The following is a 107,633-nucleotide window of genomic DNA, read 5'->3' as shown; positions in this document are numbered from 1 at the left end:
ATGCTCATAAGAGATTCAAAGGTTTCTGTTTAGAACGTGTTTTTTCAGTGTAGATCAGTGTAGCCAATCAGGGACAAATCTGTTGATTTCTTGAACACAATGGCCAATCCAAGGTGTTAGTCAGACTCCACTGATCACTCAAAACACTGCGGAACGAGTTTTGTTCAGTGCTGAGTTAAGCTGGGCAAACACTGTGCTTTTCATCTGATTTTGAGCTGATTTCTGAGTCATGCATCATTTGTTGTGCAGTGTAAAGGGGAGTAACAAGAGGCGATTAACCTCTCCCAACCGGCAATCGGATGGTTGGATAAAACTTGGTCACCTCTCGTTAAGGTATCAAACAGTTGAAGCAGAATGTGTGGTATGGATGGAAGGGATGGAGACTACACAGTTCCAGGTTTGGGGTGGGTCGTGGTCCAGACAATGTCTGATGCCTAAGTTAAAAAAAAAATCCACTTCCGACTTTCCAATTCCAGTCAGGCTGGGTTCTGGAACTTTGAATTCTCCTCTGAATAAAATACTACTGGAAGGTCATGTTAGTCACCACCTAAATGGAAATAACATCAAATGATTCTTCTATTGGAAGTTAGGGACGATCGATCTACACTGACTTTACAAGCTATATGTCCGACACTGAGCAATGTTCCAGTACTTATTTTCAATTAGGAGGTGGGTTTTCTGGAACATAGCATGATGTATCTTGAGAAAGGTAACCATTAGCATACCCATTCATCTCAAAACTTGGATGCTGCCGTCTATTCAATCTATAGCTCTATAGCTTTATTCAAGTGACTGATCACTCTGGAAAATGAGATCCTGACAATGCTGATAAACGGGCTGAAGCTAACCAGCAAAAACATGACCCCAGGATATTTTCATAGCCTTATTCATATCTGTGAAAGGAAATAACAATACACTATGAGATTAATGATGTGAACTATTGTTGGTCATTGAAAAATTAAAGGATTTGTAGTGCATACACTCAAGACAACAGCAAGTAAAATAAGATCAAAACTGAAAGCCCATGCACCTACTCTATGAGTGCAAATTCATTTTTCACCTCAGAAGTCATTTCCGTGACTTCTAGATTAAGTAACTGCTTATTATGCAGCAAACAAAATCTCTAACCGCCCAACTGGTAAGACTGCTTGGTGAAGTGGCACAACTGTTCACCTCTGCCTGAGAACAACACACCTGAATCATACTGAAAGGTTAGATTTACAAAGCCCTTCTCTTATCTAAGCAGTGGATACTCACTGCCTTTTTAATCCAGTCCCTCTATTAAAGTTATACAATCATTTAGTCATTATAATGTTACAGGTTACATTTTTTTTGTGGCATCTGAGAGGTGACTGAGGGCCTGCCCCTACAGAATAAAAATGGACTTGCTTTTAAATGTAAATTTATAATTTATTATTCATCATCTGATCAAATTAATCAAGAGTTACATTAGTAGAAATAGAATTTAAGTTTTGCTCTTTAAAGATATCGCCTGTTTGATATCCACCTTGTTTATAAGGTAAAAGTTGTTTTGGTAATCCGAATGTTCAAGTCCGATGTCATTTGCTGCCGATTATCGTTTTATCTGTACAAAACATCCTGTTCTACCATTTATGTCTTAATAGTTTGGAAGTCTGGCACATTCACCAGTAATAGCTTACTTCTGCATTAAGAATATACCCAGATAAGTAGTTTTAAGGTAGTGTCCACTGGGATTTAAGATTTACCTGTAACTTTATAAATAAAAATCATTGTCTCAGCATTGTCTCTAAAGAACTGCATTTACTTCCATGCTGCATTCACTGAACTACTGGTTTGATTATTATCTGAAATTATCTAAACCTCTAATTATAAGGACGAAAAAATACATTGATCGTGCATACGCTCTAAGTACTATTGTTTCAACAAAACAATGGTGGATACTTAAAGTCACTGCTGTGTTGCTTACTGCTTTTTAAAATGTGAGAACTTTGTAAATCATGCGCACAGCGAATGGAAACCACTGGTTTTCATGTTGTTTTTACTTTGTGAATGAAGCACAATCATCAACATTATTCTATTCATCTAAATTAGAGCAGATCCAGCTGAACCAAATAGATCATTTATTAGTTTGTTTGAGCAATAATACTTAGAAATGATATAGCTATTGAGTAACTACATGACAGCTTATAATATCATGAACATGTCTTTTGAAAAACAACAGCATTTTTCGATTTACTTTCCATTCTCACTGATGCTTCCAAAACTATCTTTCTCACAGTTTTGACAAAAATGAATCTATGTTAATAATGCATTTCAATTAACAAAAATTTGTGTATAGTGATCTTGTGGGAAACATATATTATGTAACTTCTGCAGGTCAGAACTAAATAAAAAAATAAGGTCTTTAAACAAAATCAGAACACTTTACACTAAACATCCGAATCTCCTACTCAATTGAATCAATGCTTTACTAAATGATTCAACCTTCAAAACCACGTTGGCGACATCTGCTGGTCTAAGCAACATACATGCAACGACAACACAACCCAAACATCTACAGTAACACGTTAGAAACCAATTGTATGTTTTTTTATGAAAGCATAATTTATTAAAAGTATTCTACAAACCAACACCATTAAATATGAAGTGTATGTATCATTTTCAGTTTTTTAAAGGGGTCATATGATGCGATTTCAAGTTTTCCTTTCTCTTTGGAGTGTTACAAGCTCTTGGTGCATAAAGAAGATCTGTAAAGTTGCAAAGACTAAAGTCTCAAATCAAAAAATATATACCACATAAAAGTTAAGAGTCAACCACAGCCCCTAAAACAGCTTGTTCTAACACGACCCCACATGTCGATGTGGGAAGATTTGCATAACGCCGCCCAAATGTTCATGCAAAGAAAGAAGGCATAACTTTTCTAGCTGTAGTATTGTTGTTGCCACACCACCATGTTGTGGAAATGCTGTGTGTTTAATTGTGAAAGTGAAACTACTTTGTTTGGCCTTCCAAAAGAGGATGATTTTCGCTTCGTCATGCCTGGAGCTGACCCGTGCTGGTCACTGAGGAAATACATCAACTTTGCACTGTGGATCGCCGAATCGGCTTTCACCGTGGATGAAGCAGAGTCCAGCTCGGGGTCTTGTGGTTGTCCGCCAGCAGCTCCGATCTGCCGGCTGTTCTGACTAGACATGATGTAGAATATTGATTCTAAATGTTAAAGTGACTGTGTGCAAGCTAGTACTGGTGATAAGTACTGTTTTTATGACTAACTTTGTGTAAATGTTCAGTTTTGAATAGCGCATAATCAATGTTGACTTTGAATATTAGAATAAAGAGTTTGAATATACTGTAGTAGAGTTAATCAACAAAGGAAGTTGTGTTCATTGCTATAGTATAATCTTTTAAGAGTATTTATGAGACTATGACACAGTCCCATCAAGATAATCTTAATTTTTCTTTCTCCACGGGTCATAAAAAAAAAACAATACTTCATCCCAGATATTTGCTTCTTATATTCTCTATTGGACTGAACATATTTTTAATATGTGAATTCTTACGCCACCATTGTAACAAACTACCAACAGTTAGAACTTTTACACCATCCAAAGGCAAGCTCCTGACAAACAGCACTATCCTTCTTATATGGTTATGACCATTTGGAATATAATTTGACCTATATTCCTGCTGTTCAAAATTTAATATAGATGGCTGTTACTTAACTGTAGATAGAAAGCTCTAGAGCAAGGCTCACAGAGTGCTGATAAATCACAGCGATATTAAAAGCGACCTGTTAAATTTACCCACAAAACCACAGCCTTTCTTACAGAAATGGATATGGATGCACTTTGAGTCTCCACGAAACACGAGACGGCTCGATGGTCTGGAGAACCTGTTTAACGTGACATTAATTTACCGACGGGATGCTGATATTGTCCTTCATGAAAAATTGATTAAAACAGAAGATACAGAGGATAAGATATTTCCAAAAGTTCTGGAAAAAAAGGATAAGTTAGTTTGCTGGATTGTGGGCAACTGGAATGAGAAGCATGAAAGAGTAAAATACTATAATGAGCTTAAAAAACACATCAACATTTATGCTTTTGGGCATCATTTTTGAAAAGTAGTAAGTGATGCACAATACAAGGAAATATTAAATAGATGTAAATTATATCCATCATTTGAGAACACAGTTGCTCACTTTGACTAAATAACAGAAAAGCTGTTAATCAGTGCCAGTGGCTCTTGTGGCTCCACAATACATGAAAGGTTTGTCTTGAAAGATGCTTTCATCCACGTGAAGGATTTCTCCAGCCCTCAGAAACTGGCTGAACATCTGCTGTCATTGGACAAGAATGTTGAAGAATACAAAAAGTATTTTCAGCGGCGAAAACACTTTGAAGTCAAACTTGTTAACTATCCCCAAGAGCGTGCCTGCTGTTCCTGTCAATATACACAAACAAAGAAAGACTACCAAGGTTTTGGAAACCTTAACAAATGGTACTGGATTGTCATCAAAGAGGGAACCTAAAGGTCATGGGTGTCTTTTTGTGACTGTATTGCTTTTGCCAAAACACTGGAAGATACAGCTGGTCTAAACTCAGCACCTTTCATTTTATATAAATTAAAGGTGGGAATACACTACATGACTTTTAAAATCTGAACAGATTTTACAGATTTTACCAGTGGGAAATGTTATCAGATTTCAATGATGGATGACAAAATAACCTTCTAAAATTCATACACTTCATAGAGTATATTGCTTTGTAATAGTGTATAATGTACATGCAATTTGGAGACGCTGTGTTCTAAAATCATCTCAAAATATCAAATATGTTTGATATCCTCTGGATTAAACTATAGTTTGAATTGTTCAACTCCAGCTGCCCAAAGTCTGCATTTTTACATTGTTTTAATAATTAAGCAGGGTGCTTTTAATAAGTTTAATGTTGTAAAGTACAACTTTAAATGTACAAAATATTTTGCAAAATAAAACGGTCAAGCATCTTAGAAGGAGGGAACCTTCGAGTAAATCATTAATTGCTTTTGCCAAAGACCAATTATGATATGTCTGATCGGAATGCTCAGTGCATCTGGCTTTGTTTGATTATTTTTTACAAAATATTTTTATATGCATTATTATATAGGCTACCTTTATTTGAAAGATTTAATATTAACTATTTGTAATGTTCCAATTGTAACAAATGATTGTCTATTTTTCACACTTAAAACATTCATTAATTAATCATATCTCACTGAATTTGCAACAACAACAACAACAAAAAACCATCCAATTGTCTATTGTAATATATTTCCGTTTTCTCTAGAGACAGACTGCATTTGTCAAGCTAAATCATTCAAGTCTGTTTCTCAAGTTACTGTAAGAAAAAGAAAAAAAGAATTATTACACATTAAGGAAAATATAAGTTGATCAATAACTACAAACCAACATTGGTATCAACCTAGAAGATAAAACAATAAACTGAATTAACTATTTTTTTAAGAAAGTAGAAAATAAGACCAGTTCAGAAGATTTTTATTTTTAAGAATGTCAGCTATTTACTAGCAGTTGAGTTTCTGTATGAGGCGCTGTTGCCATGTATGTGTGACTGAAACTGTTGATTAGGCATGCATATATTTTTAAACTTTATACATTATGTAGATTACATCCAGTGTTTCCAAGTCTGCGGTTTTCCCCCGGAATTGGGATACTTTAACACGGTTGCTGTGGGTTGTTTTTCATGCCCATGGGTTGTTTTTCATGTCCACGGCTTAAAGCAACCCCAATAATGTGATATTTATCCCACGAAACGCAATTTTTATCAGGGACCCCCCCTCGAAACGCGATTGGGCTAGTTTTGGGTTAGTTTTGAGAAGCAATTGGGCGGGTTTTGTTGTGAAAACCTGGCAATCCTGATTACATTAGATTACATTAACTATGGAGTCTTTCTCCTCTTCTAGGCCTCAACAAAGGCTGTACAAGGTCCCAAGCTGACAGACCGACACTGTCTGTTGAAAGACACTGAAAGAGCCATATTTACAGACCAGAACATCATAGGGACTTGAGGCACTTTTGACCTGGGCCAGTAAAAATCACCTAACAACCACCTAGAAAACATCAAGAACAACCTAGCGACCACTGAAAACCATTTAAACACTGCATAGAAATTTGTTCAGCTATTATTATAAGTAGATGATTTTCTTACCATACTCAATAAATCCTCTGTAAAGGCAAGAGGTGACCAGGAGTTCCCGTTTTAATTTATATCGACTCACTCAAGGATCGTTTCAAGTTCATTTTGATTTAGATTATTAAAGAGCATATTTCGACCGAATATGGCCAGGTGTGAACACAATAGATGGGTAATTATTTTGGTGAGTTTGGAAATTCTGGTATGAATGCTTCTCAGCTTTTACATAGTTGTAAGGAGCTTAAACCAGTTGTGGAATAAGTGAGAGGCGTCCTTCCTAATGGACATGGCCTTCTTCACTCATCTTGTGATATGAAGGTCTTCAGTGGCAGGATGCTTTGCTTCAGTGATACATTGTGCCGTCTTCACTACCCACTGTAGAGCTTTCCTGTCAGATGCTGAGAAGTTTCCATAGCAGATGATGATACAGCTGGTTAGTACACCCTCAATAACACATCTGTAGAAACCAGTGAGGACGGAGGGGGTCATGCCAGCTCTTTTCAGTCTCCTTAGAAAATATAGATGTTGTTAGGCATTTATTTTTTTATTTTATTTTTTATAAATAAGGAGGAGGTGTTCAGAGAGATGTGGAGAACCAAGAATTTGAAGTTTTGTGTTGTCTCAACTTCTGTGCACTTGGCGGATGGTGAATGATGGTTAATGTGGAGCTTTGGTACGTCTGAAGTCAACAATAATCTCTTTTGTTTTGTTGCCATGAAGATTGTTGGAATGACACCAGACAATTTTTCTTTTCATCGTTGTTGATGACCCCCATAATTGCGCTGTCATCTGCTGTCAACTTTACGATGCTATCGCTTTAGTGTTTTGCAATGCAGTCATGAATCAGCAGGATGTAAAACACTGGACTCAGTACACAGCCCTGTGGTGCACCGGTGCTCAGTGTGATGGGTTGAGAGATTCTGATAATCTACGGGCTGTTGCTAAGGAAGTCAAGTATCCCGTTGCACACTGATGTTAGTCCAAGTGCTGACAGTTTTTCAAGTTACATAAATTACAAGAAATATAGTGCTTGTAAGTTTTACAAGCCTTTAAAAGTAACACAATCAGTAATGTTCTACCAGATATTTTCTCAAGTTTTAGCATTCACAACAGGAAGTTTTTGTGGGAAGTGTAGGCTTAATTTCCTCCTAAATTCTTATAAATCAACCAAAAGTATGCACACCTACTTTCCACCCAATATAAAATGCTAGTGGCTGTTCGCTGCAGAGTTACTTGGTTCTATGTGCACACAAAAGATAAGTAATCATTGATTCATTGTTAAAACCTGGGTTGATAGAAAAAGTTTTTTATTTTAATTTATTTTTTTAAAGCATCATGAAACCTATTTACCCAAATTAACCTTGACTGAACTTGTTCAGTTTTGTCAACTATAAACATACTCTGAAAGTCAGTGTTTGTTCATCCACTGTAGATTTATGCCACAGGCCACAGAAGAACTAGACTAAAACACAAAGAAAACCAAAGAGGAAGGTCAAGGCAAACTACAACAGCATAACAGACAAAAACCAAACAAACCGAAGGTTATTTCTATGTATAAATTGATGAACTAAACTAAAAACAGATGATATAGATGATAATGATGATGATGATGATGATGATGATGATGATGATGGACATGATAGTAATGATGATAAGTAACTGAGGAAACAAAATAACAACAGGAAGAAACACAGGAAATGTTCATACAGATGAGACTGAATATAAAAAACAAGAGCTATTCTCAGGAATATATTTTTTTGTAAAAACTCTACTAACATTATAAGTGAACTATTGAAAAATGTATATATACACTGAACAAAATTATAAACACAACACTTTTGTTTTTGCCCCCATTTTTCATGAGCTGAACTCAAAGATCTAAGACTTTTTCTATGTACTGTACACAAAAGGCCTGTTTCTCTCAAATATTGTTCACAAATCTGTCTAAATCTGTGTTAGTGAGCACTTCTCCTTTGCCGAGATAATCCATCCACCTCACAGGTGTGGCATATCAAGATGCTGATTAGACAGCATGATTATTGCACAGGTGTGCCTTAGGCTGGCCACAATAAAAGGCCACTCTAAAATGTGCAGTTTTATCACACAGCACAATACCACAGATGTCGCAAGTTTTGAGGGAGCGTGCAATTGGCATGCTGACTACAGGAATGTTCACCAGAGCTGTTGCCCGTGAATTGAATGTTCATTTCTCTACCATAAGCCGTCTCCAAAGGCGCTTCAGAGAATTTGGCAGTACATCCAACCAGCCTCACAACCGCAGACCACGTGTAACCACACCAGCCCAGGACCTCCACATCCAGCATCTTCACCTCCAAGATCGTCTGAGACCAGCCACCCAGACATCTGCTGCAACAATCGCTTTACATAACCAAAGAATTTCTGCACAAACTGTCAGAAACCGTCTCAGGGAAGCTCCTCTGCATGCTCGTCGTCCTCATCGGGGTCTCGACCTGACTGCAGTTCGTCGTCGTAACCGACTTGAGTGGGCAAATGCTCACATTCGATGGCATCTGGCACTTTGGAGAGGTGATCAACTCTATGTGAAGGAGATGTGTTGCACTGCGTGAGGCAAATGGTGGTCACACCAGATACTGACTGGTTTTCGGAAAAAGTCTTAGATCTTTGAGTTCAGCTCATGAAAAATGGGGGCAAAAACAAAAGTGTTGCATTTATTATTTTGTTCAGCCAAAGCTGGACTGCACAGACAAAACTCTTTCAGGTATGTCAGGCTTTTTCAGCATTAGAGTAAGTGAGAGAGACACAAGACCTAGTCTGAGTGCAAGAAAGGCATTCAAATTAAAAAACTCACAATATTTACATTTTTATTCTGATCTGTGACTCTATTAGCTTTGCAAATAGTACTGAAGATAGTTGGAGACATGGAGAAAGTCAACTTTTGAAGAGTATCAAGAACTTACAAAACATAAGTCGTTTTCAATATTTATTTATTTTTTAATTTGCTAGTCTCTTGCACTCTTTGACTATGAGGCACATGTATCTGCTGAGTCACGCTTTAGATATTTTCAGGTTTGAATGTTGTAGGGAAACATTCAAACTGTTCAAAAAAGAGAAACAGTACAGTAAATGGGAATGAGAGGATACCGCCACAGATAGGAATATCTGAAAAAAGTGAAAGTCATACAGATTTGGATGAGGGTAAGTAAATGATAACAGAATTGTCCTTTTTGAGTGATGTGTAACAAGCCTTATTATGTTTGATCAATCAAATAGTATTGGCAGGGCATCCACCCACATATATATGTTTAGAGCCTTGGAAAATGGGCAGTCCATGCAGTATGTATAATAAATGCATAATTATTAAATAACACATTGTTGTTCCCTCTCATGACAGTTGAACTAAGCAGATGTCATAAACAATGAGTGAAAAGTGAATTAGCTAAATATAATTATTTTCTTTCTTTGATATTTCTTTCCATTTTGTCTGTTCAAACTGTTATTTCTAGTAAATAAATAAATAAATAAACAAATAAATAAATAAATAAGAGGTGCCATTTTAGCCATTATGGGGAATAAATCAAATGATTTTTGCCTGCTTATTTTACCTAAGATTCAGATGGGCCAAAACATGGCTCAGTTTGACATGCATGATAGCAAAATAGTCAATGGTGAAGGGGTGGATTTACACCCCTTTCCTCTTATGTTATATAACGAATGGGGTATGATAGTTTTCTGATTTATGACTCGCCTACAGCCTACATTCCCTCCAGAAAAAGGAGTTAATTGGTAAGAATTTTTTTTTAGCCTAGACGTTTTGGTCATCTGTTGTGTGATATTCAGTCTGATGGATTTAAGAATTTTCATCATTTTAAATGTTTTTGTTTATTATCTGTCCCTAAATCACAGACAGAGATGAATGCAACAATCCCAGTATTTGTGGAAAGCATGCAACATCTCAGTACACTCTTGTCAATTTCCACTGTATCTGTACAAATATAACTAGCTTGACTGACCCAAATAACCCCTGTATTAAGTCCCAGGCGTATTTTGTCCTCAGTAGCACATTACATTTGTAGATGTGTTGTTGTATGTATTGTTGTTTCTGTATGTTTTTCCTCTTTTAAATCCCCTTTTCTCCTGTTGTTCCTCATTCTTTCCACTAACACAGGGGTGTCAAATTGAATTCCTGGAGGTCCAGAGCCCTGCAGAGTTTAGATTCAACCCTAATTAAACACACCTGATCCAACTAATCAAGTCCTCCCGGCTTATTTGAAAAGTACATGGTACATGTGTTGGAGCAGGGTTGGAACAAAACGTTGGAATTGAGTTTGACACCCCTGCACTAACAGGTACTCACTGACCAAGATGTACAGTGCTTCTTACCAATAGATGGCGCTCTGGTGGCTTATACCTTGGTCCTTATTCTGTAGGAGAAGAGAAACAAAAAAGTAAGAGTAAAGACAACAGGTGTCTAAACAGCTAAGCAAAAGGAAATATTACAAACACTCCTAACTAGCTTCTAAATTCCCTGCAAGTTGCATTCCACATCGAATGTGTGTGTGCAGCAGGACACCTGATTATATGATAGAAAAGCAGTTCAGTTACAAAGTTACTTTAGTGTCTTTTTTTATGCAAGCAAACATAGTATGTTTGAACATAGTATGTTTTAATTAAATGAATTATATTGTAATTTAAAAAATAATTGCAAATAAAAGTCTTAGTGTATGTTTTAAGTACTAAAATAAAGTAACTGATGAAACTCATTGCATTTTTTATTTGTATTTTATTTCATTTTTTTATTTTTAGTTTGTTGTGCAGTTCAGACACTTTTAAGTTAGATATTTTGGCTCCACCCACCCACCTTTAGTCATTACATTCAGCAAGCATGAAAACAAAATATCACAAAATGATCATACTTCTTTTCCTTTTTCTTTGGTATCTCCATATAAAATGCAAGCCTATACTATGAAGCCCCAATGTCTAACAGATCAAAAACTGGTTATGTGTATTATATAGCCTATATGGAGTGACAAAATGCAGGAAAACACACAAACCTCACTTTGATAAATAGCCAATGAGGATGTACATGTGCACACGCATACGTGCCTAATATAGATTTATACATATATTAAACTTTGCCCTTTTGTTTCCTCTAAAAGAGCTTCAAATGTGATTATGTTAAAATGTACATGATAAATGTCTGTAGTCAATTCTTTTGATTTTCTTAACTGAATGGGGTTTGTTGCAATGGCACACTTGCAGTCTGAACTGGGCTTTGCTTAGTATATTGCTCAGCAATCACCTTACCATTCACTGCATAAATATCCCGGTCCCAGACTACAGGATCTAGGTGAGTAATGATATTTTGAATAATAGGACATGTACACAGGCTATTCAAAAGTGGGTTGGCAATTGTGTAACTTAATCAAGAAAGCAGAGCAACTAACAAGCTAATAAGAGTTGAGTGTCTGTAGGAGGTGCTGTTAAGTTAAAGGGATACTCCACCCCAAAATGAAACTTTTGATATTAATTACTTACCCCCATGTCATTCCAAACCTGTAAAAGCTTCATTCATCTTCGGAACACAATTTCAAGATATTTTGGATGAAAACCAGGAGGCTTGTGACTATCCCATAGACTGCCAAGTAAACTACACTGTCAAGGTCCAGAAAAGTATGAAAAGCATCGTCAGAATTGTCCATCTGCAGCTTATGCTCTTCTGTGTCAGCTGCGCTACAAGGATACATTTTCTACGTGTATTTACGCTTTAATTTGAAAGAAAACAGCATATCCTTGTGTTGCGGCTGACACAGAAGAGCGTAAGCTGCCTGCGTTCAGCTCATATTCTCCAAAATGGCTCTACGGTGATGTGGAGAGACACAGAGGAGACAAATTGTTGAATAAAGTCATTATTTTTGTTTTCTTTGCATACAAAAAGTATTCTCGTCGCTTCATAAAGTTACGGTTGGATCACTGATGGAAGATGGACTATTCTGACGATGTCTTTCATACTTTTCTGGACCTTGACAGTGTAATTTACTTGGCAGTCTGTGGGACAGTCACAAGCCTCCCAGTTTTTATCCAAAATATCTTAAATTGTGTTCCGAAGATGAACAAAGGTTTTACGGGATTCAAGCTACATGGGAGTAATAATAATAATAATTCCTTACATTTATATAGTACTTTTCTAGGCACTCAAAGCGCTTTACATTGTCAGGGGGTATCTCCTCATCCACCACCAGTGTGCAGCATCCCCCTGGATGATGCTACAGCAGCAATAGTGCACCAGAACACCCACCACACACCAGCTTACTGGTGGAGAGGAGACAGAGTGATGAAGCCAATCAGCAGATATGGGGATTGTTAGGAGGCCATGATGGTCAGAGGCCAATGGGCAAATTTAGCCAGGACGCCGAGGTCACACCTCTACTCTTTTCGAAAGACATCCTGGGATTTTTAATGACCACAGAGAGTCAGATGGAGTATCACTTTTTTTTTTTTTTTACTTTAAACATAATGACAATTTGCTAACTTAAATAAATACACATGATCTAGAAGTTTTTAGTAATATAATATTGTGTAGATACACAAACAATTGGAGAGAGAAATGGAAGAGCCTTTTTGTGTGTGGGTTGAGAATGTAGATTGAATTAAATTTGAAGTGAATCTAAATGAGTTAACAATGGAAACTTTCTCTTCTTCTAGTTCTCCATAGAGGATGTGCAAAAGGTCAATAACCTGAAAGAAAATAGGAAAGAGTTCAGAGTAAACAGCAAATACACAACCATACATGACCTTTTAACTGTGCTCATGTTCACTCTTATTAAAAGTATACTGCTTATGCTTATAAATAAGGCAAACATCATACTAATTATTGCTCAAACTCAACAAAATATACAAATGTTAAACTTTGGACTGCACTGTTTGTGCTGTTGACATGAATGATATCTCAAATTATACTCCTATTGAGTAGAGATGCGGTAAGAGCACTTTAATCAATTATGCTTACAAACTTCCAACACTCAAGAAATGACCAAGAACAACTTAGCAACCACCTACACATATAATGTGAAGTGTTTTGTGGTTTTGTGGTTTGTGGAGGAAGAGGTGGCTGTTGGGTAGTTCCAGGTTAAAATTAAACACTATATAAGCACTCAAGACGAAAGTAGAGATGAAAAGCTCACGAGGAACTTCTAAGAAAAAGGAAACAACACCACAAACAATCAGACATTACTACAATGATTCAGAAAGAACCAAAAAAATACATAAAAAATCAAAATAATAACATTGCTTCAGAAATAACTACAATAATACAGAAAGAAGCATAAGTATACATTTTATTTGTAACTACTAAGTTTTAATCAGCATTTTTATTATTATTAAGCTATTTTCTTACCATACTCAATCAAACCTATGTACTGCTTTCTAAGTTAAGCCAGGAATTTTGAAATCAAAAGGTTATAGAGCATTAAATAGAATAAAGACCCAAATTAAAGAACCTATGTTGTAGAAATGAAAAAAGGACAGTATAGAAAAAGTGGTACTATATTTTAAGGTGGTGAAGAACACAATATATTTGTTGCTTATCTTGTGGCTTCCTGCACATTTGTAATCAAATTCTCTATTATATATTCCTGTTCTCTTACGCCTGGAGTATTTCCCAAGTGTGGGGTTTTATAAATACTGTTCACCAAAATTAATGCTTATATTCAGCAAGGTTGCATTAAACTGATCAAGTAAGAATATTTTTACATTGTTACAAAAAATCTATTTCAAATCAGTATTCAAAACTGTTTCTCGAGCAGCAAATCAGCATATTAGAATGATTTCTGAAGGATCATGTGACACGGAAGACTGGAGTAATGATGCTGAAAATTCAGCTTTGCATCACAGGAATAAATTACATTTTTAAATATATTAAAATAATAACAGTTATTTTAAATTGTACAAATATTTCACAATATTTTGACTGTATTACTGCTCGGATAAAGTCAGCCTTGATGAGAATAAGTGAATTTTAGCTAAAAAAAAATAAAAATCTCACAGACTCCAAACCTTTGAACAGAAGCGTATACACTGGCTTCATAACGTAGTAGGCTAATCCTGGCCAGTACGTGTCTGGATAAAGGCTACGTATGGTCACCCTACTTTATGTTTGTGTCATTTTCTGTGTTTCTGTTGGATTCACAGAGCCACAGACACACGCTGTGTATGCACAAATATTGTCATATCTCTCATATGAATTTTTTTAAAACAGCCAATGATGATCAGATGCATGTTATCTACTAACACAGATGCATACTGGGTTAAGACATGCATTTTTGAGCGATTAATAAAAATACCAGTAAAGTGACTTCCGCAAACCTTAGTAAATCTCCTTACGTGATATTTAAATATGCTCCTCACATAATGTTTTCATAAATACTCCTACAAATGCATATGCAATAAGTTTAGCCACAAAAATAACTGTCCACACCTTTTCATCACAAATTTTTCACTGTATGTCTTTAGTAAATCTAGACGGTAATTTTTTACCATCAATAAAGGATTTGCACTGGTGCAAGCTGTTAGTAAATCTGGCCCATAATGTGTTCATGTCATGTTAAAATTATCATAATTACGAGCTGTTTGGACAAGAAAGACAAAAGACACCACCAAAACAAATGGACAGACATAAACAATAACTTCAGAACATCACAGATTTAGTCTGTTTGGGGAAATGGCTTGAAGGAGGGAAGCCTCTTCTGAGAAAGGTCAATAATAAATCAGTAGAACTCATGGCAAAAGCTTTTTATAGATAACTTTTAGAACTTCCTAGTAAGAGAAACATGCTGTAGGGTAATTTGTTAAGTCGTTGTGAAATACTTGCTGTATTTAACAACAACTGACATTTCTATGGGTGGAAAAAGTGTGTCCTCAGGTTAACCACAAAGTGGAATCACATGACCAGCAGTGTAAAAATAACTAATCACTCTACGGGCGTTGGGTTTGGATTATGAGAGTGGTCATTTATGAAGAATATTTCAAAACTAAGATGATGTTTGTTAAATAATCCCATGATACATATATAGCATTTCAAACAGGATTGTCATAATGAGCTATCATAGCACTTATCTACTTTTTGTGTTGAGAGTGTGCCTACTGTACGATGTTCAGTAGGTTTTGGAACAGAGCCTTCATTTATTTATGGGTAGCGAATGTGATACAATCTCTCCAATGTAGACAACAACATCAATTTTAAAATATGATGTAAGAAGAAAGCTATTTTTCATCCACAATGCTTAAAGCTACAATATCAAAGAATCAATCAACAGGTCACATCAACACCAGAACTACACAAATGGGTGCCATTGTTGAGAGGTCTGGGACATTAGCCTACTTGTTGACTTGTCCCATTTGAGAATCTAGCCCAAAGGAACACAGCTAGAAGACATTGTTTGAGCAAATTTAACTTTGGACAATGTCAGCGCAATTTGTAACATTAAATCTGTCACACAAACATTCCCATAGGAGCCTCTGCATATGAATACAGGCTATAAAGGTTATTCAGTAAAAGCATTTTTAGGAAGGAACATTGGAGTATTGTTAAACTAAAACAATACTAAAAAAAAAAAAAAAAAAAAAAAGTACGTGTTGGAAACTTCATAGGTGATGAAACATCAACACTGAAAGCAGAACGCCCTTAAAGAACATTTCCATGACACCTTCATGACAACACGAAAACAGGAAGTCACACAAATGCACACATCCATCTTCAGTGTTAACCAGTAGTCCAAGTTACATAAATATATATATATATATATATATATGTAACCCTGGACCACAAAACCAGTCATAGGTAGCACAGGTAGATTTGTAGCAATAGCCAAAAATACATAATATGGGTCAAAATGATTGATTTTTCTTTTATGCCAAAAATCATTAGGATATTAAGTAAAGATCATGTTCCATGAAGATATTTTATAAATTTGCTACCATAAATATATCAAAAATGTATTGTTATTAGTAATACGCATTGCTAAGGACTTCATTTGTACCACTTAAAGGCGATTTTCTCAATATTTAGATTTTGTTTTTGTTTTGTTTTTTTGTACCCTTAGATTCCAGATTTTCAAATAGTTGTATCTCATCCAAATATCGTCCTATCCTTACAAACCATACATCAATGGAAATATTATTTATTCAGCTTTCAGATAATGCATAAATCTCAGTTTCAAAAAACTGACCCTTATTTTTTTGGTCCAGGGTCACTTAAATAAATAAATGCTTCAAAAGCCTAAATGAATCATATTTTGACCCACCAATTAACTTTTAAAATGCTGTATTTCATTTACAACTTTATCTGAATTCTTTATGTGTCTTACATTAACAATATTAATAACTGAACTGGGTTCAGCGAAACATACTGGAAAAAAAGAACAAGAAGAGAGAAAAACAGCTGTTTTTAAATGCTTCTTGATGAAATAGAAAATATTTTGTGAACAGATTGACATACAAGAAACTCTTGGAGTTACTCAACCATACAATGACATCATAAAGCCATATTTCATTTTATGTTTACATCAGCTTGCAGCTTGTTCTTCCCCACTCCCTCCCTCTCAGTGTCCACCAGAGCAGGGGGCTGGACTGCACTGACAAAACTCTTTCAGGCACTTCAGGCCTTTTCAGCATTAGAGTCAGCGAGAGAGACACAGGACCTAGTCTGAGTGCAAGACTGAGAAAAGGAGGCATTCAAATTTAAAAGTTGCCTCACTTTTATTCTGGATGGTAAGGGAAAGGTGAGGAGTGACTCTACTAGCCTGGAAAAGAAATCAAAGATATTTGGAGAGGAGCCTGAAGAAAGACAATTTTTAAAGAGCCTCATAAACTTGGATGGAATTGCTGAGGATCAAAACATAAGCCGTTTTCATTAGCCTATTTATTTTTCATTTTGCAAGTCTCTTTCACTCTTTGACCATGAGGCACATGTATCTGCTGAGTCTGGGTGAGTCACTCTTCAGATTTGTTCAGGATTGAAGTTTCCACTGATGAATGTAGAGACAGATGTTTGTAGGGTGCCACTGTGTGGTTTTGCTTACTGAAACGTTGCCCTGCCAACAGTTGCGGTTTCAGTTGTTGCAATTTCAAAAATAGAGAAACAGCAAATGGGCATTAAAGGAAGCTGCCACAGATAGGAAAATCTGATGTCAAAAAATACATTTGTCTTCTCAGAGCTCATAGTCTTAAGACATTCTGTTTAAGTGTTTGGGAAACAACCGTGAAGCAAAATGACAGAATTTTCAGTAGATCTGGTTACTAGATGATTTGGGGATTTTTTGAACCGGTTTTTGGGATATTTGTGATACAAGTGACGACTGATTTAAATGCAAACACTGTCATCATGAAACTTCAAAGACAGTGCAATAGTAAAACAGTAAAATCACAATATTGTGAGTTCATGTGATATTGTGTGAAAATGACAGGTGAAACTGGGTGTTGTTTAGCTCAAAGTTAAAGAGTTAGTTCACAGAAAAAATTTAATTCTGTCATCGTTTACTCATTGTTTCAAACCTTTATAACTTCATTTCTTCTGGGGAACACAAGAGAAGTTCATTTGAAAAAAAAAATGATAACAGAACCAATGACCAAAAAAAAAAAAAAAACACACTTTTCAAAACATCTTTTTTGATGAACCACAGAAGAAGGAGAGTTTGAAATGACACAAGGGTGAGCAAATCATGACAGATTTTTCATTTTGGGGTGAACTATCCCTTTAACGCTGAAAGTTACATGGCTGTGATTTTGACAATGGAAAAACATTGGCGGAAAACGAATCAAGACAGGAAATCCAAGGTGTTTTCATGTGTCCACAGCTGAGAGGCCCAGGCTGACAGGACGATGACATTAAACCAAGGAAAGATGTTACATAAACCTTACTGTTAGACTAAAAAAAATAAGAACAAAATCATAAAAATATTGTTTGTCTGGTGCTTGGTTACAAAATAATAAGCAAGACCACTCCTTAGGTTATGGTTGAGTCACCAATCTAGTTGTAAAAGTGTTACAGCACTAGCTGACCCAGCCTGTGGTCAGAGCATGTGACAGTGTGTTGATCTGTAAGTTAAATCTGTTACTGCACAGCACCCCACCCATAGCTCTCGGACTGTGGACTTCCTGACTGGCCATCATTTCAATGCAACTGTCATGAACAATGAGTGGAAATAGAATTAGCTGAATATAATTATTCTTCTTCCAACTTCGTCTTCTAAGACTGTTACACCTAGTAAACCGAATGCCAATTTAGCCATTATAGGAAATAAATCATTTTGGTCCATTTTAGCATCTCTTACCTATAAGATTAGGTTGGGTCAAAACATCTGACATGCATGACAGCAAAATAGTCAATGGTACTTACAGGTGCTTCTCAATAATATTGCTTCTCAAACAAAGTTTTTAAAAGTATACAGGTTCAACTCCTCAATCAATTTAAATAAATACAGTCGAGATGTAAAAGTTCTATTTTATGATTTTGGCTCACATTAAACAAAAACCCACCAATTACTGAAATAAATGAACTTTTTCTTGACATTCTAATTCATTGAGAATCCCCTGTACAGTGATGTCCAATTGTCTGAAACCACTATTGAAAATCCTTCTATAAATATTTCCCATTGGAAATAAACACGAGTTTTTGAATTTCTATGATTTGACTTTGATAATTCCCAAATGTATTTGCATATTTTCAGGTTTACATAAAAAATCACAGATTATCAATGTGGTCTCAAACGTTTGGACCTCACTATATGTGCATCAAACCACCAAAGATACTAAACATGCAGTAACAGAATCTTTCTATCTCTGCTTTCAGGTCTTCTAGCATTGACAGAGAACATCCTGATGCGTACAAACTGTGGACGTGGATATAAGAATCAAATAAGAAAGTGTGTAGGTATGAAAAAAAAAGTCAATAAATATATATACATTCATACATTTCTTAAACTAAATTTTTTTAACTCTTATGTCAGGGCTCAAAAGGATTTAACTAGGGTTGCACATGCCAGCATTTATACTTGACACACACACACACACACAAAATAATAATCAAACTCTGTTGACATTGTATATTATTGAATAGCTGAAAATTCCACTGCAGATATGGGACACATTTATAAAACAGCACTCATTAATGTTGATAAATCAAGAAAAAGTGCTGTGGCTATTCACACTTGCACTGTCATTTCTATAGATGAAAATGAGTGTGAGCAAGAACCACCCATTTGTGGAAAAAATGCAAAATGTTTCAACACTGATGGAAGCTACTACTGCCGCTGTCATGACGGATTCAATCCAACTCATAATTTCACACTAGCTCATGAATGCAAAGGTAAAGAGAGCTTGATATGATAATCTCATATGACCTCTGTGCAGCAAAGAAAACATCTCAATCTCTGTTCATCTCATTTCAGACATAAATGAATGTGTGGTTGGCAGCGCTGATTGTGGTCCTAATGCAAAATGTATAAATTTTGATGGAGGTTATAAATGCACATGTCAAACTGGCTACATTTCCAGCAACGGAAAAGAGATATTTTATTCAGGACAAGGAGTTCATTGTATTGGTAAGAAGTATTTTAGCTTGGATATTTTTTGGGACATCTATTTGCTTGCAACCGAATGTGGGAGTTTTCAGTTGGCATGTTTTTGTTTATTATCTGTCCCTAAATTACAGACAGAGATGAATGCGACGATCCCAGTTTTTGTGGAAAACATGCAACATGTCATAACACTCCTGGCAATTTCTACTGTATCTGTGCTGCAGGATTCAGACTAAAGTCAGGAGAAACTAACTTCACTGATATATATAATTCCTGCGAGAGTAGGTCCTTTAAAACTGTTCAAGTTCACATTTTGACACACTGAAGTGTATTTTTGAGAAATGTAAGATCCTTCTCTAAAATGCTGTTCTGATGTTGTTGAGGTGTATGTGAGATTGATAAATCTATATGTGGAGGAGGAGTCTGCAAAAACAACCAAGATGGCCATGAATGTGTGTGCAGCTCAGGATTCACTAACTATGGTCACAAGCAAATGAAATGCACAGGTTAGAGTTCTCTCTCGAAAGTTCATTTTGTTTCCTAATTTTAAAACTTGTTACCATTTTAGGTTAGCAATTTTTTGAGTGTAATATTATTGATTCTTGTTTAATGATTTGTTTTGCAAACAAACTGAATCTGTGCTGTTGGTCTGAATATCAGATGTGATCACTTAATCACAGTCATACCTTTTCTTATGTGATATTGCTTAGTTATATTTGTTTTGTTTTTCAGAGCTTAAATGCGACGGATTATTAAGTAAGAGCAAAGCATCACAGGTATTGCATAATTTTTACTAGATTACTGATACAGAATATTACAGCAATGCATAATGATCCAGAATGCTGATCTCTGTTTTCTGTGTAGGCATCTCCGGAGCTCACAAATCTCGTCTCTCTGATGAACAACAGCTGTTTGGTACTGAGTCAGAGTGAGTCTGTCAGCAAGGAGCGTTTTACACAAGTGGATGGAGAAAAACTTTTGGAGGTGATAATTCAGTCTAATCTGTAAATCAGTTTTATTGCAAAAATACAATAGTTTGGGTAAGAATAACCTAGTAAAAAATAGCACTTAAAGGGATACTCCATCCCAAAATAAAAATTTTGTCATTAATCACTTATCCCCACGTCGTACCAAACTCGTAAAAGCTCTGTTTGTCTTCAGAACACAATTTAAGATATTTTGGATAAAAACCAGGAGGCCTGTGACTGTCCCATAGACTGCCAAGTAAATAGCAGTGTCAGGGTCCATAAAAGGTATCAAAGTCCTCATCAGAATACTCCGTCTACCATCAGACGTGCAATCTGGGTTATATGAAGCGACTGGAACACTTTTTGTAAGCGAAGAAAAAATGTGTCTCTCCATATGTGGCGCGGATGATACAGAAGAGCATACGCAGCATACGGTTATATGGAGAGACACAGAGGCGACTGCACAACAACTTTAAAAACCTTTCCTAAACCTTAATTTGTTTTCTTCGCTTACAAAAAGTGTTCCCGTCGCTGCATATAACCCAGATTGCACATCGAATGGCAAATGGAGTATTCTGACGACGACTTTTAATACCTTTTCTGAACCTTGACACTGTTATTTACTTGGCAGTCTATGGGACAGTCTCAAGCCTCCAGGTTTTCATCCAAAATATCTTAAATTGTGTTCCGAAGACGAACAGAGCTTTTACGGGTTTGGAACGACATGGGGGTAAGTGATTATTGACAAAATTTTCATTTTGGGGTGGAGTATAAATTTAAAGCATGTTTTAAAATATGTTTATAACCCTTATACAATAATATTTGCATTACAGATCAAAAAAGCACACTTTGTACATTTTAAATCATGTAGTTGACTAACATACTAAAGCATGTGTACTTGATTAGAAATTTAACTGTGGTGTGTTTTTCAGTATTACAGTTAATACATTTAAAATACACTGAACTGCAACTTCATCATTACAAATCTGTATTGCAAATAGATTTAAATACATGACATACAAGTTTTAACAGAAATGATATTAAAGTATTTTTTTTTAGTTTAGAATAAATGCTCTTAAGTTTAATCAACTGCCGAGCTCAAAGGAGTGCTTATACTTAAACATCATCCTGATCCACAAATCTCTTTCATTTTATCCACCCGCATGTAGGCATTTCTGAGGGCTCTAGATGATCTGCTTCGTGCTGGCTTACATGGTGATAATGCTAAAGTCTCAGCAATGTTTAGTATTGTAGAAATCATGCTAAAACTGATCGGATCTCAGCTATCAAAAAGCGAGACCAGGAGATTAAGCACTGAAACTGGTAAGAAATAGGTCTACATAAAAAAAATATGACACGTCAGTATCATACATCTGCTTCACTGAATTTATTCTTACATTCGTAATGTGGTTTCTGCCTTTCAGAAGTGGTGATGTTGCTAAAGAGGAACAGTTCTCCACCTGATTTGATAATGTCCACCAGTGACACACAATTTACCTCCCACTGGGACACAGCAACAGGAAATAATCACCTTGGTATATATACCTAAGTTCATTTATTTAAATTTGAAAAATAAAATGAACTGAAAAGTAACTTTTTTATCTTTGTGCATCAACCAGGCTTTACGACCGCAGCTTTCCTCAGCTACAGAAGTCTGGAGAAATCTCTCAACAGTTATTTTAACCATTTAGAGACATGGGAAAACCAAACTTTCAAGATCAATTCAAAAGTTGTAACTGCCACTGTTAGTAACAATGAGACAACAAATCTAAAGAAACCTGTAAATCTCACGTTTTCTCACTTGGAGGTATGGAACAATTTACTCTCAATGTACCTCATATAATGTGTTACACCAATATGACGTAATATCGACTGATATTTCTGCATGTACATTTCCTTCCAGAAAAAGAATGAGAAGCATATCTGTGTGTTTTGGGATCATAAACTGGAAGGGGGCGCGTGGTCAACAGAGGGCTGTACTACAGTGAGCTCCAGTGCCGGTCAAACCGTCTGTTCCTGTTCTCACCTCAGCAGTTTTGCTGTGCTGATGGCTCTCTATGACATTGGGGTTTGTATCCTGTGCATTCCATTCCATGACAGTTGGGCTAGAAAAAAAAAAAAACAGTGTCTGAAAGTTGCAGCTGGTAGTCAGCTTTGGTATGTTTTTGAACAACTTTTAAAATTAGTAATTATGCTTAGTCTCTCTCTAATTTGTTGTAGATCATTTATTGTATGCTGCATGTTTGAAATTAGTTTCATCAAGTACCTTAATGCTCAGACGTTGCATGCAAAGTCGTTGACTTGCTACCTACGCTTTCAGTTGATAGTTGATAGTCTGATAGTCATACAGGATTATGGGCGAGGGTCAAAGGTCACATACTGAATGATTGCAAATGGCTTTTAATGATATGTGCAATGCAACAGGAGATTAAATACATGCTGCAAAAGAAAGCAAATACTTGTATGTGCTCACACTCTAACTGTAAGGTAAAATCTCTTAAGGAGAATCTTCATTTACTCTCTTAACTAGGATGTATACGAGCTGCGTCTGGTCACACTGGTGGGACTGCCATTGTCTCTGGTGTGCCTCCTCATCTGCATCGTCACATTTTACTTAGTGCGATCCATCCAGAGCACACGCAACACCATCCACCTCCACCTCTGCATCAGCCTCTTCATCGCCTACTTTGTGTTCCTCGTGGGCATCACCCGCACAGAGAATAAGGTAAACTGTGGCTTCACATGAGTTCATAGTTCTGGGTTGGTTTGTCTGGTTCTGAAGTGATAATAAACATCCTGAGTGTTCACTTCCTGTCCTTCAGGTGGGCTGTGCAGTCGTTGCAGGCATTCTGCATTACTTATTCCTGGCTGCTTTCTGCTGGATGTGTCTGGAAGGAGTGCAGCTCTTCCGCATGGTGGTGCTGGTCTTCAACACAACGCTGAGACCTATCTACATGTTTGCCGCTGGTTATGGAGTTCCTGCTGTTATTGTTGCCATTTCAGCCACAATGAATGCAAGCGGATATGGTACAGATAACTAGTAAGTTTCAGACATTACTGATATCTTTGCAGAAGCTAAACAAAATTTCTGGTTAATTTGGGATGGTATTAAGATGTTTTTTTCTTTTTTAGCTGTTGGCTCAATATTAAAGAGGGCTTCATCTGGAGCTTTTACGGGCCAGTTTGTGTCATAATTATTGTAAGTACCTCTTAACGTGGCACTTTCCACAAATTGATTAGAAAACTGGATCTGAAAGTCAAGGCAATGACAGAAGGCCAAAATAAATATTATATTACATATTTTATTTCATAATAAACATTAAAAATTATCTTAAAAGAAATTGAAAGAAATTACATTTTTGTCTGTTTGTTTCAGGTTAATGTATTCTTCTTCCTCATAACAATATGGAAGCTGGCAGAAAAATTTTCCTCCCTTAACCCAGACTTAAACAGTCTACGCAAAATCAAGTGAGAAAGTTATTAACCCCTATATATATATATATAGATATATATATATATAGCTTTCCGATCTCTATCTCCACCAAAGTCTGGAATAATTGTGATTTTATTAATGTTTCTGAATGATGTCTCTTATGCTCTAATGCTTTTAGTGTTTGTAACAGTGTGCTATAAGCAGCTCACTTTAGCTTTCCGATCTCTATCTCCACCTACAGGGCATTTATGGTCACTGCAATTGCTCAGCTGTGTATCCTTGGCATCACGTGGGTGTTTGGCTGTTTTCAGTTTGATGAAGGCACTCTGGCAATGTCATACATCTTCACTATACTGAGCAGCCTGCAGGGAGTGCTGATGTTCATCATGCACTGCTGGCTCTCAAAACAAGTGAGTCCTGTTCCTCTAATCACAAGAAAAATATGGAATGATAGATCAACCATGGCTTTGTCAAAATATTAAGCCTGAGACAAGTAATAATAAGACAATAAATGTTGATACAGGACAGGGAATGTGCCGTTCTTTCTAAGGTCTATCAGAGAATATTAGCATTCAGATCACTTGCTATTGTCTGTGATAAATGTCTTTGTTAAAACCCTAAAAAAAAAACTTTTAAAGATCACAAAAACACAATCATAAAAATGATAAATTGATGATCATAAAAATGCACTTGCTATTGTCTGTGATAAATGTCTTTGTTACTTCCTGACAGGTGAGAGAGGAGTATGCCAAATTCCTGTCCTGTATCAGTGCACCACAGAAGAAGAAATATACAGAGATCAACTCAAACCAAACAAGCAAATCACAGGTAAACTCAGTCTCAAAGAGGAACCGTTTAGCTCTTGATTTAAAGTTCACCCAAAAATGAACATTTGTTGAAAATTACTCACCCTCAGGCCATCCAAGCTTAAGATTAGTTTGTTTCTTCATGGGAACAGATTTTGAGAAATGTATCATTATCACTTGCTCACCAATGGATCCTCTGCAGTGAATGGGTGCCTTGTTATAAACAAATCCATCATTAAGGTTTTAACCATTGCTTCCATCTAAAATATGAGTCTTGTCCTAATCAGGGGAGAAATATGCAAAGATCAAGCTCCATTTACAAGCAAAAAATGGTCCAAAACAGTTCTAAATTAATACATCAGTGGGTTTTGATGTGAGAGGAAAACAGGAGATGGACTTTCACTTGCAGAAGTGTTATGGTGGATTATGGACTAATGTTTTGGCCTGAAGTGACACTGTAAAGTTAAAATGCCTTAATGATGGATTTGTTTCTTACAAACATGTAGCTTTTTACTTTACAAGACATTAACTGATGAACTGGAGTTGTGTGGATTACTTGTGGATTCTTGTGATGTTTTTATCAGCTGTTTGGACTCTCATTCTGACGGCACCCATTCACTGCTGAGGATCTATTGGTGAGCAAGTGATGTAATGCTACATTTATCCAAATCTGTTCTCATTGAAGAAACAAACTCATTTACATCTTGGGTGGCTTGAGGGTGAATAAACTTTCAATAAATTTTCTTTTTTGGCAGAACTATTCCTTTAACATTTTGAGACCATTAAATGTGTTTACTTGCTGCTTTGACATCATCATCAATCAAGTCATGAGTTAAAGCATACTCATTACAATAATAACAGCGATGTCAAAGATCAAATACTACCTGCACGCTCAGAAGGAAAACAGCATTTCTCATTTGCATGTCTGCTTTCTGAATGCCTTAAAAAAAAACGTGATGATCATTGGAGCATTTTAGTCAAACTGAGCTGCGTTTTCCTGTAATAATTAGTTGTGACTGTGAATATAAATGAGCTTGACGAATCATCTGACTGCCTGCACTCTTTCACAGGCCTCCAGGAGCAATAATCACACTGGTCAATCACACATTTAAGAGGCCATTTCAACAAACTATTCAATTTTTCATCTTTTTGCAAGTTGGAGTGTCACATTTCTCTGTCTGCTTTCTGTGGAAATGTTCATAAATTGCATTTGGAGAATTCTTCTTTTAGAGGAACTTTTCTTTCCCTTGGGATCATTTTATAAAGAAAATTTTTTTTTTTTTTAATATTAAGGCACAATCTCATTTAAAATCAACACATGACCTATCACTTCAATGATACATCATTACCAATCACAATCAGTGAAGTAGGTTACCGAAGGTTACCTCAAAAAAAAAAAAAATAATAATAATAATAGTTAAATAATAGTTAAATTTATAAAAATTACCCCATTCAAAAATTTAAATATGCTTAAATTTTAATACTGTGTTGTTGCCTGTTTGTTTGTTTTTTTGTGATATTTTTATGAGTCTGTTGTTTGTCCCACAAATTCTGTGTATTTGAGCCCTTTCCAACAATGACTGTATGATTTTGAGATCCATCTTTTCACACTGAGGACAAGTGGACAAGTGGACAAGTGAGGGACTCATACACAACTATTACAAAAGGTTCAAATGCTCACTGACACTCCAGAAGGAAAAACATAACCTTCGGTAACCTACATTATTGATTTTGATTGAAGTGATAGGTCATGTGTTGAATTTAAATGAGGTTGTGCCTGAATATTTTTTTCTGTATATGATGAAGATCATGGGACTGAAACATTGTTGATAAAGTTTTGGACATAAGGGCAAGCATTGATCGTATGCGGGATTGTAGTTTTTTTTTATTTTTTTTTTATATATTATATATATATATATATATATATATAAAATAATGTAAAGATTTTTTTTTCTATTTGAATATGTTTTCATATGTAATGTATTCCTGTGATGGTAAAGCTGATTTTTCATTATCATTAAGCCAGTCTTCAGTGTCACATGATCTTTCAGAAATCATTCTGATATGCTGATTTGCTGCTCAAAAAACATTTATTATCATTATCAATGTTGAAAACAGATGTGCTGCTTCATGTTTTTGTTTTCAGGCCTCCTTGATAAATGTCATAAGAACAGCACTTATTTAAAAAAAAAAAAAGTTAATGTTTTTACATTTTAAATGTCTTTACTGTCACTTATGTGTCAAAATATGTGTCCTTGCAGAATAAAAGTATTAATTTCATTCAAAAAAACAAACTTTTCAATAGTAGTGTAAATAATTTCCAAAGAATGTTTTATAATTTTATTTATTTATTTATTTTTAGTTTTTATTTTAACATTTATTTTTTTATATGTACAATTTATATTTTTAAAACAAAGAATAACCATCCCCAAAGCTCCTGTAATTAATTATCAAACAGGAAGAAGATTCAGGTTTTTCCCATATAAAATATTTGAGAATATTATCTTATGAAAGTATAATTGCTTTTGTTTTCCATATCATTATTCAGAACATTATTCTGCATAAACTGGTTCATGATTTGTTTTAGTTATGGTGAAGTTGAACATTACATTTTGCACATGAATCCATAATATTCTGCACTTTTCCTTATCTGCCTGTCACTATTTAATGCTTATTTTATTTTTTGATGTTGCAGGTTTTTTTATATTAAAATGTTTATTTGGATTCTCCTCACATCTTGGATATCTTTAAATCTTTAAATGTCATGCTTATTAAAGTTGGAACCTGCTTTGATGTGCTACATTTGTACATGTTCATGCAGTCCTGTTATGGTTCAGCTGAATCTACTAATGCTACTGGTGAAGCAGGAAATCAAAGATTGAAATATGAGTTAAGACAAAACGAACGATATGGCTTTTGTTTTGCAGGCTACAAAACAAATAATATCCTAGTTCAAATAGAGATAAACGAAGACTGTGCAGTAATTGGATTGCTATTTATACAGTGCAAAAAGAAAACAGTACTGAATACACACACATTTAAACAGTAGCTTATATGTTACTATTCACACTGGGATGCAAATACCCATATTTAACATTATACCCATATTTAGTATGCAAATGCAAATTTGCATTCAATCATTTTGTATAATTGTATATTTATTTTGTAATGATTAGGATAATTAATCAAATTTTTAGCTTCCATTTAATAATACAAGTTAAGTTTGCGAACACACTGTTGATGACTGACTGTCCAGGTCACTTTGACTTTCTATTCACTGGCTCAGAGGAACCACGTAATTTATCATAAGTTTAAACTGTCATTCAAGATAATGTTCTGTTCTGCTGAATATAGAAAGAAACACAATAGATTAAGTTCTGCTTCAGTAGTCATTGGGTATTAAGACTTCAGATCGTGACATTATTATGACTCACACAGAGACAGAGCAGTGGAAAATAACAGTGAATTATAACTTTTTTAAAGTCAGTTTAATGTCATTTAAATTCAAGGAGCCCAATTAAGTTCAATGAATTTAACAGTATGGGGTGGTTTCCCAGACAGGGTTTAAATTAGGTCTGGAGTAGTTAATCACGGCTTTAAAAATGGCTTTCTCAAACACAAATTAAGTACAGATTACTAACTCCTGGACTATGGAGTCTTGAACTAAAATAAATAAGATTAAATTTAAAACCAGCTGTGCTAATCTGAGTTAGCATGACAGAGGTTGCCTATAAAACATGGAATGAATCAAGAAAATCTTAAAATTGTATGGAATAGAGAGAAGCAACTCTAAGGAAATCAATGGCAGCAGAAAAAAAAGTATGTGATCAAAAAAAAAAAAAAAAAAACTTTACTGAACAAGAGGAAACTTTTTTAAAGCAAGCAAAATAAACTACACACATCAGGTGTGGAATAAAAGAAAATGAATGCCTGGAAATCAGTTTGTAATGAATTCTTGCATATTTTTTTGCAATTCAGGTGTTTTCAATCAGTTTTTCAACATTTCTATTATTATGTTATATATATATATATATATATATATATATATATATTATATATATATATATATATATATATATATATATATATATGTCACCATCTCATCAACACTAGCCTAAATACACAGTCACTGCAGTTGCATTCTGTCTGGTCTTGAGTTCATTATGCCACTTCTTAACTGGACTTGTTCCTGTTGGCCGCCAGTCTTCACCCAAGGCATCATCTGTTGAACCTGTTAAAGAGAATAAGGAAGCAATCACTACGTGAGCTATATCCCTTCAGTTCCTGGAACTCTCTATTTAATAATCCGTTTGCTTTGTATCTCTCCCTTCAGAACCAAGCTGTAATAAAGAGTATTAGTTGCCAGTGTGTGTATATATAATATAAGGAGCTGTTATAGAGAGAGAGATGAATCTGTTATAGGTCCTGGCTGTGGAACACGTAGGCAGATTAAAAGTACCTGAATTATCAGGGGAAACAAAAGCACACGCAAACTTCAGTGTCTTTCCACAGGCGCAGCTTGGTAGTGTCTTTACTCTTGTTTTATTAAACACATCTTATAACTCCTTTTATAATAATCAGCGTGCAGCAAAAGACATTTAAATCCCTTTAAACCCTTATGTCTTCTGTGGAAACACAGTTTTAGTTGTATCATTCAAATTGTAACAGTTACACTTGACACAAAGAGCAAACTCTTAACATTTTAAAAACCATGAAATGAACCCTGAAAAAAGTCCCCTGATTCAGATGGTCCTGAAGCTGCAAAAACAAATTAACATGACTAACAACATCCAGCATAAGGAATCTGAAATATTCATCCACAAAATTCAGCTCAACCAAATTATAAAAGCACAAAAAGAAAATTATCTAACTTATTGGACTGAAACAACAGAAAAACAAAGTAAACTTGAATGTTATTTGGCCCTAAATAGAGATTACACAACTGCAGAATATCTGAGTACAGTGAAAGAATGTAAAATAAGGAGACAAATGACAAGGTACAGCATGAGCAATATCTGTTTTAGATTCAATGTACACAATATTTTTTGGCAATACATTGTAACAGTTGTCATGCCAATAAAGCACGTATTGAATTGAACTGAACTGAATTGAATTGAGAGAGAGAGGGGGGGGGGGGGGTGAGAATTAGTGGCACCCTACATATGATCAAAGAAGATTCTGAAAGTAAGTCTGTATTATTTATCCTTTTGATATTCCAAAAAATAAAATTTAATGAAAAATAAAATTAAAAAAATATATATCAAAACCTGAATGATCTGGAGAGATTTTGTATAGAAAAATGGTCTCTGATCTGATCTATCATCCTATTAAACTCTGGACTAGACTAAAAGACTATTTAAAACCATGACAGAGAAAGCAGATTTCTGTTAATATGGTTTAAAGGGCCATTTTAGTTTAGCACTAGGCTTAATCTCTGTCTGGGAAACAGACCCATTATGTGAGTAACATCCATTACAGTTGCTGTGTGTTGGGCTAAATGTTGTTTTATGTGTTGGGCTCGTTGTTTGTGCATACATTTGATGGTATTTTGTGAAGATCTGCTGAAGTTCTGAACCTGTACTGAACTGTAATGGACAACATCACGACTAGCAGTAGATCACATACTCTGTATGCATGCATTGCATGTAGTCATTCCATGTAGATTGATTACCATTAGCATAAACACAGGTTTACTACAAATGCCATAGTTAAGCTGTGGCTAGTATAGCAAAACCATGGTAAATTTGTAGTTACTTAAGTTCAACTATTTTATTTTATTCTTTATTTGTAGTTAAACCATGTTTAATTTTGGCAAAGGTACATATGTAATTAAAACATTATGTAATTGAGTGCAGAAATGAAGGTGAGAAATCTTTTTTCTGTTTTTGGTTCGTTTACATGTATTTGGTCCTTGTTGCATTCATACTTGAACCGCACCAGAGTTCGATTAGAAGTGGACTGAGACCCACATTTTCAGGGTTCCTTAATTTTTATTTATTTATTTACTTTTTCATTTTGTATCTTTAGGTTTAGTGTTAAAAATGCCAGTGTAAACACTAAGCAAACTAAGACTAAATGTATCCTTTTCTTTATTGGTCTGAATCAAAAGAATGAAGCGAATCGAACTACAAGTGTGAACACACAAACCAAACCTGCCAAGTCTTCTGGGTTTCGATGTCACGGATGCAGCACTGTATTAAAGTTTATTTATTAAATATGTCTGTTCTACCACACTGCAGACCTAAAAACAGAATAATATTGGAGATTTTATAGAAATACTTGAGAGTGGTAATTAAGGTGAATAAATGTACCAAACATCATTTGCTGAAGAAAAAAAAAACATTCAAATTAATGTATATTTAAAAATACATTACTTTAAACTATAAATTTACTTTTAATTCAAATGTATACATTTTTATATCCAAAATATCTTAAATTGTGTTCCGAAGACGAACAAAGCTTTTACGGGTTTACGGGTCAAAATTATCGATTTTTCTTTCGTGACAAAAATCATTAGGATTTTAAGTAAAGATCATGTTCCATGAAGATATTTTTTAATTTCCTACCGTAAATATATCAAAACTTCATTTTTGATTAGTAATATGCATTGCTAAGGACTTTGTTTAGACAACTTTAAAGGCAATTTTCTCAATATTTAGATTCCAGATTTTCAAATAGTTGTATCTCGGCCAATTATTGTCCTATCCTACCAAGCCATACATCAGTGCAAATCTTTCAAATAATGTATAAATCTCAATTTCAACAAATTGACAATTATGACTGGTTTTGTGGTCCAGGGTCACACACAAACACACACACACACACACACACACACACACACACACACACACACACACACACACATTATATATATATATACTTTATTTTTGATAGTACTTTGGGATCTTTGTAATAAATTTTTGCACTGATGTATCTTATTTTCTTATTATTGTTATTCCCTGTTGATAAGACCCAGTCAGTTTAGACATGCTGCACTTTTTTTCCCAGTTGAGAACCTCAGGCATTTGAATAAAAGCAACCAATTATATTTCAGTTACTTTTAATATCTTGTGGGTAATAAGTTTGAAACTTAATTGAAGGTGTTATTAAGTATAACAATATAAGTATTTTTTGAGAAAACAAGCAATGTACCATTTATCTCAGAAGGGAATACAGACATAGTCAAATCATATTATAATTGAGCTGAGGGAAATCACTGTCATTATGTTTCTCTGTATTGGCAATTCAAATCCGCAGGTGCTCCATGCTTTGGGCGAAGAATTTAACATCTCGTTCTCTCAGGAATAAAATTGGATTGCAGCGCAGTGTTTATATATTTAATTTCTTCAAAAATATATAATGGAACTAACACATTCAATACCTGATAGTTAAACCGTGACTCAAAGTTATATATGTAACCTCAGCAATGAAAAGCTTGAGGGATGTGTTCCTTTAAAAAAAATGTTGGATGCTTTTCAAGGATGAAGAAGAAGATGGAGAAAGGAGAGACAGAAAATGAGGGATGAGAGTGTGGGAGAGAGAGACAGAGGGCTGTTTTGCTCAGCGGCTGTAGAGTGATAAGGGGTAGAGCTGACTGGAGCACATGGGAGAAGTGCTGCCGCTGCTGATACATACAGGAGAAACAGACACTGGGACACTGGGTGAGTCAAGCAGACATCTCTTCATCTGTTTTAGCACTTCATTTCATATGACACAGCATTTCGGTGAGGTTTTCAAGCTTTTTAAGTACAAATATCTAAAGCCGAATACAATTTTTTCCCATGTATGATGTGATTTAATGATTTTCCTACAACTATGACTCATTACCATCAACACAAATCACACTGATTTCATGAGTTACATTTATTTAATTAAACTTAAAGTAAACTGAGAATATAACAATCTGATGGGATTAAACACAATGACCATCTGGATATCTTCATATACTGTAAATCAAAGTAAAAGGATTTTATTCATTATAATTTACAAATAAAAATATTTATTCAAAACTTTTAGGTAAAATAGTGTTGAAAGTAGCCAAAACATATCTGGATGAAATTGAGAAAGCAATCCCAAAACATGTTGAGGTCAACTGAAAATGCAATGGCTTTAAAACTACAAAATGCAATGGCAACGTACCATTTCCAAAACAAAACTACACCATAGCCATTTTTAATGAGCTAAATGTTCTTGAAATTCCTCTCAGTCGGATGGGCTCTCAGTGACCTGATATGGTCATACTGGCTTCCTGCTGTGGCTCTTTAGCACAGTCCTCACACTTTCTCAAAAAGAAAATTGCTGCTCTTTGTTAGTCATCTGATATCAATCATCCCTCACTGCGATCCACTCAGTGTTGCCCAAGAAAAGCAGAATGAAGATTTAAAAAAGAGAAAATGATTTAAAAATTAAATGTATGATTGCACAGAGGGAGAACAAGGTGCAGGGACAGTAACAAAAATGACAAGTTGCCAAGTTAGAACGGGCGCACCGATTACTCCATTACAGCCTCACAGCCGTTTCATTTCAGTGCATTGTGGAGCAGCATGTCATTATAGTGTTAAAAAAGAAAGACCGAGAGACAGACAGTTCCTGCCCTCTCAACTCTCCCAAGTCCATTTTGTGAGTGCGAAAAACCCTTAGAGTACACCTCCATGGGATATTATTCCATATTTGTCCGTCTGAAAGAAGAAAACATAATTTCTGAGTTTCTGATGGAGAACATATGACTGTCAGTAGCTGTCGGGCAAGATGTGCACACCATTTTCAGTGGTATATAGAGTAAGGGGAATACTATGACACAGTCATTTTGACACAGTAAATTTGGTACATTAGAGAAATTTCAGCAATACACCGTGTGCAATAAAGTTCCAATTAAAAATGTTTTTAATAGTGTAAGTGCAACTTGCACAGAAGTCACTTATAAACCAAGCAGCTTTCTGATGGTCGACATGGCAAATACATGAAAAACGTGAACCAGCTGGGAAATCTATGTAGAAATCCCAATGAGTGGATTCCTTATTCCGTACCTTATTTCCAGTGTTTTTAAGATCAGTGAAATCAGTGGGTGCTTTTTGTTCATGTCTGTTAGCTGCTAAGTGTAATCCTAAAAGTTAACAAACTTAACCTTTGACAGGTTAACTTTTACCGTTTACAGTCTTTCTTTGCCAGGAAATAGATTTTTGTCCAAAAATGCTCTAGAATGAGAACATCCTCAAATTTAACATATTTCCAGTGTGTAATTAGAAATGATGTCAAAACTGAATAAAGGAAAACTGTGCTCAACAAGACTTTGGGGCTTTTTGTGCCCATAACATTGTGTATGTAAAGAAAAATGCACAAATTGATCTAAGATCTTATTAATCTCAGTAAATTTCAAAATTTGGTAATATATTATTAAAATCTAAAGTTGCATCTGTTAATATTATTTAATGGACCTGAGCTAATATTAACCAACAATGAATAGATGTATTTTTATTAACTAATTTTAACAAAGATTAGTTGATTTTAGTTAATATATATATATATATATATATATATATATATATATATATATATATATATATATATATATATATATGCTGGATATAATATATACACGGTATGGTCATCTAATGCTTTAGTCTCTGCTATAAAGCTGGATATAAATCAAAAAGTAGTCAGGCTGATTTGATCATTTTAAACAATAGTAAATCAAGGAAGTCAGTTTTATGGATCAGAACAGCTATAGCAATTTCCCCCTGAGATAAAACAATTTCATTCAGTGAGCATAAATTTTGCTATGGGTGCCTTTCCTCAAATATGATTCCAGTCCTGAATTTTAATGTAGACGTCAGCAATGAATATAGAGTCTGAATTGCTCTCTTTGAATTATTCTACTGTTGTTAAACGCTTCTGCTTGTATGATTTCCATTTGTAAACTGCTTTTGGTAAAAGTCTCTGCTATAAAGCTGGTTATAAATCAAAAACTAGTCAGGCTGATTTGGTCATTTTAAATTATATTATATCCCATAAGACAATTTTATGGGTCAGAACAGCTAGCAATTGCCCCGTGAGATAAAACAAATTTCACTCTATATTTCAACGCTAGCAATAAGGTAAAAAAACACTGTGAACACACAACACAAACTTGTGCCTCACAGAACAAATCTAATGTTAGCAAACAAATTCAGGGGAGAGACATGACAACAGTGTGAATTAAGACAGCAGAGGGTGAGAAAAGTGCTGGAGGGAAAGGAGGATAATGAAAGGATTTTTGGCACAGCAGAAGGGGAACGGGCTTCTTTCCCTTCTGGCAAATGGCCATGAATCAATCAAAATAAACAACACTTTGCCTATAATTCAGCCCACAGTAAAAAGCAAGTATATTTATTTATTTATTTATTTTTTCCTATAATTCAGTCCTTAATAATTCAAGAACATTTGTAGCAGGTGAGGTTTCTCAGAGGAGGCAATGCTTCCTCAAACAAAGAATTGGATGAACAAATAATCAACAGCACAAACATAAAACAAAATAAATATTAGCAATTTGACATGAAGAAGTATCTAAAGTTCTCACTTTCATAAAACAATATTGAGGTAGCATCACTTTTGCCTCCCTTGAGCTCACTGTGTTCATAAAGCAGCTTGTTTTTAACTGTTGTGAATTATTACGCTGTCAGTGCAGTAATGCTTTATTGTCTTGTTCCTTGTGTATTATTTATTTATTCCCTTTCATTGTACTTTCTATGTTAATACAGTAAATATAAAAATAAAATCTAAGTCAACATATTAATAAAAATATTATGCAGTATATTACAGTGTACAGTATACTAAAATAACACTGGTGTAGGTAAATCCATCTTTCAATGAGGTGAATATAACTGATTTCCAAATAAAAAAAAAATCTAAATTTCCAAATAATTTTAAATAATTGTTTTTCAAACAACTTATCATATTTTTAATGCCACATTTGGATTTAAATTATGTAATTCTTATGCCAAGCTTATTCTGTTGTGTCTTCCTGTAAGTAAAAATTGGACACATATTTGGACACATTCAGTGAGCCAGCATACATTTTGCTATGTAAAAGGTGCCAGTGTTTTCCTCAAGTATGATTCCAGTCCTGAATTTTAATGTAGACTTCAGCAGTGAATACAGAGTCTGAACTGCTCTCTTTGAATTATTCTACTTGCAGCATTAGTAGATGAATCCCTTCTTGCTGAACACAGTTGCAGTAAAGCTCCTAGCAGGAGCATCCCTGAAGAGAAACGTTCATCACAGCTTCCTGTGACCACACTCACCGATAAGGATTTCCTGACTGTCACACCATGGATAATCTTTTCACCTCTTCCTTCCCTGTTAAATGCCAGAACTCAAGAGACTGTAATCTCACAACTGTCTGTCCTGACAACCAAACTGTAAACTCCACATCTCCAGCTCTGGTTAACCCTCCAGCATTTGGGATGTCCTACTTCACCATGACCCTTGGCGCCCTCTCTAATCTAACCGCACTAGCAATCCTAGCCCATTCCTACGCCCGCTTCCGCCGACGAGCCAAAGCTCCTTTTTTACTGCTGGCTTCAGCCCTGCTTCTAAGTGACCTGGCCGGTCATGTGATCACTGGGGCTTTGGCACTTCACCTCCATCTTGGGAGGGTGAAGTATTATGGGGCGGCAGTAATAATGGAGCCTCCACAGGTTTACTGCAAATTATTTGGCAGTTGCATGGTGTTTTTCGGGCTTTGCCCTCTGCTGCTAGGCAGTGCGATGGCAGTGGAGCGCTGCATAGGCATAACCTGGCCTCTCCTGCACCCGGCGGTCGTCACCATGACACGCATCCGCCTCACCGTGCTGCTGATCACCTTCACGGCTCTGATTTTGGCAGGACTCCCTCTGCTAAACGTGGGCAATTACAAACCACAGTTCCCTGGCACCTGGTGTTTCTTACCTGTTAACAGTCTGATCTCCATCACTGATGCCAGCCTCTCTCTGGCTTTTTCCACACTGGGGCTTGTAACATTGACCGTCTCAGTTGTGTCTAATACTGTAAGTGGGTTGAAGTTGCTCCAGGCAAGGTTTAAGGACCGATGTGTTAAGTCAAGCGCTGCTCGGAGACATGGATCCTTCTCATCTTCGTCTCTGCACTCCCTGGATGTGGAGATGATGACGCAGCTGGCTGCCATAACAGTGGTCTCCTGTGTCTGTTGGAGTCCTTTTCTTGTGAGTACACTGTAAAAAATTAAATATAATCTGTGTAATTTACATTAAAAAATGCCAGTCTGCTGGTTTTGGTTGCTAGAACCACTAGAACTAAAACGGTTGTTATAACTACCATAAGAAATATGTTTTTTTTGTTTGTTTTTTGTTTTTTTTACATATTTAAGTTACATTTACAGTAAAAACAAAAGATATCATATAAACACTAATAAAAAGAAAAGAAAATAATTATAATGAATAAAAATCAATTATTAAAAATCAAATATTATTATATATTATCAAAAATTTTAAATTAAAAATAATTTTAACCTCAAATTAAATTAATTAATGTTATTTTGCCCTTCCAAACATTGTAAATTTAATAGCATTTTAGTGTAAAATTACGTGAAATGTCCAGTTAGATTGTTTTAAACATTTTTCACCGTATTCTGCAAAGCGGAAATAAACTATTTTCTGTGAATGTGCCAGACTTCTGATTCATTAACCACTATAGGCAAATAACTATAAGTGAGTAAATGTAAAACTATTTGTGTTACAGATCATTGTGTTTATAATTACAACAATACATTTTAAAAAATGATAAAAATACCAGTCTGAAGTATCAAGCAGCATAACGGGCTGTTTTGTACAGCTAACATAACTAAAAGCAAATGACCAGAAGCTTCACACATTCAAGATATTCAGGGTTAAACTAAGGTGGATACAGTAAGGGAACATACCATTAACCAATTAACAGGTTTTTACAGTCTTTTACTATTCACATTGTGAGGTGTTGTGCATTTGATGAACACTTCTGTGTCACTTCATTTGTGATTCTCTAGACTGTTTGACCGTTTCCCTCTTGGTTTCACAGATTTACATCCTCATGTCCGTTAGCAGGTTTTATGAAGGAATCAGAGGGCCGAGGCGCCAGTGTGAGAAGCTGCTTCTCTTGGCTCTGCGTTTGGCTAGCTGGAACCAGATTCTGGACCCGTGGGTTTACATCCTCCTGCGGCGAGCGGTTCTGCGCAGACTGCTTCAGCTGCTGCAGCCGGACAGAGTCCTGTTCACACAGAGCAGCTCCTACAGAGACTCGCACAGAAAGCAGATTAATTTACACTGATTACAGACCTGTTCACGTGTGATCACCCATCAGAAATACTGTGTGAAAATTATTATTTTTCCTTGTAAAGGAAGAGATGAAATCTTAAAAGTATATCTTAGAAAATGAAATAAAATGAAAGACAAGGTCACTTAAGTGTACTTTGAGAGAGAACACTTTCATCATGACTATGTTTAAGTACACCTTGTGCAATGTGTAATAATGCAAAATTTAAACGTTTTACTTTAAAGTACATTTTACATCAGTTTTATGTTTTATTAATAAAAACTTGTTTTTCTGATGTGTTGAGCTAAAGTTCAGCTGACTGCATTTTACATACATTAACAATTCATTTAGCATGCAAATAAACGTCTGAAAACATTTAGTATCATTGCACCTTTATTCTTTTATAGTAGCTAGCCTATATTATTTATTATTTCCGTAAAAATATACTTATTTCTGTAAGAAATATGCTAAAGAGTACTTTTTTCAAAAGGCCTGCACTTACAGTTTGCAAAAAAATAAATAAATAAATAAAATAATTAAATAAAAAAAATACAAATACTAAAGTAGCCATCAAAATACTAATAATTAAAAAATAACTGAAGTATGAAGTATGATGTGGATGCTACAATCTTGGCTTCATTAACATCTGCAATTTTGCTAATCACTCATCAAAGGTTGATCTGAACATCCACATTTATATGAAAAAATACTTTTAATGTAATATTTTGCTTTAAAAATTAAAAAAATATATTATTTCTTAATATAGTATGTTTATTATATATTTACTTTATAATTTGTATGTATAATTCTAACATTATATATAAACAATAGTAATAAATTATTATTATCATATTATCATACTTTGGTAACGTTACTTTAGCACTAAACCTGTCACAAATTGTTGTGCATGAAAGTTACAGTGACGTCTTTACTGTTTATATGAATGCATTCTGTTGATCAAAAAACACTTGACTTGATTTTTTTTAATAAAGTTTAAAAAAAATGTCGCTTGTGTGTTACACGTGGTTTAAGTACGTGAATAAAAATGGTAAATAACATAATAAACCACGAGCAATCAGTTTATTTGTAACAGTGTTACCGACACGACGAGCTCCACACTTTTATTGTGAAAAACCACTCTCCTCTCAGCCATTTTGGAAAGCTTTCTCACCAACTCAGGCTTCAAGCATGTTGCTCCAAACAGTCAGTAGTTGTTAGTAAACACATAGTTTGTCGAAAAGGTGCCGCACGTGAAGTGAAGACACTTACTGAATAGTGTACTTCTGAATATACCAGACTGTCGTAGCAAGTTCTCTCGTCCTCTGTGCTCTCGGACGCTCGTGATATTTTCATAGGGGTGAGTAAGTTTGGACATAACTGTGGTCAGTCAATCTCTAACTTCACAGCAAGGTCGTCCAATGTCTTGACAGACCAGGGCTGGCTGAACTATATATCTCTCTACCATAGGTAAGCTTTCATGACTGTTTTATTGCTTTATGAGACCGCCATAAACCATCAGCAGACAGTGTTTCACGCACGTTGTCTGAATGTCTAAGTGGAGACTTTGCTTCGCTGCTGTGTTCGTGATTGAAAAGTGATGTTCAGCATGCACCTGTTTTAGGATGCACTATGTGGCGAGTGGCTCCCTGTCCTTGGGTTCCCTGGGCCTGCTCCGTCTGCTTGGGGCATCCTGGTCCTGGAGCCTCGCAGCAGGTCTGGGTGTGTATTTAGGAACAGGAGGCTGGCGGTACCTGTATGTGGTGGTTCGTACGGCTAAAAGGGACATCAAGTGAGTGACTGATATTTTGGATCTCACATCAACTACAAATTATGTCCTGCTGAGAAAAAACAAACAAACAAAAAAACCCTGAAACCAGCCTAAGCTGATTGGCTGGTTTTACCTGGTCTTCCAGTCTGGTCATAGCTGGTTTGCAGGCGTGGTAGACCAGCATAAACCAGACATGCATATATGTATTTCATTTTAGCAGAAGTTCTTTTAAAGTTAGCATTTTACCTTAAAATCAGAAATGTACCCTATCTGTTTTCTAAATGCATTTAAGTACATGTTTCATTGTTAGAATTTTTTTGGCCATGCAATGAACAAAATTTCTTCATCTTCCGGTGAAATTACAGGCTTCTCTCTGGTGACTTATGCAGGACTTCTCCAGTCATTTTGTCCTCATAAACTCTGCCCCTTACCGTTACAATTGACTGCAAGCTCGCATTCAAATCTGCTTCCATCCAATCAACAACCAACACATAGACCCCGCCCTATGTTATTTTTCTTTTCGATAATCCATTTTACTCTGATGCACATCACAATGTGGATAAAATATCCATAAAATATCTAGTTAGACTAGCTTCTTCTGTTTCATTTCCATTTTAATTAACTATTTTCCCAAAAAAGAATAATGCTATCATAATTCACTCAGTAGCTGCGTCCCGAATGATGCACTATGCACTCATACACTATGTACTTATGCACTTTTTACTCAATCATGTAGTGTATGAATTAATATAAGGTTATTTTGTCTTTCATAATCAGAGTCTGATAGCCCCTCCCCCTTTGCTATGTAATTAAAGGTTTTCATGCATAATATCCATGCGTAATGTAATAACTTTCTCTTCATGTCACAATGTCTGTTTTGTGCCAACTTTGAGTAGTTGGCAAATCGGTGCAAACTTGGTTATGAAAGCAAAGAACTGCTGTCAATGTGCGGCCACATTAACATAATCCTGTGGAATATGCATGAGGAAATCTTTCCTTCTCACACAGAAATCTCAGTTGTGTAGATTCCTATTGAAATGACTGGATTTCAGCCACAAAAATTTGCCTAATAGAGTTAAATGTGACAGAACACTTATTAACGACGACTTTGAATATTCAAATGAGAGCTATGAAAGATGTGAAAATGACTAACTGATTTCTCCTCCTCTTGTCCACCAGTGGTCTTTACGTGCTGCTGAGGGTTAAGCTGGCATTATGGCTTCATATCCGTAACCGAAACACCATACCCTCTATCTTTTCTAAAACCGTGGCTCGGCACCCAGACAAGCCTGCGCTTGTGTATGAAGCCACTGGGGAAACGTGGACTTTTTCCCAGTTAGATCAGATTTCCAATGCTGTGGCTCACTGGGCACTGAGCCAGGGCTGGACCTCAGGAGATGTGGTGGCCCTATTCATGGAGAGCCGGCCGCTCCAAGTGGCACTCTGGCTCGGCTTGGCTAAAGTAGGTGTGGAGGCTGCACTCATCAACTTCAACCTCCGAAGGGATTCACTCCTGCACTGCGTGGGTGTTTCAGCGTCCCGAGCGCTGGTTTTTGGAGCAGAGCTAGCAGACGGTGAGTCTACACCATTCACTTTGGCTTTTACCTGGATCATGCAACTAATGCACATGCCTCCCTGTGTGTATGTAGCTGTGTCTGAAGTGAGCTTCTCTTTGAGTGCGACCATGGTGCGGTTCAGCACAGGAGACCTCAGCCCAGACCAGATGGCTGCTCTGAAATGCCACCCCCTCGACTCCATTCTGGCATCTGCCCCTCGACACCCACCACCCTGTACCGTGTCCAAGGGCTTCAGCGGTGAGTATTACACCGTTTTACAGTATTACAAGGTTTTAGCTGTAGTTGTCAGTTGTCAAACACATGGATAATGTGTCAGATATAGCTAGTGGAGGAGTCTGGAATGATTTTTAGGAAAAACAATGTTTAATTTATTAAAAGGGTCATGAATTGATAAATCAAATTTTCCTTAAAAACATATTGCAAGTAACTCAAAACTTGGTTGTTAGTCCAAAAACAGCTATTATTGAAACAAAGCTGCCAAATGAGTCATTTTTTTCTACCAGGGATTTAATTACGTAATAGAGATGAATACATTTAGCACATGACTGCATGATCAGGCACAGATCAACGCATCATGTGCATGTTTGTGAAGTAAGAGATACCACAACAGCAACACTTGGAATAAAAATAGATTTAGATATAGATTTTCCAAATGTTGTGCAGATTTTAGTTGTGGAAGAACATTGTCTTTGCATACCTTGGACACAAACACACTTTTAGTGAAAAATGGACGGGACTGTTATGCCGCAACACACAACAAGCATGCATATTAACTCTAAACCTTGATCTGTTATAAATTATTGTTTTGAAATGTGAGGAATCATGTAATCAGTTGTTCTGTCTCAGAATTGTTTATTTTGTTTGTTCATTAAGCAAAATCAAGTCTTTAACTGAACAGTAATATTCACATTGTTCCTTTCAGTAGCATCAAAAAAAAACAACTGATATTCAAATTGTGATTATATAAAGCGATCAAAGAACTTTCCCTCTTATAAATGTTACAAGGGTTATTATCATCAACTGAAACATTTTCATTACTTTTGGGTTAAAACATCAACAGAAATGTAATGAATTTAAACTTTTATTTCAGCTAGTTGCTGAGGAAACATTTTCATTTTGTTAAAGCACTAAAATAATTAAAACTAAAACTTAATAAAAACTATATAGACATTTAAAGGAACACTCCGCTATTTTTGAAAATAGGCTCATTTTCCAACTCCCCTAGAGTTAAACAGTTGAGTTTTACTGTTTTTGAATCCATTCAGCCGATCTCCGGGTCTGGCGTTAGCACTTTTAGATTAGCTGAGCATAGATCATTGAATCAGATTAGACCGTAAGCATCTTGCTCAAAAATGACCATAGAGTTTTGATATTTTCCCTATTTAAAACTTGACTCTTCTGTAGTTAAATCGTGTACTAAGACCGACGGAAAATGAAAAGTTGCGATTTTCTAGTCTGATATGTTTAGGAACCATACTCTCATTTTCTGTCGGTTTTAGTACACGATGTAACTACAGAATATGCTAACAGTCTAATCAGATTCAATGATCTATGCTAAGCTAAGCTAAAAATGTTACCGCCAGACCCGGAGATCAGCTGAATGGATTCAAAAACGATAAAACTCAACTGTTTAACTCTAGAATGAGCCTATTTTCAAAAATAGAAGGAGTGTTCCTTTTAAAAACAACTAATAAAAACACAACAAAATTACTAATATTTGATTACTCAATCACTTCAGTTCAGCTTGAGTCTTCTCGCCAAAACCCCTGTTAAAATCACAGAGATCTTCTGCAATGCAAAATTAATCTCATAGTTATATTGTGTCTATATTTTGTTTGCTGTGGTGAAAGCATTCAGTGTTCAAAACAGGGTAAAAAAAAAAGTCAATTTATTTTTAAATTATGACTGCTTTTGATGTACCAACATTATAGGTTGACCTCAGAATATTATAGAATAATAAAAAAACTAAATTCTTGACCCCTGTAAATATGTATGATGCATTCAAAATATTATTTTTAAGCTACAGAAGGTCAGATAAGTGTTCATTTTTTCTGTTGTGTGTAAACCTACATCTTTTTATCCTACGGGAACACCATGTTGTTACCATTTTTAAAAAAAAAGCGCCCTGCGTGGTTAAAATGAGTTTGACACTCCTGCTGTAGAGGTTCATTCAGCGAGGAATAAAATGAATCGTCTGATGGATGGATCAGGTGGCATTATTAGCATCTTTATGTGCACATTACTTGGACTATCAGTGCACTGGAGTGTCACATTTATTTCATGTCTCATACTTTTACGATCTCTGCTGTTGCAGTTTTGTAGCAAAATTTTCTGTTGTGGGCCATTATTAAAGTTTTTATGAAGGTAAGTTAGAAACTTCTAGATAATTAGTTTAAAGTCTGTATGGTGGTCAGACAGTATTACAATGATGTATAAACATTGTCTGTTTATCCTGGTGGCTATTTGTGTTTATTGTGGGTTATTAGTATGTGAAGTATATTTCTGATGTCCTCCCTTCCAATAAGAAAGTATTCCACTTCTCCAAGACTGCATTTGTCCTCAGTTCATTAGAAAATATGTTGGATTACCTATTACACAAGTTGTTATAAGAACACTTCAGAATGTGCTGCTGGCAGTGGAACTGGTTTCTTTGCATAATGTCCCTGAATCAGTCACAAGGTAACATATTAATTAGATTTTCAATTTGCAAGTCACAGAGATCTATCAGCTCAAATAAATGTATCCCCTTGTATGAAGTGACTGTGATTTATCAAGAGGTCCTCAATTCTGTCAAGAGCTCTTTTGATGATACGAGACAATAATCTGATTCAAGACAAGCATCTGAGTGAGAAAGGCAAAAGTCAGACAGAAAATATAGACAAAGAAATATCTGAATGTCAGAACAGCATAATGTTAGAATGTTTCAGAATTAAAAAATGTCAGAGTAGCATATGTTTGATACTACAACAAAAGATAACATGCTATTGCTTTTATAATAATAAGTAAATTAATATGTCAAAATTATTATGTTTAATGTCAATGTTTAGTGTGACACGATCCTTCTAATGATTGATTTATTCTAATGATTAATAATTAACTTAAAGGGATACTCCACCCCAAAATGAAAATTTTGTCATTAATCACTTACCCCCATGTCGTTCCAAACCCATAAAAGCTTTGTTCGCCTTCTGAACACAATTTAAGATATTTTGGATGAAAACCTGGAGGCCTGTGACTGTCCCATAGACTGCCAAATAAACAACAGTGTCAAGATCCATAAAAGGTATGAAAGTCGTCGTCAGAATACTCCATCTTCCATCAGACGTGCAATCTGGGTTATATGAAGCGACGGGAACACTTTTTGTAAGCGAAGAAAACAAAAATAACGACTTTATTCAATAATTTGTTTGTCAACAGTCTCCTCTATGTCTCTCGATATCACCATATGCTCTTCTATGTCATCCGCGCCACAAGTGTGCGCTGTTTTCTTTCAAATCAAAGCTAAATACATGTAGAAACAGCGCATCCTTGTGGTGCGGATGATAAAGAAGATGATACAGAGACTGTCTATGGGACAGTCTCAAGCCTCCCGGTTTTCAGCCAAAATATCTTAAATTGTGTTCCGAAGATGAACGAAGCTTTTACGGGTTTGGAATGAAATGGGGGTAAGTGAATAATGGCAAAATTTTGGGGTGGAGTATCCCTTTAAGTTCGGCTGAGTGACTTATTTAATAATGTGATGATAAAAGGATGGAACATGCTGAATTAAACATTATGAAATGTTCATTTTTTTTTTTATTGTGTATTATGTTGTAAATTCTGCACGCTAGACAGTTAGCAGTAATCTAGTAGTCCAGGTTTAACCCATGTCATATGTTTTACATTTGCATTTGCTTAACATCTATTCATTAAGCAAACACTTTTTTTCCCCCGTTCTCTCACAGATCGTTTGTTCTATATCTACACTTCTGGCACCACAGGACTCCCTAAAGCTGCTATAGTGGTGCACAGTCGGTAACCTGCTCGCAGCCACATCACGTACATAAATCACTGAGAGAAATACTTTCATAAACTGAGCTTTCATAAACTGCTTCTTTTTCCTAGATATTACAGGATTGCTGCTTTCGGGTACCATTCTTTTCGAATGAGGCCAGACGACGTCATCTATGACTGTTTACCCCTCTACCATTCAGCAGGTATATTGTACATGTCACAGTTGCTAACTTTACAGACTCCTTGTCTTTCTATGAAGACATCGTAAGCTGTCAGAAGTTGTTGGTTTCAAACATACAGTTTCAGATTTTACAACTAGCTCAACGCATGCTGTACGTCTGTTGAATTTTCTCTTTAACAGGTAATATTATGGGGGTGGGCCAGTGTCTGATTCACGGTTTAACCGTGGTGGTCAAGAAGAAGTTCTCTGCAAGTCGCTTCTGGGAAGACTGCATCAAACATAACTGCACTGTAAGTCACCTATGTTTGGGTCATTATCAACAAAGGTTTACTTTAAAGTTTAAGGAAAGTATGAACTGCTCATTAAATACTTTTTTACTTTGAAAACATCTTTTCCAAAACAATTTTTTGTATTTTTAAGGTGAAAAGTTATTTTTTATTTTATTTTTTTATTTTTTTTAAATCATAAAAATAATGGTTTTCTAGGGTTTGTACCATCTGATGCTGAAATAAAATAATATCTATTATTTTATATTTTAAAGAGACACGCTGAAGTTTGGGGGTCACCAAGGGTCCTCTATTTGAAATTAGTTACTTTTGTATGGTTATCTTTTGTATGTCACATAATGAAAGAATGGCTTCCTGTTTGTTGGTTGTTTACAGTTACATTTATGGATTTAGCAGACACTTATATCCAAAAGTGACTTAAAAAAGAGGGAAAAAAGCAATCTGTCAAGGAGCTAACAATATTCATAATATTCAATGCCAGGTTTATTTGACAAATAGATTGGGAAGCAAGCAAGAGGAGAATTTGTGTGTGTGTGTGTGTGTGTGTGTGTGTGTGTGTGTGTGTGTGTGTGTGTGTGTGTGTGTGTGTGTGTGTGTGTGTGTGTGTGTGTGTGTGTGTTTAAGTGCATTGGTTTAAGGTTGGAGTGGTTAAGTGCTTGTGGAGGAGGTGTGTCTTCAGCTGCTTTTTGAAAAATGTGATGGTCTCAGCAGTTCAGGTAGAGGTGAAATTTTTCCTTATGATGAAGGAATAACAAGGTGTCGCTCATTTTTTAGTGGCTGGTGGGAGGGAGATATGAACCTGACATTAATTTAAAATAATGCCCTCAAAACGGATTGTTATATAGAATTGAAATGTAAGAAAAAACAAGTAATTTTTTGAAAGAATTGCTTTTTTAATGTTCTTTTAAATAATAGATCTGGAGCATGATTTATTCATGCGTATCTTAATGATTAATTGTTAATGAATGAGTAAACGCAGTGATAAAAATAAACAGCTCAGTATAGATAGTTTGTACTTTTACAACAGTCTGGTTTTTCTCCCTTTCTTGCAGGTTGTGCAGTACATCGGCGAGATTTGCCGTTACTTGCTGTCCCAGCCTGTGCGCCCCTCTGAGCGACAGCACCGGGTGCGTCTAGCCGTGGGAAATGGGCTGCGGCCGAGCGTGTGGGAGGCTTTCATGGAGCGTTTTGGAGTAAAACAGATCGGCGAGTTCTATGGAGCCACCGAGTGTAACTGCAGCATTGCCAATATGGATGGCAAGGTCAAGTATCAGTGTTATTCTGAGAACGTTAAATATGCAATTATAAGTAACTGAATGGTAAGAACTCACTCTCAACACTGGGTTGGAGCCTGTGGGTTTAATAGTCGCATTCTGCCAAATGTGTACCCCATCCGACTGGTGAAAGTGAACGAGGAAACCATGGAACTGGTTCGGGACAAGCAGGGCCTGTGTGTGCCTTGCCAACCTGGTGCGTTCACAGCCAAGTACTCTTTGGTTTCCTGAATATATGTCAATGAAATAGGTTTCGCATAATTTTAGATCTAATCTTTTTAATTGGAAGTCTGTACAGTGACCTCAAAATGTATTTTGATATTTTAAAATGTATTTATGACATTGAGTTACATGAAATATCAAATTAAATGGCATTACATTTTAATTTGTTTAAAAAAAGAAAAGAAAACACAAGCACTCTTATCAAGTAAAAATGGTTATTATTTGAGTGCATCAGACTGGAACAATGTACAAAATAATCAATAGTCATTTTCCTCCCACAGATTTCTTTTGTGATCTTATCATGGATTTTTCTCTTCATGTATCGACTTCCACTCACAGGAGAGCCTGGGCTGTTGGTGGGGAGAATTAATCAGGAGGATCCTCTGCGTCGCTTTGATGGGTACGCTAGTCAAGATGCCACCAGGAAGAAGATCGCCTACAATGTATTCAAGAAAAACGACTCTGCTTATCTGTCAGGTGCACCTTTAACACACTGCAAAGAAACATTTTATTCCCCTTGGTGATATTGTTATTTTTCTTCCAACATCCTCAAAGGTTTTCTGGTTCAACACATTTTAAACTTCTGAAATTGGCTGCCAGCCATGTCTTGAGGAACTTTCAGTGTCAGGGATATATAGCCCATGTATATGTTGCACTACCCAGTAAACTTATTTTGTTGGCATGGTGTCTCTCAGGTGATGTTTTAGTTATGGACGAGCTTGGATACATGTACTTCCGGGACCGAAGTGGTGACACGTTTCGCTGGAAAGGTGAGAATGTGTCCACTACTGAAGTGGAGGGAACTCTGAGCAGCCTGTTGGGACAAACTGATGTAGCAGTGTTTGGAGTAAATGTACCAGGTGAGACCGATAAAGCAACTTTTGTCCTAAAGTTCCCAGGACCCATATTTCCAAGTGTATATGTCAGATATCCTCATATACAGTGTGTGTGTGTGTGTAGGTGTGGAGGGAAAGGCAGGAATGGCTGCCATCGCTGACTCAACAGGAAACTTTAACTGTAATTCTTTCCTGAAAGAGGTTCAGCATGCTCTTCCTCCATACGCACGGCCAGTATTTCTACGCATCTCCCCATGTGTAGATACCACAGGTGAGGAAAGATCTCCAGATCCCATACATTTTGCCATATATGCGCTGTAGTTTTGCAAGCGATATAAAATTAAGCAACGTTGTGAATATCACAACGATTAATGTGCATTTACTGAGCTATTAAGGTTTCAAACCAATTACTTTTGCAAACCTAGTCTCACAAATTGCAAATATGAGAGCATTAAGAAAGAGATGCATCTCTTTTTTTAAACTTCCATCAAACTGTCTGATTCAAAGAATTGATTTCTCATCACTCATTCACAGAAATCTTTGCATTTCTCAAATATTAAAATGTTTTAGTATAAAATGTAAATGTTTCTGTTAATGACTATGTATTATCATAGGTAAAATTAAAATAAATGATTAAGTATCATTGTGCATTGTTGATTATTTAAACTAGATTTTACTTTTTTTTTCTTTTCTTTTTTGACAAGTATGGGGTCAATGTATGGGTCATATTTCAATAAAATACATAATTACTCATTTTTAAACAGAATAAATAAACTAAAATATTTAAATGATATAATTTTTATTAGGGCTGTCACAAATCATATTTTTACTAGACTCATTTCTGATTTTTCTTTCCTGACATTGACATTAAATTTTTGTTGAATCTCACAAAGAAATGTATAGGTCATATAATTTAAATAAAATATAATTACATTTTTTTTTTTTTTTTTTTTAATTTTTAAGAAAATGTAAATATTATGTTTACAAGGGCAAGAATAGGGCTTAATAATTTTTATCAGGGCTAGAATAGGTCTTGAATGTTTTTTAATCTGTCTGGCTACAATGGCCATTTAAATGATGGTTAATCTGGAAAAAAAATAAAAAATAAATCATTATTATGCATATTAATATGCATGCTGTGAGCTGATTTCCTACTCTTAACTATTCACAGGAACATTTAAAATTCAGAAGACCAGATTGCAGAGGGAAGGATATGATCCACGGCTCACAACTGACCAGATCTACTTTCTGAACTCCAGAGTAGGCCGTTACGAGCTTGTGACCGAGGAGCTGTACAATGCTTTTGAAGATGGCAGCATATCCCTTTGAGACAAAGAAGAAAAGGTAGTCTGAACCTACCTGGTCTTCTAACCCGTGACCGTACAGTGTTACCACAGTGCAACAGAACCCGCTCAGATTTGTTCTGCTAGAATATAGACACTTTTTGCATTTACATTTTAGTTTAAATGAATAGTATTGCTTTTGAACAGGTTTCTTCAGTTTGGTAGACTACTAGAACTCTTCACAATGACAAACTGAATATCCGATAAGCAATAGATGAGACAGTGAGAGAGAATTATTTTAATCTGTTATTCTGATTTTATGATAGTGTACAGGTGACAAAATATACGTTCACTCCCAATTTAACCAGTTTAATAAAAAACTCAACCACTAAAGCCAACAGGATGAAAGATGAAACTCCACTGTCTGGTTTTGATACTAATAGACTTAAACCTCTACAAACCAGCTGGTTGAATACTTTTTGAGCCTGAAATTATGAAAATTAGTGTATGTTAACAGACTTGAGATTTTTACTACATGAATATTGTTAAAATGCCATGTCACTAACTCCAAAGTGACTTTTAGAAAGCTGAAAGATACAGAGTATCATTGTAAAGTGCCTTAGATTTGACCTCCTTGAGCTTTACCCATGTGTGATTTGACAAGATGAAACGCCTGACACTGATGTGTGAACAAAGACGTTTTGAAAGTTAAAACCGTGTAATCCCCTTCATTTACAGCAGACTTCTGAACGATTTTTACTGTAGACTCCTCTTTTCTGATTGTAATCTCCTGACATAAAAGTTCCATGTTGTTGAAGGATGGCTCATATTTAAATAAATAAATACAAACATATTTTAAATAATGTAATTCTTACTAGGTCTGTCACAAATTCAGATTTTCACTACACTCATTTCTAATTTTATTATCCTGACGCTGACTTTTACTTTGTTAAATCTCACAAAAAAAATGTAAGGGTCATATTTAAATAATCTATTTATTAATTAAAAAAAATATATATATTTAAATGTTAGAATTCTTATTTGAGTATGTCACAATATCAGATTTTCACTACACTCCCCATTTCTGATTTTAATGTCCTTACATTGACGTTTTATTTTTCTTGAATCTCACTGCATATATTTAATTTTTTTAAAAAATCCAAAATATTGAAATTTAAATAATATAATTCTTATTAGGGCTGTCTCAATATCAGATTATCACTACAGGATTATCATGACCAAAAGAATTCTTGATAACAGTATAACTGCAATGTCTATAGATTTTTTTTGTTTGTTTGTTTTAAAGCAGTCAGTCAAATTCATCGTTAACTTAAATGAATCACACTGAAAATATGGATTTTTACGGACTCCATTCTGGTGAAGGGAACTTTGTTCAGGTGTGGGTAGAGTGGCTGGCTTTCACCTGTCGTCTCTTCCGACATGATTTTGAGTGGCAGTAGTATCTACACGCTGGCTGGATTAAGCGGTTACTTCTTTTGAATAAGGAATTATTTTGCGACCATTAAAAAAAGTTCAATATAAAATGAATGTAATTTGGACATACTATATTTGCCATGTTGTCATAGTCATGAGACCTACCAGCAGTTGCATCACAACTCCTCTCATGGGATAGTAAAGTGTCCATTGGATGCACGCTTCAGAATCAAGTAGCAGGTCATCTGGGTACTTTCTGCCTGCAGTTTTGTGAATACTGTGAATTCATAAATACTGCTCATTTCACATGCTGTTTTTCGTCTGCTATATAATTGGCAAATAATGTGATTTCAGATGCAGCCACTGCGCCCTCTTTGTCTTCTTTTTCAATTTTGACAATAACAACCAGCATTGAAGTGCAATAGTCTACTACTGTGATATTAATATTTATTTTTCTTAATGTCAATATTCTCGTCAATATGGGTATATCTCAACACCCCTTATTTCATTTTCTCTCAAGTAAAATGTGATCTAAGCATTGATAGTTTTGAAGACATTCACCTTTTAAAAACCACAGGTTTTTAAACTCCAAAACAAGTGAAACTGAAGGTTATTTCCATCCTAGCTCACCCACACGCACCATGAAACATGAGAGGTGAGCCTTGAGGAAAGAAACGCTGAGAGGGACGTTCTTCACATCAGTCTGTCTTAATAGAGATCCAAGCTGGCAACACTTTCAGTGGGTGTTCCTTACAGGCGCTGCAGAAGTATGGGAATGCTCTCGGAGTGATGATGTCCATGTAGGTGAATAGAGGCGTTCTCTCTCGTGGGTCGTAGAAAGTCACCCTGGACCTGTTCATGTCCAATACGACTCTCACCACCTGTGGCTCCTTAGTCATAGTGAGCGGGGACCATGGGGCAGTACAGGCTTTATACTCTCCGTTTCGTAGCCGAATGGTCCAGAATCCCTCTGCAGGGGTCAACACGTGCTTTCCCTTCCGGCTGACAGATGCACTTGCAACTCCAATGACCCAGTAGGTGTTGTTTTTGACCTCCACGTCCCAGCTGTGTCGCCCAGAACTGAAGCTCTCATAGCCCAGCACCTCTGCACCTATATCGAAGCGCTCAGGGTTTTCTGGGAGTTTAAAGGTCTGAGAACAGCACTGTATTGTAGTCAGGTCCTCTGACAGGAGAAAGCAGCTTGCCGCGGTGTTTGGATCAAGAGTTACTGGAGCTGCAGCAAAGGAATAGTTTGAAAGCTGAAATGCTAATGTTACCGAGCAAGCAAAATGGTCTCTTTAAAGCAACTGTATAAGAGTACACTTTGTAATTTTTACCTTGAAATATCAGTTTCAAAATCATTTTGGTGGTACAGTGACTTCTAATAAGGTGAATGGTTTTGGTTTCTTTCCCATACTTCCATCTGTTCTAGGAGTATGTAAGTTTGGTGAGCAGCAGGTATGAAATCCCATGAAAAGGGCAGATTGCTTTACGGCATGTGCACAATTATCCACTTAATTGTGACACTATCTACTGTTATTTGCGACAATGAATGCCACTCAGTTAATTGTTGGGGATTCCAAAGTCGCAAAAATACACAAAACTACATACAGTTGCTTTAAGGATGAATATCGTGAGGAAATGGACACTTTATGACATTACTGACATAATTTTCATGATAGTTAATCCAATTCCGCCCTCAAAAACTTGAATTAAATTCAATACATATTACTACCATTAAAAACATTTGTGTACTTTTGGTAACACTGTATTTTACAGTGTCCTTGTTACGTGTTGCATGTACTTACTATATTAATAACACTAAATTAAGCATAATTATACACACAATTTCACCTAAAACCAAACCCCTATCTTACACTTAACCATACAGTAAATACATGTGGTTAATTAATTTTACTCAGTACTTAATTACATCGTAACAAGGGCAATGGAAATAAAATGTAACCATAATTTTATAAATGTATTTATTTAATTTTATTAAAATTATTATTATTATAATTATTACATTAATGGGATTTTTTTTAACACATTACGATATATTGGCCATTTTTGTATTTAGTCTTGGTAAAAATACAAAATATTTTGTCTTTTTTCCCTTCTTTTTGGTTAAATTTGATCTAGACATTTCTTAGTGATTTAAAATTGACAAATAAATAAATGTGAAAACGTGAAAATGACTTGGTAGTTTGATACTGGATATACTCACTATATTGAATGATTTCCATCATTCTTTCCCAGACTTTAAACTTTAATGAGCCTAGATGTTTGGCTGTATCAAGCAGTGAACCAGTTATCATCTCGGGATCCTGGGGCACACGCCAGGTTCTGTCAAAGAATACAGTTCCAGAATACAGAGTTACTCTGGGTCTAGGTCACAGAGCAAATTATAGAATTTAGATGGAAAAATTTATAACTAAAAGGACTTATACCTCTTTATGGTGTCTTTATAATTCTAGGTTAAATAACAAGAAAAGCAGATTACTAAAAGTGCAACGTGAACTGTAAGTTGTGTTTATAAGTTTTAAATGTTCACCTTGAGGAATGGGATATCCTGAGATCTCATCTCCTGTTCAACAGTTCTTATAGTGTTGCTGAGTGAAGTGATGTCATTCTCCAAATCTTCAATCTTATCGCTCATCATCTGCCTTTTCTGATCCTTCTCTTGCTTTAGCATGGAAAGTCTGGATGCTTCCTCGTCTCGCAGGAACTGGTGCAGCGCCTCAAACTCCTCTCGTATCTGCCTCTCCGTGTTCTCTGCCTGACTCTGTAATGAGAATGTCGCTTTTCTATCTTTCTATCTATCATCTACTTGTCTCTTTCTGTAATTGTTAACCTGATTAACAAAGCAAATTCAAAATGAGAATACCTTAATATGATCTATTGTTTGCTCACAAGAGAGTTTCGCTTTTCGGAAGTGCTTCAGTTTTTCCCGAAGTGGTTTCAAAGCATTTTTCAGTTCCTCCTAGAGTGAATACAAATGATAACCAAAAAGAATTTGTAATTATTAGATGTGCCAATAATGAAACACACCTCTAGTTATTCATTAGAGAGGACCTAACCGTTTTTTTTTTGTTGTTGTTGTTTTTTTTTTTTTTTTTTTTTTTTTTTTTTAACTTTTCTGTCAAATATCTTTGGGACAAAAACAATGGCAAAATATTAAGGCACCAGCATCCACAAGAAGAATGGACAATTTTCACAGTCAGCAATGACGTAATTAATTTTTTAATGTGTATTTTTATAGTTAATAAATGTATAATTTATCACTTTAAATTTATAATATGTATACATTTATATATATTGTATTACCCTGGCATTGACTCGCAAAAGACTAGTCAACCCTAATAAGCCTTCTCTTTATATTTTTCCTTTTTGTTTTGGAAAGGCATGGACATACAATAGTGTTTTTTGTTTATTATTGCTTTTGGGTGAAATAGTGCAAAAATAATTTTTGCTATGACCTCTTAACTCTAGAGATGTTCATCCTGCTATAGTGTATTTCAGTTTTCCAAACCATGAAGTGTGAAAAGGAGATAAAAGCATTAGAGGTAATAGTCCTGACCAAGGAAGAATTATAGCCCGGACCAGTGGGATTAGAATTACCAACCAAGTCAAACCTTGATTAGCTTCCGAGATCAGGCCAAAATTATGAGATATAAATTCTAGCTGACAGCAAAGGGGACATTCACAAGATCCTCCTCCGTTCCACAGGCTCTCCAAACAAACTTTACAGAATCAATGTCTGCAAAATAGCACTACGAATTTTGATGAAACCACAAGTGAAACAGGATACGATAGTATCTTGTTTCCCTTTTAAACTCACTGGTGTAAACAGAGTGTGGACTGATAAGAGTGGGCCTCATAACCCTAATTCCTCCGTGGTTTTGACCTTAAAAGACCTTTTTGGTTCTTTTGGGTATTATTTTTTAGATACTAGTCTGCATTTTCATCAACTCTAAACTAAGCACATGGGCATCTGGTTTCAGTCCTACCAGGAGGCCTCAACCCTAGCATACCACTATTAATAGACTGATATTGAACACAGCCAGGAATCCATAAATAACAATATTTGAGGTCCTAAAGAGAAGGGACGGTTGTCCAAGTGGTTATTCTCATAAAAAGAAAGTTTTTGGTTTCCTTCTAGTCTTTGAATTGGCAGTACAACTGTGTTGGAATCAACACTGCATCTGAACAAATGTCAAGCATAGATGCAAGTGACCATGAATCTGTATGTAGACATACCTTACAGTCATGTGAAGCTTCATTTAATGGATATAACCTGTGACCCTGGTGATTGGCAGATGACTTGCATTTGCTGCAAGTGGGTTCCAGGTCCTCCAAACAAAAGAGTGTCAAGGTCTCACCATGCTCCTTGCACGCAAGAGGGTCATTTTTGCAGCGCTCCAGAAAGCCCTCGCAGGTCTTCTCAAGAGTGGTATTGACTATGAGCTCCCCCACAGATGATGGCTGACAGCAAAGGGGGCATTCGCAAGATCCTCCACCATTCCACAGGCTCTCCAGACAAACTTTACAGAATCGATGTCTGCAAAAGAGCACTACGGGCTTTTGCAGGATACTGCCACAGATGGGGCATGACAGGTCTTCTGCGAGATGTGACTGCTTGGTAGACATTGTTCCTTTGAGCCCCTCATTGCCCAGTTGAGTCACAAGGGGACTATGCCCTCCCTCCCACTTAATATTACCCTTGGGAGATCGGTCTTCTGATTGGCTGCAGTATTTACTCAGACTGTACATCACTGAGCAAGGTCTAGGCCAACACATGATATCTTCTGATGAGTGCCTAAACATCACATTATGTAACATCAGGCTCCTGGAAAGGGATTTGACCCCGGCATTGACGTAAGTCAAGATTTTCCTATTCCATTGGAGAAGATAATATGTGCCACCTCATAAGAAAAATTAAAAGGCAGGAGAAATAAACCGAAAACTTGCAAGAACAGTGCTGTGAAAAAGTTTTTGCCCCCATCTGATTTCACTGTTTTACACTGAATGTTGTCAGATCTTTAACCAAAACCCTCCATGAACAACAACACCACAAGATCAATCTTTCATGCAGAAGGTTATAAAACATTCAGAGCTATTTGCGGTTAATGCTGCAAATGGAGGTGTAACCAATATCTGGTTGCACCCGCATTAGCAGCAATAACTGCAACCAAGTGTTTCCTGTAGTTATTTATATGGAGGAATTTTAGGTCCGCTCCTGCTTGCAGAACTGCTTCAGCTCAGTGACATTTGTAGGCGTTGAAGCGTTAACTGTGCGTTTCAGATCTTGCCACTTCAACCGCACTTCATTGGAGTTTAATTCTGGAATGTGTCTAGACCATTTCAGAAGTTCAGCTTTCTTTAGGGATCATTGTTTTTGAACACAACCCAGCTGGGCTTCAGTTTAAAAAGCAGGAGGCTTTACATTCTGGCACAGAGCAGAATTTATAGTTCTTTCAGTGATGCCAAGATTTCCAGGTACTGAGACAGCTAAACATTCCCAAACCATCAAAGTAGTGCTACTGTTTTTGACCAGTTCTTTTTTATGAAATGCAGGCAAGAGAGGCTTGAAGATCTTTAGAAGTTGCTCTAGAGTTCTTGGTGACTCACAGAATAATTTTTGCACCTTGCTTTTGCACAGCCGAGCCGGCTTTAAATGTGTTGTCCCCCTATAATATGTATTGCAAAAATAAATAATGTCTGGGTTCTTAAAGATACAGTTATTATAGTAATAAATGATATTGTAATTTCTGATAATATCATACTGATAAAGAACAGGGCTATTCATTTCCAGTCCTGGAGGGCCACAATCTGGAGAATTTTGTTCCAACCCTGATTAAACAAAGAACCAGCTAAAGCTCTTCAGGATTAACTGATTATTACAGACAGGTGTGTTTGGTTAAGGTTAAAACTGAACCTATTGGGTCATGGCACTCCAGGAACAGAAATGAATAGCACTGATAGAGAACGAAGTAAGACTACATATCGACAAACACAACTAGTACAAAGATAGAGGTCATGAAACACTCCATATGATGAGTTAATTCAGATGGGTTAAATAAGAGAGACATCTAAAGCGTGCAGTGCTGGGAAGCTCCAGGAACAGTTTGAAAATCCTTGCTGTACTATCACACTGACACCCAGTGGTCACATTGCTGAATCCCTAATATGATGTGATGACATAGTAACTATGTGGTCAATGTGTAGTTAATGCAAGCCAAATTTATATTATGTATGATTGGCTTTGATTGGCCTTTTTTCTTCTTCTTCTTCTTCTTCTTTTTATTTTATTTATTTATTTATTTATTTATTTATTTATTTATTTATTGCAGTATTCAACCATTAAACTTCTGTGACAATTAAGCTTTAAAAAAAAAAACATGCTGTTAAACTTACTGTTATTTTCTTTGTTTTGCATTGCGTTTTTGTTTTTGTATTCAGAGGAACAAATTTCACAGCATTTTGTCTAGATTTGATGTCTTTCTTTCTGAAAATGACCATACTGTAAAATAATAGTAAGAATAACAGACTCGACTATGATCTTATGTAGTTATTTCCTCTGTTTATCTCTGTACTTTCCCCTTTCATACCTTCTTTGTATTTCAAATGCAGTTATGTTTCTTCTTTGCAATAAACAATAAATGGGGGGGACTTTTTATTAACGTTTGTAGTTGTCGCCTCCTCCTCCGTCTTGTGAGGGTTGTGTGCAAGGTTAATAGGAAGCCTATAGCATCATGGGGACAAAGCATTGATTTACACTTAAGACAAAATCCAGGAAATAATAAATCATCCTGATGCGCACCTCTTTAAGATAATATGATTTTAGATATGATCTGATCTGTATCTTACACACTAAATCTTATGTCAGAAACTTCATAGGACGGATAGTATGAGAATCTGAGTGCAGGGCAAAGTCTATCGCAAACCGGAAGCTAACGATATTTTGCTGCAAGATAAAAGCCGAGGGCTTCTTTCGTACACTGTATTTCCGGTTTTTGCACAGTATGATAGTACCAAGTTCCACAATTTGGAATTCTTTTTTCGGTGACTCACCTTACGGGTTTTTTATTTTTATGCGGGTGTTTCTTTTTCTTGCATGCTAACAAAAAAGTCGCGAGTCTTACAAGATGTCAAAATCTCTATCATTTCGCTTGCAAGTAAGCTCCATAATGGAGATAATGACTAAAACGGCAATAGAGGAAATATGCAAAATTGTAGACAGCGATTTTGTGTTTTTACGACAAGAACTGTCTCGGGTCGTGAGTGAAAATACAGTTCTTAAAGACAAAATGCTCTGTCTCGGGAGCGAAAGGCAAGAAGAAAGCACGCGCATCACAAAGGAAGATACACGCGCTGGCTCCACGATCTGTCGCTCTGTTTGCGTTCAAACCGGAGATGGTAAGCCTCATATAAACTCTACTCAGTAGTTTGCTTTGAAAATGTTCGCCGGCCAGTGCACTGGTATGATTGTAACGTATCTGCGTATTTTGCTCCTCACAGGAGCGGAGCCCTCAATCAAAGGGATATTTGGGAAGGAGTGGTGTTCCAGTTTGTGGGATCGGAGAAACGAGCCCAGAGAAGATGAGCTGGCGATCGATGTCGACCTGTACAGTCTGTCGCCTTATAAGGTTCCCTACATTCCCTTAAAGTAGTTCACCCCTAATTTAAACTGCTGCATGTGTAAAGGTTGTTTTAAAGCAGATTCTCTGTTACTTTCAAAGGGTACATTAAATGTGATACTGGAATTATAAACAGTGCAGTAAGCTTTCAAGATGCAAATTTTGATCATTTTTACTGTAACATTTTCAATGGTCCCATGAACTTGACACATGGGATGCCCTTAGAGAATGATCTGTCCTGCTGCACCATCTGTCTAATTTGAATCATAATTTTAAAGTCATTTTTGAGGGGCGAGTTTAATTTGACAGGAGATGATCATGATGGGAGATGGTACTTAGAGCTAAGAATGTTAACAACATTTGAAAATTTAGTACTGTACTAATATATTTTTTATGGACCCATGAACTTAATGTGTGTGGCACATTACAATAGCTTTGTCTAGATCAGTGCTTTCCAAACATGTCCTGGAGGCCCCCGACCACTGCACATTTTGGATGTCTCCCTTATTGGAAACATCCAATATATGGTGCATTCAAGTGCTCCTGGGAAGTTTGTATTTACAAGTTGGGAAGTTGTAATTACAATGTTGTGCGGTCGAGAAGCCATTTCTACACAATTTGACCTTGCAGTCATTAATATTGAGCTGTTGAGTTGAATCGGTTGTGGAGACATTTAAAATATGCACAGTTTGGGGGGCCTACGGGAAGCATTGGTCTAGATGAGTGATTCCCAATCTTGGTCCCAAATAACCCCAATACTTGACGTTTTTGATGCCTCTCTTGTGTAACACACATATTTGAAGTTCTGGAGCAGGGGTCACCAAACTCGGTTCTGGAGGGTCGGTGTCCTGGAGAGTTTAGCTCCAACTTGCCTCAACACACCTGCCTGGAAGTTTCAAGTATACCTAGGAAGACCTTGATTAGCTGGTTCAGGTGTGTTTGATTAGGGTTGGAGCAAAACTCGGTAGGAGACCGGCCCTCTTGGACCAAGTTTGGTGACCCCTGTTTTGGAGTCTTTACTAATGAGCTGATGAGTTGACTCAAGTGTGACTGATTAGGGAGACATCTAAAATGTGCAGTGTTGGGGGTTCTCCAGGACCGGGATTGGGCATCACTGGTCTAGATCATTTTCAAGGTTGATAAATATGACTCTGGAAGTGTAAAACTTGTTTCTAAAAATGAAAAGGAAATGTGTAAATGAAATGGAAAAACAAAATGTCCTTTTACACGATCTGCTCGTTTTGTCTCATCCAGCACAAAGAACAAGAGCACTCCAACCTGGTCATAATCAAAGAGGAGTGTTTTGAAGTGGACACTTATCCCAGTTTTACAGGTAATGTTCAAAATTTATAGTAGATCTTTAATTAGTAAGGTTTAGTTTTGGTGCATCAAGTTGATTTGAACTATTTCACATACTTCGACAGGGAAAACAACCCAGGTTTCAAGAGGACAGCTGCCATCTTCTGCATGTGAGCCGCTGGAAGACTCAAAAAGTTTCGATGGCCATTTTGTGTCTGGCGAATTTTCAGAAATATCAGAAATACAAAACGCATCCTCTGATTCGTCAGACAAACTCTCTTCAAAAAACTCTATTGATGATGCTGTCGATCAGTTAATAGCACCAATAGAGGATCCATTGGAATTTGATGGTCACTCTATACTCAACCAATTTTCAGCAGAGCACAATGGCCAGTTTCCCTCCGAGGCTCAGGAGGATGAAGAAGCACAGGAAATATATGAGGATGCTGCAACCATGACAGAACATTGCGAAAAGAGAGTAAAGGTACAGAAACCGCCAAACAATTTCAGTTGCTATGACGGCGGGAAGGCGTTTCTTCGGAAAAATGCTGCCAAAACCCGTCTCCGAAAACATCGATTTTCAAAGTTGAAATCGAACGAGAAGTTTCAGTGTGACGTCTGCGGGAGATGTTTTCATTCAAACACCAATCTCTCGGTTCACTATTTGGTCCACACAGGGGAAAGACCCAATAAATGCAGTTTTTGTGGAAAAGGCTTCTCCCAGAAAGGAAATTTGCAAGTTCATGAACGCATCCACAGAGGAGAAAGACCTTTTAGTTGTGTCACCTGCGGAAGGAGTTTCACACAGAAAGTTTGTCTACGAAATCACGAACGCATCCACAGAGGAGAACGACCTTTTACTTGTATAACTTGCGGAAAGGGTTTCACCCAGAAAGTCACCCTCCAACAACACCTCATTGTCCATGACAGAATGGCTAAACCAGTCAGGAGGAAACCTCCTGGTCACCGGAGGAAAAAACACCGTGATATAAATTATAGCTTTATGTAGCACAATTCTTTTGGTTATTTCTCGATTTGAGATCGCAGTAGCTGTTTAAAATGAAATACGAACCGTGGAAATGTGAGGTTGCAGTACCTTAAAAAGAATGTCTCTGTGTATTACTGTAGATCATAGCAGAAATATATAGTCAGGTATGACTGTGTATTACTCTGTAATGTAGTTGTTATCCCACCAAATAATTAGTTTCTTCTGTTACACCAAAGGCACAGTCTTTCTGGTGATCTTTGACATCTGGGCTATATATAAAAAAATCTCTTATGCTCACTAAGGCTGCAGAAATTTTATGAAAACTACAATAAAACAGTAACATTTTCAAATATTATTACAACTAAAAATAAGCCTTTAATATTTCAGTATTAAAAAACTAGTTTATTCCTGTGATGCAAAGTTGAATTTTCAGCATCATTACTCCAGTCTTCAGTGTCACATGATCCTTCAGAAATGATACTTATATGCTGATCTTTAATGCTGAAGTAATATATAGAACTTTTCATTCTTTAAAGAATCCTGAAAAAAATGTATCATGTTTCCATAAAAATGTTATGCAGCACAAACTTTTCATCACTGATAAGAAGAAGATATGTTTCTTGAGCAGCAAATCAGAATGATTTCTGAAGGATCATGTGACACTGAAGACTGGAGCAATGATGCTGAAAATTCAGCTTTGCATCACAGGAATAAAACAGAAAAGAGTTCATTTAAATTGTAATAATATTTCAGCATATTACAGTTTTTACTGTATTTTTGATCAAATAAATGCAAAAACTTTTGAATTGTAATGTGTGTATATATAGTCTAGATATAAAAGACCACCAGAGGTAAACGTATCAGGCTTTAGGCTAAATTATTTTATTTTTTTTCTGAATACAGTCCCTGTTTAAAATATCATAATATTATATCAGTTTTGGGTCATTAGTGTAAAGCAACCAGTAACACTACTTGGTCTTTACGGAAACTAATTTCAGTAGTATGTACAATGCTTCTAGAAGTTTGAGTTGTGTAATGAAGTTCTAGATTGCATGTGTAAGCAAATGTGTAATTTCAACCATGCTGAATAAAGAAGTGGTTTGCATGATTTCACTCACTTTGTCAAATTTATTCAAGCATGATTTTTTATCCCTCTTTTCAAATGAATATACACATCTAGATGGTCCTAAATGAAGTTTAAGTCAATGCACAGAAAACTCCAGATGCTTCTGTATAACACGTTTCCAAACACTGTCAAATGACTTTACATTTCTGTAAAAAAATAAAAATAAATTGGACATGCTTGCAACTTGCTAATGGTTTATATTGCAGAGTAATGCACACTCTGCTGTAACAGCAACTTTGATACAGATACAATTCAGTAATAGTTCACTTCAGTATGTATACTAGACTAACTGAAGCACTGGTGTGTATTGAAACCCTGTTTGTACGCGTAGCTTTTGCCACACTCTGAGCAGCTATATGGCTTCTCTCCAGTGTGGCTTCGGAGGTGTACATTTAGAGAGCTCTTTTGAGCAAAGCTCTTTCCACACTCCATGCACGAGTACGGTCTCTCACCAGAATGAGTGCGCTGGTGTATTCTGAGGTACGTTTTTTGAGCAAATCTTTTACCACAAACTGTACAGACGTAAGGCTTTTCTCCGGAGTGTGTTCGCATGTGCGCTTTCAGGTAGGTTAATTTGTTGAAGGTTCGTCGACAGAATACACACTCAAACCTCTTCTCTTCTGAAATACTTGTGTGGTTGTGTGTATTGTGGAAAGTTTGCTCTGTTGTGCTGTCTCCTTGTGTAGAGATCATTCCATCAAGAGCTTGTTCTTCAGCTTGTGTCTGGTGAACGTTCGATTGGACTTGGTCATCTGAAGGTACCATGTATGAGATAAAATCATCGGAGCTTTGGGCGACACATCTCTCATCACTGGTCATTGCAGGTCCTGTAATTCAATAAATGACACATCTGAATATAACAAAGAGTAAACAGCAACTGTTCTCAAGTTTTCACATCACTAACCTCTCAAAGTGCAACTTTCATCTTCCTCAGGGTTATTTTTCCCAGAGCAATCTTCAAACGTCTCCTCCTTGATCATGATCATATCTGGTTCTTCGTCCAGCAAATCTACTGGCTAAAGGAGAGCAAGTAAAACAGAGAACTAGTTAACTGTATTCTGAAAATGCTTCACGTATATCAACAGAAGTATGAGACCAACCTCTTCGGTGTTGACTGAAGAGTCCAGATGTGTGTCCCCCTGCTCACCAACATGTGACTCCTCGTGTCTCCAGAGGTTCATGCACCATTCCTTACCGAAGACATTGTTAATTGCAGGACGACGTCCGGCCTCTGTAAGACATTAATTGTTTTTGGTCACATCATAACGTCCACTTCCCTGCAGAGTTTAGCTGCAACCTTGATCAAACTCACTAAATCAAAAAAAAATGTATGCTTTCATTTTTGTGTCAAATGTTAACATTTACGCAGCTGTTAGACGACTTAAGACATTTCTTTGATTTTCTGTAAACAGTGCGGAGTAAATGTGTCATCTGCGTCAGAATGATAATGATTGATTGTATGAAGGTAAAATGACGTCAAAAAGATTTGCATACACTGTAATATTTGTGGAAGTGTACATAGACTGTAAGCGTTCACAGGCTTGCAGTGCTTTTGACTGTCTTTTGGTGAAAAAATTGTGCCAAAAGTGTAAGCATGGAAAAATGGAAGTCAGAAGCATGCAGATCATATTTATTTTGCTTTAGCATGAAGCTGCGGTTTCATGAACAATACATGAATTACACTTACAAGTAACAGTAAAATGCTGCAAATCATTTTTTCTTACGCTTGAAACGTGATTTACACCTTTACAAAGCTTCTCTTGCGCATGCATATTTAACTTGTGCTTACAGTCTTATGTACACTTCCACAAATATTACCCTGTGTATGCAAATCTTTTTGACATCATTTTACCTTCATATGATTGGCCCAGAGTAAACGTCTTACGTCAGCGCGTTCTGAACTCGTACGTGCTCGTACTGGTAATCTCGTTCTGCATTCACAAAGAGCACATTACAGATAATTTACTGGTAATATTACAACGTCTCATACCGGCAAATTGCCAGAACGAATTTACCGGTATTTTTTGAAAAGGTCCTGTTGACACGATATCTTAATGGTAATTTTACCGTAATTTACCAGTAAATACTGTATGTGTGAAAGGGGCTATAGGCATACTCATAACAGACAAAGCCAGTCACTTGTCACCGCCTGATGTAACCTAAAGAAAGGCACTGAATTAATTTATTTTGGTAAATGGACTAAAAGATTCCGGTCATCGACGTGTACAGAAATAGTTCCCCTGGTGTGAGGTTAAAGTCTTATTCAAGGGCACAGTGATGAAGGGCCCCCCACTGCAGAACCTACAGCTTAAATCAAACCACAGAGTCATTTGTCGTGCATAATAATAAATTACCTGTAAGTCCCGGATGGGTAAATGGAGCTTCTGTCCCGTTCATCTTTCCAGCGCTTTTCCGCGAACACTGAAGTTCATTCTCCAAATAATGACATTTCTTTTTCAGACACTCATTTTCGTTTGTACAGCGTGAAATCTCTAATCGCAGCAACAAAGAATTCTCCTCGAAAAGTTTGCCTATTTCAACAACCGCTGTTTTTGCCAACATTTCCATTATGGATGTTAACTGCGTCTGAAAATCGACAGTATTCATGATGTCCGTCGCTTACGGGACCATTTATTAGTGATGTATACTGTACACACCCGTCCTTCGATCCGACAGTCACCGCTTTAGTCTCTGCGTAGAGCTGATTTTATATTCTCAACACTGTATTCGGTTTATTTCTGAGGATAGAATCATAGCATATCAAGCATTTGGAGAATAGGATCATGGGATGAATTACCGTAAACCACCGAATAGAGAGCTCACATGATTTACATATTTTGATTGGTCGCATTCAAATCGGTAATGGCCCTGTGCCCTGTGCATTTGTGTGTGTTCTAATTGGAATTACATATTATATAGAGCCTTACAGACTTACCTTAAAAAAGGGACTCATGTCATCTATATATATATATATGAGTCCCTTTTTTAAGGTAAGTCTGTAAGGCTCTTCCACCCAATTTATCATCTGTCAGGCAAATATTAAGTTCAAAGGTGCATCCCAAATTGCGTACTTATGCACTATTCTATGACGTTTTTTAGTATAAATAGTGCGAGTAGTCTATTCACACTAAAAAAATTCCCAAAAATAGTGCATTTTAAATACCTGGATGATGCACTTAAACAAGAAACGATAAGTGTGTAATGTTGGACACTTCATGCATTCAGCTGTCGCAGCTTTAATTACGTACTGAAGGGGCAGGGGCTATCAGTGTAATTCATACACTACATGACTGAGTACATAGTGCATAAGTACATAGTGTATAGTGTGTAATTTGGGACGCAGCTCAAGTCTTCAAGAAATATCACGCCTCTCCTCAACAAAAATAACAGATATAAAAATAACAGTTAAGCACAGCTTTTACCACGTTCTACGGAACAAAAAGTGTTGAAATTCACACAACTGCGGAAAAAACTCAGGGTTGTAGCTATTGTATCACTAGTATCACTGTAATTATTTTATCCTTATTAATCATATTATAAAAACACTGATTAGTTGATACTTCTTTATTGTTGCATGAATGACTTGAACGTAATAAAATATTTATAATACAAACATTCCAGTAGCATTCAAATAGAACAGTACAAGTATTAACAAGGTAAAAAGTTAAGGTATCACAAGGTAAAAAAATTTCACATAAGTAGTAACCCATCATAGTAGTAGTAGAAGTAGTATTCAGTCCAGGGCCAGGATGAAGACAACCCAGAAACACATAAAAAGAAATTGATTAAAGCCACTGTTACTCTCAGAACACCCCTCATATCTCCCAGTTACATTTAAGTGTTTAATCACATACCTTCAACAACAAAAGACAAGTTTCACTTAAAAATTCCATAAGATACTTTCAACTTCATAAAACTGCTTGCACTAACTTAATTGAATGTTTTCCACTCGAATTCTGAAAGCCTCTGCATAAACGTAGCCACGCGGGTATTAAAGTTCTGGGGTTTCCTTTGGACAGCTGAACCCGTCCTTCGGCTTGTACCTGATTTTGAGGTACATTTAGTCCCCTCAGGATTAATCCTTACGAAGAACCTAAAGAACAGTAGATCCATTTTTAAACAAAACATCAATTCCACAAGGCCTACAACTATGTAAGTAGTTTAAAAGGGGTTATAAGAGGTTTGCTATCTTATGTAAGTTGCAGGACACCCTAAACAGGGACACATAACCTTGTTTATCAAGTCCTCTTAAAGGTAGATTTAAGAGATGCATAAGATTCCACCCTCCCTGCAAATCACTCTCCAAAGCCACGCCTCCTCCAAAACACATGAACGTGCACAGACAGACCAGAGGTTAACCAGCGACACGATGATAAATGGCATTGGTGGAGGACTGAATGCAACGCTGTCAGATTACCTCATGTCTCATTTACCAGAGAGTTAACATTACAGTACAAAGCGCATAATATTACAATAATAACGCCTTTCATTCAGTCTGCAATAGCGCAATGGAACGTGTTGATGATGTATCATGTCTGCGCAAACAGGGTGTTCAGAGGTATGCAAATACATACGTTAACAGGCAGGTAGGACAGCCTATCATAGTCCTCAAACTAACAAATATATGATTGGATGAACATTTTATCATCCTATGCCTTCCACAGACGATATAAATACATATAAATAGATTTTGACCACTTAACTTAGTGACTGCTATCAGGATGTCAGCATAACAAAAAATGCGTTTGAACCAAATCACCTACCTGCCTTTAAATGATTATATTAGTGTCAAAACACAGTGTTGAAAGCATAAAATAGTTTCTGGTGAATAATGTATAATTTATCAACATAAACCAATAAGCTTAATTCCAAGTTACAAAATATAATCAATCACCATGAAATTGCATCCCTGTTATATATACTATTTTGTTTCCATAAGCTTCAAGTATTTCTGATCCAAAAGAGACCAAAGTAAAATACCTAAAGAAAGGGAGTAAGATAAAAAAAAAAAAAAAAAAAAAAGTCAGACAGGATGAGTGTCCTCAGCACTCACCTCTGAATGAGCTCCAAGGTGGCGCTGGCTGACTCCTGGTACTCAATATTAAAAACATAGAAGCACCCAAAAAACACAGACAACGCCGCTGCAAAGTCCAGCTGGTCTTCTATAGAATGTGTTACTCTGCCCTCAATACTGATAAACCACTTGGACGAAGTCAGCAATGTCTCACCTGAAATATGGAGAATCACTGGAAATATATGTCCAAGGACAAAACTAACAGTTGTAGTGCAGCAATATCTTACCAAGCATGATGAGCCGGGGCGTTGCCGGTAAGCTAATTTCATTTTCGATGGACATCTTGGTAGAAGTTTCTGAAAGCAGAACATAAGAATATTTTAACACTCAGCTGTCAAAACCCCCTTCAGAACTTTAATAGAACTGTAACATTTCATAGTTACTGACATCTGCTAAGATGAAGACAGCATTGTCCTTTTCCTTAAAGTATTTCATCATTAACAGGATGGCTGATATGGCTATCCTATTATTATCTGTTGCATTGGCGTCGTCGATCTCACTTAGCATACTCTGGATCTCCTCAGTCCACTTCAGTCTTTGTCTGCTGAAGTAGTTCAGTATTCTCTTGGATTTATCAATAAGAGTTTCATTAAAGCGGCTTCTGATGTCAATGCCAGTCAGGACTTTAAAGTGCCTGCAAAGGCCTCTTTCGGTGAACAGGAACGGCCAATGCCCCTCAATCTCACTGATGGTAGGAGGGGGGCATGAGTTGATCATGTGGCGCTGGTAAACATATGTCTGCTGCATTAAGTCGTCTATGTTGGGCAACTCAGCAGCCTTTGGGCCTGCAGACTGAAAAATCTCTGCCGCAACCTTCCTCTTCATTTCAAGAGATTCTGCCGTCTCTCCTTCTGGGATAGAGGAAGGCTGCCAATTGATGCATCCGTAACTGTCCACTTTACATCGGACTTTTTTCATAGTGTAGCCGTCCTGTTCTCCAGCTCTTTTCATTGATGGTCTTCTAGGTCGACGAATCCTGTGTTCCAAAACATCTCTATTCACATGTTCTACCCTAGTTTTTAGTTGTCTTTGTAAGCAACTGAAGCCATTTCCTAGTTGTTCTCCTTCCTCTGAAATGTCTCCGAATGTCAGCGGATATGCAGACACGATGTTTCGAGCCACTTCTCCACAGGCGGTTAAGTTTGGGTTTGGACAGTGGGCTTGCATGGCTGCCACAACGATCCTGACAAACTCCCTTCTCGGTCCTGGTCGAGCCCTCTCTCCAGTGGATGTGGCCTGAACGAGAGCTGTTGGCATGCGGTCCCAAGGAACCTGGAAACTTCTAACCCAGTTGGACTTGATGAAGGAAGGAATGAAGGGCTGTTCATGAAGGGACTCGTTTGATGATAATGGAGTGAGCGTCATCTCGTTAGGCATTCCATCCACTTGTCTATTGAATTCTTGGTGGGGGGGGAATAATGAAAAGAGATACAAAGAAATTGAAGTATGTTGTAGGACCAACAAAGTACCTTGTTCACAGGCCTCTTAACCATCACTGATCAGTAAATCATTGCTATACTGCAATGGGTCTCACTCACTGACAATTGCTTGGATTATTTGTGATAACACGTACTGTACAGGAAAACTTTTCAAGAAAATAAAAAATCACAACACCTGCATATACACATGAATTTGCTCTTAATCTCGTTCTAATGTGAACGTCTGTCTCAGCAAACATATGACGCTCTCAGAAGACATGCTCTCATGTGCATCAAGATCCCCGAGCAATGCCAAGTGTGCCATCCTTTAAAACATTTCAAACACTTTCCATATACAACCAGATTACAGACCTATATGTATCATTGCATTTATGGAAAAAAAAAAAAAATATATATATATATATATATATATTTAGCACCACCCAGAGTATGTGAAGTTTGTGTATATGTGGATTTGGTTGTTCCTACATTTTCCCATGAATATATTTTAGTATAAAAGTTATTCATTAATCATGATTTTTTTTTTGTTTGAGGTATAGTGCAAAGGCTTTAAAAAAGCGGGAAAGTGAGTAGTCTGGTACAGAGAAATTAATCAAGCCGATCCCTTATCATTTTCCAGTCAAGGAGGGCAGTTTTTGGAAATTTCCTTTCAAACTATTTCTGCTATTGCTTTCCGGAGGTTGTTAGGTAGTGCATTTTTTCCTCGGGAGCCATCAAAATTAACAGCACCTGACCATTCCCTGTAAACTTCATGTGCTACTAGACTTTTAAACAGAAGCACAGCAAAGCGTTCTGGCCTCGGTCTCCCATCTTTTCCAGCTAATTCTAGGAACAGTTTTTTCTCTTTCTTCATGGAAACTAGATTTAAACACACGTCAGGTAGAATCATCCCTAATGACTAGACTGGTAAACGTGATGCTGAGAACTTGAAGTGTTTGGAGTTTTTGGCCATTTCAAATCATCACTGAAGAACACTGGGATGAAGTGCTGGATGGAAGAGAAACCGCTGACGTTAAAAACATATATGTTTGATAAGATGTTGAAATCACAGTTTGTGGGCTGCGAGTTTGGTCTGTCTGTGATGCTGAACCCACTAAAAGAGCGTGATCAGGATCGGATTTAATTTTCTTGAGTGACTGCTGGTAAAAAGTGCAGGCTGTAGAAGATGAAGAAGCTGCAGACACGACACCTGAAACAACACACAGCTTATGTTGTCCTAAATACAAACAACCAAATTAATGGCCCTGAAATGCACTTCAAATTCACCTCAAATGGGTTTTACGATTGTTTAAAAAAATAACTTTTGATAAAGCAGCTACATTTACGTGCACCCAAATAATACGTAATTCAATTGGACCGAAAAGCCTTCATGTAAGCACCTTAATCGATCCGATTAAATTCAATCCGGATGAAATTTCGATCAGATTAAGAAGGGGTGGTGTGGACCTTTTCTTATCCAATTGAGAGGACATGTAAACACTTGATCAGATTGAAAACCAACACTGGAAAGTACTGCGCATGTACAATGACATAGAAATGGTGTAATGTCATGTAGAACAAGCCTTACACTCATCAAAATAAAGTGTCATAAATGACTGTCATATTATTCTAAAATTCTCCTTCCACTCAACGTCTGTGAAGTGGAGCAGAACAACATCCCATCAGTCCTCACTTTATACTCTCATCCATAGACGGCTTGTTTTGGCCACGGGAATGGGCGATTTTACTGCTTCCGAAATAGATATATATTAAGTCTGCTCTTTAAAACAAAGAAAAGAATCAATGGCAGGAGAATAATATGTGCAAACAGCGGGAAACTCTGTACATTCAAGCAAAAGATCAAATCTGATATTGAAGCTTATGACAAAAAAAACTTTATTTGGTGCTCATGTAAACACTACGTTTGGATTCATCAAGCAGAACGATTTCATTCCGACTGAAACAAAAGGTGCCCATGTAAATGTGTAGCTAGTGTCACTTTCAATAAATACAAAAATTACATCACACTTTAATAAATATAATTATTATAATCATCACCACTGCCGTCTCTTCATAGTTAATGTAGGCACAAATGTGACTTTTCAAACAAAATTAATCTATTCACAGTACCTGTATTAAGCAAACAATAGATGTGCTTTACATTTTAAAGCAAAGTTAAAGCAAAGTTTTAAAGCCTTGTTTTAAGCGCATTAGATGATTAAGTGGTCCTTTGTTGCTACCAAGAACACATCTTTGCAGATAAGCACATACAATGCAAACACACTGTGGTTTGGGGCCCAGTTGACTCCTATATTTAACACGGACCACTTATGACTGATCACCCAAGGTGCATCTTAATACCAGGTGTAAATGGGGTGAGATCTGGTAATTTGAACATTTAACCAGCACAAAACGGTGCTCTGATGACATTGCACACTGCCACACCACCCCCAATTCCGTGAAAAAGACATAAGATATGCACCCACAAGAAATACCTGTAACTCCTCTTTGAACCCATTAGCTGAATTTGAAGGAAGGTCGGCTGACCAAATGTTGCCTGTATGAGTTGGTTTTAAAAACAAAAAAAGCCTGTCTGACCACTACTGTTGTGTGAAGACACCTGGAGAAAAAAAAAACGTGTTTTCAAAGGCCACATCTGTAGGTCAATGTCAGTCTCTCAATTCAGTGACCACACAGGACAGTTGTGCAAAAGGGGTTATAGTGAACGCTGCCTGCTTTTCTGCCTTAAGTTTGTTTCTTACCTTTTTGTCTGAATGTTTTCACAAGTTTTCGACACTGTATTGGCTCCAGAAAGTCCTGAAGATCTGACACCTCTACTAGCGAGAGGTCCTCTGTCTTCTCCACACCCACTACTAAAGAAAGATGACTGACCAAATTCTGAAGTTTGTTGAAGTCCAACTCCGGGAGAATTGTTTTGATTTCCTCTTGGATTGCACCTGTAGGGGGTTGAAAAGTGCACACGATGAGCCTAGGCTGCAACAGTAAGGACTAAGCTTAAACCAAATGTAATTTAAAGTAAACTGGTTTAAACATATTGGATTTAATTTTTGAAGCTACTACTCTCACTTAAATCCATTCTGCACATTTCCTAAAAAAATAAATAAATAAATAAACACATATCATAGGGCCACAACTTTTGCAGTGTACAATAGTTAGAGGTTTCATAATAGTACAACAATTTACTACTCATTTGCTATCCATTAGCCATTCACAAGGAAATCAATCATATAAAATGCACATACGTCCACACTGCATGTGATCATACTTGTGATGACCAACCAACTACACAACATAAACTAACTAATAAATGAACTTCTCTCTCTGCATACCTTTCACAGTATCTTGGTCTTCCTCATTTCTTCCCGAAGAGCAATCATCAGATGCCTCCTCCTTGATCATGATCATGTCTGGTTCTTCTTCCAGCAAGTTTACTGGCTAAAGGATTGAAAATAAAACCGAGAACTAGTAAGCTGACATTGTTTTTAGGAGAACTCCACATACTCAAAACAGCATTGTGTGAGACCAACCTCTCCTATGATGACTGCAGAGTCCCGATGTGTGTCCCCCTGCTCACCAACATGTGACTCCTCGTGTCTCCAGAGGTTCATGCACCATTCCTTCCCGAAGACACTGTCAATTGCGGGACGATGTCCAGTGTCTGTTGAGCGTGTGGGCATTAGATGGGTACAGAGGCACAACTTTAAGTTATCAGTCCTTTACCGCCACTTTTTGCATTTGATATCAGCATATCTACAGATGCTGATCTGTGCACGTGAAAAGAGGAAATACTTGACTGTTACCTGTAAGTCCCGCATGGCAGGATGGAGCTTCTGTCCCGTTCATCTTTCCAGCGCTTTTCCGCGCGCACTGAAGTTCATTCTCCAGAAGATGACATTTCTTTTTCAGGGACTCATTTTCGCTTGTAAATCGCGAAATCTCTAGTCGCAGAAAGGATGCATTCTCCTCGAAAAGTTTTCTTATTTCCACAACAGCTGTTTTCGCCAACGTTTCCATTATGGATGTTAACTGCGTCTGAAATTCGGCGGTATTCATGATGTCCATTTTTCACGGGACACTTTAAAGATGTAAATACTCGCCCTTCGACCAGACAGCTCTCTTAATGTCTTAATATAGATGTTTATTTCTACCTCAAACAAACAATGGCGTTGTGTTACCTTTGGTGTTTATGTAGATAGAAACAAAGAATAGCGTTTGACAGAAAGGAATCATGGGATGAATTACCGTAAAACACCGGGTAGATGTTTCTGTTCGATAGTTCACCCGATATGTATGCTTGTTGGTTCTCCTAAACAAAACCTTTTTAAAGTCCCAATAGTATCCAGCCGCAGCCCACAAGATCCAGACCGGAAGAGCAATATACTACCTGTTATGTTTCTCTCATTCCGTGGTGAGCTATTAATTCATAGCCTACTGGGTCCCATGCATAGACTTTTGTCCTCTGAATAAGACATTAGATTTCAGTGAATGTCTCTGAGACACATGCCACAGTTTAGTCCTGTAAAGAGCACATTCAGGGGTTTTTAGAGATATCAAATGTTTGGAGGTTTGATCATAAACACTTCATCTCCTTGGTCTTTAAATATGACTGATATTGACAGAATGATCAAATGGAGCACTCTTAGGGAAATGTGATAATGTGATAATGTATAATTGATCATATCAATCAATTATAGATCAATTTACTATGAAATATGAGATCATGGAAATGTTGCCAAGCTATTACTCCCAGTATTACACTACTTTTTTCATTATGGTTTGCCCCAAGAAAACATTCACATGCATATTAGATGCAATGCATAGATACATTGTATAGAATGGGAATACCTCCAGATAGCAAAATACACTCAGACCAGTTCCTTTTAGATTCTCACACACCGAGTCGTGTATAGTACGAAATATACCAGTTGAATAAATAGTTCTGGCGTTCTGTACAAAGGACATGGAATACTATATGAATAAAATATCTAATGTGATGACAAGAAAACAACAAATTTCACAAAACTTTTTTTCTGGTTCTCAGGAAGATATATTAAGTTAAACAGTTATCTTACTATTGAAGGATAAAATTGTTGTCATCTTTTACTGTTTTCAGTATTTTTCTGTTGACAGTTCGATTACCTTTTAGATTAGGAATGTGGTTTGATATAAAGCCACTTTATGTTTTGAATTATATATAATTATTTAAATTTAATATATTTAATGCTTTGTTCTAGTACAGTTGTTTGTGGGTTTATGTTACACTACGCTATAGCATTTTAAGTTTGTTATACAAATCCATTTGAAAATGTTGCAGCTGAGCTTTTCCTACCTCAAGCCAAAAGAAACCAATTATAGTCCTGAAATATACAAGTTCTTAATTTATTTTTACTAAGCCTATTACCAACCCTACTCAAATTAAAATGCTACATTATTCCAACCCAGTCACAATCATTTCAGGAATAAATGTACCGCATTAGTAGTATCATTGCATTTGGCATGCCTTGCAATAAAATCATGCATTTTACATATCACATTGTAAAACATTAGTGCCCTACCCTAAAATGTGCTTCTGCTTACATGTGATTTCATTAGAATAACTGCATAAACCCAAAGAACTTCCACATGCAGATGCCTGAAGTTCATAAACACACACCACAACTGTTACAAGAGGAGCAAACATATTTATATTCAGGGTGGTACATTTTTATTCTTTTATAAAAGGTCTTTATTCAAATCTTCAACATCCTTATTATTTTAATTTATCCTCATCATTACTTTCTTTTATTGCATGCATTCTTACAACTCTGTACCTGGGGTTGAAGGTCAGGGGTAAAATGATAAATAAACGGCATATGAGAAAATATAATTAGGCTACATCGCACCAAATGCCTTAAAAAAGTTTGATTAGAGCTTGACTACACCATGTGTTGTGTATAAATGTGTAATGAAACAGGCCTAAGACTAAAAGACAAACTTTCTTCTGTATGAACTCAGTAGGGGAAAAAAATATTCTTATGATGTAATATAATATGTATGAACTGTTGTAATATGTAATATGAAAAATATTCTTATGATGTCACTCTCTTAATAATTATGCCAGGAGGATTATTATTATTATTATAATTATTATTAAACTCATACAACACATTAAAAATAAATAAATAAATAAATAAATAAATAAAGCAGAACTCTTATACACACACACACACACACACGTATATATATATATATATATATATATATATATATATATATATATATATATATATATATATATATAGAAGCGTAGAAATACACGGCCTAGCATAACTAAAGTTCAAGACAATCTTAGTAATTTCTCAGAAAAGCATAAAAATTTTAATGAATTAAAGAAATCGTGATATTTAAAAAAAGAATAATGTATTTTAAAAAAAGAAGAATGCAACGTTCCAAAACGTAATGGTGATGAATATGGACACCGAAATTGGCGAATATTACTACAAAAATATATATACAAAACTAATTTTAATTTAAAAAATAAAAATAAATACAAAACCTTATCTTCTAAAGTTTCTGCATTACAATCTATCAAATAATGTTCACTAATCTGTCAGTTGCATCAGTAGTTATTCACGAGAACAGTTTCCTAAAAATGACCTCTCGTTGGCATAGGTCATGAGCAACAGTCCCTCAAGATACTCAAGGGCACAAATATTATCCTTTGTGGGATACACGCGTTTGATAAATCACCTGTAAGTCCCGGATGTCTGGATGATGGACCTTCTGTCCCGTTCATCTTCCCAGACTGAACTTCGTTCTCCAGAAAATTACATTTCTTTTTCAGAGATGCATTTTCGTTTGTACAGCGTGAAATCTCTAATCGCAGCAACAAAGAATTCTCCTCGAAAAGTTTGCTTATTTCAGAACAAACAGCGGTTCTCGCCATAATTTCCATTATGGATGTAAACTGCGTCTGAAAATCAGCAGTATTCATGATGTCCGTCGGTTACGAGAAGCTTTACAATGCTTGGAGAAAATGTAGGCCCACTTAACTCTTAATATAGCTGTTTTTTGGCAGTCACTGTCCCTATATTCAGCACAATCTTTCTGTAGAAATAAACTATAAATAGAGTTTGGCTGAAAGGACTCATGGGATGAAGTACCGTAAACCACTGAATAGAAAATCAACTGGGTTTAGAATATCATCGATCAGGGAAATATTCATTTAAAATAAATAAATAAATTCTTTAGATTTATACTATCACGAAAAGAACAAGAGTATTTTTTTTAAGTAATAATAAGTTAAAATTTGCCTTTTGGAATGATGGAAGAATATCAAAGTTTTTATTTCTTATAAAACACAAGTTATTTACTTTCATTCAGAAAAAAAAACACATGAAAATATGCTGGTATTTAATGCAATCAATCACTACATATAAATAAATAAACAAAAAAGTTTCACTTTTTTCAGACATGATTTTTTCATTTAATGCTGATCTGACGCCACATGAATCACACAGCTTAACAAACTGTACATTTTTTAAAATGATCTCTGTGGAGTGCAAATCAAGGCAGTTTCAATTTACTCAAGCTCACTGTCGTTAACTAATGTTGTTGCAAGTCTGACAAGATAAGTGTTTGTTAAGATTGAATTTGGTGGTGAAGCCTTTCCCACATTTTGTGCAAGTGTAGGGTCTTTCTCCAGTGTGACTTCGCAGATGCATGTCTAGAGTGCATTTCTGAATAAAGCCTTTTCCACAGAGCGAACATCGATAGGGCTTCTCTCCGGTATGGGTGCGCTGATGGGTGTACAGGTGTCCTTTCTGAATGTAGCTCTTTCCACAAAGCGTGCACCTGTATGGCTTCTCACCTGTGTGACTCCGCTGATGTACTGTAAGTTGACTAAAACACCTGAACCTCTTTGAACAGTAGGAGCAAACAAAACGCTTATCCCCTGAAATAGCGTTAGCACTGGATTTTTTTGCGGTGCGTGATGCACTCAAACTCTGTGTGTGACTGAAAGATGTGTTTGGATCATCGTTTGCCACAGTCTGGTTCGCCGTGATTGTTCCGGGTGAGGTGTTCACTTTTGGTGATTCTGCTTTAGATGGGACTCTTGCGGTTGCATTTTCTCCATTTCCTCTGTCAACACAAGGAACCGTTTTGAGAGCGTCCTTGATGGGTGACAGGCTCACAGCTTCACCACACTGGGTTCCTGTGGTTAAGTGAAAGTAATGTAAGTGGAAGGAAGTCATAAATTATTTATAAACACTGGCAATTAAAACTTTCCACCATTATAAATAAGTTAGTTCCAGACTTACCTGCTTCACTGTTGTCTTGACCAATCCAAACATCTACTTCCTGTTGCTCCTGCTTTACCATACTAATTGGCTGGTTTACCTCACACTTCTGCTGTGGACTGTCCTTTGACATTGTGACATCACATTATATCTTATATATCAATAGCTCTTGTGCTTACAAATAGTTAAAGGCAATTAATATGGATATTCACATAAAGAAGAGAACTTGCTTGGTCTTGCTGAATTACTGTTGGGATGTCTCCTGTTGGGCCTGTACACCTGTTCACATGATCGTGCATCTCCTCTTGGTCACGTTCACTGATAAAACGATATTAAAAAGTGTTATACACTAGTGGTCGAAAGTCTGGAATAATTAATATTTTTGAACATTTTTGAAAGAAGCATATTATGCTCACCAAGGCTGAGCAAAAAAAAACAAAAAAAAAAAAAATAATATTAAAAAAAAAAAAATTGAATTAAAAAAAAATAACTTTCTACTATTTGAATATATTTAAAAATATATATTTTATTCCTGTGATGCAAAGCTGAATTCACATCATCATTAATAAATCATTCAAACACACATGATCCTTCAGAAATCATTCTGATATGCTGATTTGGTGCTCGATAAAGAATTATTATTATAAAGCTAAAAAAACAGCATTTTTTAAAATATATATATATATATTTTTAACATCATAAATGGCTTTGCTATCACTTTTGATCAATTTAATGCATACTTACAGAGCATACATTTCTTTAAAAAAGATATTTCTTACCCCAAACCTTTAAATGGAAATGTATCATGATTTTCACAAAACTATTAAGCAGCACAACTATTGTCAACATTGATAATAATAAGAAATGTTTCTTAAGCAGCAAATCAGCTAGAATTTATTTCTGAAGGATCACGTGACACTGAAGACTGGAGTAATGATGCTAAATATTAAACTTTGCATCACAGGAACAAATTACATTATAAAAATATATTCAAACAGAAAAAAAAAACAATATAGGTGTAATAATATTTCACAATATTACTGTTTTTGCTGTATTTTTGATCAAATAAATACAGCCTTGGCGAGCATAAGAGAAGTCGTTCAAAAACATAAAAAAAAAAAATCTTAACTATTCCAAACAGTAGTATATAAATCAAATTAGTATGATTCATAGACTTTACTGTAGACATTATTCAGCATGGCTGGATATGTCATGAGACAGAATAGTTGCACATATACTTAATAGAGTATATGCAATTCCATGCTAAATAAACACCAATGAAAGTGGAGCTACCTCTTAACACCTGTGAGACTCTCCGTCAGTGTTTGTCCAGTGCTCGTCCACAGCTGGACCTCCATCAGCCTCAGTCTCTTCCTCAGTGCGCTGATCTCACTGCGGCTGCGGGAGACCTCCGACAGCAACACTTCACACTCCACATCCACGAGCTTGCTTATCTCTAATGCAGCCGTTTGCGCAAGTGTTTCCATGATGGAAGCTAACTGAGTCTGAAAAGACGAGAGAGTGGACACCATCTCCCAATATTTCCACAAACTTTTTTTTTTACAGATATACAGAATCAACCGCTATCTAGTAGTATATTTTAACGTAATAATACAAAAAAATATGTTCTGCAGTTTTCATCTTACAGTAACGTTTCCCTCTCCTACTATTTCTTGAAGGTGTAGCTCGGTGTGAATGATTTTCCCAAATGTGGCTCACCATCGCCATCTATTGAAATGGAGCTGAACACCCTTCTCGCCACATGGCGGATTTCACATTCACAGAACCAGACTAACATGTTATAAATCTAATTTTCGATTATTTGCTGTTGATATATCGTCTTTTTGCGTCCAGAGAGAAAATGTTTAGGCTCCCAAAACATATAATGCTCTTAAAGTGTCACAGATAGGCTAAATTGCAATTCTGTTCCATACATATTGTGACAATGCTGAATAAAAATATTGTCACTGCATAATGAAATGTGCTTGCTTCAATACTCCAAAGTAAAACTAATCGACAAGATCCAACTTGAGAATCTGAGGCCCTGACATCTGCTGAATACAGAAACGGGGCTCGAATCAAGTGAGCACTACATTACCCAGAATGCAACAGTATACTCCAGAGTAGGCAGCGTTCGCTGCGATTGGATGTTGGTCAGATGGCACGAGCAGCACGTAAAGGAAATCTCACTAGTAAGAAAACATTCCACGGTGAGTGCAAAGTAATTTCGTAGTTTCGTAAAAGCACGAAGCATCGTTGTTATTATTGCTTAGTGCATTATGGCTCACATTTTTGTTAAATACTTGCTTGATTCATTTGATTCAAACCTGCACTGCCCAGTCTAATGAACCAGTGCACGTTGTTCACAGAGCACCTGTATTGCAGGGGGCAGATGACTTATTGATTGTTTCCTTTTTCTGCTCATGCTAATACAGTTGGACGCATGTATTGAGTTCTGCTGTGCTGTGAGTTGACTTAAGCATTGCTTCATATCTGAACTGACTGTCATAATCATCGCCTCTGTTTATTTCAGGGAGTGATGTCTGGACCAAGAGTGGTGGTTTTCCCCTCAGTGGCCGAGCTTGGATCCACTCTGGCCCAGCTGGTGTCCTCTCGAGCAGAGAAGGCTCTCAGCATGGGTGAAAGCTTCTCTTTGGGTCTTTCAGGAGGGAGTTTGGTGTCCATCCTGAGTAAAGAGCTGCCTGCTGTCCCGGGCCTAGACTGCAGCAGATGGCTGATTGGGTTCTGCGATGAGAGACTGGTTCCATTCAGTGATCCTGAGAGCACTTATGGCTTATATAAGGTAACTCGCTGCATATTAGAAAGATTTAGCATTACATCACTTGCTCACCAATGGATCCCTCAGCAGTGAATGGGTGCCGCCAGACCAAACAGCTGACATCCCAATAATCCACACACGACTCCAGTCCATCAATTAACATCTTGCTTCTGGCTAAAATATGAATCCTATCCTCCTATCCTATATTGCTTTCTCAAGTGAAAAATCTCATCTGAATCAGGAGAGAAATATGCACAGATCAAGCATAAGTGAAAACAGTTCTAAACTGATATGTCGGTGGATTTTATTGTGAGAGGGCATTAATGGATGGAATTAGTGCTATTGTAGATATATTAAAAGATCAAATTTCAATATACACCTTATTGGTGATACACACTATATACAGGCAAGCAGATGAGCTCAGAATATGAACACAATGTTAAGCGTATTCTTTATTATATTTTTATATCTGAAAACACTTAAACCTTGCATTCATATCATGTGTTCATTTGTTTGTACTTATTAATTTGTACATATTAATAAGATGTATAATGAATTTGGTCCTCCAATATCACTGTCTTGAAGCATAAAGCCACACTAAGCATTTTGTATATAATTACTTTCCATGGGAAAGTGCTACATGCATCTTAACATTGCATTCATATTCTTGATGCATCTGCTTGCCTTTATTTGGTCTTTTAATATCACTGTATTTAGTACAGACCTTAAAAAGCAGAGAAAGGCCTTGCTTTGCTTTCCAGGTGGGCATTTCTATAAGGGTGTGATCATGATTACTGATAGCTTTTTATATCCTACAGAATCAGTTGTTTGAGAAAATCAACATTCCAGAAGATAGGATTTTGGCTATAGATCCTTCTTTACCGGTGCAAGAATGTGCTGATGACTATGCTGGCAAACTGAGCAAGGTGCGATTTCATTTTCTAGACAGATTGCATAAAACACTTTTTTTTTTTTTTTATTCATAGCCCTTAATAGAATTTTGTCATTGTAGGCTTTTAACACGGAGCACATTCCAGTTTTTGACATGCTGTTGCTGGGAATGGGACCAGATGGACACACCTGCTCTCTCTTTCCAGATCATCCTTTATTACAGGTTTCAGATCAGTTCTTAATAAAGCAGCAATATAACATCTACTTTTAGTTTATTACAGAATTACAGAATCCTGTTGATTCTCCTATTGACCGTTTATCTGTTTTGAAATGGATTTGTATTTAAGTATGTGTGTGGAAGTAAAAATGTGATTTTGTAGGAAAGCCGGAGGACAGTGGCGCCCATCTCTGATTCCCCCAAACCACCGCCTCAGCGGGTCACTATGACATTACCCACGGTTAACGCTGCTCGATGTGTAGTGTTTGTGTCAACTGGGGGCAGCAAAGCTCCTGTACTCAAGGTAAGCACTTTCTGTTGTGTCTATATTTATAATTGTGAACGTTATATTTTTGCTTTATTAGTTTAATATTCTTACTGTAAATTTGTAGCAATTATTGGAGGGTGGAGAAGGCCCTGCACTTCCAGCATCACTGGTCACACCTAGACGAGGAGAACTCTTCTGGCTCGTGGATGAGCCAGCAGCTGCCTCCCTCTCATCTCGGGTGGAGAGGCCAGGTCCTGGGGCAAAACTCTGAACTTAGGAGAGAGAACTTGCGGAAGCACTGTCTAGTATTCCTGTGGAGTCCTTAATAAGCCCTATGTTTGCAAAGATTTTTTCTTCACAGCACTTACGAAAATTATCATCATTGCTAATTTCTGCACTTATTGTTACTACTGTAAAACTGTTATAGGCTCTATGAAGCTTTCAGAATTTGTCTGTTTTTTTTTTTTTTTTTTTAATAAGACTTTTCACTAATACTACGCTACCATAGCTTTATTATAACAACAATGACTGTGGTATCTATGGTATTTTGATGAAATACCTTGGTTACCTTTGTAAATTTTTGTTATGTTGTTGAGTTAAAAAATTGCCCCAAAAACTGAATAAAATTTTAAGAGGTTAATATCCATTCTGCACTTTTCTGTTTCGGTTGTATTTCAACCATTGTGTCTTATGGAAGCCCATTTTCACCATGGGATCTTTTTTTTTTTTTTTTTTTTTTTTTAATAATTGTGACTTTTTTCTCGCAATTCTAAGAAAAAAAATCTCAGACCTGTGACATATAAACTCAGAATTGAGAGAGATGAGTTCATTCTTAAATATTTGACATTTGTTCTCTTAATTCTGAATTTACATCCAACAGTTGTGTTTTTTTATAGATATATATTATAAAATAATAATTGTGACTTTTTATCTCAACAATTGCAAGTTTATATCTCACATTTCCAACTTTATTCCTCAGAATTGCTAGAAAAAAGTCTGAATTGTGAGATGAAGTCACAATTTAAATAATTAAAAAATAATAATCCTGTGGCTGAAAAAGGCTTTTACACTGTTAAAAAAAAAAGGTTTCTTTTTATTTATATTAGAATATATGGAATTTTTTGGTTTCGGTTTAACGAATGTTTTACTTGCCTTTTCTTTGCAATTATTTGTGAAATTTATAGCAATTTAGGAGTAAAAATGGTACACAAATCCTACACTTTCCCACCCCCCAGTGTCTGGTTTACAGGGAAAAGCATATTTATATGCTATATAGCTACATTATTACAGTTAACTAAAAATACAATCACAAAAACATTTTTACTAGCAAACTATACAATCTTAAAATAATATAACCTTTCCTAATCTGCTAGATATATTTTAAAGACAAATAATGACTTGAAATCTAAATGAGTATGAAGTGTTACTCATCAGTTTGCAGATTCACCAGAATGCGTCCCTCCTCTTTAAACGTCAGCGAAACATCCCCTTTAACTCGCTCGTCTTACAAACTGCAGTGTTGTCAATGCAGGCTGATTTCGGTCGGCGGAATTATTTAAACTAAAGTTACCCGTTTTTAACCTTCTACCCCTTCGTGAAGTGGGTGTAACTGTGTGGTTTAGCTTGAAAGAGTGTGTGCGGTACAATGCTCTGGTTCGTGTTGTTCGTGTCGGTGCTGTGGTCCTGTCTGATGAACACTGGACCCGCTCAAGGATACTTCCACGAAGAGCGCTGGAGCCCGGAGTCTCCTATATTAGCTCCCCGAGTAATGATCGCTCTGATCTGCCGTAACGCCCAGCACTCGCTGCCACATTTCCTCGGGACCATTGAGCGCCTCAATTACCCTAAAGACCGAATCGCGCTGTGGTAAGTGCGTGCGTGTAACGGCGTGCAGCTGCTTAGACTCTTCTCGTACTGATGTTAGAATGCTACAGTCTCAGAACACGTACGTAATACTGTAGTATGCGCGTGTTAATAGTACTTTATTCTTACGTTACTTATAAGTATTCCAATAGTGACTACTTTTTAGTAGTACTTCATGGCGTACTAATACGTACTAGTCACTTTCCCCAACATTTCCTCCACTGTTACTAACAAACTGCGCATCCGTGTCGTGTTTTCCCATTTATTGTAACTATTCCATTTAATTAATTTGTAAATAGATAGGGTACTATCTGTGTATAGTTATAGTAATATGGACTAACCCAGCTGTTGAGTTAAATTTTTTAATTAATCTTTTAACCCAAAAGTTGGGTTACTCCATATTTGACCCAAAGTTTGGTTGAAACAACCCAGCATCTTTTTAAATAGGCCTACCCTTATCTTTTTTCCAGACACTAGTATGCCATTTGTTACTTGAATCATTTCTTGTGGTACTTCTTTAAGCTGCTTTTTGGACTAGGGTTTCATTCTTGGTGTCTGACTGTGAACATCTGTCTTCCAGCAGCTCAGTGCTCTGGAGGGCAAATTTAAAAAAAAAAAAAAAAGGGATGGGAGGGTTCCTCCGTACTCACTGTGTCCTTGTCATATCTGCCAGCTTTACTCAAAATTTTCCCTTAAAGTTGTCATCGTCCTAACCAGTGAATGAAGAGCTCTGTTGAAAAGGTGTCAGTTACCATGAACGCTCTGAAGCTCGCCATAGTCCTGCCCTAGATATATTCTAGCCATAGTCTCTGCACCTAAATGAATGTAAAACTGAGACTATTGTTTTTGCAAACTCCAATGCATCTGTGTCCACTGATATTGATTTAGGCCCTTTATTTATGGTAAATCCACTGTAAAATATTTTTGATGACACCTTGAAATTTGACAAACAGATTAATGGTGTTGTCAGATCTGTTTTCTTTTCTTTCTTTTTTTTAAATTAAGAACATCAGCGAGCTGTTTTCATCCTGTTGTGATTTTGAAAGGGTGTTGCATGCTTTTGTGTCTTCTCGCCACGATTACAGATTGTCCAGAATTCTGCTGCTAGATTGTTGACAGATTCTTATATTAGCATAATCAAGATAATCTCATCTGAAGTAAAATGCTAAAATATTTTATAATGTAATAAAAACAATAAATAATAAAATAAAAATAATAAAAATACTAATTTCCCCCCTCAATAACTATCGTTTTTAATTGAAGAACATACATTACTTGAAACTTCTGAAGTCACAAAATGATTGTGCTTAATTGATTTATTATCAACATTTCTAGTTTATGCTAATAAACAGGTTTGAAAACAAGAAGCTTTTTCATTTGCAGAATAAATACCGGAAATAGCTGATATGATGATTCTCAGAATCTGGAACATATTATAGGATTGATTTAAAAAAAATTGTGGTTTGATTTTAAAACTTTAAACAGCCTTGCACCATCTTATCTCTCTGATTTGTTACAACCTTACACACCAATTACCCCCCCCCCCCCCCCCCCCCCCCAAGAGTTTGTCTTTGCACATAAGACCTGCCTTGGTGTTATTTTAAAGACTCATCTCTTCTCCCAGGCTTTTCTGCAGAATGCTGCTCAGTGAATTGTTTTTGGAACCTCATTGTTTTTTTTATGTTGAATGGTTTGAAGTCCATGCTGTATAACAGATGTGTGTGTTTATTTATGTTTTAGAATCTGTACAGCACATTTGTCAACTTGTTGTTTTTAATTGTGCTTTAGAAATAAATAGGCTTGCCTTGCCTAGATTAAACTGTCATATAAAGTCAAGGGAATAAACGTAAAACAGTCGGTTTAGCTGCTTATGGTGCTCTGCAGGAGCAGGCAAAGTGAACACTGAAAAACAGAAATACAGTGAAATGTTATTGATCACTGTATTAAAACTAGCGCTGTCACCCAATATTACTTGTCCATTAATAAATTTATCTGGTGAGTAACCATGTCAGTATAATAATAATAATTAGCTGATTGTACACAATCATATTGTACAGCTACTTGTACTGATTTATTTGTTTTCTGTACGTGTGAATGTTTATTTTTTATGTTGTAGCATATAAGTCTCACAAACAACATGTAGATTAAGGTTTTTTGTTAACAAAAACGTGCGCATGCTCCAGCATGTTGATGTTGACAGTGCTTCCCAAACCTGTCCTGGAGGCCCCCCTGCCCTGCACCTTTTATACGTCTCCCTTTTCTAACGCACCTGATTCCACTCATCAGTCTCGTACAAGAGACTTCATAGTGTCCTATGAGATGGGTTCCAAAAGTCTGAGACCACTAGTGAAAATGCTTAATTCTTCCACTTTCATAACACTACACAAAATGGTCCATAGGTTAGTGCGCATGCTCCAGCATGTTGATGTTGACATTACAGGTTTGAATTCGGCTCCTGTCATTTTGTGACCTCATTTCCTCACTTTTCCCTGAGCATGTTACTTATTTTTATTCTTACTGTATTAAAAAAGACAAAAATTCAAATTCTGTCATCATTTACTCTCCCTGTCCTGTTTGACTTGAAACACAAAAGAAGATATTTTGAACAATGTTGTTAAAAACCACAGTATGGACAAAATATACAATGGAAGTGAGTGGGAACCAAAACTATTTGGTTACCAACATTTATCTATTTTTTTAAATATACCTTTGTAAAAAGAAATGCATACAGTTTAAATGTATCAATGCTATGTCACTCATGTAACTCAACCAGCAAGCGGTCCTCAGCCTACTTCCATCTCAAGATTACACTAAAAAGTATTGAAATAAATTATTATGAATATATTAGCATAATCAAGATAATCTCATCTGAAGTAAAATGCTAAAATATTTTATAATGTAATAAAAACAATAAATAATAAAATAAAAATAATAAAAATATTAATTTCCCCCCCTCAATAACTATCGTTTTTAATTGAAGAACATACATTACTTGAAACTTCTGAAGTCACAAAATGATTGTGCTTTATTAATTTATTATCAACATTTCTAGTTTATGTTAATAAACAGGTTTGAAAACAAGAAGCTTTGTCATTTGCAGAATAAATACCGGAAATAGCTGATATTTTGTTGGACAACGGGGGAACTTTGAGTCAAAAAGGTTAAAAACCACTGATATAACTGTTTGAAAATAGACTTTGTAATAATCTAACTTGAAATCCCTTGGTGAATCAATCAGTACTGTAGTAGTGTTAGCTGTTGGCCAGAGTTAATGTGTTAACTCTGTTTGGATCTGTAGACCCTTAGGCCTCACAGCTGTGCTGTTTCACGCTCTGCTCCGGGAGACTCATCAGTTCATGCCAAGACAGAGCCAGTGAAAAGTAGGACGTGTGGTTTAACTTATGTCTTCAGCAGAATTGGACGCTACCTGTCTGTTTACTTTGTCTTTGGTCTTTTCTTTCTGTGATTTCTTGGCAGTTTCACTTCTCATGTTCTTCTACTCTTTTAGTCTAGTTCTGCTGTAGAGTTTAATTTAGAGCTTTTGTGTTTCTTCATTCATTTCCCTGTTGCAGGTCTAAATATACATTATGCACTGAAAGGGCTTGTTAAATATGGTGTGTTATACTCTGTGCAAGTGAATGGAATCATAAGCTTGTGGTTAACTCAAGTAATCTTTAGTTTCCACCAGATATTGTTTTCTGTAGAAAGTGAACAGCACACAATGGGCACCGTTTCTGTGTTTCTGACAGGGTAGCAACCGACCACAATTTTGACAACACCACTTACCTACTGCGAGACTGGCTCATCAATGTACAGAAACTCTACCATTATGTGGAGTGGAGGCCAAAGGAGGAGCCAAGGTTTGCCATGTTTCTTCACTTGTGGTTTCACGGAACTGGTTCATTTTTGCATTTTCTTGTACTACATTTCCTTGGATTTCTCTTTCTCGTTCAGAAAATATCATGATGAGGAAGGACCAAAGGAATGGACGAATGAGCGTTACGCCTACGTTATGAGACTGCGGCAGGCAGCGCTTGAGTCTGCACGAGAGATGTGGGCAGACTATCTCATGGTGAGTTTAACACACACTGTCCACTCTCTTTGTTAGGACCATGAATCTCCAAGATATTAAATGGATACTTGTGTTCATTGATAGTTGCAATTATTGATTAATCATCCGATTGTCATGATTATTTGATGTAATCACTGTTTTTTGAAGTAAGCGAAGTTGCAATTTACCATTATCACGTGGTTTTGTTTTATGTTCATGTTTTCATTTATTTTATTTTGTAGTTTAGTCATGGTTATGTTTCCTGTTCCTGTCATGTGATTCCCTTGTCCTCATGTATCTTTCCATGTGCTCCCATATTATATGTGTCATCACATTATTTCTTTTTCTAGACATTTCCAATTTTCTCTCATTGGTTATTAGGCTTCATTATATACACCTCACTCTACATTTTTACTATTTCCATTGTATGTATATGTTCAAGTCAAGTTAAGACAAGTCTTTGTTTGTTTTGTATCTCGCTTAAATTTCTGTTCAATAAATACTGCACTTGGGTTCTCACTACACTCGCCATCAGTGGATTACTGTTAAAACCATTCAAAAAAGGGAAATTTAAGAGCATAAAGAAATGCCATCAAATGTGGATCGTGTCATTTTCCTGTGTGGCAGGAAGAAGCAGAAAAGTCATCATTTGGCAGAAAACTGCAAAGTTTTACTGCAGTTTAAAGGAATAGTTCACCCCAAAATAAAATTTAAAAAAGTTACAAATGTACTCACCCTCAGGCCATCCAAGATATAGATGAGTTTGTTTCTTCATAGAAACAGATTTGGAGAAATGTAAAATTACAAGACCAGTGGATCCTCTGCAGTGAATGTGTGCCATCAGAATGAGAGTCCAACCATCTGAAAAAACATCACAATAATCCACAATTAATCCACACCACTCCAGTCCATCAATTAATGTCTTGAAGTGAAACCATTACTTTCTGTCCTCTATCCATAATATTGCTTTCTCCAAAGAAAAATTTGTCTTGTCTGAATCAGGAGAGAAATATGAACAAATGAAGTACTGTTTACAAGCCAGAACAGTCCTAAACAATTGGTTTTATGTGAGAGGACAACAGGGGATGAACTTTTTAACTGGAGGAAGTGTTATGGATTATGGACTGGTATTTTGGCCAGAAGAGACGGTTTAAATAATGACCCTCAATAGCTGTGTGTGAACACGGTCGCCGTGATTTTGCCAAGTAAGACATGTTCCTAGGATCAACATCTTTTGATGATCCTGGATCAACATTATTGTCCAAAAATATAGAATTAACCCAGTCCCTACCCTTAAACCTAACCCACCCATAATTTATTCCTAAAATCAGTGGGAAATGACAGCTGATTAACAAGGGTAGAAGCACCTAACCCTGATTGTAAGCCTAAAACAGATATTTCCTGAAGAGTTATATCTCTATTCTGATTGGTTGATTGGAATGTTGTTCCAGGATCAACAAGGATGAAACCACGTGAACACTCATTAAGAATATATGGTTCTTGAAACCTCTGGAATTACAAAATAAATCAGGATTAATTAAAGCAAGACTCACACTTTCTGTCAAAAATTAATTCAAGCAGCTTTCTTATTACACTAGGAAAAATATCTTAATGGGGGACCCTTGAATATTCTGTTGGATGCAATCAGTAACATTGAACACCACTGATTTACTTTGTGATCTGCCTTTTGGTGATTGTCTTGAGTAAACTTTGTTTTTGTAGGCAGCTTGTTTATACATGCATGAAAATGTATTATTTTATCCTTCCAGATGATTGATTGTGATAATCTCCTGATCAACCGAGATGTCTTATGGAAACTAATAAAGGAGAACAAGACAATTGTGGCACCAATGATGGAGTCTCGTGCTGCCTACTCAAACTTCTGGTGTGGAATGACGTCCCAGGTACAGTTCCTCTGAACGTGTGTGTGTGTGTGTGTGTGTAATCTTTCATAACACTTTCTCCAGAAATATGAAAAAACATCTCTTCAAACTTCTCCAGGGCTACTATAAACGGACCCCGGCCTACATCCCCATGCGCAAGCAAGTGCGTAGGGGTTGCTTTGCCGTTCCCATGGTGCATTCGACTTTCCTGGTTGACCTGCGGAAAGAAGCTTCCAGACTGCTTGCTTTTCACCCTCCACATGCAGACTACACTTGGGCCTTTGATGACATTATAGTCTTTGCTTTTTCAGCCCGCATGGCAGGTAGGTGCCACAACAGATACCCACAATTCATGCCTGTTTGCCTAAAATTCAAATCATTTATGTTGTTCCAAACCATCTGTTATGTTCCACAGAAGAAAGAACATCAAGCAGGTTTGAAATGACATGAGGGTGAATAAATAATAACTGAATTTACATTTTTGTGTGTACTATTCCTTTAAGAGGATATTGTGCCTAAGTTACACAATTTTATTCGTCTTCTCTGTTGTTTTTGCAGAGGTCCAAATGTTTATTTGTAACAAGGAGACTTACGGTCATCTCCCAGTGCCTCTTCGTGCCCACAGCACCATGCAGGATGAGGCCGACAGCTTCATTCATACTGTGCTGGAGGTCAATGGTACGTTTCAGCTTTACAAAGAACAGTCTGCAAATGCTTAGTCAAATGTAACAACTTATTTTAATTTACAGTGAGAAATCCTCCAGTTGAGCCTTCCAGATACTTGCCCAAACCTGTCAAAAGACCTGACAAAATGGGCTTTGATGAGGTAAAAGTGTGGGTTAATTGTATTGATTGGTATGTTTCTTTGGTAGCGGTGTATTCAGTATGTGCTGTTATGTGTTTTAAGGTGTTTATGATCAACCTGAAGCGGCGGGCCGACCGTCGTGAGCGCATGCTGAGGGCGTTAAGAGAGCAAGAAATCGACTGCAAGATTATCGCTGCTGTTGATGGCAAGTAAGTTCACTTCTGTTACCTTCAAACAAATGCAGCATTCATTTCCAGGATGAAACATTTACTCACAGCCTTTCTTTTTTATACCAGAGCTATGAACATCAGTGAGATCCATGCTATGGGAATCCACATGCTTCCCGGCTATAGCGACCCCTACCACGGCAGACCTCTGACGAGAGGAGAGCTGGGCTGCTTCCTGTCCCACTATAACATCTGGAAAGAGGTCTGGCTCTTATCCCAGTTTGTAGTTTTGTTCCAAAATTTAGTGAACTGCCTTACCATCTACTGCCTACATAGACTACTTATGCTCAGCAAGGCTGCATTTATTTGATCAAAAATACAGTAAAAACACTAATATTATGAAATATTATTACTAATTAAACTAGCTATTTTCTCAATTATTCCTTTGTTGCAAAGCTAAATTTTCAGCAACATTACTCCAGTCTTCAGTGTCACATGATCCTTCAGAAATCATTCTAAACTTCATCATTTTTAATAATTTAATATTTTTGTGGAACCATGACATTTTTTGAAGTTAAAAAATAAGCATTCATTTGAAATAGAAATTATAAACATTATAAATGTCTTTACTGTCACTTTTGATCAATTTAATGCATCATTGCTGAATAAAAGTATTATCAGTATCATAAGCAGGAGTCTCAGGTTTCTATGGGAACCGGGAGGGCAGCTGCAGTGACGCAATGACTTGACCAATCAGTTATCGGCTCTTTCACTTAGAAGGCGGGATATATTCTGCCATATTGCAGTTTGTCCTATTTACAAGTAATAGAAGTTAACCATCTTTGTATATCTATAGTCTTTGGTAATATCTGCCTTAATATAGTGTCTAATTCAGCAGCTCACTAGGTTTTGGAAGAGAGTGTGAAGGGTTTTTATGGGCATCTAAAGCTTTGTTTATATGCTGTACAACACAGATTGTAGACCGAGGCCTGAAGACCTCACTGGTGCTTGAAGATGATTTGCGGTTTGAGATTTTCTTCAAGCGCCGCCTGCAGAATCTGATGAGTGAGGTGGAGAGTGAGGGTCTGGACTGGGACCTCATGTGAGCGGCTCTATTTTTGTCTACAGTCATTGACTGAGTTTTTGAGTTATGTATTGATGGGAGATTTGTTCATGTTGGTTATTCTGTTGTACCCTTGCAGTTATATTGGGAGGAAGAGGATGCAAGTGGACCGACGTGAAAAAGCAGTACCGAATATTCGCAACCTGGTGGAGGCGGACTATTCCTATTGGACCTTGGGTTACATGATGTCATTACAAGGAGCCAAAAAGCTCCTCGAAGCAGAACCACTCAGTAAAATGTTGCCTGTGGACGAGTTCCTTCCTGTTATGTTTAATAAGCATCCTGTGTAAGTACTACCAATGGAGGAAATCCTCTACACATCCCATTTATGCCAGTAGCATTGCTTCTAGTTCTAGATCAATTATTCCACAATAAGTATTTTCTAGAATATAAGTGTATTTTGTCATCCAGAAGGTCCTGTGATTTAAAGTCTATAGCAAGCTTTAAAATGTAATTGATATCAGTCAGTCAAACACACTGAACACCAAAACATACAGTATATGCTTACACGCACGAAGACAAAACCAGTTGTGAGTTTTCATCTCACAGTTCTGATTTTTTTTCTCAGAATTGCAAGATACAAACTCACAATTGTATTTCTCGCACAATTCTGAGAAAAAAAAAAGTCAATTTACAGTTACTTTTTATTTTTATTCAGTGGTGGAAACAGCTTCCATAGTGAACTAAATGTATTGTTTTTGAACACTTGCATATTTGCATAACAGTTGCATATTAATTACAACTAAATGTAAATGCATTATAGTTTAAACTTAAATCAATTAAATGCATTTCTTAGTTACCTTGGTACCCACCCACAACACCCTACCTACTGCATGGCAACCCCCAGAATATCCTGTCGGTGCCCTAGCAACCATATAGCAAACACACTAACAACCATTTTTATGAGCAGACAGTTTTCAGAAAATGCATTCATTATTATTATATGTTTTGCCTATGTCTAAAATCACTTCTTTGTCTTCATCCACATCAAATCCCATCATCTTCAGATCGGATTACATGGAGCAGTTTGAGACAAGGGACCTGAAAGCATTCTCAGCGGAGCCCTTGCTTGTGTTTCCTACACACTACACGGGTGAAGCTGGGTATATCAGTGACACAGAAACCTCCACAGTGTGGGACAATGAGAAAGTGCGTACAGACTGGGACAGGAAGCGCTCGGGTAAGACCCGGGAACAGGCTGAGATCAGCACAGAGGCCCAAAACTCAGATGTGCTCCAGTCTCGTCTGGACAGGACAGCCCGAGACGAACTATGAGAGACATTGTTTTGGACACACCACTAGACTTGCTTCTGGGGGGCGAAGTCTAGTTCCGCTATATAAGCACAATATAAATGACCAGAAGAGGCCTTTGTGTAGATTTTTTAAATTTGGTAAAAAAATGTTTTTAGATTAAACTTCTGTCCATTTATTTGTAGGTCAGATTTGTAACAGAGGCTTGGATGTGCTTTCCATGACAGCAGCATCTGTTCTTCACTGTATCCTGCAATAAAAATGGCAGGGGCCGGATTCATGGAAATCATCTTAAGAAAGAAGTTAGCAAATTTACAAAGATAAACGTTAAGTTAGTAAGGATGAAAAAGTCTTAAAGGAATATTTTCAAATGAAAATTTGTTGAAAATGTGCTCACCACCAATCCATACAATATGAATATGATTCTTCATCATAACAAGAACAGATAAATTCAAAACAACAATTACACAACAATGGATACATATCCTCAGCAGTGAATGGGTGCCGTCAGAATGAGAGTCCAAACAGCCGAGAAAGACATCACAAGAAATCCACACGACTCCTGTTCACCAATTAATATCTTAGGAAGTGAAAAGCTGCATGTTTATAAGAAATTAATCCACCATTATGCCATTTTAAATCATTGCTTCTGGTCAAAATGTGTGTCCATAATCCATAATAATGCTTCCTTCAGTGAAAAAGTCGCCTAGTCTGAAACAGGAGTGAAATATAAACAGATCAAGCACCATTTACAAGCAAAAACATGTTCTAAACAATAATATGTCAGTGGATTTTGATGTTCAGGAAAACAGGAGATGGTTGTTTTCACTGGAGGAAGTGTTATTATAGATTATGGACTTGTGTATTTTGGCCAGAAGTGTTTCTATAGATTGCGTAAGGCATTAATTGATGGACAGGAGTGGTGAGGTGTGGATAACTTGTGGATTATTGTGATGTTTTTATCAGCTGTTTAGTCTCTCATTCTGACGGCACCCATTCACTGCAGAGGATCCACTGGTGAGCAAGTGATGTAATGCTACATCTCTCCAAAATCTGTTCCTATGAAGAAAATAGCAGAATTAAGAAGAATTTAATCTTAAGGATATTTTGTGAATCCGTCCACTGGTGATTTTAGAACAGTTTGATTAATCAATCTGAGAAAAACATGTAACTAATATTTTTCTTTGCAGACATGAACATAGTAATTCTTAACAATAATAATCGAGACATGAAACGTGTTATTTTAAGGCATGAAGCATGTTATTTTAACTTGAGGGATGTTGTTATTTTTAGGTCTTGTTACCATTACCCTCTTCGGTGGTGTTTCAGACTGTTCCTTTCACTTCATCAAAGCCAACAACCGTACACTCCTCACTGTGTGGTTTTTCTGTCGTATCATCAGGACAGCAATTAAAGGTCTTCACACATTCCACACGGCAACATTCGCAGTTTTTGGTTCTGACTTCTTTGCTTTTTTTGACATGGCACAGCCGAGCAGGCTTTAAATGTGCTTGATTTGAATTGTTTTCATTGCACTGTTTAAACACAATGTCATACTAATACTATGTATGTAACTGTGACTGTATTTCCCCAACTGTGCCTTAAAAATAAAGAATGGTTAAAACATTTTTCACTCAAAGAAATAGTATATTTTTTTTTTTCAGCAGATTTCTTAGATGCTGCATGTAATTTCTGTGAATGACGAGCCGTTTAATTTGACCACTTTGTGAGTCATATCAATATCTATATCTGTCTTCCAGGTTTAATTATATCACAGCTGCGTAGCCACAAGACAAACATGATGATGCTGGCACAGACCTGCAAACCATTTTCCTGTGTGCTGAAGATAGATGATGTGACTACTGCTTTGAGTGTAGATCTCAATTCGCTGGCGGGATAAAATGAGCTTAAACGCTTTAGAGGATATCTAAAAAGATTCAGAATCAGTGTATCCTATTATAGTGTATTATAGGATGTTACGCAGTTGCTAATTATTCTCACTGCTTATTGTACCAGTGTTGTGACAGAAGCTACCATGATGTTGCATGGCTTTGAGAAACTGACTCCCGAAACAAAATGTGTTCATTAAAGGTGTATTAAAGGATGACTTCCTAACAGGTCAGCTGTTTAACACAGTCTCTCAGTACACGAACAGACAGACAGAGTCAGACAGAGCGTCTGGTGATTGGGGGGGTGTGGATAGTTTTTGTGCATGTGTGTTATTTTGCACCTCAGAGCATGAATAGAAGTGGTTGAGTGCATCTGGAAGAGATGTGTGATTATCGCAGGCCTGTGGCAGGGGCTTGACAGGCTGCTTCTTATTGTGTTGAGGGCTGATTTATCTCCTGATCTGAATGCATCATCTGGGGTCTCGGGTTTTTGTCGCCATGGTTTCTGGTTGACACGTGTGGTGATGGTCTTGGTGACCGTCACATCATCGATGGACTTTTTGATATAGGCAGTCATTATATCAGTGTATTCTTAAAGGGTGCCACTTTGTTACATTCCTGGAGTGTTGAGAGAGCATCATCTGGCCATACTGTCATCTGCTTTTTGACCAGTTTGGCAAGTTTTAGAAATGGTTGAATGTGTTTTTTTCACATTAGACTGTGTTGTTTCCCCTTGTTGCAGATGTCATGTGTTGGTAGAACTTCGGCAAGACTGACTTTAGATTTACATGGTTGAAATCACCAGATATAATGAAAAAGTCATCAGTGTTGTTGGTTTGTTGTTCGTTTATAGAGCTGTGCAGTTCATGAGGAGCATCCATAGTGTCAGCACGCAGGTGGATATATACGCCTTCACTTGAAATATCATTTTTGAAAATATGTCAAAATACAAAACCATATGAAACCATCTCCCTGAACTAATGTCCATTGGTGTATACGTGAGTAGAAGAGAAATAATTTTGCTCAAAATCAATGAGTCAGCCATCAACGAGTTACTTCACTGCTCTTCCTGTCTCTCAACCACCAGGGGGCAAGGATACATTATGTATACATTATGATGTTGTGAGGATACATTAAATTGGGTGAAGGCTAAAGCAAGATTTCAGGCTCATTTATTGCTAAATCAATGATTTTTACTGCATAAAAGTTCCTATTTTTACTATTCCTACTAAAAGCAAGGACCACAATGGAAGTAATTTAATGCAACTTTACTGTGTTATCCTTGACAAGAAAGTTGTAACTAACAGTGTATTGCTACTTTTTGTGTCAAATAAACTCAAACTACTTGGTATTCATGTGATGTAAAGGCAGAATAAAATGATGTTTAGTGATTAAATAAATGCAGGTTGCAGCTCAAATAAAGTAGTTCCAAATTCAAGAGCTTTTGAAAAGGCCACAAACAGCATAACATGGCAACAAACGCTACCACAGATTAGACTGAAATATCTCAGGCCTTAGCAGAAGTTGGGGGTGTTAGGTGTGTCTGAGAGTGATAGTGAGACAAACTTCCTCCTCGTATGATGGTGAAAGAACATTGGCCAACCTTCACTTTAGAGGAAGAGAAGTAGCGCTGTGCGAGAAGAGAGAGCAGAGTTATCAAAACCCACACAGTCTTCATGTCCTGTGTCAGTGTTCGGTGAAAGGTGATGGTTCTGACCGAATCATCTTCAGCTGGGGTGGATGGATTAACTGCTGGATGACAACACGAACACGGTCTGTTGTGAGCTGCTGGTTCATCAGTAGAGGACTAGATGGAGGAGGCAGCAGAGACTGCACAGCTGAGGCAACCAAAAGTTCAGGGTGAGTTACATCAGACTTTGGTGAGATTCTGTTTTTGTTGTTTGTAGCCAGTGTGGCCATAGCTTTATTCTGCAGTAGTGTATATCTCGCTCTTGTTCTCTTTTTTTTGCATGTGTGTGCTTGCGTGTTTGTGTTGCATGCAATGATCAGTGCATGATCAGAGCACTTCCTGTCTTGTCCATTTTGCCTTTGTACAAAAGTTGCATGGCAAGGAAGTTTTCATGTGTGGGACATTTTGACAAATGTACAAAATTACCACATCTTGGGGTGACTTATGACTTCTTTCCACGTTAAAAAAAAATAAAAATAAAAATAAATAAATGTAAAAAATTTTTTTTCAAATTTTAAGAAAGAATTTTCTTTAGTAATTTAGTTTATTTTATATATATTTTAATTTTTTATTTTTTTTATTTAGAAATTCTCATAAAACATATAACTGGATTAAGTCCAGGATGTGGAAATAAACCTCAATAAGACCTTAGTGGGAGGAAGTCACATGCACTAGTTTCAAATAATTTTTGCGATAGATGGAGTGCTTCTCATTTCAACCACTTTAAGCGTTACATGTGTCACATTTAACATAATCAGTTTGAATTGAATATCAGAATGAGAATTAAAACATTCTATATATATCAACTAACAGCTTAATGTGTCAACTGACAGCATAACCGCAGTGCACATCCTTGAGATGACGTTGACATCCGGTGGGTGATTTTTGTTCAACAAAATGGAGATGAAGAGAAAAATGATATTCCATACAGCTGAATTAATCTCTTCATCAAAAACAAGTCCTTATTGTCCCTGTAGCAGAGCATGTTAACAAACCTAGACAGGATGCGGTCGACCTAAATGGAGCATGTCAGAAAAAGAGAGAGAGAGAGAGAGAGAGAGAGATTGACTGTGACACTTTCTTTGTTAGTGCAGCATAAGTGTAGCACATTGCATGTTCAGAGCCATATTTACAGTATGGCAAATGTGCATTCAAGGGTTCAGAGAGTTCATGTTAAGTAAAAACTCAGAAAAGCATGTCTAAACTTTAGATTTACGTGTGCTTTAAAATATGCAATAAAATGATTTGTGCAAGGTGATTCAAAAATGCTGTAGGCTGGCTCACATTTGCTGTTTTATCTTTATTGCTTTTGCATTCAAAATGTTTGTGTGAGCTTCAATAGTGTGACTTCCTGTCCTGATGTCAAGCACATATTTCACCGAGTCATTAATTGTTTTTACTCTAGTTTTAAGTTCCAGTTCCTGCAAGTGTTCACACAAAAGTGAACGTACTTTAACCACAATCAACAACCTTTTTGCACAAAGAAGTGTTATCGTACTTTAACATGTTTTACATTACACTGTCCATGTTACATATATTATAATTTTTTCATAATATCAAAACAACAGCAACAAAGAAAATGCAGTTACAAGTAAATGGTTAAAGATCACCTACAGCTGAGGAATGGATAGATATTACACAATATATATTTGATGGAAGGACTTTCTTTCTTTTTAAACAATCAGATAAAAGTGAATTGATTATAATAAACTGACTAATAATAAATTAAACCTGTACAATCAGATTTAATTAAATAGCAATTGGTCTGTAAGGTGTAGGAGGTCCTTTAGAAATTTATTAGGAAGTTATTACTTGCACCCCATGTTATATTGTGTAGAGTTAAAACAGAAAAAAAAAATTAGAAAACGAAAGAATTTAATTTCTAGGATTGATGGCATATAATTCTATTTTGTAACCATATTAAAATTTTTTTGTTTAATTGTAAAAATAATGCCAGTCTTGGTCATTGTATGTGTTTTCCTTGTATCATAGGAAAAAAAAATTTTTAATGTCAATGATCCAAAAAAGGTTTATTAAATGAATATAATTGTATTGTGATTATACGCACCACTGGCGGACGTGCACCAGGTATAATCAGATTCTCATTTTGAAAAATCACATGCAGCATCATGACCTGTAATGTTCTTCTGTTTCAGATGGTGGTACCCCAGTCCGGCACTTAGAAACCAAGCGTTACAGTGAAATTTTACGTGATTTTGATGCTAACTTGGATCTGTCATTAACATGCTCGTATGTAGACCTTTTCTCTTTGTCATCAAATAGCAATTTTTAAAATAAAGGTTCCAAAGTTTTTTGGGGGGGGGTTTCTGCAGTGATGAACCATTTTGGGTTCTTCAAGGAACCTTGTATTGAAGAGCTCTTAAAAGAACCATTTATTTCTTACTGTGAAGAGCATTTTAATAATCTAAAGAACCTTAAAAAAATAAAAATAGTTTGAATAAATGAAATACCGGCTCTATTTTGGCTCTGTGAGAACACTTCATTTTTAATATGTTTGTGTCGGTTGATTTGATTTCTCAGGACTGTGGATGAGCTGCTACTAGAAGCAGACTCGCTGTCTTTAACAGACGCTTCAGCAGACAACACACTGAACGCTGATCTGGATGATATTACAGTGAGACATGATTGATGAGTTATTGTTCCCTCTCTCTTTCTCATATACTCATACTCATATTTCTTGATACTTTTGGCTTCAACAATCTCTCTCAAGCAAGAATTCAAAAGACTCCATGTGGTTTATGGGGAATATTAAAAGCTGTGTGTTTTTTAGGGCGAAGATGTGGAGTCGCTGAAGATCTGTCGTGAGGAGGAGGAAAAAGATGGAGCCGTAAGCGGTAATTCTTTTTAAGACCATTTTGAATGGGTGTTTGTTTGCTGGATATTTGGAGGAAGACTAATAGAGGTGGAGGAGTAATGAGATTTGCAATGTACAGTTTGTTTGTGCCCTTACAAATATTAGAATTAATATCATGCATCCAGCAAGGGTCATGGTGGCTGATTGATTCAACATGGTCTTGTCCATGATTTGGACATAGACAGCAGTGTCTGATCTATCTGAGAGGAGCAAAGCAAGAGTGACTGATCAGGCCTGGAGGAATCATGTCACGCCACTAAATCTCTCTTCTTCAACCTGCACTGTTTACGTGTAATTAGCCACATGGACTAATTGCCCCTCACTAACAAGATTAGCACCGGACGGTGGTTTGAGAGCAGATTAAAGGCAGCAGACAGCTGCTCTCTGTTTTTCCGCTGATCCATCTCTCTAAAAACTGCTGAGAGATAGGATAGCATAGGATAGCATGTAAGCATTCAAACTGTGATCTTTATATAGAATTTGAGTAGAAAGTAATATATAGATATGAATTATAAATTATGAAGAAGAGAGTAGTAACCAAAGATAAAATAAGATTATTCTGACTAGGGTGATGGCTGTGCTGTATTGAATATACAGTGGGTATAGAAAATAACTATTTTCTATACCACCCCCCCCCCCCCCCCCCCCATTTAAATAATCACACTTTGTTGCTTGGCAGCCTGAAATTTATCCAGCTGTATTTACTCAGAGCAACTTATAATATCCACGTGAAAGATATAACACCAACATGTCAGAAAAAAAATAAAAATAAAAAAGAATCACAGTTGGAAAAAGGATCACCCCCCTCCTAAAAATGACTTGTAAACTCAATCAGGTGTAGCAAATCACCAGTCCTTGGTAGTGCAACTGAAGCAAACAGTCATCTATGGGAGGCAAGGCACTGTCAAAAGATCTCTAAGATAAAGTTGTGGACAGGCACAAGTCAGGAGATGGATACAAAAATATTTCAAAGGCTTTATCAATGCCTAGAAGCAAAGTGAGGTCTATTATTAAGAAGTGGAAGGTACTGGTACAACACAGACCCTCCCTGGATCAGGATGTCGCTCTAAACTGGATAAAAGAGGCAGGAGGAAACTGGTCAGAGAGGCAACCAAGAGGCCTGCAGCTACTCTGAAGCAGTTGCAGGAATTTATGACAAAGAGTGGTCATTGTGTGCATGTGCATGTATGGGAGGGTTGCAAGAAAAAAGCCACTTCTCAAGAAAGGCCACATGCAGTCACGACTTTTCCTAAACACACCCTTGAAGATTCTGAGGCAGGTGAGACTAAAACTGCATTATTTAGCCTCAACACCAAACGATATGTCTGGCGGAAATCCACTACAGCTCACCATCTAAACAACAGCACTCCTCCAGTAAAGCATGGAGGTGTTAATATCCTGTGATGGGGGTGTTTCTCTGAAGCAGGGACTGGAGCACTTGTCAGGACAGAAGGAAAAATGGATGAGAAAACTACTGTCAAATTCTTGAGGAAAATCTGCTGCCCTCTGCCAGAAAGTTGTCAATCGGTAGAAGGCTTCCCTTCCAACATGACAATGACCCAAAACACACAGTGCTGACCACACAGTGGTTGAAGGAGAAAAATGTGAAAGTCCTTGCATGGCCTAGTCAGAGCCCAGACTTAAACCTCATTCAAAATCAGTGGAATGACTTGAAGACTGCAATCCACAAACACTCCCCATCAAATTTAACTGAACTTGAGCAGTTCTGCACAGAAGAGTGGATAAATATTGCAAAGTCTAGATGTGCAAAGTTAGTAGAGACGTATCCCGACAGACTAAAGGCTGTAATTAAACAACAGGTTGTTCAACAAAATACTGACACAAGTGGTTGATGGTTTTTTTTTTTTTTTTTTTTTTTTTTTTGACATGTTGGTGTTATATCTCTCACTAGCTGTAAACTGTGTCCGTTTTCATTTCTGGCTGCAAAATTTTTTTCTATACCCACTATATAATGACGTCATCTTCCTTGGCTAGACCTGCCTGCTTGTTCTGTGAGCTTATAGCTGTTTGGTAGCTGAGATTAGGGATTACGTTAACACTCAAAGTTTAAATCTGCACAGTGACCTTCGAGGTGATACCTTGGCTTATACTCACAGAGAACATTACCTTCATTACTGAGACAGACTTCAGCATCAATCATATGTTCTATAGTTCTGTACCCCACTGTAAGATCTGATCAGCCACATGGACTGACTAAGCAGAGACATTTCATGAGTTCTTTGGATAAAAACCCCTAACATCATCCCCCTGTATCCCCTAACATCATATTAAATCATATATATTAATTTTAAATTGTTAATTAACAAATGGCTAGGTTGACCAGTGTGTGGTTTAATTTCACAAGGAATCGTCTATAATTCACACCAGTATCAAGAGAAATTAGTATGAGAAGTAGAATAAATTATATTTTGCTTTACAAATTAAATAATGTATCATAATTATTGTCTTGTTCTGTATCACAATAATAAGAATAAGATTGTCTTACACATCACTGTAATTACAATGAGATTTTTTTCGCATCATGTTAATGACAATGATATATATATATATATATATATTTATCACCGTAATGAGAATGAGATTTTTTCACATCAAAGTAATGAGAAGGATACTTTTATGTGTCATAACAATAAGAATGAGATTTTTCATGTGGTAACGATTAAGTTTTTTTGCATGAGAATTAGATTAATTACACATCACTGTAATGAGAAGGAGACTTTTTACATCACAGTAATGACAATGAGATTTTTTTTTTCACATCACCATAATGAGAATTTGTTTTTCAACCCCACCCTAATCTAAAGACCATCACTCTGCAGTCTGCTACTGTGCTGGATTATTTCCCCTCGCCTCTGCAGCACAGTAAACATGCACACACACATACATACGCGTTAACATGACAAGACAGGAAGTATGGCAGGATAGAAGTTGGATAGAGACACTCCAGCACAAATTGGAGGGATGATGAAGAAGATTAATGTTTTTAGTTCTTATGTTTTGATCAGATCAGATTTTGAGCATTTAATGGACAGGGAGGAGACAGCAGACAGAGGGAGGGTGAACTGTCTCGGTCTCTGTGAAATCCTCACGCACTCACCGCTGAGTCCTAAAGCCTCATGGACACTACTAAGCGAGCCCAGGAGTTCCCTATACACAAATTTTGCATGGATATTGAATTACCAATCCGGAATATTGTGGTGAAGAGTCGCAGGGATTCGACTATTCCCTTGGACTATCATAGATGTTATGATTCTGTGCTTGTTTATGACATCTTTAGCAGACATCTGGAGAAAGATAGCTTACTGCATTGTTTTTAACAATTAAGTTGCTTTTTTGGCAACAGTCTGTGTTGTGATGGCAATTTTGGTCATGTATTGCATCTCAATGTTTTCCAAAGCTTTGACTTTACGTCCTTTGAAGATACAAGAGATTCGTCCTGTATAGTAACAGTCAACAGGATCAATAAAGCTGGCTGAGGACAAGCCACTGTCAGTCCCGAGCGGTGTTTAGCTTACTTAGTGTACGGCATGCACACGATCCGTTGATGCTGATGTATTCCCCCTCAGCCCAGGATGCCGACCTGACCCTGTGTCGCTGCGAGGGTGGCGTGGAGCTCGCCCTGCAGTATGCCAAAATGTGGTGCCGTTACGCCAAAGACCTGCTGACCTGGATGGACAAAAGAATCAGCCTGGGTGAGTGTTTTAAATTTAGTCTGTGATTACGTGTACTTCTGACAAGTAGTCGCTGGAACATAGAGAAACATACATCCTCTAACTGTATAGAAAACTAAAAGTAGACGTATGTTTTCGACGTGCTGACACGTTATGTTTAGGTTGGATTTGTCTGACAGTAATTATAGGTCATTTCTGCCTGGAAGAGACGCCGAGGGACCTGTTCCTGGAAACAGAATAAGAGTCTAAAATTCGATTTCCGTGAGAATCTGAGTTGTGCTGAACAACACCTGTAATGGGATGAAGTAACCTTTAACGCGTCATCTCTCACAGCGCCTTCTAGTGGAAGGATACTGATAGGTTCCTGCAAGTGTCTAATGCCTTTACACCCAATACCGAGACAAACTACTAGCCCAATTTTAGGGCTAAAACAAGAAAATGAAGAGGTTTCATGTGTCAACATACAAGCCAATAATAACCTGTAGAAGAAATATTGGATATTTTTACTATAATCTAAAGTATGACATATGGCCAGAGCTATAAGTAACAGTACTTATGCTCAAAATATGAAACAGAGCCAAGGCCAGGCGTCAGTAATGATGAATGAACAGAACAGGGAAAGCATACAGTACATTGCCACTGTAATACATGAGTCGGTGTGGTATTCCTGGAATCAGTTATAATGAATATACTTTTTCCCATTGAGCTGTAATGCTAATGGGTTATGGGGCGATACTGTTATGTCATTTAATATACATTTGTTATGTCACAGTTATGTCACCTAAAATAATATATATTTTGAAACACCCTGTTCTGTGTCCATCATTGCAGATGTAAACCATTTCTGTCGGTCAATCATATTTTCCATTCACCTCTTTCTTCAACCATTATGATTCGGAGCATTATGTGATAATGAAAATCATGTTGTGTGTTTACAGAGCAAGAGTTTGCAAAGAGTATTATGAGAGCGGCAGATGCGGCCAAATCATGTGTTTCTCAACAGGTATTAATGTGTGTGTGTGTGTGTGTGTGTGTGTGTGTGTGTGTGCAAAATGTGTAATGAGTTTCTTCCGCTATTTGTCATTGTGGACTTTAAAAAAATGTTTCATACACTAACTATTTTTTTTCTTTCTACTAACAATATTAAACAGTGTATAAGCATAATGCATGCAGAAGAAATCTGTAGCTTTTTTGTAGGGTTTTATAAAGGTATGAGAATTTGAATAAATATATTTTCAAAAAATATTTTGTTTAAGGAAAGGCACATCAGAAAAAAATTATTCTGAAGGTCAATTTTGAAATATTAGGCTATTTTGCTTTTATAACGACTTCTTTTACACTAGTGTCTAAAGCATTCATAATAATAAAAGTTTTATTTTATTAAATGGATCTATTTGCATCTGTAGAGAACAAAACTTATCTTTTTTCTCAAAATGAGTTGTTTTCTCCTGCACTGAGCCAGAAATGTGGAGCACTTTAGTGGAGCACTTACATAACCAAATTTTACAGTTTTATTCCTAACTCTACATTCTGAAGGTTTTTATGAAGGGAGTTGTACATATTTAATTGGCCTAATTTATATTTTGATTTTAATTTAAATTTTAATTTTCATTCCTAAAAACATTGTGAAAATTTTGTTGTTTTTTTCCTGCCTGTTGACATTATTTTCTGAAAAAGAGATATCCAAAGTCCACTCTGTAAAACTTTACTTTTAACTCTTAGATAGCAACTAAATGAAACAAGGATAAACCTGGCTTTATCCAGTGTTTAGATTTCCGGAAATTTACGTAATAATTTCATTCTGGAAATGTATGTATTTATGTAATTAGTGTGAATTTAATTAGATAATGCCTCATTTGCTTAATTAAAACATAACATTTTGGAAAACTTGTAATACAAAACAATTTTTTTAAATTTACATCGATTTCTTCACATGTCATATTTCATTTATTCCAAGCACTTCACTGACACTATTGTCTCTTTGGTAAAAAAAATAAATAATAATAATAATAAATAAAAATAATATATAATAATTATATATATATAATAATTATTAGGAGAATTTTTCATGAAGATGACACTACAACTAGCAGTCATCCTTAAAAAAAATATACACAACTATTTTAATATTATTTAATTAACTTATACAAAAAAAATATATACATAAAAGTAGCAAAAATACATGATGAAGGAATAGGAAAGAAAGAAACAAAGAAAGAAAGAAATCAAAGTTAAAAAGACTTTAATGTGACTTTCACGTAACAAAAAGAGAAAAATAAAATTTAATAATACCCTTGTATCCCTGAATAAGAACCTTAATGTAAATTTTCTGTTGTTCTGTTGCATGAGGAACATGTTGTTTGTTGTCAGCCTTAATGCATGTGTTTGGATGCATTCCACAGGACATGATGCCTCTGCAGAACATCTACACACAGGCGCTGGATCATGATCTGAAAAGCAGCACATCAGCCAAACAAACTGCTGAACTCATTCAACAGCGCTGTTACCAGGTGCTCCATCCATCTGAACAATGTTTACAACAAATGCAAGAAATCTGAAACATAATATGTAACTTTATGGGCCATCTATCCCACAGGCTCTCTCGGCCAAGAGGAATGAAATCGACAAGTGGCGACGGGAATTCAAGGAGCAGTGGTCAAAAGAGCAGAAGAGGATGGTCAGTTCATACTGCTGAGTTTGATGATGTGTGTGTATTTGTTGAGATCAGCTTTTCCAGTAATGTGACTGATAATGTTATGTGCGTTAGAATGATGCTGTGTCTGCGCTGAAGAGAGCAAGACAGCAATACCTGCAGCGCTGTGAGGAGCTGGAGAAGGCCAAAGCCATGACGGCCAAAGCTGAAGAGGACACGGGGGGTTACAAGACCCTGGACAAGAGGAGGAAGTCCAGAGATGACGCCCAAGCTAAGGTAATCTCGAGTATATGGCTCCTTCTATCATTTCACATCAACACAAAAGTACAAAAACAATAAGCTTTCTCGATAAAATTACTGTCTCAGTTTATATATTTCATCAGTATAACATATCTGCTAGTTGCCAAGCTTAAAGGGATAGTTTCCCCCAAAAATTAAAATTCTGCCATTTACTCGCCCTCAACTTGTACCAAACCTGTATGGGTTTTTACTTCTGTTGAATACAAAAGAAGATATTTTGAAGAATGTTGGTAACCAAAAATTTGCCGGTCCCCACTGACTTCTATAAAACTATTATAGAAGTTATACGAAAATATTCACTACGATATTCATCACTGTGCTTTGCTACTGTGCAGGTTACAGAGTCTGAGATGCTGTACAGGCAGTGTGTGTGTGAAGCAAACATCCATCAGAAAGAGCTGGAGAGGGTGAAGCGCAAAATCATTGTCCACATTCGCAAGCTCATCTGTCAAGGAGACACTGTGCTGAAAGAGGTTAGTTCACCTTTAGAGGCACCTTAATAAGAAAAGAAATCATCAATATACAAGACTGCCATATCTAGAGGCCGACCTAGCAACCAAAAAACCCAGTAGCAACTGCATTGTGAAAAACTTTTGTACAGGATAGTTTACATTATTTACATTCATCCATGGATTCTTGATTAAAGTCTCTGTCTTATTCCTCTGTCAGGCAACGGTGAACATGTTTTATTACCAGCGGCAGCAGACTGAGCAGGTTCCTCTGGGCTACCAGAACTTAGAGCTGACCTGCAGGCCCTGTGAACCAGGTGAACCCTACCTGTACTACATCCTGGGAAAGCACCTGGCCGAACAACCTCTCCGGAACTTCACATTTCAGGAGTTCAAAAACAAGAAGTGAGGACTTAGAAGTAGCGGGAAGTCAATATGATTTTTTTTTTAATGAAATTAATGCTTACATTAAGAAATTAAATTAATCAAAATTGATGTATGCATGCATGAATCATTTGCTAAAGCCCACTGAAGCTAATCGTGAACAGAACTGAATTGCATGTAATCTCAGTCGACTAAAGCTCACTTTAAATGCAACCAAATCATTTGCGTTGGATTTTGTTAGGCTGTATGCATTAAACAGCTGTTTATCCCTTTAATTTCACAGATCCCCACCAACAGGTCAACGTAAACAAAGCACTGCTCCAAGTTACCAACAAGATTCATATGTGCTGCCAGAGGAACTGAAACATAGCAGTAGTTTAGTAGATGGACGTATGTCTCCTCTCACGCATTTTCTTACATGTAACTCATCCAGATGAAGTGCACTTGAACATTTTCATGTGATTTGTTGATGTACAGGACGTCCCGGCCAGAGTGACAGAGACAGCACCGGAAGTCTTGAATCACTGTCCAGTCCAGGTAGGGGAAATCTCTTATGAACTTATGAAGTAACTGTAACTTATGATTAGTTGTATGTCACCTCTCTAGCTCACGGCAACCGTAAGCTGCCCAAGGCCTCCTCCACGGGAACTATGTCTTCAGATGATCTTGATGAGAAAGACTCTCTGCAAGAAGCAGGTGTGGGAAGCTTTTCATCACCTACACTGCATTTTTACAGCTGATGGTGCAGTATTTGACTCTTCTTCATGTGTGTGCAGAGAGCGAAGAGGGTTTATCTGATAGCAATGGAATGACATGCAAACCACGAAATGCATCACATGCCGCACTGACCCACAGACTGAAAAAAATGAAGAGCAAGATGGTCAAGTGTAAGCAATGTGACAATTACATCCTGGTCAACGGGATCGAGTGCGAAGAGGTGAGTGTCAGAAAAGCGTGTGTAGCTTTTTGGTTAAAGATCTAAGCAGTGAATTGAAGGCAGTACACTTTAACCATACAATCGAGGCCAAAAATATTGGCCCCCTTGGTAAATATAATCAAAAAAGGCTGTGAAAATTCATCTGCATTGTTAATCCTTCTGGTGAAGCTGAATATAAAATCTTGAAGTTTCTACAGAATCATATCATCAAATAATCTCAGAGCTAATGGTAGGTCTGTTGTGAAGGTTTATAATTTATCATTAGAATCTGTTTTTCTGTAGAGAAAATAAACGTGATATCCTGTTGGACTGTAATTTTTTAAATACTTCCAGAAAGGTTTTTATTCAGAATCACGTTTAAGTGGAATATTTAGTAATGTATCACCTGAATGTATTTTACATTTTTTTTGTCTTACACCAAGATAAAATGTTTTATATAATAATTTAAAATTCTATGGATTATGATGCTGACTTTATGTTTGCCATTTAAATATCCTTGATGCTTATAAACAAATAATTAATAAACAAACAAACAAACAAATAAAAAAAAAA

General features: G+C 36.6%; 11 protein-coding genes, 1 long non-coding RNA gene and 1 pseudogene across 18 annotated transcripts in view; 8 read left to right on the top strand and 5 right to left on the bottom strand.

The window, feature by feature from the left end:
* Positions 1-3,406: 3,406 nt before the first annotated feature.
* Positions 3,407-4,513, top strand: LOC109113321 (annotated as a pseudogene).
* Positions 4,514-16,765: 12,252 nt separating this feature from the next.
* LOC109047509 (adhesion G protein-coupled receptor E1-like) lies at positions 16,766-26,308 on the top strand. Its single transcript, XM_042719458.1, has 19 exons — positions 16,766-17,136; positions 19,000-19,080; positions 19,378-19,515; positions 19,598-19,750; positions 19,861-20,007; positions 20,110-20,232; positions 20,459-20,502; positions 20,591-20,710; positions 21,864-22,017; positions 22,119-22,229; positions 22,314-22,501; positions 22,598-22,762; positions 23,225-23,419; positions 23,517-23,734; positions 23,827-23,893; positions 24,071-24,162; positions 24,369-24,537; positions 24,860-24,955; positions 26,004-26,308. Exons 1-19 carry the CDS (start codon positions 17,109-17,111, stop codon positions 26,043-26,045), a joined length of 2,331 nt encoding a protein of 776 aa, XP_042575392.1. The 5' UTR covers positions 16,766-17,108; the 3' UTR covers positions 26,046-26,308.
* Positions 26,309-33,011: 6,703 nt separating this feature from the next.
* LOC122136431 lies at positions 33,012-38,234 on the bottom strand. Its single transcript, XR_006154122.1, has 3 exons — positions 37,847-38,234; positions 36,859-37,139; positions 33,012-33,611 (listed from the first exon to the last, which is right to left on the bottom strand). It is a non-coding gene; the product is annotated as an uncharacterized LOC122136431 (long non-coding RNA).
* On the top strand, positions 36,130-38,893 carry LOC109113314 (prostaglandin E2 receptor EP1 subtype-like). Its single transcript, XM_042719438.1, has 2 exons — positions 36,130-37,130; positions 37,981-38,893. The coding sequence occupies exons 1-2, from the start codon at positions 36,240-36,242 to the stop codon at positions 38,227-38,229; spliced, it is 1,140 nt and encodes a 379-aa protein (XP_042575372.1). The 5' UTR covers positions 36,130-36,239; the 3' UTR covers positions 38,230-38,893.
* Positions 38,894-39,352: 459 nt separating this feature from the next.
* On the top strand, positions 39,353-50,488 carry LOC109113305 (long-chain fatty acid transport protein 1-like). 2 transcript variants are annotated; one of them, XM_042719406.1, is made up of 13 exons: positions 39,353-39,571; positions 39,836-40,003; positions 41,162-41,556; positions 41,632-41,796; positions 45,504-45,573; positions 45,664-45,755; positions 45,914-46,023; positions 47,073-47,282; positions 47,364-47,490; positions 47,856-47,993; positions 48,212-48,376; positions 48,477-48,623; positions 49,524-50,488. In XM_042719406.1, the coding sequence occupies exons 2-13, from the start codon at positions 39,837-39,839 to the stop codon at positions 49,679-49,681; spliced, it is 1,944 nt and encodes a 647-aa protein (XP_042575340.1). In that variant the 5' UTR covers positions 39,353-39,571; position 39,836; the 3' UTR covers positions 49,682-50,488. The 2 variants fall into 2 exon arrangements, with proteins under 2 accessions (XP_042575340.1, XP_042575333.1); XM_042719399.1 differs by having other exon boundaries at positions 39,353-39,681.
* Positions 50,489-50,620: 132 nt separating this feature from the next.
* LOC109113298 (E3 ubiquitin-protein ligase TRIM39-like) lies at positions 50,621-55,896 on the bottom strand. The gene is made up of 6 exons (XM_042719418.1): positions 55,330-55,896; positions 53,957-54,052; positions 53,624-53,854; positions 53,520-53,542; positions 53,297-53,415; positions 50,621-52,303 (listed from the first exon to the last, which is right to left on the bottom strand). Exons 1-6 carry the CDS (start codon positions 55,894-55,896, stop codon positions 51,768-51,770), a joined length of 1,572 nt encoding a protein of 523 aa, XP_042575352.1. The 3' UTR covers positions 50,621-51,767.
* A 2,173-nt stretch (positions 55,897-58,069) lies between these two features.
* LOC109047499 (zinc finger protein 287-like) lies at positions 58,070-62,109 on the top strand. The gene is made up of 4 exons (XM_019065204.2): positions 58,070-58,488; positions 58,591-58,718; positions 59,964-60,042; positions 60,134-62,109. The coding sequence occupies exons 1-4, from the start codon at positions 58,218-58,220 to the stop codon at positions 61,015-61,017; spliced, it is 1,362 nt and encodes a 453-aa protein (XP_018920749.2). The 5' UTR covers positions 58,070-58,217; the 3' UTR covers positions 61,018-62,109.
* Positions 62,105-64,980, bottom strand: LOC109063079 (zinc finger protein 567-like). Its single transcript, XM_042719445.1, has 4 exons — positions 64,477-64,980; positions 63,223-63,353; positions 63,027-63,138; positions 62,105-62,949 (listed from the first exon to the last, which is right to left on the bottom strand). Exons 1-4 carry the CDS (start codon positions 64,727-64,729, stop codon positions 62,408-62,410), a joined length of 1,038 nt encoding a protein of 345 aa, XP_042575379.1. The 5' UTR covers positions 64,730-64,980; the 3' UTR covers positions 62,105-62,407.
* Positions 64,981-65,393: 413 nt separating this feature from the next.
* LOC109062792 lies at positions 65,394-74,633 on the bottom strand. Of its 2 annotated transcripts, XM_042719387.1 has the most exons (8): positions 72,436-74,633; positions 72,163-72,293; positions 71,965-72,070; positions 71,377-71,571; positions 67,583-68,596; positions 67,424-67,492; positions 67,176-67,350; positions 65,394-66,215 (listed from the first exon to the last, which is right to left on the bottom strand). In XM_042719387.1, exons 1-8 carry the CDS (start codon positions 72,695-72,697, stop codon positions 66,053-66,055), a joined length of 2,115 nt encoding a protein of 704 aa, XP_042575321.1. In that variant the 5' UTR covers positions 72,698-74,633; the 3' UTR covers positions 65,394-66,052. The 2 variants fall into 2 exon arrangements, with proteins under 2 accessions (XP_042575321.1, XP_018935420.1); XM_019079875.2 differs by lacking the exon at positions 67,176-67,350 and having other exon boundaries at positions 66,087-66,215; positions 67,424-67,493; positions 67,584-68,596.
* A 1,437-nt stretch (positions 74,634-76,070) lies between these two features.
* LOC109062993 (zinc finger protein 8-like) lies at positions 76,071-79,241 on the bottom strand. Of its 4 annotated transcripts, XM_042719354.1 has the most exons (6): positions 79,203-79,241; positions 79,013-79,103; positions 78,208-78,419; positions 77,145-77,232; positions 76,936-77,038; positions 76,071-76,829 (listed from the first exon to the last, which is right to left on the bottom strand). In XM_042719354.1, exons 3-6 carry the CDS (start codon positions 78,399-78,401, stop codon positions 76,216-76,218), a joined length of 999 nt encoding a protein of 332 aa, XP_042575288.1. In that variant the 5' UTR covers positions 78,402-78,419; positions 79,013-79,103; positions 79,203-79,241; the 3' UTR covers positions 76,071-76,215. The 4 variants fall into 4 exon arrangements, with proteins under 4 accessions (XP_042575288.1, XP_018935630.1, XP_042575286.1 ...); XM_019080085.2 differs by lacking the exons at positions 79,013-79,103; positions 79,203-79,241 and adding an exon at positions 78,561-78,711; XM_042719352.1 differs by lacking the exons at positions 79,013-79,103; positions 79,203-79,241 and adding an exon at positions 78,634-78,657.
* Positions 79,025-81,709, top strand: LOC109063312 (6-phosphogluconolactonase-like). Of its 2 annotated transcripts, none has more exons than XM_042719366.1 (6): positions 79,025-79,124; positions 79,448-79,717; positions 80,512-80,619; positions 80,706-80,807; positions 80,965-81,105; positions 81,194-81,709. In XM_042719366.1, exons 1-6 carry the CDS (start codon positions 79,062-79,064, stop codon positions 81,338-81,340), a joined length of 831 nt encoding a protein of 276 aa, XP_042575300.1. In that variant the 5' UTR covers positions 79,025-79,061; the 3' UTR covers positions 81,341-81,709. The 2 variants fall into 2 exon arrangements, with proteins under 2 accessions (XP_042575300.1, XP_042575310.1); XM_042719376.1 differs by lacking the exon at positions 79,025-79,124 and adding an exon at positions 79,239-79,379.
* An 828-nt stretch (positions 81,710-82,537) lies between these two features.
* On the top strand, positions 82,538-92,622 carry LOC109113854 (procollagen galactosyltransferase 1-like). The gene is made up of 12 exons (XM_042719349.1): positions 82,538-82,935; positions 86,682-86,792; positions 86,887-87,004; positions 88,753-88,887; positions 88,985-89,189; positions 89,425-89,544; positions 89,616-89,692; positions 89,774-89,880; positions 89,968-90,100; positions 90,813-90,940; positions 91,041-91,247; positions 91,969-92,622. Exons 1-12 carry the CDS (start codon positions 82,715-82,717, stop codon positions 92,234-92,236), a joined length of 1,830 nt encoding a protein of 609 aa, XP_042575283.1. The 5' UTR covers positions 82,538-82,714; the 3' UTR covers positions 92,237-92,622.
* Positions 92,623-95,691: 3,069 nt separating this feature from the next.
* The window catches only part of LOC109048773 (GEM-interacting protein-like), a 17,727-nt gene continuing 5,785 nt past the window's right edge, over positions 95,692-107,633 (top strand). The window contains exons 1-15 of the mRNA XM_042719345.1: positions 95,692-95,961; positions 97,948-98,041; positions 98,333-98,426; positions 98,583-98,646; positions 102,254-102,379; positions 103,297-103,361; positions 104,761-104,868; positions 104,955-105,035; positions 105,126-105,287; positions 105,647-105,784; positions 105,981-106,165; positions 106,428-106,534; positions 106,622-106,681; positions 106,751-106,840; positions 106,921-107,081. Coding sequence (XP_042575279.1) covers positions 95,913-95,961; positions 97,948-98,041; positions 98,333-98,426; positions 98,583-98,646; positions 102,254-102,379; positions 103,297-103,361; positions 104,761-104,868; positions 104,955-105,035; positions 105,126-105,287; positions 105,647-105,784; positions 105,981-106,165; positions 106,428-106,534; positions 106,622-106,681; positions 106,751-106,840; positions 106,921-107,081 — 1,584 coding nt within the window. The 5' untranslated portion in view covers positions 95,692-95,912. The remainder of the gene's footprint in view (positions 95,962-97,947; positions 98,042-98,332; positions 98,427-98,582; positions 98,647-102,253; positions 102,380-103,296; positions 103,362-104,760; positions 104,869-104,954; positions 105,036-105,125; positions 105,288-105,646; positions 105,785-105,980; positions 106,166-106,427; positions 106,535-106,621; positions 106,682-106,750; positions 106,841-106,920; positions 107,082-107,633) is intronic.

Source organism: Cyprinus carpio, chromosome A3, assembly GCF_018340385.1.
Source record: "Cyprinus carpio isolate SPL01 chromosome A3, ASM1834038v1, whole genome shotgun sequence".
Taxonomy (NCBI): Eukaryota; Metazoa; Chordata; class Actinopteri; order Cypriniformes; family Cyprinidae; genus Cyprinus; species Cyprinus carpio.
This window is presented reverse-complemented; position numbering and strand designations above follow the sequence as displayed.

Coding starts and splice junctions, on each gene's coding strand:
- LOC109113305 (XM_042719406.1), top strand. CDS start 39,837: ATGCACTATGTGGCGAGTGGCTCCCTGTCCTTGGGTTCCCTGGGCCTG. Junction 47,283..47,363: donor TTGCCAATATGGATGGCAAG/GTCAAGTATCAG, acceptor TCTCAACACTGG/GTTGGAGCCTGTGGGTTTAA. Junction 47,491..47,855: donor GTGTGTGCCTTGCCAACCTG/GTGCGTTCACAG, acceptor TTCCACTCACAG/GAGAGCCTGGGCTGTTGGTG.
- LOC109047509 (XM_042719458.1), top strand. CDS start 17,109: ATGAGGCACATGTATCTGCTGAGTCTGG. Junction 22,502..22,597: donor TCACGTTTTCTCACTTGGAG/GTATGGAACAAT, acceptor ATTTCCTTCCAG/AAAAAGAATGAGAAGCATAT. Junction 24,163..24,368: donor AACAGTCTACGCAAAATCAA/GTGAGAAAGTTA, acceptor CTCCACCTACAG/GGCATTTATGGTCACTGCAA.
- LOC109113314 (XM_042719438.1), top strand. CDS start 36,240: ATGGATAATCTTTTCACCTCTTCCTTCCCTGTTAAATGCCAGAACTCA. Junction 37,131..37,980: donor TCTGTTGGAGTCCTTTTCTT/GTGAGTACACTG, acceptor TTGGTTTCACAG/ATTTACATCCTCATGTCCGT.
- LOC109113854 (XM_042719349.1), top strand. CDS start 82,715: ATGCTCTGGTTCGTGTTGTTCGTGTCGGTGCTGTGGTCCTGTCTGATG. Junction 89,190..89,424: donor TTTTTCAGCCCGCATGGCAG/GTAGGTGCCACA, acceptor TTGTTTTTGCAG/AGGTCCAAATGTTTATTTGT. Junction 89,881..89,967: donor ATCGCTGCTGTTGATGGCAA/GTAAGTTCACTT, acceptor TTTTTATACCAG/AGCTATGAACATCAGTGAGA.
- LOC109113298 (XM_042719418.1), bottom strand. CDS start 55,896: ATGTTTAGGCACTCATCAGAAGATATCATGTGTTGGCCTAGACCTTGC. Junction 54,053..55,329: donor AAGCTTCACATGACTGTAAG/GTATGTCTACAT, acceptor TATTCACTCTAG/GAGGAACTGAAAAATGCTTT. Junction 53,855..53,956: donor AAACAATAGATCATATTAAG/GTATTCTCATTT, acceptor TTCTCATTACAG/AGTCAGGCAGAGAACACGGA.
- LOC109047499 (XM_019065204.2), top strand. CDS start 58,218: ATGTCAAAATCTCTATCATTTCGCTTGCAAGTAAGCTCCATAATGGAG. Junction 58,489..58,590: donor TTGCGTTCAAACCGGAGATG/GTAAGCCTCATA, acceptor TGCTCCTCACAG/GAGCGGAGCCCTCAATCAAA. Junction 58,719..59,963: donor ACAGTCTGTCGCCTTATAAG/GTTCCCTACATT, acceptor TGTCTCATCCAG/CACAAAGAACAAGAGCACTC.
- LOC109062993 (XM_019080077.2), bottom strand. CDS start 78,446: ATGGTGTCCACTCTCTCGTCTTTTCAGACTCAGTTAGCTTCCATCATG. Junction 77,233..78,207: donor AGTCTCACAGGTGTTAAGAG/GTAGCTCCACTT, acceptor TCGTTTTATCAG/TGAACGTGACCAAGAGGAGA. Junction 77,039..77,144: donor CAGTAATTCAGCAAGACCAA/GCAAGTTCTCTT, acceptor ACAATGTCAAAG/GACAGTCCACAGCAGAAGTG.
- LOC109063312 (XM_042719366.1), top strand. CDS start 79,062: ATGTTGGTCAGATGGCACGAGCAGCACGTAAAGGAAATCTCACTAGTA. Junction 79,718..80,511: donor GCACTTATGGCTTATATAAG/GTAACTCGCTGC, acceptor TATATCCTACAG/AATCAGTTGTTTGAGAAAAT. Junction 80,620..80,705: donor ATGCTGGCAAACTGAGCAAG/GTGCGATTTCAT, acceptor TTGTCATTGTAG/GCTTTTAACACGGAGCACAT.
- LOC109063079 (XM_042719445.1), bottom strand. CDS start 64,729: ATGAATACTGTCGATTTTCAGACGCAGTTAACATCCATAATGGAAATG. Junction 63,354..64,476: donor TACCCATCCGGGACTTACAG/GTAATTTATTAT, acceptor AATGTCTTACAG/AGGCCGGACGTCGTCCTGCA. Junction 62,950..63,026: donor TGAAAGTTGCACTTTGAGAG/GTTAGTGATGTG, acceptor ATTGAATTACAG/GACCTGCAATGACCAGTGAT.
- LOC109062792 (XM_042719387.1), bottom strand. CDS start 72,697: ATGGACATCATGAATACCGCCGAATTTCAGACGCAGTTAACATCCATA. Junction 67,493..67,582: donor TGTCTTCATCTTAGCAGATG/TCAGTAACTATG, acceptor TTCTGCTTTCAG/AAACTTCTACCAAGATGTCC. Junction 66,216..67,175: donor ACCTTGGAGCTCATTCAGAG/GTGAGTGCTGAG, acceptor ACTGTTCTTTAG/GTTCTTCGTAAGGATTAATC.